Here is a 144,179-nt window from a genome sequence, read left to right on the forward strand (position 1 = left end):
GATCAGCGAGTTATTTCGGTCTACATGGAGCATCTTCTGTTTTAGTTTTCTTAACAAAAATGTAACTTTTTTTCAGATCATAATTTCAAATTGCATACAGCCCAGATGTTTTGATTTTATAGACCGTCTGAAAGAAGAGACTCATCTATGTTTGCCAAACAACTACCAATAAATAGCGTAAGGGTTCGGTTTTCACTTCTTTTTTCATTTTTTTTTTACAGCCGCGGTTCCTCAGTGCGCACTCGCCCCACTCACGAGTAGCCTACTTTGTAAAAACTCCATGTGTTTGAGTCCAAAGTTTGTTCACGTGTTTACATGTTCATGAAATAAAAGGATAATTGATAACAAAAGTCAACATTGCTTATATTTTGTCTAAAAATGTAAAAGTATACTGTTACTTAAAGGCACAATTCCTATCCATTGATTCTCAAATAATATGCCTGGTAAATACCTAGTATATTTCTGAGTGGTAGAGGGATAATTAAATAGGCCTACAGTCTCAGTCAAGCATACCACCATGGACTGTAAGGGGTTTATTAAAAGTACTAACAGCTCTTCCCTTAGTGTGAGGTAGTCAAGGGTCATGTATGCATCTGCAGGAACAGCCAGATTGTTCTCTGCCATGATGTAGGAGCACAAGGTATACACATCCTCACCGCAAGCTATGTCATTACGGTGGACACGATGTTCCTCACAGCTGGTTATGTCCTCTTGTGACACACCACACAAGTGTGTGTCATACAACTCTGGAACTGTGTATGTGACATCAGGCTGAAAATGGGGGGACATTCTCATTCTTTGAGGGGTGGATCAGGTGTTCCAGGTCTCCTTTGTAGTGTCCAATTCATCCTGTAGAGTCCAATTCATCCTGTAGAGGTGGAAATATTGTTGTTAAGGTATCATGAACATAACAAGCCCTACAAGTGCCAAAATAAGGAAAAAATATAGGTATTTTACCATAATTTGTGACTACCAGTAGCCTATCCTATATCTTTTTCAAAGCCCTTGTCGAATTTGGGGCTCCGAAGTTTGTATTAGGCTTAGTAGCCTGCCATGGGAGAAGCCCCATTGAACTCCAAGATGTGCCCATTAAAACAGCAGACACTTATTGATTCAGGACCATGAACAGTGGCACAAATCAGCACCAAATAAACATAGGGGCGATACCTCTGAGATTTCAGCACCACCAGTTGCTGGACAGCAACGCAAAAAAATATAATTTTAATGGTTGTGTACACATAATTGCAAATGTTATCGCAGGTGCAGAAAAAAGCTTGTTTCTAGCTCCAACGGCACAGTAATGCATAGCAATACACACACATAAACAAATTAAAGGGGCACCAGGGGCAACACGGCCACTCAACTCAGAGCTCATGACAAAATTCAAAACCTGTGGCTCGTTGGGATTGGCATTGCTAGTGTGTTGGCATGTGGAAGGCCTCATAGGAGAGAGACTGATAATGTTTCCAATGACATTGTTCCGATTCCACTGAACTTTAGAATTGTAAAATAGTGAATACACGTAAAGATTATTGCAACTACTGCACCAGATCTTTTGGTTTCCACTACAGGCCATAGAGAATACACTGATCGTCTGGCCCAGGAGTGTGAAGGTGAACGGAAAGGCTCTGGAGCAACGAACCGCCCTTGCTGTCTCTGCCTGGCCGGTTCCCCTCTCCACTGGGATTCTCTGCCTCTAACCCTATTACAGGGGCTGAGTCACTGGCTTACTGGTGCTCTTCCATGACGTCCCTAGGAGGGGTGCGTCACTTGAGTGGGTTGAGTCACTGATGTGATCTTCCTGTCTGGGTTGCCCCCCCCCCCTCCCTTGGGTTGTGCCGTGGCGGAGATCTTTGTGGGCTATACTCGGCCTTGTCTCAGGATGGTAAGTTGTTGGTTGAAGATATCCCTCTAGTGGTGTGGGGGCTGTACTTTGGCAAAGTGGGTGGGGTTATATCCTGCCTGTTTGGCCCTGTCTGGGGTATGATCGGATGGGGCCACAGTGTCTCCTGACCCCTCCTGTCTCAGCCTCCAGTATTTATGCTGCAGTAGTTTATGTGTCGGGGGGCTAGGGTCAGTCTGTTATATCTGGAGTACTTCTAATGTCTTATCCGGTGTCCTGTGTGAATTGAAGTATGCTCTCTCTAATTCTCTCTTTCTTTCTCTCTCTCGGAAGACCTGAGCCCTAGGACCATGCCTCAGAACTACCTGGCATGATGACTCCTTGCTGTCCCCAGTCCACCTGGCCGTGCTGCTGCTCCAGTTTCAACTGTTCTGCCTGCGGCTATGGAACCCTGACCTGTTCACCGGACGTGCTACCTGTCCCAGACCTGCTGTTTTCAACTCTCTAGAGACAGCAGGAGCGGTAGAGATACTCTTAATGATCAGCTATGAAAAGCCAACTGACATTTACTCCTGAGGTACTGACTTGCTGCACCCTCGACAACTACTGTGATTATTATTATTTGACCATGCTGGTCATGTATGAACATTTGAACGTCTTGGCCATGTTCTGTTATAATCTCCACCCGGGGTACTGGCCACCCCTCAAAGCCTGGTTCCTCTCTAGGTTTCTTCCTAGGTTTTGGCCTTTCTAGGGAGTTTTTCCTAGCCACCGTGCCTCTACACCTGCATTGCTTGCTGTTTGAGGTTTTAGGCTGGGTTTCTGTACAGCACTTTGAGATATCAGCTGATGTAAGAAGGGCTATATAAATACATTTGATTTGATTGGGGGGTGGGGGGGTCTATTGATTGAAGTTGGACGCTGGTCTGCTCCTAACAGCATGCAATTCAATTGCAATTAGATATTAAATCATAGGGAAATAAAACACATTAAGAGTTACATTCTGTCCTTGTTTTCGGAAACACTAAAAAATATGCTTGTAATTGCATTATTGGTGAGGTACATGGACGTGGAAGAAGAACGTTGATAGGCAAGTGCAGTACAGTGTGGCAGGTAAGCCCAGGAAGCAGAACAGCATAATGTTCTTGTCCAAGAAGTCTGTCGAAATCACCTGAATCTTTCAGTCTATGGGGGCGCTCAAGCCAAAAATCAACACACTTTAGCCAGAAACCCCCACCAGCTTTCGATTCTCTGATTGCTGGTGGATCGACCGTATAAGAAGCTTCTCTCGCCCCCAATGGCATCATCATTCTGTCGTAGGTACCATTGCATGTCCCACACACGACTGTTCTCCGTCCCCATGACTGCTCCTACAATGGGGGCACACCCCCCCACTTCCCCAACCGTATCAAGGAAATGGCAACCAATAACTTTTGGGTCGCTCCTGGTGTTGTATGCATTGAGCCAGAGTATTTTTATTGAACACGTCGATGGCACCATTACTGCAGATCCCAAATGGCTTCAATTAATAATAGGAATCGGCATGACACAGGAAGTTGGGCCCCTTGGCAACAACGTATGCTTGCCTTGTAGGTCTTCTGCTCCTTCAAATCTCTGTATTAGTTGGGAGGAGAGAAAGAGTTAAAGGATAAGAAAAGGGGCATAATCAGGAGATGCTTGATCAGGTGCTGTGGCTAGTTCTTCTTGTCACTTGTCCTCGACAGGCAACCAGTTCAATAACATGGGCCTGGGTTAGTTGGAAGCCCTCTAACCATATCAAGGTACAGGCCGAGAGAAGGATTTTTAACACCCTACTCTATCTTTGTAGTGCTTGACCTGATGGGGCTTGGATAGGTGTAGCAATATGGTGCTGACTCAACCCTGCAGTGTAATGGACTCCAGGACACTTCTGCCATATTACATACACAAATCTAGAACCTCCAGATATGCAAACACTAACTAGAAACCAATGTCCAATTCCATACCATCCCTGGCCTAAAATTTGATTTGGAATTGGACACAAAAGATGAATGACTAGGGAGAAAGGGTAAAGGACCAGTAAGTCTGTAACTGGGCAACTGAACAGTCAATTGAACATTTTACTTGCAATACATTTAATGTGCAAATTAATACATTTACAGCCAATTCGAGCAAGCTTCAAATATTTACCAGAAAACAAATGGAAAACTATACAAATATTTACATGCTTGTAAACGTTACTTAGAATACAAGACAGATACATATGCTATATACTTACAAAACAACTTAACTTCACAGCCAATGTCTGCTTTTCTTTCAACGTTAAGAAAAACAATTCAGGCAGATTATGTTAAAGGTTTTATTTCAATGAATGAATCAAGACAAAATGTTTGCACTTGATATACAACTTTTAGGGCCGGTTTCACAGACAACGCTTAAGCCTACTCCATGAGTAAAATGCCTGTTTTGTGCTATCTTAATTCTAGTCTGTACAAGTCGCTTTATCTTAAAATAGTCTTAGATTTATCCTGTTCTGGATTAAACAAAGCCGATTGCAAGAGGGAGGATTAGAGCTACTCTAGGACTAAATTTAAGCTTAAATTAATCATTCAAAGAGGCAGGTTTAACCTCTGCTTAGTACTGTTTGTGAGGGAGCATGGACTAGTTGGAATATCTAAATGAAGACCAACATGCACTACAGAGGCCAGCCAGATGAGTACTTGTGGATAGGAGTAATCCATTAAACTACTTTGATGAAATGGCTTTGAGACCGCTTTCGTATGTACAAAGAAAATGCATTGAAGATCATCTTTTCTTGAGCCTAGACTTTCCTCTCTGTCTCAAAGAGGAAGGCCTTTAATAACCAAGTTCTGATAACTTTGAGGTTTTTGGCATCTGGAAACTTTCATCGTGAATCAGGGCCATTTTTGAACTGAGATGTATTTTACATCAAATTTCCTGATGCTGCTGGCCAAGCCAACTATAAAGTGCAATTCTATGAATATGGGCACTTCCCAGGAGTGATTGGCTGTATAGATGGATGTCATATTCCCATCAAGTGTACAGGAACCGTAAGAACTGGTTTTCCATCCATGTTCAGGGTGTATGTACTCCTAATTTAGAGTTTTCAGGGTGTATGCACTCCTAATTTAGAGTTTTCAGGGTGTATGTACTCCTAATTTAGAGTTTTCAGGGTGTATGTACTCCTAATTTAGAGTTTTCAGGGTGTATGTACTCCTAATTTAGAGTTTTCAGGGTGTATGTACTCCTAATTTAGAGTTTTCTAACATTGTTGCCCACTGGAAAGGTGCAACTCACGATTCAAGGATTTTTCAACTCTTCATTGTGTGCTCAGATTCAGAGAGGACAACAAAGTGGACTACTAATTGACAGTGGATATGGTCAGAATAACTTTTTATTCACTCCATACATAAATCCCACAACAGCTGAGCAGCAAAGATACTACAACCAAGCTCATACCCGCACGAGAGGGATGGTCGAGTGTATGTTTGGAGTATGGAAAAATCGATTCCAGTGTTTACTTAATACACTTTGTTTCAAGCCAAGAAGATGCTGCAAGGTGATCATTGCTACAGCTGTGTGCTGCACAACTACCTCCTCCAATGGAAGATCAGGATCAAGCTAATATGCCCAAGGCTGAGGCAGGCAATGACCAACGAGGACTTGCATACAGAGTTGCTTTCACATTGCAGCACTTCAACGAGATGAGATGCATTTAAATATGGAATGTATTCATTATGGCTTATTTTTGCTTTGATAATGTTTGTTCTGTACAAAATTCAAATAGTGTGCAGCAAAATGAAGTGACTAAACCAAGGCTTGTTTAAAATGTAGTTTGTGGTGATTTAAAATACTCATGTATATCCAAATGACAACATTTCAATGTTTTACATATATTGTTCACCATGGCTGGTTATCACAAATGTCTATCTTTTTTGGATCATACTTATCTCTTCCAACTTCATATCCAATCCAACCTGTAGAATTATAATTTCATGTTCTTCCTTCAGATATTTCATTTCATGCTCATGAAATTCTCTGGCTAACTTTTCATGCATGGTCATCTTTTTTGTTCTCTGCTGAAAGGTGGTGGCAGCATCTTCTCTCAGGGATGCTATAGCAGATGTAGAGTTTGAGTTTGAGTTTATTTTTTATTTTTTACAGGGACAGTGCACATTAATCAACGTTTCAGTAAAAGTGACGGTTTTAGCCAGCCGGCTAATTTTCAACCGCAGTCCCTGGGCAGGTTATTAAAAACAATTACAATATAGACAATAGCAACATAGAACAAGCAAGACATAGCAACATAGGACAAGCAAGACATAGCATACAGACAGAGCAACATAGGACAAGCAAGACGTAGCATACAGACAGAGCAACATAGAACAAAAAGCAGAAAGACAAAATTCATAAAAGCAACAAAGTGTTTCCACACCTCACAAGCTACAGACAACAGACAACATGGAAAGCGGCAACACACAGCTAGGGACCATGTTCACAAATCTGATTGACCTTTAGCCATGTCTTCAAGCATTTTGTGAAAGTGTGATATGTGGTGCAGTTATGTGTGTCTGATGGCAGTGTATTCCAGACATGGGAAGCTCTCACATAGAATGCAGATTTACTAAAGGTGCTTTTCTTTAGGGGAACTATACAGTCACCTCTCATGGCAGACCTTGTGGATCTGCTGCCATATGTCTGGGTTTTCTGTTTAACAAAAATACTGAGTGGAGGGGGAGCCAGGCCATTAAGGATCTTGAATACAAGACATGCGTCGGTGTATTGCACAAGATTTTCCCAACTCAAGAGCTCATGCTTTCTAAGGATGTGACAATGATGATGGCTATTGGGCTTCCTATCAAGCACTTTGAGAGCCCGTTTGTAGACAGACTGAATAGGTTTTAATGTTGTACAGCAAGCTTGGGCCCAACTAGTCAAGCAGTATGTTAAGTGGGGGAGTATCATAGATTCGAAGTACAGTTTTGCTACCTCTGTAGTCAAACAATTTCGTATAAATCGGAAATTAGCTAGGTTGAATTTGGTTATTTGAATTACCTTTTTCACATGCTTTTTAAAAGAGAGGTTGGAATCAAGTATGATGCCAAGGTACTTAAAATCGGATACCACCTGGAGCTTCTCCCCTGACACATAGACATCTGGCTCAGTAGCATCTGTTGCCCTCTTTGTGAAGAACATGCAAACAGTTTTTTTCACATTGAGATGCAAACACGAGTCACTGAGCCACTTTGTAACCTGGACCATTACAGTAGTGAGTTCTTGTGCAGCTTGTTGTTTGCTCTTTGCATGCACATATATCACTGTATCATCTGCATACATTTGAACTTCAGACCCAGTACAGACAGAGGGTACACACTCACTGTGCACTAGCTCTTCCAACATGTTCACATTCCTTTCCTCTGAAAAAAGAACACTGTTAGAAGCACAAATAAACTCATATGGTCCTTAGAATGAAAGAAGAGTAAATATTGACTCAGAGAGTGGAATATATTTACCAAAGGAAGTAACTAATTTACTTTTTTTGGTATATGTACCATTTGTGCTCAGTTCTTCATCTGAAATGTCCAAATGGTCATCGTCTGGTATACCATCCAGAGGTTGGTCATTCTGGTATACCTTCCAGAGGTTGCTGGTGCTCTATTATTACAGACAGCAAGTCACTCAATTCATCAGTCTTGTCTTTTTTTTGGTGGTCCACCACCAGTAGTAAATCGCTCTCTTCTGATCTCGGCATTCTCTTTTTAAAGCCAGTTTAAGGTTCTTCCACAGAGTCTATAAAGGCAGATATCATTCAATATAAGTGATGTCACAAATATGAAAGAGAAATGTAAAATACTGATAATAATGAAGATATCTCACTTGAAGACCAACCACTCTTTCTTTTGCTCAGTAGCAGTAGTGTTGTTTTTACTTTCAATAACTCGATGGTTTGACTCACAAATTATTTTAGCCTCTGCCATTGTCTTTGTCTCAAGATTCTATTTTCTATTCCATTTCGGGTTTTTATGAGCACCATTAGACCAACAGCATGTGCTCATACTTAACCTAATCAGGCTTAAAACCTCTTGAGTGTAGGGGTCAGTATTTTGATGTTTGGATGAAAAACGTACCCAAATGAAACTGCCTATTTCTCAGGCCCAGAATCTAGAATATGCATGTAATTGTCAGATTAGGATAGAAAACGCTCTAAAGTTTCCAAAACTGTCAAAATATTGTCTGTGAGTATAACAGAACTGATTTTGCAGGTGAAATTTTTTGAAAGCTCCCTGTTCCATTGCATGCCTTCCCTCCATTTAAAGGGATATCAACCAGATTCCTTTCCCTATGGCGTCCACATGGTCTGAACAGTCTTTAGACATAGTTTCAGCCTTTTATTATGAAAAATGAGTGAGAAAGATCAAATCGCGTCAGTGGATGGCTGGGTGCCAGCAGAGTTTTGCATGTGCGAGCAGCTTGGAGCATACATTTACTCTCTCTCTCCTATTGAAAAAGCTTCGGTCCTGTTGAAATATTATCGATTATTTATTGAAAAAACAACCTGAGGATTGATTATAAAAAACGTTTGACATGTTTCTACGAACTTTACGGATACTATTTGGAATTTTCGTCTGCACCGTCGTGACTGCTCGAGCCTGTGGATTTCTGAACATAACGCGCCAACCAAATGGAGGTTTTGGGATTTTAAAATAATCTTTATGGAACAAAAGGAACATTTACTGTGTAACTGGGAGTCTCGTGAGTGCAAACATCCGAAGATCATCAAAGGTAAGCGATTCATTTTATTGCTTTTCTGACTTTCGTGACCAATCTACTTTGCTGCTAGCTGTTTGTAATGTTTTGTCTGCTGAGAGAGATGTCCTTACATAAACGCTTGGTTTGCTTTTTTGAAATCTGACATGCCAGGTGGATTAACAACAAGCTACGCTGTGTTTTGCTATATTGCACTTGTGCAATATTTGTAATTGAATTTGAATTCGGCGCTCTGCAATTCAGCGGATGTTGACGAAAATGATCCCGCTAAAGGGATTGGTGCGCCAAGAAGTGTTAACACAGGTGTTCTCATTTAGCCTTACTTACCTTACTCCAGGACTTGCTGTCCAAAAACTTAGACACACCCTATTCCCTCAGCCCTCAAATTAAGTGGACACTTCTGATGACGTCTGACGAGTATACACTTACAGGGCGAGGGAGGAAGGAAAGATTTTTAAATGGGCCACCCTTGGCCAGAAATTCATCACCCGTTGATCCCGAGATGATTGTTTTTTCAACTACCGGTATGAGCGACAGTCAATTATGATTGCATGTCTACTTAATATTAAATATATAATTATTTATATTAGCCTACGTCTGTGTGACAGCTTGGAGAGACAGCTGACCGGAGGGAATAGACCCCACTGGGGCTGTCATGGGCTAGCTACCCATGTTGGCAGTCTCCGACGCTGTTTCAGTATGTTGGAGACACCCGCTAAGTGCTACTGAAAGTCAACAAAGGAACATACCCCTAGAGCCTGCGAGAGCTGGGGCGCAAGATGGCTCAACGACTGATCACACGGTTACGGACCCAGGAACGGAAACGACTACGAGTAGGAACACAGCACATGAGACAACCATAACAGCAGCAGGACACACACTTCAGGTGTGCAGCTGTGGTTGGGAGAGAGTAACATCGGCAAGGGGGTTAAGGATCCATCAAGGGAGGAAAAGGTGCTTGGGAGAGCAGAGACAGGGACCTCGCATTGACCAGTACTTCTTACGAAGCAGCCAGTCAAATCAGTCGAATGAAGCACAGCGACGGGACGCAAACCAAAGTTCGCAGAGCATCAGCACCCCTGTAACTGAGGAGGATAACACAAGCACAGAAATGCCGGTGGATGAACTCACCTAACCACAGAGACCTCTAAAAGAGGAAAAGATCAAAGGGCACAGACCAAGTGTGAAGTGGCCCAAAGCTGTTGAAAAGAGAGAGTGGGAAACAATCAACAACGACCTGACAAAAATCTTGGAACAACAGGTAGGAACAGCAGAGAAAAAGCTTGAAAGGATGGGAGACATTATCTACCACTACGGAGAAGAGCGCTTTGGAGTAAACGAAAGGAGAAGTGGCAAGACACCACCCCTGCCAGCCAAATCTAGGAGACAGCAGGAGATCGAGATACTTGTCAGAGAGAGAAGGCAGCTGAGGAAGCAGTGGAAGAAGGCCTCTGATGCAGAGAGAGAAGGTCTCATGCTACTCCAAGCAGACATTAAATGTCGGCTGGCAACCTTGCGAAGAGCGGAAAACTTAAGGAAACTTCGTAGGAAGAAGGTACACTCAAGAACACGGTTCTATAAAAACCCCTTTAAGTTTGTCAAAGATCTCTTCGCAAAGGAAAAGTGTGGAATCCTAAAAACTCCAAAGCCTGAACTGGAAGAACATCTGGAAAAGGTCCACCAGGACATGAAAAGGCATGAGCAGATAGTCATCCCACATGACATCCCACCTATTCAACCACCAGAATTCAATCTGGACACTGACCCTCCAAAATGGAGGGAAGTAGAGAACGTTGTCCGAAGAGCAAGAGCGGCCTCTGCTCCTGGTCCTAATGGAGTACCATACAAGCTCTACAAGAACGCCCGGATGTCCTACGCTTTCTTTGGAGGCTCATGAGGATAGTGTGGCAGAAGGAAATAATACCAAAGGCATGGCGAAGGGCTGGTGGTGTGCTAATCCCGAAAGAGAAGGATGCGACAGACATCAGTCAATTCCGACCAATCTCCCTTCTCAACGTCGAAGGGAAGATCTTTTTCAGTATAATAGCACAGAGGCTGTCCACTTATCTGGAAAGGAACAAGTACATTGATACATCTGTACAGAAAGCAGGCATTCCTGGTTTCTCTGGTTGCCTGGAACATACTAGTATGATTTGGCACCAGATCCAAACCGCTAAGAAGGACAAGAGAGACCTCTATGTCATCTTCCTCGACCTGGCCAATGCCTTTGGCTCAGTTCCCCATGAACTCCTCTGGGAATCCTTCAACATTTTCCACGTACCAGAACCCATCACTACACTGGTAAAGGCCTATTTCCAAGACCTGCAATTGTGTTTCACAACACCTGACTTCACAACAACATGGCAGCGCTTGGAAGTAGGCATAATGGCAGGCTGTACAATTTCTCCTCTGGCATTCACTATGGCCATGGAAGTCATCATCAGGGCATCGAGATGGGTGGTCTACGGTGAGAGAACTAAGGAAGGGCTCCGTCTCCCACCTATCCGAGCATACATGGATGACATGACTATACTGACCACCACTGCAGCATGCACCAGGCGGCTACTTGCAAAACTGCAGGATAACATCAAGTGGGCCCGGATGAAAATCAAGCCAAGCAAATCTCGAAGCATCTCCATAGTCAAGGGACAGCTTAAAGATGTGAGGTTCTGCATTGGAGATGACCCGATACCAACGGTGTCTGAGCAACCCATCAAGAGCCTGGGTAGATGGTACAACGAAAGCCTCCGGGATAAAGATCAAGTGCAGCAAGTAAGGCAGGACATCGCCGACGGTCTTGAGAACATCAACAAGACCCTACTGCCTGGGAGGCTCAAGCTTTGGTGCCTACAGTTTGGACTTCTCCCGGGTAATGTGGCCACTCACCGTCTATGAGGTCCCAATAACAACAGTGGAGAAGATGGAGCGAACCATTACCTCATACGTGAAGAAATGGCTGGGTGTCCCACGATGCCTGAGTAACATCGGCCTGTATGGCAAAGGGGTCCTTGAACTACCTCTTACAAGTCTAACGGAGGAGTACAAGTGCTCTAAAGTAAGACTTCAGATGACATTGAAGGACTCCAAAGACCAGACCATTAGCAAGGCTGCACCTCTCCTACAAACTGGACGGAAATGGACATCATCCAAGGCTGTGCAGCAAGCAACATCAGCCCTGAGACACCAAGACATTGTGGGGAATATCCAGCATGGAAGAGGAGGCTTTGGCCTGGCAGCAAGCAAACCAACGTTCCATGAGGCAACAACATCTGAACGCAGGAAGCTGGTGGTCGAGGAGGTGCGCAGACAGGAGGAGACTGCAAGAAGTGCAAAGGCTGTCTCTCTTGCTAAACAAGGGCAATGGACGCGGTGGGAAGGCCTGGAGAGGAGAAAGATCAACTGGAGTGAGCTTTGGCAAATGGAGGCAAGCAACATCAGTTTCATCATAAGAGCTGTTTATGATGTGCTTCCATCACCAAAAAATCTACATCAATGGTATGGCGAGGACTCGACCTGCCCCCTCTGCCCAGCTCCAGCGACTCTCAGGCATATAATGACAGGTTGCAAGACCAGCCTCTCACAAGGCCGCTACACCTGGAGGCACAATCAGGTCCTCAAGAGCCTGGCTGCAGCACTTGAGACCAAGAGGAGTGCAACCAATTCATTACCTCCAAAAACAAGCAATCCCGTCAAAACAACAACATTCATCCGGGAGGGACAGAAAAGGCCCAAGTATCCTCCTACAAAGCCAGAAACTGGACACCTAGCCATGGCCCGGGACTGGAAGATGCTTGTCGATATTGGCCAGCAACTCATTTTTCCACCAGAGATTGCTTCTACCAACCTTAGGCCAGACATGGTACTCTGGTCCCCTTCACGAAAGGCTGTGTACATCATAGAGCTCACAGTCCCGTGGGAAAACTCGGTTGAAGAGGCCTACGAGCGTAAGAAACTTCGTTACACAGAGTTGGCAGCAGACGCAACTCAGCGTGGCTGGAATGCAAAGGTCTGGCCAGTTGAAGTGGGATGCAGAGGATTCGTGGCTTCTTCCATCATCAGGTTGCTGAAAGAACTTGGAATCCATGGACAGGCTCTGCGGCAGACCGTCAGAGCAGTTTCTCAAGCAGCTGAAAGAGGCAGCCAGTGGATCTGGATCAAACGGAAGGACCCTTGCTGGGCTATAACTTCATGACCCCCCACCCCCACCTGAGAACCCAATTCAGATCCCTCCAACTTGAGGAGGGCATATGAGGTATGCGGTCAGCTGTATGGCTGGCTCAGGGAAGAGGACGCCCCTGCCTTGCATAGTCCCGTGGGACATCTTAATTGGGCATGGGACACAAGCTAAGGCTTGATTACCCTTTAGCTGGCCACCTTTGATGAGGGTGTTTAGTGATTAAAGGCCGAAACACCCACTGATTCGAAGGCACACTACTGAGGATGTGTCCCAAAATTGACATCTTACCCCAGTCTAAGAAATAAACCTCCCATGCCACTCTGTCAACATCACGGCAAATCTCATGTGAGTGCATTCCATCTATTGGCACAATGGACAGTTTTTAACATCTCGTCCCGTGTTTTATGATTCTGTAAGATGGCTAGCAAATTAATTAGCTAACGTTAGCATACCTAGCTGGAACTTATGAAGAAGGAAAAGGTTTTATTTCTACAATTCCCAAAAGATAACCAAACAAAAACATATTTACTTTTTACGAAACATTTGTGCATTAGTAGCACACTTTCTAACTTATTTGCATTCGTTTGTACTGACACTTGTATGTTGACTTCTCCACTGATGTTGTTTTTATGTTTTTGTGGACTTTTCTTAGCGGATGTACAATCGTCGCAAATTGAATTATGGAGAGTTTCAGGCCCGGGAGTAAACACAATTGTACACTCGCAAAGCCGACTAAAAACGAGGGCCTAACGTTGCAAACTTCCCTTGCTTAGCTAATCATTTGGACCACCCGCCAAGATGGCGGCGGGTATTCCCCCAAGGGCATAAGGCGAGGAGGGTAAGTGGATGAGGGTGTGTCTTTTTTAAGTGTTTAGACCGAATCCCAGGACTCCATAGTCTCCGACTAACTAAAGCAAATGTAAGCCACGTTCATGAAAGCTAAAGTACAGTCATGGCCAAAAGTTTTGAGAATGACACAAATATTCATTTTCGCAAAGTCTGCTGCCTCAGTTTGTATGATGGCAATTTGCATATACTCTGGAATGTTATGAAGAGTGATCAGATGAATTGCAATTAATTGCAAAGTCCCTCTTTGCCATGCAACTGAACTGAATGAATGGTTCGTCAGGACCTCCAACAGCCGAAGCTAAGTAGTAACATTAACATGATGCCTTCTAATTGCAGTCGCTGTTCTCATAATATACAGGAGAACGACGCCTGTGCTACAAGCCCAGCTTCAGACGCAATCATTAGGCAAGGGTAATTTCAGTGTAGGAAAGGATGAAACAGCGTCTGTGCCACCAGTAAGTACAGATAGTAGTATAAATCCCCTGACACAGTCCCCGCAGCCGGACAACTTTCTCACGGTTTCTGGAAGGAAATGCTGTAGGAACGCTCAACCGGTGTCGCTCATTCAGCCGACAGAAACTTTCAACCGGTTTTCCCCATTAAGCAGCGAGTCGAAGCTTCCCACCATTAGCTCTGACAAATTGAAAACCCTAGTCATTGGTGACTCCATTACCCGCAGTATTAGACTTAAAACGAATCATCCAGCGATCATACACTGTTTACCCGGGGGCAGGGCTACCGACGTTAAGGCTAATCTGAAGATGGTGCTGGCTAAAGCTAAAACTGGCGAGTGTAGAGAGTATAGAGATATTGTTATCCACGTCGGCACCAACGATGTTAGGATGAAACAGTCAGAGATCACCAAGCGCAACATAGCTTCTGCGTGTAAATCAGCTAGAAAGATGTGTCGGCATCGAGTAATTGTCTCTGGCCCCCTCCCAGTTAGGGGGAGTGATGAGCTCTACAGCAGAGTCTCACAACTCAATCGCTGGTTGAAAACTGTTTTCTGCCCCTCCCAAAATAATGCATTTGTAGATAATTGGCCCTCTTTCTGGGACTCACCCACAAACAGGACCAAGCCTGACCTGCTGAGGAGGGACGGACTCCATCCTAGCTGGAGGGGTGCTCTCATCTTATCTACCAACATAGACAGGGCTCTAACTCCTCCAGCTCCACAATGAAATGGGGTGCAGGCCAGGCAGCAGGCTGTTAGCCAGCCTGCCAGCATAGTGGAGTCTGCCACTAGCACAGTCTCTGACTTATCAGCTCAGCTATCACCATTGAGACCGTGTCTGTGTCTCGACCTAGGTTGGGCAAAACTAAACATGGCTGTGTTCGCCTTAGCAATCTCACTAGGATAAAGACCTCCTCCATTCCTGTCATTATTGAAAGAGATCATGATACCTCACATCTCAAAATAGGGCTACTTAATGTTAGATCCCTTACTTCAAAGACAATTATAGTCAATGAACTAATCACTGATCATAATCTTGATGTGATTGGCCTGACTGAAACATGGCTTAAGCCTGATGAATTTACTGTGTTAAATGAGGCCTCACCTCCTGGCTACACTAGTGACCATATCCCCCGTGTATCCCGCAAAGGCGGAGGTGTTGCTAACATTTACGATAGCAAATTTCAATTTACAAAAAAAAAATGACGTTTTCGTCTTTTGAGCTTCTCGTCATGAAATCTATGCAGCCTACTCAATCACTTTTTAAGGCTACTGTTTACAGGCCTCCTGGGCCATATACAGCATTCCTCATTGAGTTCCCTGAATTTCTATCGGACCTTGTAGTCATAGCAGATAATATTCTTTGGTGACTTTAATATTCACATGGAAAAGTCCACAGACTCACTCCAAAAGGCTTTCGGAGACATCATCAGTGGGTTTTGTCCAACATGTCTCTGGACCCACTCACTGTCACAGTCATACTCTGGACCTAGTTTTGTCCCATGGAATAAATGTTGTGGATCTTAATGTTTTTCCTCATAATCCTGGACTATCGGACCACCATTTTATTACGTTTGCAATTGCAACAAATAATCTGCTCAGACCCCAACCAAGGAACATCAAAAGGCGTGCTATAAATTCACAGACAACACAAAGATTCCTTGATGTCCTTCCAGATTCCCTCTGTCTACCCAAGGACACCAGAGGACAAAAATCAGTTAACCACCTAACTGAGGAACTCAATTTAACCTTGCGCAATACCCTAGATGCAGTTGCACCCCTAAAAACTAAAAACATTTCTCATAAAAAACTAGCTCCCTGGTGCACAGAAAATACCCGAGCTCTGAAGCAAGCTTCCAGAAAATTGGAACGGAAATGGCGCCACACCAAACTGGAAGTCTTCCGACTAGCTTGGAAAGACGGTACAGTGCAGTACCGAAGAGCCCTTACTGCTGCTCTATTTTTCTAACTTAATTGAGGAAAATAAGAACAATCCGAAATTCCTTTTTGATACTGTCGCAAAGCTAACTAAAAAGCAGCATTCCCCAAGAGAGGATGGCTTTCACTTTAGCAGTGATAAATTCATGAACTTCTTTGAGGAAAAGATCATGATTATTAGAAAGCAAATTACGGACTCCTCTTTAAATCTGCGTATTCCTTCAAAGCTCAGTTGTCCTGAGTCTGCACAACTCTGCCAGGACCTAGGATCAAGAGAGACGCTCAAGTGTTTTAGTACTATATCTCTTGACACAATGATGAAAATAATCATGGCCTCTAAACCTTCAAGCTGCATACTGGACCCTATTCCAACTAAACTACTGAAAGAGCTGCTTCCTGTGCTTGGCCCTCCTATGTTGAACATAATAAACAGCTCTCTATCCACCGGATGTGTACCAAACTCACTAAAAGTGGTAGTAATAAAGCCTCTCTTGAAAAAGCCAAACCTTGACCCAGAAAATATTTTAAAAAACTATCAGCCTGTATCGAATCTTCCATTCCTCTCAAAAAATTTAGAAAAGGCTGTTGCGCAGCAACTCACTGCCTTTCTGAAGACAAACAGTGTATACAAAATGCTTCAGTCTGGTTTTAGACCCCATCATAGCACTGAGACTGCACTTGTGAAGGTGGTAAATGACCTTTTAATGGCATCAGCCGAGGCTCTGCATCTGTCCTCGTGCTCCTAGACCTTAGTGCTGCTTTTGATACCATCGATCACCACATTCTTTTGGAGAGATTGGAAACCCAAATTGGTCTACACGGACAAGTTCTGGCCTGGTTTAGATCTTATCTGTCGGAAAGATATCAGTTTGTCTCTGTGAATGGTTTGTCCTCTGACAAATCAACTGTAAATTTCAGGGTTCCTCAAGGTTCCGTTTTAGGACCACTATTGTTTTCACTATATATTTTACCTCTTGGGGATGTCATTCGAAAACATAATGTTAACTTTCACTGCTATGCGGATGACACACAGCTGTACATTTCAATGAAACATGGTGAAGCCCCAAAATTGCCCTCGCTAGAAGCATGTGTTTCAGACATAAGGAAGTGGATGGCTGCAAACTTTCTACTTTTAAACTCGGACAAAACAGAGATGCTTGTTCTAGGTCCCAAGAAACAAAGAGATCTTCTGTTGAATCTGACAATTAATCTTAATGGTTGTACTCAAATAAAACTGTGAAGGACCTCGGCGTTACTCTGGACCCTGATCTCTCTTTTGAAGAACATATCAAGACCATTTCAAGGACAGCTTTTTTCCATCTACGTAACATTGCAAAAATCAGAAACTTTATGTCCAAAAATTATGCAGAAAAATTAATCCATACTTTTGTCACCCGGATAAAGCACTAAATAAACTTCAGTTAGTGCTAAATACGGTTGATAGAATCCTGACTAGAACCAAAAAATTTGATCATATTACTCCAGTGCTAGCCTCCCTACACTGGCTTCCTGTCAAAGCAAGGGCTGATTTCAAGGTTTTACTGCTAACCTACAAAGCATTACATGGGCTTGCTCCTACCTATCTCTCTGATTTGGTCCTGCCGTACATACCTACACGTACGCTACGGTCACAAGACGTAGGCCTCCTAATTGTCCCTAGAATTTCTAAGCAAACAGCTGGAGGCAGGGCTTTCTCCTATAAAGCTCCATTTTTATGGAACGGTCTGCCTACCCATGTCAGAGACGCAAACCCGGTCTCAACCTTTAAGTCTTTACTGAAGACTCATCTCTTCAGTGGGTCATATGATTGAGTGTAGTCTGGCCCAGGAGTGGGAAGGTGAACGGAAAGGCTCTGGAGCAACGAACCGCCCTTGCTGTCTCTGCCTGGCCGGTTTCCCTCTTTCCACTGGGATTCTCTGCCTCTAACCCTATTACAGGGGCTGAGTCACTGGCTTACTGGGGCTCTCTCATACCATCCCTGGGAGGGGTGCGTCACCTGAGTGGGTTGTGACGTGGTGGGGTGCGTCACAACCCTTGGGTTGTGACGTGGTGGAGATCTTTGTGGGCTATACTCAGCCTTGTCTCAGGATGGTAAGTTGGTGGTTGAAAATGTCCCTCTAGTGGTGTGGGGGCTGTGCTTTGGCAAAGTGGGTGGGGTTATATCCTTCCTGTTTGGCCCTGTCCGGGGGTGTCCTCGGATGGGGCCACAGTGTCTCCTGACCCCTCCTGTCTCAGCCTCCAGTATTCATGCTGCAGTATTTTATGTGTTGAGGGGCTAGGGTCAGTTTGTTATATCTGGAGTACTTCTCCTGTCCTATTCGGTGTCCTGTATGAATTTAAGTGTGCTCTCTCTAATTCTCTCTTTCTCTCTTTCTTTCTCTCTCTCTGAGGACCTGAGCCCTAGGACGATGCCTCAGGACTACCTGACATGATGACTCCTTGCTGTCCCCAGTCCACCTGGCCGTGCTGCTGCTTCAGTTTCAACTGTTCTGCCTTATTATTATTGGACCATGCTGGTCATTTATGAACATTTGAACATCTTGGCCATGTTCTGTTATAATCTCCACCCGGCACAGCCAGAAGAGGACTGGCCACCCCACATAGCCTGGTTCCTCTCTAGGTTTCTTCCTAGGTTTTGGCCTTTCTAGGGAGTTTTTCCTAGCCACCGTGCTTCTACACCTGCATTGCTTGCTGTTTAGGCTGGGTTTCTGTACAGCACTTTGAGATATCAGCTGATGTACGAAGGGCTATATAAATATTTGATTTGAATCCCCCACAAAAAAAATTCCACTGCATTTCAGCCCTGCCACAAAAGGACCAGCTGACATCATGTCAAGGATTCTCTCATTAACACAGGTATGAGTGTTGACGAGGACAAGGCTGGAGATCACTCTGTCATGCTGATTGAGTATGAATAACAGACTGGAAGCTTCAAAAGGAGGGTGGTGCTTGGAATCATTGTTCTTCCACTGTCAACCATGGTTACCTTTGCACAAAAAGGGCTTTACAGGCAAGGATATTGCTGCCAGTAAGATTGCACCTAAATCAACCATTTATCGGATCATCAAGAACTTCAAGGAGAGCGGTTCAATTGTTGTGAAGAAGGCTTCAGGGTGCCCAAGAAAGTCCAGCAAGTGCCACGACCGTCTCCTAAAGTTGATTCAGCTGCGGGATCGGGGCACCACCAGTACAGAGCTTGCTCAGGAATGGCAGTAGGCAGGTGTGAGTGCATCTGCACGCACAGTGAGGCAAAGAATTTTGTATGATGGCCTGGTGTCAAGAAGTGCAGAAAAGAAGCCACTTCTCTACAGGAAAAACATCAGGGACAGACTGATATTCTGCAAAAGACTTCTTAGGACTGGGGTAACGTCATTTTCTCTGATGAATCCCCTTTCCGATTGTTTGGGGCATCCGGAAAAAAGCTTGTCCAGAGAAGACGAGGTGAGCGCTACCATCAGTCCTGTGCCATGTCAACAGTAAAGCATCCTGAGACCATTCATGTGTGGGGTTGCTTCTCAGCCAAGGAAGTGGGCTCACTCATAATTTTGCCAAAGAACACAGCCATGAATAAAGAATGGTACCAACACATCCTCCGAGAGCAACTTCTCCCAACCATCTAGGAACAATGCCTTTTCCAGCATGATGGAGCACCTTGCCATAAGAAAAAGGTGATAACTAAGTGGCTTGGGGAACAAAACATTGATATTTTGGGTCCATGGCCAGGAAACTCCCCAGACCTTAATCCCTTTGAGAACTTGTGGTCAATCCTCAAGAGGCGGGTGGACACACAAAAACCCACAAATTCTGACAAACTCCAAGCATTGATTAAGCAAGAATGCGCTGCTATCAGTCAGGATGTGGCCCAGACGTTAATTGACAGCATGCCAGGGTGGATTGCAGAGGTCTTGAAAAAGGATCAACACTGCAAATATTGACTTTTTGCATCAACTTCTTGTAATTGTCAATAAAAGCCTTTGACACTTATGAAATGCTTGTAATTATGCTTCATTATTCCATAGTAACATCTGACAAAAATATCTAAAGACACTGAGGCAGCAGACTTTGTGACACAAATATTCATTTTCATTCTCGTTTTTTTGCCACGACTGTACACATTAAGTCCTACTCCTGGATTAATCTAAACCCTGTCTGTGAACAGGCCCTTGAACTGGCTAGGAAACTGAAAACTACATCTCCCATGTTGGAATCACAATTACAGGAAGTCACGTGATCGAATTATCTTGTTTCAAGGGCAACTTGTCGAAGTGGTTGCAAAAGCTACACGTGTAGTTAGGTAGCTACAGTTTAATTTCTTAAAGTTTTAATATTAGCTATCACAATTAGTTATGGACGGATTTGGTTCCGACTTTTCATCAGGTGCCGGGTCCGGTAAAATGGACACCGGGACAATCATGGAGCAAGTGAAGGTCCAGATTGCGGTGGCTAATGCGCAAGAGCTCTTGCAGGTAATTTGCTATACTAGGTAACTAGACACCGGACAGCTAGTTGACTGGTTAACTAATTGTTGCGTAGCAAGTTGAAAAAGCTGATGTGAAAGCAATAAGTTACTACCACCATACAACTAGTTAGTAAGCTACGAATACAATAGGCCTTATAGCTACAAGCTGGCTAACGTTAGTTAGTTAGCTAACTAGCTACCTTAGCCTGTCGAATGAATGAATGCTCGCTGTTTGTTAGCAAGCCATGTAAATATTTTATTACATGTATATAGTTAACTACAAACGGCATATTTGGTCTGTAGGCCAGGCCTACTCTCAATGTAACGTTAGTTAAATTGCCTGTCAGGTCGTGGTGCCTGAGGTGAGTGATGATGGGTTAAATCTTATCTTTCTCCTTTGTTGTAGAGGATGACAGACAAATGCTTCAAGAAATGCATAGGCAAACCAGGAGGCACGTTGGATAACTCTGAACAGGTATGCCAGTGTATTTATTTGCAGATTATTATGACAGGATATGGATGTGAAGTGGTTGATTTGTGACCCCTAACTTGGGAGTCCGTGAATTGTCATTTGAGACATGTTTGAGGTATGTTAGACACCATAAAATGCTAATATTATGCAGTGGTAATGCTGACTGATATTTTTGTTTATTGCAGAAATGCATCGCTATGTGCATGGATCGATATATGGATGCATGGAATACTGTGTCCCGTGCCTACAATTCCAGACTACAGAGGGAAAGGGCTCGTATATGAACATTATCCTACTCTGTCAGCCACACCTTAGCAAAGCCCAAACATATGGCAGGGAAGGTGTTAACGGTAGTGGCTGAGGCTGGCACGATGCCACACAAACTTCTGTGACAACACCTCACGTACAAGTTTGGTTTGCCGACCTTGTGAACAGCAGCCATACTTGTGGACATTCTCCTTTCACTAAAGGATAGTTTATCAAATGGATATCTTCTATAATGTTTATTTTTATTACAAGACTCATGAATTCATTTTCATGAAAAAAGATTTTCTGCAATTGTCACTTTTCAATCACTCTCTAAACTAGTCTACTCTCTGTAACCGTCCCCTTAAATTCAGTGCCAGGTACCCATTCTTCAGTTTGTCACAGGCTATGTGTTTGTGTGGGTGAAACAGTTCCCTGAAGAGGTTAGGTAAGGTTTATTTTACCACCACTTTCATCTGTAAACCTAGTTTCTCTCATGGGGAAGAATTGAGGAACAAGTTGTTGTTTTCATAACTGTGAACCCGGCCAAGCCAAAGAATCCTATATCAGAATACGTGTTGAGAACAAAACAGTATTGTCAAGACTTTCGTTCCAGTTGTCACTCTATCTGCCCACCACAGTAGTGGGTCTGTTTTAACAAGGTCTGCTGTGGTGCAGACTTTGTGTTGAACCCAGCTGGCTTTGTGTGCTTGGTTTGTCAGATTTCTGGGAACAGCTCCACTTCATTCAGCCCTTTGACTTGTGTAGAGAAGTAAAAAGAAATGGCCTGTGAATGCTGAACGGTGGGTGCTGCTCAGAGGACTGAGGTGTTTGTGAGTGACTGGAATGGCCTTTTTCACTTGTCAGAAATGAATAAATCCAGATTAAATTGTCAAATTGCTGTTTTTGTCCTTTGAAAATGAATAAATGTTCTGTTGCTTGAGGAACCAGAGTGGCTATCATTTTTCATGTAGTGCCTGAACAGCTTCTAGAAGCTATGTAGATTTAGCCACGTAAAGATGCTTTCATGCAAGACTTCCTGACAAGAATATGCTATAGCTGTGCACATAATTGTCACACATTTTAGTTTTGGTTGGTCTATTGAACTTGCATCAAAATGGTGATTGGCTAAATAAGACAAATGACAGTTGGGTAAATGCCAATAAAATGAAATATATTTTTGGACCCACAAAGACTAAAATAAATACACTTCCCCATTTAATAATGTATGTTGTAGTAAAATGTCCATGGACCAGTTACCCACATTTATTGTCCAAGATTAAACTTTCAGCTGGACTCTCCAGGCAGTTTACTGGTGGCATATCTTCCTTTACCAGTAACACACACATGCCAGTGGTGGCTGCAATGTAGAAAACCCATTTTGTGTCCTCAAGTATTATATGATGTCTCTGTCAGTCTCAATTCCTTCTCTCTTCCATAGCCTCAGAAGTGCAGATAGTTGGATATCCATTCCCTGATGGCAGTGACCCGCATATAGACTCCTGGGAAAGCAGTCCGTCCGCAGCCATGTCCCCAGCTAGTTACCCCGGCAACAAACCACTGGCCAGAGAATTCACGACATGTCAAGGGGCCACCAGAATCTCCCTGCGTTTCAGAAACAGAGACCTCGGTTGACAACTTTGTTAGAGAATTGAAAATACAAGGCAATAAGTACATCCCAAATGTGCATTGGTCCTGGGAAGATGGCTTTAGAGCATAAGAACAAAAATAAGTCACCTGATTTAAATGTTTGTCACCATAAATGTACTTTTGAGAACTGACTGCGTGTGGCATTATTTTTGTTATTTTGCTGAGTAGAGTGCTATTTGGCTAGCTAGACGCTGGATGCCTGAACCCAGGAATGCAAATCGGCTGACTTCGTTACATAAGCAGCTTAAGAGGAGACTGACTGCAGTTTTAAGGAGAACAAATGTAAAGATAAGCATCACTTAAGTACAGCTGTGTCTTCGGATAAACAACCACTCAAAATAGTACAGAAATATTTTAACTTGAGTTTAAATGTTTTAAAAGACTTCAGTTGCATCTAACATGGAGATAGTGTGCACTGCACTTCATGTCATTTGAGCTCTTACCAGGCATGTGTCTTTGCCCCCCTCCATGTAGCCGGCACACATCATGCTTGGGGTGAGGCTGTTGCCGTATGCCTGCTGGCAGTCTGACTGCTCAATGATGTTCACATCAGCTTTCTGGAGCAGGTTGGTCAGAGAACCTGTGGGTGAGACAAATGTTAACATGAGTCACATTGTCAAAGAATGACATTTCAAGATTTATACACACCACTTATTTGAACATATGAAACATTTTATCACAACAGAATGTCTTGATATCTGATATTACTCTCACCTCCCTCCCTCATGGAGCCCCAGCCAGTAATGTAGCACTCAGTGTTCTTCAGAAAGCTGTGTACAGGAGAGGGGAGGCAAACCAACTGGATTGTGTAGGATCTGGGTGCTGGGACAGCCATCTCCAGCAGGGCCACATCATAATCCATGTTGGTGCTGTTGAAGCCCGGGTGCAGTACGATCCTCTGGATGGGAATAACCAGAGCTCCCACCCCGGACCTCAGCACTGAACCCAGACTCACTGACCAGGCGACAGGGTTGGAGTTACTACGGTGATGGGATGAGGACAATGAGCTGATGACTTAACTGGCCGTTTCGGCAGGGAATAGATTTTGGAGTATGTGTAGAAGTGAATGTTCTATATACAGTTATTTATGAGGGGCACTGGAGACAGACATGCACACCTTTACCCTATTCTAACAAATGTAAGGATATGTTATGGGGAATCTTATGTCCCTCCCTGTGTAAGTAAACAATTTATGAATGATTCCTCATGAAACCCAGACAAAAAAAATCCATGATTTTGAGGATTATCATGAAATGTAATCCATAGAATAGTACTTTAGAGGAATTATTGTTGACTCATATTTGACATTTGTATCTAAAACATAATTGAGAAATCATTTATAAAAGTTGATATATTTATGACATTTTAGCCTTACTCATGTCTTACCCAGACTCATTAGTGTTTCATCTGTAGGTGCTACAAAGCAAACATTGGTGTCATGTGCTTGCTCTGTACTATGAGTTGTATTTTGATTTCAATAACTTTTTTAAACATTAATTTATGAATATTGAAAAATATAAAGCTGAATATTGAAAAGACAATTTATTTGGCAATTTTTTATATTGTTGAAAGTAATATACTCTTTGGCAGAGTCAATCAACTAGATTCAGACGTTTTTTTTCTTGAGCGGATGGGGGCCGGAAACATAATTACAAATAATTTGTAGACTGCAAATTGACTGCAAGAGTCCCAAACAGATATAATATTTGGCTAAAACAATAATTTCAAACCTTGCTTACATTTGTATACGATCACATCTCTCTATTATGCGTGGGAATACTTGGGAACAGATTTCCAAAATTAAAATAAATTGGAGTTGATTTCCTGGTGTTTTTAGTATTTTATGTCCAACAATGAAAAAATCTAAAATGTCTTGTTTTTGCTTAGAAAACTAGGGGGGCCAAATTCGGTCCATGGGCTGCCAGTTGGGGAACCCTGCTCTACGGGCATTTCAAAAGTTGGATCCCTGCTACTTTTAGAGTTATGATTGAATTTGTAAGTGTTACCAAAAGAGTGAATGTGCAAATGGATTCAAAATGGTCACCCTCTGCTGGTGATTTGCTGGATGTGCAATGGATAAAGTAAAAGAAAGTGCTGTGATTGGATACATTGCCGACTATGCCAATTTCTCTATATACTAAAATAGGCCATAACTTTAAAACTAGCAGAGATCCCGCTCTGGAACTTTGATATGCTTGTAGAGTATATTATGTTCAACAATGTATGTTTATATTTGTCAATATTCATAAATGAATGGAAAGAAAAATGTTTTGGAAATCTAAATACGACTCATATTACAGAGCAAGTGGTAAAGCTTCAAACCAATGTTTGCTTTGTAGCATCTATAGACTAAACATTAGGGAGTCTTAAAGGAGGCCTGGGTAAGGCCAAAATGTCATAAATATGCCAACTTTGATCAATAATTTCTATATAATGCTTTTAGATACAAATGTCAAATATATGTCAACAATTGTTCCTCCAAAAAGGACTAATCCTTGGATTACATTTCATGAAAATCCCCCAAATCATAGTCTTTTTTTTCTGTGTTTCATGAGGAATCACTCTTCTACAGTATGTGACATTGTGAATGGTCTACAATATATGTTAGGCCCTGACAGAGAGTGATGTATTCTGTACCCTTTGAAGCAGTGGGCAGCAGTCAGGAGCCACTTAGAGTGTATAAGAGTGGCTCCACAGCGGTGTAAGCGTTGATACTGTAGGCTGCCAATCCATGGCCACTCCCCCCTCCGTGCTGTCAAGCCACCCACAATCCTCTGGGAGCCCACTGCCGGACGCATGCCACAGTCTAAGGAGAGAGAGAGTACAGGATGGTAACTTAGAACTTTAAAAGTCGTCAATGTTTTGAAGAGGGATTGTAAAATTGGGTCCATCTACATCTGCTACATACAGTGCCTTCAGAGAGTATACCCTTGACTTATTCCACATTTTGTCTTTACAGCCTGAATTCAAAATGGAATAAAACTACATTTTCTCACTCATCTACACACAATACCCCATAAAGACAAAGTGAAAACATGTTTTTTGAAATTTTTGCAAATTTATTGAAAATGAAATACAGAAATATCTAATTTACATAAGTATTCACACCCCTGAGTCAATATATGTTAGAATCACCTTTGGCAGCAATTACAGCTGTAAGTCTAAGAGCTTTGCACACCTAAATTGTACAATATTTGCACATTATTCTTCAAACAATTCTTCAAGCTCTGTCAAGTTGGTTGTTGATTATTGCTAGGACAGCCATTTTCAAGTCTTGTCATAGATTTTTCAAGCTGATTTAAGTCATAACTGTAACTAGGCCACTGAGGAGCATTGTCGATTTGGTAAGCAACTCCAGTGTATATTTGTCCTTGTGTTTTAGGTTATTGTCCTGCTGAAAGGTGCATTTGTCTCCCAGTGTCTGTTGGAAAGCAGACTGAGACAGGTTTTCCTCTAGGATTTTGCCTGTGCTTAGCTCTATTCCATTTATTTTTATCCTAAAAAACTCCCTAGTCCTTGCCGATGACAAGCATACCCATAACATGATGAAGCCAACAATATGCTTGAAAATATGAAGAGTGGTACTCAATGATGTGTTGTGTTGGATTTGCCTCGAGCATAACGCTTTGTATTCAGGACATGAAGTTAATTTATTTGCCACATTTTCTGCAGTTTCACTTTAGTGCGTTATTTACATTTTAGTCATTTGGCAGATGCTCTTATCCAGAGTGACTTACAGTTAGTGCATTCTTCTTAAGATAGCTAGGTGAGACAACCACATATCAGACATAGAAAGTACAACATTTTTAGCTCAAAAGTAGCTACAGTATCAGCAAAGTCAGAGCTAAGGAAGGTGTCAGGTGAGGCGGGGATGCTGTGGGATTATTTAAGATACTCTTTGAAGCGGTAGGTTTAAGAGGTTTTTCGGATGATGGGCAGGAACGCTGGTGTCTTAGCTTCAGGGGAAAGCTGTAGGAGTGGGAGGGCCAAGAGACCAGAGGTGGCAGAATAGAGTGCTCAGGTTGGAGTGTAGGGTTTGAGCATAGCCTGAAGGTAAGGAGGGGCAGTTTGTCTTGTTGCTTCGTAGGCAAGTACCATGGTCTTGTAGTGGATGCAAGTTTCGGCTGGAAGACAGTGGAGTGGGAGGAGGAGTGGTGAGACAAGGGAGAACTTGGGAAGGTTGAACACCAGTCGTGCTGCAGCATTCTCGATAAGTTGCAGGGGTTTGATGTCACAAACGAGAACCCAGCCAACAGCGAGTTGCAGTAGTCCAGACGGGTGATTACAAGTGCCTGGATTAGGACCTGCGCCGCTTCCTGTGTGTGGTAGGGTCATACTCCATGGATGTTGTAGAACATGAACCTGTAGGGGCGAGTCACTGCTTTGATGCTTGGAGAGAATGACAGGGTGTTGTCTAGGTTCACGTCAAGGTTCTTTGCACTCTGGGAGGAGGACACTGGGGAGTTGTCAACCGTGCTGGAGATGTCTTTGAGTGGGCAGGCCTCCCCCGAGAGGAAGAGCAGCTCCAATTCATCCCAAAAGTGTTCGATGGAGTTGAGGTCAGGGTTCTGTGCAGGCCAGTCAAGCTCTTCCACACCGATCTCAACAAACCATTTCTGTATAGACCTCACTTTGTGCACAGAGGCATTGTCATACTGAAACAGGAAAGGGTTTTCCCCAAACTGTTTCCACAAAGTTGGAAGCACAGAATCGTCTAGAATATCAGTATATGCTGTAGCGTTAAAATTTCCCTTCAATGAAACGAAGTGGCCTAGGCCGAACCATGAAAAACAGCCCCAGATTATTATTCCTCCTCCACCAAACTTTACAGTTGGCACTATGCATTCGGGCAGGTAGCGTTCTCCTGGCATCCGCCAAACCCAGATTCGTCCATCGGACTGCCAGATAGTGAAGTGTGATTCATCACTCCAGAGTGTTTCCACTGCTCCAGAGTCCAATTGCGGCGTGAATTACACCACTCCAGCCAATGCTTGGCATTGCGCATGGTGAACTTAGGCTTGTGTGCAGCTGCTCAGCCATGATAACCCATTTCAAGAAGCTCCCGACAAACATTTACTGCTTAGTCCACTATTGGCTGAGCCACTTGAGTGAGAGGAGCAAGAGCAGCACTCGCGCATGTCATGACAACTTTTTACTAGTGTTAGGCAGGCTATGCACACTGAACAAAAATATAAACGCAACATGTAAAGTGCTTGTTCCATGTTTCATGAGCTGAAATAAAAGCCGTTTCATCCGCATAAAAAGTGTATTTCTCTCAAATTATGTGCACATATTTGTTTACATCCATGTTAGTGAGCATTTCTCCTTTGCCAAGATAATCCATCTACCTGACAGGTGTGGCATATCAAGAAGCTGATTAAACAGCATGATCATTACACAGGTGCACCTTGTACTAGGGACAATAAAAAAACACTTTAAAATGTGCAGCTTTGTCACACAACACAATGCCACAGATGTCTCAAGTTTTGAGGGAGCGTGCAATTGGCATGCTGACTGCAGGAATTTCCACCAGAACTGTTGCGAGAAAATGTAATGTTAATTTCTCTACCATAAGCCGACTCCAACATAGTTTTAGAGAATTTGGTAGTACATCCAGCCGGGTTCACAACCGCAGACCACGTGTATGGCATTGTTTGGGCAAGCGGTTTGCTGATGTAAATGTTGTGAACTTAGTGCCCCATGGTGGCGGTGGTGTTATGGACAAGAATAAGCTACAAACAATTTTAGAGATCCTGTGGCCCATTGTGAGGCACATTTCTTTAAAGGTATCTGTGAGCAACAGATGCACATCTGTATTCTCAGTCATGTTTTATTCATAGATTAGGGCCTAATGAATTTATTTCAATTGACTGATTTCCTCATCTGAACTGTAACTCAGTAAAATCTTTGAAATTGTTGCATGTTGCGTTAACATTTTTATATTTTTTTGTTCACTATATTTTTGTTCAGTATAGATTGTCATTATGCAGACGCCTATTTTTTCCAACCCTTTCCCATAAAACATGTTAACACGCTAGAACTGATGCACATCAAATAAATAAATTAGCCAAAGCACTGGAAAACGACTTTGTGGGCACTAGAGCGCATTACATAACTTGACGCTGAGGTGGTTTAAACTCCCTTCTAATGTCGACTTCTCTTAAAGAAAACGGTATCAAGCGAAGTGTTTTACGCATGCTCATCAGTTCTTGGGTATCGGGGGCTGCGCGATTGGAAATCTGAAATGGAAGTTATGGAAATCCCTCGCCTGGTTCTTTTAATGGGGAAAAGTCCTCAATGCAACTGACATTTACCTCTGTTCGCCATCAATTAGCCTATTAATGTATATACCAGGCTAACATTTGATAAAATAAATATGTGGAAATAACGATATCACTGGAGTCATTGCAAATCAATTTGTGCCAATTTGTAGCCTTGTGTTATTATGCAATTATTAATGGCCATGTTTAATTAATTCAATCGGAAGTTATCAAAGCTCCATCGCAATTGCCGATCAGTTGTTAGAACGCATTACATTGACCGTAACGGTACACAGATTAAGCTACAAGTAAAACATATATAAAATAAAAACACTAGCTGTTGTTGACAAGCATATTCAGTTCATATACATTTACATTACATTTAAGTCATTTAGCAGACGCTCTTATCCAGAGCGACTTACAAATTGGTGCGTTCACCTTATGACATCCAGTGGAACAGCCACTTTACAATAGTGCATCTAAATCTTTTAAGGGGGTGAGAAGGATTACTTTATCCTATCCTAGGTATTCCTTAAAGAGGTGGGGTTTCAGGTGTCTCCGGAAGGTGGTGATTGACTCCATATACATATTATTCATATTTAATTCAGTGATTGAAATTATGACCCCATCCTCAGTAGCCTATTCCAGCAGGCTATTGGGAAACGCAAGCACTTCTTACCTCGAAATCGCTTCCCTATTCATGTTGATTGAATTAGTCTCAAAATTATTATAATAATAATGAATCTTTAGTCTTTCTGTTTTTCATAAATGTCATTCAATTCACAAGAGGCTGAGAAAGCACACGAGGGAACGGAACAGTGCCCCTCTGTCTCAGTATGTGTAGCATATCTATCTGTTGCTGTTTGGTCAGAAAGAGTGTGACATTGCTTCCACCATTAGCATTGAATACAAGGGAAGTAATTTGGCCTACTTTGATTTAAAAAAAAGTATATATATACATAAAATAATAGCCAATCAGCGTTGAGCTAAACTGAGCGAGCTGAACTGTGAATGGTCCTGGTGCACCCCCAAAAAAGTGTAAAGGGAAGCCAGTTTGGATTTGGCTTCAGACCAATCACATTACAGGTCAAATGTCATTATTGACAGAAAAAAAACTGGTTGGATCTCGTTGTGTTGTCATCCTCCGGTGGCTAGCTAGCTAAAATGGTCCCTTTCCTAAATTAGCCATGGATGGAGATAGTGATTTGGACTTGTGGTTTTACTTAATTCTCCGTGCTGGCCCCTAACCTGAGAGGGTGGGAGTTCAACATCTAGCTAGATGTAGTATGCTAATGTTAACTAGATGGCCTGGCGTATAGTTGCCCATAAAAGGATGTTAGGCTAGCGAGCAAGTATTTAAGCCAGGTAGCCTAGGACAACAAAAACTAAAAGTATGTACTGTATGACAGAGTCATAGACTGTTTAGGCAACATGAAAGGGGAGGATGGCATTGGCGTTTCACTACTAGTACTGTGGGGTGAGTCACACACACACACACACACACACACACACAGAGAGAGAGACATCAGTACCATGGACAGCCACATCATATTTAGCTTACGTTGATTGGACTAAATCATTTTTGGTATCTAAGTATCACGAAGCATAGGTGACTAATCACCTATGCTTAGTGATACTTAGATACCAAAAATGATTTTTGGTGTTGAAATGGTTCTGGAACAGTGGAGACAGCTCTGGTTTTCTTTGCGACTTGAGGTAACTCTCCATGGTTCTATATCAATAGTTGTTTTGTAGTACAAAAAATGTTGGAAACATTACCTTGCTTGACATTGATATAGGTCCTGTAACTGTTTGTTACATCCAATATGTTTTGTGGACTTCACCGGACAGATGTTGCTCTCCGGTTTTGTAATGAAATAAATGTATGGTTGAATTTATTCTGCCACTGGGTCTTCATATTGTCTCGGCCTTTAGGCCTATATGTCACGTTGTCAAGGCATATAAACTAACAGGTTATAGAGAAAACAATGTAGTTATCATAACACATAGGTTGTAATATGAAATGTTTCTCTCGATTGGCTTCCCTGGTGATTTTACCCATGCACCGCTACTGTGGACTATGCCTATTGGAATTACAATTCAATCCCTCAAATGGGCCATTTATAACGGTTTGTAGTCTTAACGTCTGGCACATAATAATGGCACAATTGCTATAAAATAGCCCAACATTCAGTTTTTAAGTGTTTCTTGCTCAGAGAATTTGAGATCCTGTGTCCAACTTTTATCACTCGAACTCTCCTGTCAGATTTATCTATAGATATGCACATGCGCAAAGGGGATTTATTTAACATTTTAAACCGGGTTAGAGCCCTGATTGCTGAAAGCCGTGGTATATCGGACCATATACCATGGGTATGACAAAAAAATATTTGTTTTATTATGTTGGTAGCCAGTATATAATAACAATAAGACACCCCGGGGGTTTGTGGTATATGGCCAATATACCACGGCTAATGGCTGTATCCAGGCATTCCGCATTACGTCATGCTTAAGAACAGCCCTCAGCCATGGTATATTGGCCATAAACAGTACCATACCCTCCTCATGCCTTATTGCTTAATCATAGCAGTCAAATTAGTTAAATCGACATCCATTGATGGAAAATGATCAGGCGAGTTTAATAGGGGCAAATTATCTTTTCTCTTGCGGCATATTTAATTATTTTATTACGTCATAGCTCGCAATAATTATTATTTTGATCAACCGAATTTTGCGTCTAACGTTGTTACAAGTTACATAGATATTCCTTTTTCTTGGCTCGATAACGTTATGGAAAAAGGGTTTATTGTATAAATGTGGAAAGGTTTCAGGCCTTTTGGGCAGGTTTTGAGTGATCATTGGGCCGGGAATTGTATCTAGACCTGGAAACCCTGCCTGGTTGGAGCAGCCTGCCAGGTAGGATGCAATCCAAGAGTGTGCAGAGCCTGAGACACCTAGCCCTGAGAGGGTGGAGAGGAGGATCTGATGGTCCATGGTGTCAAAGGCAGCGGTTAGATCTAGGAGGATGAGAACAGAGGATAGACATTTAGCTTTGGCAGTGACACAGAGAAGAGCAGAAGCCTGACTGGTTAGGGTCAAGAAGATTGTTATGAGAGAGATAGCGAGAGAGTTGGTCAGAGACAGCACACTCAAGTGTTTTGGAAAGCAAATAAAGGGATACCGGTCTGTAGTTTTTGATGTCAGAGGAGTCAAGTGTTGGTATCTTGAAGAGGGTAGCGAGTCAGGCTATTTTAAGTCAGAGGGGAGGCAGCCAGTGGTCAGGGATGAGTTTATGAGGGAGGTCTCCAGAGATGGTCTAGAGAAGGGAGGAGAGGATGGGGTTGAGAGGGCAGGTTGTCGTGTGGCTGGACCTCACCAGTCGCAGGATTTCATCTAGAGAGAGAGGGGAGAAAGAGGTCAAGGCGTAGGGTAGTTCGGTGTGAGTGGGACCAGTGGCTGAGTGAATGAAAGTGGTTGACAAAGTCATCCACAGAGAAGGAGGAGGGAGGGGAGGGCGTGGAAGATTAAGGAGTTTCCTAGGGTTAGAGGCAGTAGCTTGACATATAGAGTGATAGAATGTGGCTTTAGCAGCAGATACAGAGGAAGAGAAGGTTGAGTGAGGGAGTGGAAGGATGATAGGTCCTCCAGAAGTTTAGTTTTCCTCCATTTTCACTGTTCTGTAAGCTCGCAATTAGTCACTCTGCCATGGAGCAGGAAGGGATGGCTGAGCCGGTCTGGAGGAAAGAGGGATAGTGCGAGTCATAGGATGCGGAAAGAGAGGAGAGTAGGGTTGAAGAGGCAGAATCAGGAGACAGGAGGGAAAAGGATTCAGCAGAACGGAGAGATGATAGGATAGAAGGGGGGAGAGTAGTGGAAGAGAGAGCGAAGATTGCGACTGCACATTACCATCTGGGTAGGGGCTGAGTGACTAGGATTGGAGGACAGGAAGACAGAAAAGGAAATAAAGTAGTGATCAGAGACCTGGGGGCGAACGGCATGAAGATGAGGTTTAGCATATTGCCTGCCTTGTGATTGGGAGGGGACTAGGAAAGGGTGAAGCCAAAAGAGGCAAGGAGGGTAAAGAGAGAGCTGGAAAGAAATTAATCGAAGACAGACATCAGAAGGTTGAAGTACTAAAGAGCTCACCGCTCGCCAGGAAATTATCTTATCAAGGTGTCAAGCTCATTGAGGGAACCTCAAAGAGAACTTTCTAAGGGGACCTGGTGGGCGATAGATGACAACAATGTTAAGCTTTAGTGGACAAGTGACAGTGACAGCATTGAATTCAAATGAGGAGATGGACAGATGAGAGGCAGAAAAGAGAATATCTCCACTTAGGAGAAATTAGTAGCCCTGTGCCACCACCGCGACGACCAAATGCTCTCGGACTTTGAGAGAAAACGTTGTCAGATGAAGCCAGAGCAGCTGGAGTAACAGTGTTCTCTGGGTTGATCCATGTCTCATCGGGGCCAAAAAGTCAAGGGACTGAAGGGCAGCATAGGCTGAGATGAACTCAACGTTCTTGACCGCAGATTGGCAGTTCCAAACGCTGCCAGAGACCAGGAATTCCACATGGGTTGTACGCGCCGAGTACACTAAATTAGAAAGGTTGCAGCCAAGGGGTGGGGAGCATCTGTAAAGCCTACAGGAAGAGAAGCGAACTGGGATAGAAAACACACACATAGTTGCCAAAGCTACAAAAGAGCAAAATTAGATAGTTTGAAAATAACTAGGTAAGATACTCAAGTGAGAGAGTGGTGTGGAGCCTTCCTTTCTTTCCTTCCTCAAATAACACTGCAGAACTCGGCTGAACTGTCTTTGACTCGGCAATGGTCTTGGTTTTGTGACGAGGCTGCCGCTGAAAAGACCACCGCTGAAAAAACAGGGGAGACTGAAGTACTAATATGAATTGCTAATTGCCTTGCAAAGGTGAAGAGCACACCTCCTGGTACTAATTGCTCATTGCCTAGGAGAGGAGAACCCAATGCTTCGGATGTCGAAGAGGTGGCTTTCCTGTCCCAATGTTCTGCCCTGGAGCTTAAGCTGCATCCTTGTGTCTTCTTCTCCTACCGCCTCAATGCCACGGAGAGGAACTACAATGTGCTGAATCGGGAGCATCTCGCTGTGAAGATGTCATTGGAGCAATGGAAGCACTGGCTGGAAGGGGCGGAACATCCGTTCATTGTGTGGACCGACCACAAAAACCTGGAGTATCTCTGCACCGCCAAGCACCTCAACTCCAGGCAAGCGAGATGGGCCCTGCTGTTTACCCGGTTCAACATTTCCCTCTCTTACTGGCCCATGGTCCAAGAACGTCAAGCCGGATGCCCTGTCTCGCCTCTATGGCCCCACAGTTACCGCCCCGGAGCCCGAGACCATCCTTCCCACCTCATGCCTGGTGACGGCACTCAGCTGGGGTATAGGGAAACAGATCCGGGAGGCGCAGTGGTCCTAGCCGAACCCTGGAGGGGGGCCCAGATAACCGTATGTTTGTGCCTGACGCTGTCCACCCTGCGGTCCTGGAGTGGGCCCATTCCTCCAAGCTTGCCTGCCACCCGGGCTCCCGTCTGACCCTGGCCTTCCTGTGACAATGCTTTTGGTGGCCTACTATGGTTCCTGATGAATACTCCTCGGCAAGCTCCAGCTTGTCTTCTGCAACCACTGCCCGTCCCTCACCGTCCCTGGTCCCACATATCCCTGGATTTTGTCATGGGCCCCGCCCTGTCTAAGGGCAACACTGCCATCCTGACTGTGGTCGCCCGGGTTTCCCAAAGCCGCCCACTTCATTCATCCCCTCAAACTACCCTTGGCCTTGGCCATGTTGCAGCATGTCTTCCTGATCCATGCACTGCCCGTGGACATGGTTTCCGACCGGGGGCCTCAGTTCTCATCCCGGTTCTGGAAGGCGTTCTGCACCCTCATTGGGTCGTCGGCCAGCCTATCCTCTGGGTTCCACCCCAGTCCAATGGTCAGTCGGAGTGAGCCAACCAGGACCTCAAGACTGCGCTGCCTGGTATCCGCCAACCCCACCACCTGGAGCTAGCAGCTTGTGTGGGTGGAATATGACCGCAACACCCTTCCTTGCTCTTCCACGAGGCTATCGCCATTTGAGTGTTCCCTGGAGTATCAGTCCCCGCTCTTCCCCAAGCAGGAAAGAGGTCGGCATACCTTCTGCTCAGATGTTTGTCCGCCGCTGTCGTCGTACCTGGAGGAGAGCCCGGTCGGCCCTCCTCAAGACCACCTCCAGGTATCGACGACAAGCGGATCGCCATTGGACCCTGGCTCCCCGGTATCGTCTCGGCAGAAGATATGGCTAAATCCAGGCTATCCACTTGGGATCTGCCCCACCGCGTGGCATTCTGCAAATTCTCCCCCCGGTTTATCGGCACGTTTCCCATCTCTAAAATTATTAACCCCTCTGCTGTTCTTCTTCTGTTGCCCCGTACCCTTCGTATACACCCCACGTTTCATGTGTCCCGAGTTAAACCCATGTCACACAGCCCTTTGTCTCCTGTTTCCAGGCCCACCCCTCTCCCTCGTCTCATCAACGGCCAACCGGCATACACGGTGAGGTGTCTCCTGAAGGTTCGACCTCGTAGCAGGGGTTTCCAGTACCTGGTTGACAGGGAGGGTTATAGCCCGGAGGAGAAGTCCTGGCTCCCCGCCAGGGCCTCATCGCGGATTTCCAATGCCGACACCCCGGTCAACCAGGTATACACCCAGGAAGGAAGCCAGGTGGAGCCCCTGGAGGGGGGGCTCCTGTCTTTGTGATTGTCTCCACCCCCATCCAGGTGTTTCCCATCTCCCCCATTATCCCCGGTGTATTTATACCGGTGTTCTCTGTTTATCTGTTGACAGTTTGTTTTGTTTCGTCGCGCCTACCAGCGGTTTTCCCTCTGTTCCTGTCTCTTGATTGTTCCTGTTTTCTAGTTTTGACCTTTTCTGTCTGCCCTGAGCCTGCCTGCTGTCCTGTACCTTTGCCCCACCTATCTGGATTATTGACCCCTGCCTGCCCTTGAACTGTCTTTGCCTGCCCCTGTTGGATTATTAAACTGTTGTTAATTCAATGTTGTCTGCATCTGGGTCTTACGTTGAAACGTGATACTAAATAAGGAATGAAGCACACTGAGATAGCGCCTGAGAAGCTGGTTATATACTCAGAAAAGAGGTGATGCATGTTTGGAATATTTTTTTTCTATACAGCCTTACTACTTTTCACTCTGTCATTTAGGTTAGTGTTGTTGAGTAACTACAATGTTGTTGATACATCCTCAGTTTTCTCTTATCACAGCCATTGAACTTTGTAACTGTTTTAAAGTCACCATTGGCCTCACTGTGAAATCCAATAGGTGCCCCTTGCGAGGCTTTAGAAAACCTTTCAAATCTGTGTTTGAAATTCACTGCTCGACAGATAATTGTATGTGTGGGGTCATTCAAAATCATGTTAAACACTATTATTGCACATTTTTACTCCTAAACTAATATTTCATTCATTTGTAAACATTTCTTAAAACATAATTCCACTTTGACATTATCGGGTATTGTGTGTAGGTCAGTGCCCCAAAGTTTAAATTTAATCCATTTTAAATTGAGGCTGTAACACAACAAAACGTGGAAAAAGTCAAAGGGTGTGAATAGTTTCTGAAGGTATTGTATGTTGACAACTGAGACAGTTGTACAGTTTGTGAGACAGGCCAGCGATAAACTCACCACAGTTCTTCTCATCAGCCTCGTTAGAGCAGTCAATGACACCATCACACTCAGGGTTCATTTTGCTGACACACTCCCCAGCCCTGCACTTGAAGTTCTCACAACAGTTCACACCTGCCAAAAAAACACAATGATTAGTTACAGTGCATTCGGAAAGTACTCAGACCCCTTCGCTTTTTCCACATTTTGTTACGTTACAGCCTTATTTTAAAAATCTCATCAATCTACACACAATACCCCAAAGCAAAAACTGGGTTTTAGATATTTTTGCACATTTATTAAAAAAAAAAAAAAAACATACCTTATTTACATAAGTATTCAGAAACCTTTGCTATGAGACTCAAAATTGAGCTCAGGTGCATCCTGTTTCCATTGATCATCCTTGAGATGTTTCTACAACTTAATTGGAGTCCACCTGTGGTAAATTCAAATGATTGGACATGATTTGGAAAGGCACACATCTGTCTATATAAGGTCCCACAGTTGACAGTGCACGTCAGAGCAAAAACCAAGCCATGAGGTCGAAGGAATTGTTTGTAGAGTTCCAAGACAGTATTGTGTCTAGGCGCAGATCTGGGGAAGGGTACCAAAACATTTCTGCAGCATTGATGGTCCCCAATAACACAGTGGCCTCCATCATTCTTAAATGGAAGAAGTTTGGAACCACCAAGAGCAATCGGGAGAGAAGGCTCTTGGTCAGGAAGGTGACCAAGAACCCGATGGTCATCTGACAGCGCTCCAGGGTTCCTCTGTAGACATGGGAAAATCTTCCAGAAGGACAAACATCTCTGCAGCACTCCACCAATCAGGCCTTCATGGTAGAATGGCCAGACGGAAACCACTTCTCAGTAAAAGGCGCATGACAGCCCGCTTGGTTTGCCAAAAGGCACCCAAAGGACTCTCAGATCATGAGAAACAAGATTTTCTGGTCTGATGAAACCGAGATTGAACTCTTGTCCTGAATGCCAAGCGTCACATCTGGAGGAAATCTGGCACCATCCCTACGGTAAAGCATGGTGATGGCAGCATCATGCTGTGGGGATGTTTTCAGCAGAAGGAACTGGGAGACTAGTCAGGATCAAGGGAATGATGAACGGAGCAAAGTACTGAGAGATGCTTGATGAAAACTTGCTCCAGAGCGCTCAGGACCTCTGACTGGGACGAAGGTTCACCTACCAACAGGATAACCTCCCTAAGCACACAGCAAGGACAACGCAGGATTGGCTTCGGGACAAGTCTCTGAATGTCCTTGAGTGGCCCAGCCAGAGCTCAGACTTGAACCCGTTCGAACATCTCTGGAGAGACCTGATAATAGCTGTGCAGCGACGCTCCCCATCCAACCTGACAAAGCTTGAGAGGATCTGCAGAGAAGAATGGGAGAAACTCCCCAAATACAAGTGTGCCAAGCTTATAGCGTCATACCCAAGTAGACTCAAGGATGTAATCGCTGCCAAAGGTGCCTGAACAAAATACTGTTTAAAGGGTCTGAATACTTATGTAAATTTGATATTTCAATTGTTGTTGTTTTTTAGCAAAAATGTCTAAAAAACTTTTTTTGCTTTGTCATTATGGGGTAGTGTGTAAAAATTGATGAGGGGGAACAGAACAATTTAAATCATTTTAGAATAAGTTCGTAACTTTATAAAATGTTTTAAAAGTCAAGGGGTCTGAAAATGTTCCGAATAATCAAACATCAACTACCTAAAATGTCTCTATAACCTTGCTTCCAAAATTACCATGCAGGAGTGGGGCTGCTACCATTGTCTTGGAAATAGGACTGACTGTTGGTGTCGTAACTGGCACCATTGGCGGGGTGTGGGCAGGGTAGTGGACCATGCCAGGGTTGGTATGGCTGAGGATCCAGTTGCGTAGCCTGGTGACGCGGGAATAGACCCCTGGCCTGTTGATCTGAGCACAGCCCACGCCCCAGCTCACCACCCCAGCGAGGAAGAACCGCCCTGGGGCCTCCTCACACACCAATGGCCCTCCAGAGTCACCCTGATAGTGATTTAATATAAAATCAGGGAATTTAATAAGCATGTCAACATGCCATAATCCCAGCCCACTATTTGTAGGACAGCCCTAAGGGTCAATGTGTTATTTGAACTCTAAGTACACATTCCACACAACAAGAATAGAAAAAAAGGACATGTATTTTGTATGTATTATAGTATTATAAACTGGGTGGGTCGAGCCCTGAATGCTAATTGGCTGAAAGCCGTGAGTATACCACGGGTATGTAAAAAAAATGTTTTTACTGTTCTAATTACGTTGGTAACTAGTTTATAATAGTATTAAGGCACCTTGGGGGTTTGTGGTATATGGCCAATGTACCACGGCTAAGGGCTGTGTCCAGGCACTCCACGTTGCGTTGTGCATAACAACAGCCCTTAGCCATGGTGTATATATATTGGCCTTTTTACTTAAATAGAGCCACCCTGTAGGGGAACCAAAAATGTCAAAGTCTCCAAGCGGATAGCTTTTCAGACTCATCGCTCTCTCTTTCTCACCTGACAGGAGTCGACCTTCCCTTGTAGGAAGCCAGCACACATCATGTTGTCGGTCACAGAGCCTCTGTAAACAGACGACTTGTTGCAGACCTTTGAATCAATGATATTAACCACTGCCTTCTGTAGAGATGGTGGCGTATCAACTACACAGCACAACAGAGAGCAGGGTCAGTGAGCACCACAATACAAAGGGTAACTTGCAAAGGTGTGACTTTAGTTATGCTGTGGTTGTAAAAACAAATTCAAAGTTAACTCACAGGAATGCTGGTTGAGAGCCCCCCAGCCTGACACCACACAGTTCCGGCCTGGGCTGAAGACATGGGAGGAGGAGGGCAGACAGACAGGCTGAATGTAGGGGCTGAAGGTGAGGGGGGTCTCTAGCTCCAGCATGGTCACATCGTTGTCAGTGGTCATAGGGTTGTAGTCTGGGGACACAAACACGGACTTGATGTTCACAGAGATGGCTTCTGACTCTTCTCCACTCACCAGGCTGGCTCCTACCAGGGCTGTCCATTCTTTTGGGTCATTGTCCCTGTAGGGAGTTGGAAAAGAGAGGTCAATTCACTCAATTTCAAACTGACCCAATCACTCCTCACTTCTCAACGTTGATAGCCTATGTGTGGCAAGTCTATTGACAGGTGCAAGGGGTTGTCACTAGTTACCGCAGCCACAAAGAAACCCCACGTATTTCTACAATGTCTCTTCTTAAAATAAGATTTTGAACATAGCCTTAACCCTAACCTTAACCACACTGCTAACTTTATGCCTTACCCTAACCTTAAATTAAGACCACATTTTTACGCTAAATCCAATTTACTTTGTGGCTGTGCTATCTAGTGGAAACCGGTGCATGGTGTAGTAACCTACTTCTCGAAGCAGTGAGCAGCAGTGACAAGCCAATGGCTGTTGATGATGGAGGCTCCACAGTTGTGTCTGCCATGCAGCCTCAGACTGACCTGCCAGGGCAGCTCCCCAGGACGGGCATCCACTCCACCCACTATTCTACTGCCCATGGCCGGGCGTGTCCCACAGGCTGGGGACAACAGCAGTCAGTTACTATATTGTGAAAATTGTATGTTTTAGTGTTTCTGTCTGTCCTGACTATCTGTCTGTCAGTCATAGGTTAAAGAGCACTTACAGCAGTACGCTTCATCAGAGCCGTCGACACAGTCCGGGATGAAATCACACTCTGCATTGACCTTGGTGACACACTCCCCATTGTCACAGGTAAAAGTGTTGTCAGGACAGCTGGCTGAGGAGAGACAGTATCATATGGTCAGACGGAAAACCCTGACCTGCGGTGCCCTGACTTTTCTAGAGCAATCAATATCAGAGTAGAATAGAAACACTCACCCATATCGTCTCCAATGTTATAGAATGACTTCCCACTGGCCCCTGGGGAGTGAACACGAAAATAAAAGACTGGATGAGGAAGAAAGCATGACATAATATGTAACTATACACTTAAATGATAGTTGTGAACTATGCATTATCTATACCCCCTCTTTTTCAACATCTCTTGATCTGTTTTGGTCGAAACATTGTAACTATAATCAGGATATATGTTAGTCAGGGTGTTTGAGTGTGAGTGGGATTTTCTGTCATACATCATAACTAACGGACAAAAAAAGATGACATAGTACCCAGTAAAACAATAGTGTTGATCTCTCCAAACTCAGGCACTTTTATGGACTTCCCATGAAACAGGGCGTTCAGTCCTACCCTCAAAAGGTCCTGAATAAAGTTATCAGAGTACTGCTGGACCTTGGACACGCTGAAGACCAGTCGATATGTGGCCATCACATTGCCATTGATGTTACTGGAATAAATGGAAACATCAAAGTAAACAAAAAGGTTCCAAAACACTTGTTTACTATTATTTCATAGAAGTATGTGCGGTCCTCTGTAGCTCAGTTGGTAGAGCATAGCGCTTACAACGCCAGGATAGTAGGCTTGATTCCCGGGACTGCCCATACGTAAAATGTATGCATACACGTAAGTTTCTTTCGATAAATGTTATTATTCAGTGAAACATTCATTATCTTTGGACTTACCCATAGGTAACAATATTACAGTCGATATAGTGATGTGCTATTGATGAGGCAATGAAAATATTCTTGATCTGCAAGTGGATTGAAAGATTTGAACTATTTATTAATAAAATCATTGAAATGTGAACGTGTGACATGAAATCAGGCCCCAGGATCTCAGTGCAGTCAGCTCTTACCTTAGTCTTTAGAGTAGAAGTGAGCACTATAGAGAATGCAGAGCTTTCATCTTGCAGGTCAGGACCATACTTGAGACCCTTCAACTCTACAGTCTCCATGAAGTAATGCTCCTCTTCCACCAAGTATGCTGTTGATGTCAGAGAGGATCAAACATCTGTATGCAATTGATTATTACTACTCAAATAGCCGATACATTATCTGTAATAGGCATTATGTAAGTTACATGACTCACCAACCAACAAGCCCACAAAGACGCTGATGAATAAGACTAGGATAAAAGCCAGGGTGATGTTCCTACAGCAGACAGAGTTGGGGGGAGTAGGAGCGGGCTCCCCTGGGGGCCACTCATGATCTTTCTTTAACTCCATGTTGGCTTCAAAGCAACCTTACCTCATACAGAGCATTCCAGTATCTGCACATAGAATGGAATACTCAGTCAGTCAAAGATTGGGAAATGCATTGTAAGCTTTCCTTTTTTGGCACACCTTGTAATAGTAGCTTGTACACCTTAAATTTAACCCTGTAATAGTAGCCTACCCTACGTAAAGCATATCAAACCCCATTTAACAGAAAGTTATAAAGAATAATGGCAAGATGGGTATGAAATTTAAGGGCAATTTTCTTTTCACCTTTATTTAACCAGGTAGGCCAGTTGAGAACAAGTTCTCAATTACAACTGCAACCTGGCCAAGATAAAGCAAAGCAGTGCGACAAAAAACAACACAGAGTTACACATAGGATAAACAAAAGTACAGTCAATAACACAATAGAAAAATCTATATACAGTGTGTGCAAATGGAGTAAGGAGGTAAGGCAATAAATAGGCCATAGTAGCGAAGTAATTACAATTTAGCAAATTAACTCTGAAGTTATAGATGATGATGTGCAAGTAGAAATAATGGTGTGCAAAAGAGCAAAAAAGTAATAAAAACAATATGGGGATGAGGTAGGTAGTTGGGTGTGCTATTTACAGATGGGCTGTGTACAGCTGCAACGATCGATCGGTAAGCTGCTCAGATAGCTGATGCTTAAAGTTAGTGAGGGAGATATGTCTCCAACTTCAGCGATTTTTGCAATTCGTTCCAGTCATTGGCAGCAGAGAACTTAAAGGAAAGGCGGCCAAAGGAGGGGTTGGTTTTGGGGGTGTTGCTATGGTGACCAGTGAGCTGAGATAAGGTGGAGCTTTAGCTAGCAAAGATTTAGGGTAATGGAATATACTGTAGGGCTACTGGTCGAACTTCTTTATCCCGCAATGATACTACAACTTGTGGTGATATTTAGTTACATGAGATATCTATTTTTGACCAGATGATATTTACATTGCATAACTCTGTTAATTAAGGTCATCATAATGATGGGTGCGGCTCTCATGGGGAGAAAGGGCTGGTCTCCCATCCAATGTTATTCCATTAGTTGAAATACACCACCCTGGAGCAATGGAAGTAAATATTCTATTTAACTAGGCCATTGAAAGTTTTAAACCAGGTTTCCATCCATCCGTTGTATGCGAGTAAAGTACACAGTAAAATAAAACAAATGTAATGACAGGCCTGATGACAACAGAACATGTTTCGGTAAACGTTACAAATGTCCACAAAACCAAAAACGCTAGACAAGGTGGGATCTTTTTGTGTCGGTAAAATGAATTATGCTAGAAATTTCGGCGGAACCATTTATGCACAAATATTGATATAATAACCATAATATTGAAGAGAACATGTAGTTAAACGCTGGCTGGCTGGTTGACTGCCATTTGACAACTACAAATATTCTCGCTGTTATCCATAATCTCATCATGTCTAGCCTACTACATGCATTGTATCTGCAGGCCTGCACACTCCAATACCAGAGTAAGCACATTTGCTATTAAACTCAACGGTTTTTGTGACAAAACTATCGGTAAAGTTGAAAATGCGATAGAAACACATTGAACATTATTGGGTACATGAAAATGTTAACAAAAAAGTAAATGTTGTGTGCACTAAATCACCACGCACTGATTTTTATCCTCAACAAGTCCATTTGGTGGAAACACCAATTGGTGGGAAAATTCACATAGGATATTTTCTTTATGCGGATTTTAGAATAATCGCATGAAAATCTGTCAGCAATTGGATGAAAACCTAGCTACTAATGCAAAGAAAGCTAGCAATTTACTTTTTACCTTTATTTAACTAGGCAAGTCAGTTAAGAACAAATTCTTATTTTCAATGACGGCCTAGGAACAGTGGGTTAACTGCCTGTTCGGGGGCAGAACGAACGACCTTCCGGTTACTAGTCCAACGCTCTAACCCCAATCAATATCACTAGACATTGGTATTATTAATACCATCTAAGTTTCTTATTTGATGGCTTCAATTTGGCCGATTTCGAAACGTACGCTCATCCGTCAAAAGGAATGGATAGGCCAAATAAAAAGCATGATAAATAGGAGAAGTAGTCTGTTGTTTGAAGTCCATGTAAGAAAAACAAATGCTATGAGTCTACACGCCACCAATGACATTGTGAGATGAGCAGACTAAACTAGTTGAATGTAATTTTAGAAACCCTAAGCGCCACTTTTACGCATAAAGTTATGTCGAGCAATTCGACACGACAGGTGCTAGCACTCATTAGTAACTGCTTACAGTAAAAAGTAAAACGATTTAAAGTATGCCAACTCACCTGTCCCGTCTCCAATGTCCGACACTGACGATCACAGTATCCTTTTCAGAGGATGAATCGGGACAGACAAAAGATCCATGGAGACTAAATACATCGGAAACAGGTCCAGTATTTGTTCAACCTGCCAGTGGGCGTGAAGGCGCTAGAATCACCTTGTGTTCATGTACTTCCCTTCACAAATCCTCTGAGTCCCCCCTCCCACCAACCCTGATCCCACCTAGAGCCTTAAAAAAGGTTTTGGCTACATCCCGGTTTACATAGGCTTCATTGTACAAATGATGTGACCTAACAGTATTATAAGGTGTGTAAAAATCTACAGGTAAATGAAAACAAAGGGTGCTCCCTAGTATTCATCATGGAATTACTTGAAATGTTGTGACATTTATTTTGAGCTAAAAAAAAGGTGAATTTCATAGGAGTTGAATGTCAAATCAAAAAAGGTTTTGATTGGATATACACTATATATACAAAAGTATGTGGACACCCCTTTGAATGATTTGATTCGGCTATTAAAGCCACACTCATTGATGAAAGGTGTATAAAATCGAGCACACAGCCATGCAATCTCCATAGACAAACATTGGCAGTAGAATGGCCTTACTGAAGAGCTCAGTGACTTTCAACGTGGCAACGTCATAGGATGCCACCTTTCCAACAAGTCAATTCATACAATGTCTGCCCTGCTAGAGCTTCCCCGTTCAACTGTAAGTGCTGTTATTTTAAAGTGGAAACGTCTAGGAGCAACAACGGCTCAGCCGCAAAGTGGTAGGCCACACAAGCTCACAGACCGCCAAGTGCAGAAGCACATAATGTGTAAAAATCATCTGTTTTCGGTTGCAACACTCACTACCGAGTTTCAAACTGCCTCTGGAAGCAACATCAGCACAATAACTGTTTTTCGTGAGCTTCATGAAATTGGTTTCCATGGCCGAGCATCCGCACACATGCGCAATGCCAAGCGTCGGCTGGAGTGGTGTAAAGCTCGCCGCCATTGGACTCTGAATCACGCTTTACCATCTGGCAGTCGATGGACGAATTTGGGTTTGGCGGATGCCAAGAGAACACTACCTCCCTGAATGCATAGTGCCAACTGTAAAGTTTGGTGGAGGAGGAATAATGGTCTGGGGCTCTTTTTTATGGTTTGGGCTAGGCTCGTTAGTTAAGGTGAAGGGAAATAAGCTACAGCATACAATGACATTCTAGACGGTTCTCTGCTTCCAACTTTGTGGCAACAGTTTGGGGAAGACCTTTTCCTGTTTCAGCATGACAATGCCTTGTGCACAAAGCGAGGTCCATACAGAAATGTTTTGTCAAGATCGGTGTGGAAGAACTTCACTGGCCTGCACAGAGCCCTGACCTCAACCCCCCCGAACACCTTTGGGATGAATTGGAACGCCAACTGTGAGCTAGGCCTAATCAGCCAACATCAGTGACCAACCTCACTAATGCTCTTGTCGCTGAATGGAAGCAAGTCTCCACAGCAATGTTCCAACATCTAGTGGAAAACCTTCCCAGAAGAGTGGAGACTGTTATAGCAGCCACGGGGGGGGGCTCAATATTAATGCCCACGGGGGGGCTCAATATTAATGCCCATGATTTTGGAATGAGATGTTTTTGACGAGCAGGTGTTCACTTACTTTTTGTCATGTAGTGTCTAAATATTTGTGGTCATGTAGGCTATTATACTGAACAAAAATATAAACGCAACATGCAACAATTTCAAAGAATTTACTGAGTTACAGTTCATATAAGAAATCCATCAATTGAAATATATTCATTAGGCCCTAATCTATGGATTTCACATGATTGGGCAGGGGTTGCAGCCATGGGTGGACGTGGGAGGGCATAGCCCACACACTTGGGAGCCATGTCCAGCCAATCAGAATGAGTTTTCCCCCACAAAAGGGCTTTATTACAGGCAGAAATACCAAGACTTTACGTGTTGCGTTTATATTTTTTGTTCAGTATACATCATTACCTTATCTCCTGACATAGTAAAACACTTCAAGATGGAGGGGAGAGTCCTGGAATTCTTTTAACTTTTGGCTCGATGCCTTGGGCTCACTGCTCTTGGCAGATCTTTACTTATCTTACCAGGACTGCAGTCTCTCGAGCCAACTTCGCTTATCAGTTCTAGTTACATGGTGCATTTAGACCACATCCACTGTGCCACTCACGCAGTACACTATTTAGGATGAAAATAAAGTGGCATTACATTTTGATCTATCTACAGATAAATAATTGCCAGTAGCTGGTTTAAATGTAAATGCTTTCAAGAGTCAACAGTGTTTCCCCTATATTCATTTCGCAGCCATGCACCGCTTAAGACCCCAGGAAGACCCGAGCCGCCCACAAGCGTCTCTTTGTTTGTGCCCACAAGCTTGAGTAGCCCCCTACAGCAGCTAAGAATTACAGCCTGCTGATCACAATCAACAAGCCTCCCTTCCTGGAGGATGAAAAGAGCTGTTCAGCCCCTCTAACTTAGCTATAAATGTGACACTATAGCCAGCAAGCTACCAACCCTCCACAATGTTCTTTTTACAGTGGCTGCGGTTCCGGATTTTCTGGAACCCACATTTTTTTTACTAAACATTTCTACATATGTGCAGGATCATCTGCACACTTCCCCCTCCAAGTTTCAGCTGCTGCTCAGTGTTCACTCACTCTGTGACACCGCTGCTGCTTGTACATGAAGAACTACACTACCGGTCAAAAGTTTTAGAACACCTACTCATTCAAGGGTTTTTCTTTATTTTTACTATTTTCTACATTGTAGAATAATAGTGAATACATCAAAACTATGAAATAACATATATGGAATCATGTAGTAACCAAAAATGTGTTAAACAAATCAAAATATATGTTATATTTGAGATTCTTCAAATAGCCACCCTTTGCCATGATGACAGCTTTGCTCACTCGTTGAAGATTTTTTCTTTAACGAGTCAGATGCAAAGGATTTACTTCAGACACCCAACAAGGCCCTCATCCCCATTATTCGCAGGAGAAAGAGACAGAGATATTGGGGACGTAGGTCTGGGTGCCTTGTAAGGATCCGATGGCGAGTAGGTAATCTGCCTTTGCCATTGGTCCTATTAGCCAACATGCAATTATTGGATAATAAAATAGACGAACTACGAGCACATATATCCTACAAACGGGACATTAAAAACGGTAATATTTTATGTTTTACCGAGTCATGGTTGAACGCCGACATGAATAACATACAGCGTGCAGGTTTTACGCTTTTTCGGCAGGATAGAACAGCAGTCTCTGGTAAGACAAGTGGTGGGGGTCTGTGTATATTTGTAAACAACAGCTGGTGCACGAAATCTAAGGAAGTCTCGAGGTTTTGCTCACCTGAGGGAGAGTATCTCATGATAAGCGGTGGACCACACTATTTATATTCTTCGTAACTGTCTATTTACCACCACAAACCGATGCTGACACTAGGACCGCACTCAATGAACTGTATACGGCCATAAGCAAACAGGAAAACGCTCATCCAGAGGTGCCACTCCTAGTGGCTGGGGACTTTAATGCAGGGAAACTTAAATCAGTTTAACCTCATTTCTACCAGAATGTTAAATGTGCACCAGAGGGAAAAAACTCTAGACCACCTTTACTCCACACACAGAGACACGTACAAAGCTTTCCCTCGCCCTCCATTTGGTGGCAAATCTGACCATATCCTCCTGATTCCTGCTTACAAGAAAAAAACTAAAGCAGGAAGCACAAGTGACTCGGTCAATAAAAAAGTGGTCAGATGAAGCAGATGCTAAGTTACAGGACTGTTTTTCTAGCACAGACTAGAATATGTTCCAGGATTCTTCCGATGGCATTGAGGAGTACAGCACATCAGTCACTGGCTTAATCAATAAGTGGATCGATAACGTCGTCCCCACAGTGAATGTACGTACATACACCAACCAGAAGCCATGGATTACAGGCAACATCCGCACTGAGCTAAAGGGTAGAGTTGCCGCTTCAAAGGAGCGGGACTCTAACACGGAAGCTTATAAGAAATCCCGCTATGCCCTCTGACGAACCAGGCAAAGCGTCAATACAGGACTAAGAATGAATCATACTACACCAGCGCCAATGCTCGTCGGATGTGGCAGGGCTTAAAAACTATTACAGACTACAAAGGGAAGCTCAGCCGCGAGCTGCCCAGTGACACGAGCCTACCAGACAAGCTAAATTACTTCAATGCTCGCTTCAAGGACTATAACGCTGAAACATGCATGAGAGCATCAGCTGTTCCGGACAACTGTGTGATCACGCTCTCCGTAGCCGATGTGAGTAAGGCCGCTGGGCCAGATGGATTACCAGGACGTGTACTCCGAGCATGCGCTGACCAACTGGCAATTGTCTTCACTGACATTTTTCACCAGGCCCTGACTGAGTCTCTAATACCAACATGTTTCAAGCAGACCACGATAGTCCCTGTGCCCATGAACACTAAGGTAACCTGCCTAAATGACTACCGACCCGAAGCACTCACGTCTGTAGCCATGAAGTATTTTGAAAGGCTGGACAGAAGCTCACATCAACACCATTATCCCAGAAACCCTAGACCCACTCCAATTTGCATACCGCCCCAACAGATTCACAGATGATGCAATCTCTATTGCACTCCACACTGCCCTTTCACACCTGGACAAAATGAACACCAAAGTAAGAATTCTATTAATTGACTACAACTCGGTGTTCAAGACCATAGTGCCCTCAAAGCTCATCACTAAGCTCAGGACCCTAGGACTAAACACCTCCTTCTGCAACTGACCCTGGACTTCCTGACGGGCCGCCCCCAGGTGGTAAGGGTAAGTAACAACATATCCGCCACGCTGATCCTCAACCCGGGGGCCCCTCAGGGGTGCTTGCTCAGTCCCCTTCTGTACTCCCTGTTCACTCATGACTGCATGGTCAGGCATGACTCCAACACTATCATTAAGTTTTCAGATGATACAACAGTGGTAGGCCTGATCACCGACAATGATGAGACAGCCTATAGGGAGGAAGTCAGAGACCTTGTGGTGTGGTGCCAGGACAACAACATCTCTCTCAGCGTGATCAAGACAAAGGAGATGATTATGGACTACAGGAAAAAGGGGACCGAGCACACCCCCATTCTCATCGACGGGGCTGAAGTGGAGCAGGTTGAGAGCTCCTTGGTGTCCACAGCAACAACAAAGTATCATGATCCAAACACACCAAGACAGTCGTGAAGAGGGCACGACAAAGCCTATTCCCTCTCAGGAGACGATTTGGCATTGGTCCTCAGATCCTCAAAAGATTCTACAGCTGCACCATCGAGAGCACTGGTTGCATCACTACCTGGTATGGCAACTGCTTGGCCTCCAACCGCAAGGCACTACAGAGGGTAGGTAGTGTGTACGGCCCAGTACATCACTGGGGCCAAGTTTCCTGCCATCCAGGACCTCTATACCAGGCGGTGTCAGAGGAAGGCCCTAAAAATGGTCAAAGACTACAGCCACCCTAGTCATATACTGTTTTCTCTACTAGATCCAAAATACTTCTTAACAGCTTCTACCCCCAAGCCATAAGACTCCTGAACAGCTAATAAATTGGCTACCCAGACTATTTGCATTGACCCCCTCCCTCCCGCACGCTGCTTCTACTCTCTGTTTATTATCTATGCATAGTCACTTTAACTCTACATGTACATATTACCTCAATTACCTCGACTAACCGGTGCTCCTGCACATCGACTTTGTACCGGTAGCCCCTGTATATAGCCTCACTATTGTTATTTTACTGCTGCTCTTTAATTATTTGTTACTTTTATTTTTTACTTATCTATTGTTTACGTAACACTTATTTTTCTTAAAGCTGCATTGTTGGTTAAGGGCTTGTAAGTAAGCATTTCACTGTTGTATCCTAGCGCATGTAACAACACATTTTTTTTATTTGATTTGATATAGTTACAATAGAAGTGCCCATCCAAAAAGGCTCAAGGTCATTGGCCACAGATAAAATTACGGCAAATCACGTTGTATGTACAGTAGCTTTGATTGGACTGATCATGTCAACATCATATTTTCAAAATCTTAGCTAAGAGTCATCATCATGAATCAAGTCGACAATCATTTTTAATGCTTGTCCTATGAAGAGAAATAATGAAGAGAAATTACAGATAAAACGTAGTTGTGTTCATCGGCCATTGGACATAAACATTCCACAACAAGTTGGAAATCACAAATTCAACAATGAGTGGTTTGGTGGAAGGAATTAGTGACAGAGGCTAACTGCAAGCATTGCAATGCAATCACTAGCCTGCTATTCAGTAGAGTGGCTGTATGGTCCCAAATCTGCGATTAAGGGGCTCTTTTCCAGGTTTTAAATGATAAGCATTCAACATTGGTCATGGTGTCAATGAAGCATGAGTGGTGCCGCACTCAAAGCAACTGTTAACTCGGAACTGTGAAAACTTGACTTCAGTGAGTTCAAGACAACTGGGAAGTCGGGACTAAACGAGCTCCGACTGGGAAAATACGTTTTGAACGGTCATCCAACTCCGAATTGTAAATCTGGCATCTTTCAAGAGCTACGACCTGAAGACCAATGATGTCAACATGATTCAACCTTGTTTTTTTCCCAAGTTCCCAGTTGTTTTGCCCACGAAGAACCGTCGCGCCACCTTCCTGTTCAAATGAGCACAGCATAATAAGGTGAGTCCAAAAATGCATTGTATGCTGCTACATAAATTCTGTAATATGCCAGGGAGATATGTATGCTGTAGCTAGGAAATTAATACTAAGTGTATGTTGTGTAATAAGATGTTAGTAGCCCATGTGCCTCACCCTAATAATTTTGTCTATTTACCCCACTTACTTTCACCTACTGTTCTGACTTAGTGGTGCACAGGTAGCCTATAACCTGTTTTAGAGAAATGTAATCATTGAATATTGTAAAAGCTTTCATTGTCTGCTTACTATGTAAAATTATGTAAAATCGTTCATTGTCTGCTTTATTTATCCTACGGTTCTGACTTGGTGTACAGGGAGAACACTGTAAGAATGGCCCATGTTCTGAATTTTGCCGCTGTACATTTCAAAAGTGTTAAACAAATAGTTATATTGACTACGTCCATCCTAGCTCGCTCATTAATGTCTTAATCTAAATGACGGATTGCCTCTTATCTGCTTGTCGTCCCCTTATGCCGTAGTTTGTACATCTCAATTGTCATTAGAAACCACATTTGTTTAAGCAAGTCAGCCATATCAGCTATGTTTGCTTAAAAGGCAGTAAATGAGGCTAAATTAACTATTTCGCTGCCAGACAAGGCTCCGCTGATAGCCAGGTGTAGCAGTGGTAAGGTGTTGGGACTGCTGTTGGGACTCTGCTGTTGGGACAGCTTTATGTAGGCCCTAACAGTTGGTGGACACCGTTTGTCACCGTTATAGTGCAATTAATGTATTGCTTAGTGTTGTGCTGTGGCTTTGCTGGCATGCATCCCACTTGTTTTGTTTTTTGCCCAAACTCAAATATGGACACTCTTACTGACAGTTGTGGCTGCTTTGTGTGATGTATTGTTGTCTCGACCTTCTTGCCTTTTGTGCTGTTGTCTGTGCCTATTAATGTTTGTACCATGTTTTGTGCTGCTACCATGTTGTGTTGCTACCATGCTGTGTTGTCATGTGTTGCTGCCTTGCTATGTTGTTGTCTTAGGTCTCTCTTCATGTAGTGTTGTGTTGTCTCTCTTGTCGTGATGGACACTCTTTCTAAAATTATCTGCCCAAATTGTTGCAACCCTTATTACTAGCCTGTTCAACCCCTCTTTCGTATCGTCTGAGCTCCCCAAAGATCGGAAACCAGCCGCGGTCATTCCCCTCTTCAAAGGGGAGACACTCTAGACCCAAACTGTTATAGACCTATATCCATCCTGCCCTGCCTTTCTAAAATCTTCGAAAGCCAAGTTAAAAAACAGATTGCTGACCATTTTGAATCCCACCGTACCTACTCCACTATGCAAACTGGTTTCCGATCTGGTCATGGGTGCACCTCAGCCACGCTCAAGGTCCTAAACGATATCATAACCGCCATCGATAAAAGACAGTACTATGCAGCCGTCTTCATCGACCTGGCCAAGGCTTTCGACTCTGTCAATCACCGCATTCTTATCGGCAGACTCAATAGCCTTGGTTTCTCAAATGACTGCCTCACCTGGTTCACCAACTACTTCTCAGAGTTCAGTGTGTCAAATCGGAGGGCCTGTTGTCCGGACCTCTGGCAGTCTCTATGGAGGTGCCACAGGGTTAAATTCTCGGGCCGACTCTTTTCTCTGTATATATCAATGATGTCACTCTTGCTGCTGGAGATTCTCTGATCCACCTCTACGCAGACGACACCATTCAGTATACATCTGGCCCTTCTTTGGACACTGTGTTAACAAACCTCCAAATGAGCTTGAATGCCATACAACACTCCTTCCGTGGCCTCCAACTGCTTTTAAATGCTAGTAAAACTAAATGCATGCTCTTCAACAGATTGCTGCCCGCACCCAACTACAAATACCTAGGTGCCTGGTTAGACTGTAAACTCTCCTTCCAGATTCACATTAAGCATCTCCAATCCAAAATGAAATATAGAATCGGCTTCCTATTTCGCAACAGGAGACAAAACGCGTCTCCTTCCTGAGCGGTATGACGGCTACGTGGTCCCATGGTGTTTATATTTGCGTACTGTTGTTGGTACAGATGAACGTGGTACCTTCAGGCGTTTGGAAATTGCTCCCAAGGATGAGCCAGAATTGTGGAGGTCTACAATTTTTTTTCTGAGGGCTTGGCTGATTTCTTTTGATTTTCCCATGATGTCAAGCAAAGAGGCACAGGTACACCTCTAATTGACTCAAATTATGTCAATTAGCCTATCAGAAGCTTATAAAGCCATGACATCATTTTCTGGAATTTTCCAAGCTGTTTAAAGGCATGGTCAATTTAGTGTATGTAAACTTCTGACCCACTGGAATTGTGATACAGTGAATTATAAGTGAAATAATCTGTCTGTAAACAATTGTTGGAAAAATTACTTGTGTCATGCACACAATAGGTTTCTTAACCGACTGGCCAAAACTATAGTTTGTTAACAAGACATTTGTGGAGTGGTTGAAAAACAAGTTTTAATGATCCAACCTAAGTGTATGTAAACTTCCGACTCCCTCTCTAACTTTAAGCATCAGCTGTCAGAGCAGTTTACCGATCACTGTACACAGCCAATCTGTAAATAGCACACCCAACTACCTCATCCCCATATTGATTTGTATCTTCTTGCTCTTTTGTACCCCAGTATCTCCACTTGCACATCATCATCTGCACATCTATCACTCCAGTGTTCATGCTAAATTGTAATTATTTCGCCTTTATGGCCTATTTATTGCCTTACCTCCCTACTCTTCTACATTTGCACACACTGTACAATGATTTTTCTATTGTGTTATTGACGGTACGTTTGTTTATGTGTAACTCTGTGTTGTTGTATGTGTCGAACTGCTTTGCTTTATCTTGGCCAGATCGCATTTTTAAAAGAGAACTTGTTCTCAACTGCCCTACCTGGTTAAATAAAGGTGAATTAAAAATATATTAAAAAGTGATGTGTTTCTTTTTTTTTATCCCAGCAGCCGTCCCTGCTGGGGGCCTTTTGGTAGGCTGTCATTGTAAATAAGAATTGGTTTTTAACTGACTTTCCTTGTTAAATAAAGGTTCAATTAAAATAAAAAGAATAGCTGGACAAATGCTAGAAACATTTCTAGTAGTCCTACTGCTTTCACCGATCTTGTCTTTTCGGGAACAGATAAAGGGGAGAATACAAGGAGAGGAAGCCAATGTAGACTATTGAGATGCATCCCCTGAGAGTAATAGGAGAAAGGTGGTGGAGGTGCTGCTACTGGCTAGCCCTCCTGCTGCTGTAAAAAGGTGTTAGGAATGGATGAGAAAGACAGGTTACTCCTCTCTGACCTTCTCCTCCAATGGGTTTTGAGAAAGGAGGCAAGGAGAGAGGACATGAGTATGCAATGAAGGAGTTTGTATCCCTTTCCGCACATGTATTGAACTGTTTCATCCAACAGTAGGTTCAACAGAGGATCAAAACCCTTCAGGACACCACTGGCTGTGAACGATTGTCAGTGAATACAATTACTGTTTGGAATTGAGGTGCATTGACTTTCAAAACATGAATGACCAGTCCTAGGTCAAAATAGCTGCGACAATTACCTTCTCATCCTCCCTGAAATTTCACTGGTATGTCAATATATTTTGAAAGGTCAAATATAGTTCTTACCTTTATGCTGCAGAGGAAATAACTTATGAATTGACAATGTGTCATGTGTGGATTGGAAACATGCTAGCTCTGGTCCAGGGTGTTATGTGTGGCTTGGAAACATGCTAGCTCTGGTCCAGGGTGTTATGTGTGGCTTGGAAACATGCTAGCTCTGGTCCAGGGTGTTATGTGTGGCTTGGAAACATGCTAGCTCTGGTCCAGGGTGTTATGTGTGGATTGGAAACATGCTAGCTCTGGTCCAGGGTGTTATGTGTGGATTGGAAACATGCTAGCTCTGGTCCAGGGTGTTATGTGTGGATTGGAAACATGCTAGCTCTGGTCCAGGGTGTTATGTGTGGATTGGAAACATGCTAGCTCTGGTCCAGGGTGTTATGTGTGGATTGAAACATGCTAGCTCTGGTCCAGGGTGTTATGTGTGGCTTGGAAACATGCTAGCTCTGGTCCAGGGTGTTATGTGTGGCTTGAAACATGCTAGCTCTGGTCCAGGGTGTTATGTGTGGATTGGAAACATGCTAGCTCTGGTCCAGGGTGTTATGTGTGGATTGGAAACATGCTAGCTCTGGTCCAGGGTGTTATGTGTGGATTGGAAACATGCTAGCTCTGGTCCAGGGTGTTATGTGTGGATTGGAAACATGCTAGCTCTGGTCCAGGGTGTTATGTGTGGATTGGAAACATGCTAGCTCTGGTCCAGGGTGTTATGTGTGGCTTGGAAACATGCTAGCTCTGGTCCAGGGTGTTATGTGTGGATTGGAAACATGCTAGCTCTGGTCCAGGGTGTTATGTGTGGCTTGGAAACATGCTAGCTCTGGTCCAGGGTGTTATGTGTGGCTTGAGCCTCGACTTCAACGGCCTGCATATTTCGATTAATATAACTGATATCAAATCAAACGACTATCATCAATTTAACGTATGCGTATTAATTTAATTTGCTTGTGATAGCCGTCGCTACTATGCTCCTATTTAGCCGTAATCATCACATTTCTGACCACCTTTTGCTTGGCGATACTCCTCATTGTTGATTAGGAATGCACGGGTGTCTTATAAACCTCTGTGGCCAGTTGCAGGTGGTACTCCAAAAAACGGAATATTCTGAAAAATATTTAATCTACTTTTTTCACCACAGGAGGAGGTTCCTCGCCACTTTAGCTGCTGAAGATCTGACGTTTGGCATCTTTGCAGGAACTAGTCATTTGTAACACCTCGATCACACCGACAGTGTTATTGCGCAAAATGGTAGAGTCTCATCGGGATATGTATGCAACATAAATTCAACATTCACCTTCCGCTACCATTTCTGTCAAGCCGTCAACGCATACATTCAATTTATCCAACGTATGCACCACAAAGAACGTGATTTTCATATCTTTCTGAATATGTCCTCCTTATTGGAGTTCCACCTGCAACTGGACACAGAGGTTTATAAGACACTGGCCCCTTCCAAATCGAGAACAAAGAAAATATCACCAAGTAAAGCTTAGTCGAAAATATCTTTACTGCTAATAAACAGCATATTAGATATGCAGCTGTGATTCGAGATTACATGGCTACCCTCCATAGAGGATTTTTTTCTAATTATGTTTACTGACTGGCTTTAATATACTTTCGTTACTCGCAAACATAAGTGTTGCAGGAGTGCTGACAAACTTATTTAAGTATGCGCAAGTTGTCATTTGTCCAAAATACAAAATAAACTACTTTCGAGCACTCTGGTTGTCGTCAGACTAGCTCTTGTCCATGCGCACACAGCTCGTAATGCAGATCCGACGCATGCCCACGCACACAGCTCGTAATGCAGATCCGACGCATGCCCATGGGCCTGCTCGCACATTGCGTCGAATTGTCAGAACTTGAACATATTTTACTTTGGTGAGTAAAGATAGAGGGCATTGAAGCAGACTCAAGCCACATGTAGCCATGGAGCAGAGCTAGGTGTCTCTATCTAGTCGGAATGATAAGTAAAGACTACAAAAATATTTAAAAGTTGAACCCTTTACAAAATGTATGGAAATTAGCTAAATTATTTTTGTTTATTCATTCAAACAAGACGAACAAAACACAAACTCCCGGCCATTTTCACTGTTCCGTAAATTCAGTGACAGTTTGACCTGATTAGTCCTCCAACCTGACGTTTTTTGTGTGTAGTTGAGACCATAACAATAGAATATTCTATTAATAATAAAGAGGTGTTTTTTCCGTAGTCTAAATATGTTTCATAGAAAAAAACAGACCCGATATTTATTCATTTCCCTCTGTGCAGAAATCTCTCATGTTCGGGAAAGAGCAGGGGTCACACGCAGGGGCTACAAAAATACATGTCAATTGATCATTCTCTATTTAACACATAAAGCTGCGATTTATAAAGGAGCCAATGTTATAATTCAATGTTATTACATGGGTCTTTACAAACCCCTTTCACCCACAACAAATAGTTTGGTATGCCTGCTGTCTGGTTGGCACATAGGCCACAGTTATATTTAGCTTGTGTTTTGCAAACTGACCTGACCTATTTTCCCCATTGGTAGCCAACAGAGAACCAGAGAAAGGTCGCACCAGAGAAAGTAAGACGAGGGGAGGACCGTGGCTGTTGTGACATGGCCTGCAGAAATCCAGAGCTGGTGCCGTATACTGTAAGAGCAACACCTTCTCCTGTGTTATGCCCCGATAACGATAGTTCCAACGAGGAGGCTGAGATAAATGTGATGATACCTGACACAGTTCTTCACATAGAGACAGAATCTTTCTTTGTGAACCGTCAACAGCTGGCTCTTCAGAGCACCTATTTCCGTGCACTTTTCTATGGCGGTGGCAGAGAGAGTGGCAAGCGCCACGTTGAGATCAAAGGTGTGGGTGCGGACCAGTTTCGTGTCCTGATGGAATACACCCAGACATCCAAGCTATCTCTCAGCAGAGAAAATGTCCTGAGGATCCTAGAGACAGCAGACTTCCTCCAGCTGGAGAGACCCAGGCTCCTATGCTGCAAGTTCCTGGAGAGAGAGCTGCATCTAAGCAACTGCTTGGGCATGATGTCCTACGCTTGGCAGCTGGGATGCCGGGAGCTCTACACAGCAGCACGTGAGGTGGCTCTAACCCACCTACCTGCTATCGCCACAGAGGAGGACTTCATGTATCTGTCTAAGGAGAGTGTGGCGGACCTTCTTGCCAGTGATAAACTATTTGTACCCAGGGAGGATCAAGCCTTGGAGATGACCTTACGCTGGGCAACCTTTGACCCCAGTCGGGAGGAGGACTTCATGGAGTTGGTGGAGCTGGTGCGACTAGAGAGCCTGTCTCTGCCCTACATCACTGATTTGCTTACCAGGCTCAAAGGGTCTGACCCACAAGCCAAACTCATCTGTAAACTGAATGAAAATTTTCCTACTAGCTGGTCTATGGGCAGGTCCATACCTCGGGCCAGCGAGACACTGTACATACTCGGAGGGCCCCATGACCAGGACAAACAGTCTCTCTACCAGTTTTACCCCCACAGTGGGAGATGGCAGTCCCATGCACCACTTCAGAGGAAGAATCTCACACAGTACTCTGTGGCAGCAGTAGGTAATGATTTGACAATTTGACACCCTTTCTTATTCTGAATAAATTAAGTCAGCTAAAGTGATCCATGAACTTACTATCAGTATGCTATCGGGAGTTTGTATACTTGAATAAGCCATAGGAGTCATAATTCAAGTAATTCATGCCAGGCTCTTGTTTCTTCCTCTCCCAGGAGAAAACATTGTAGTCACAGGAGGAAACTTCCGTGATGAGATCTTTTGGTACAGCGTGGACTGGGTGCGGATATTCCAGTGTGGGAACAAGCGCTGGGTGGATGGCCCTCCGCTGCAGAAGTCCAGGCACAGCCACTGCTCTGTGGGCCTGGGGCAGGAGCTGTACGTCCTGGGGGGCACCATGGACGAGGGGCCTGTGGCCCACGTGGAGAAGCTGCCGCTGGGAGCACAGGTCTGGGAGGATGTCAGCCCCATGGTGCGGGCTGTGGATAGGGCTGCCACCGTTGCTCGCGATTTGTGTATCTATGTCGCCTGTGGACTGGATGAGAATGGGGAGGTGTACAGTGGCATTCAGAGATACCTGGTGAAGGAGGACCAATGGGACGTGGTCACCTACTCCCCTCTGCCCAGGTAAGTGAAATCAGAGCTTGCACTAGTTCTGCTAGGTTGAAAGTGATGGAACTAGCTAGGTTGCATCAACAGACTTTTGTCTGGGGCAGGTTCCTTATAAAAATAGATTTATGTCCCATAGGTATGACCTTCTTGCAACAGTGCTCAACGGGGCCCTCTATCTCCTGGGAGGTCAGGCATTGCGGCTAGATGTGGAGACAGACGAATGGACAGTTCTAGAAGAAGAATGTCTGGACAGAAAGTTCTTTGGTGGCTGCACCACAGTCAATGGGCAGATCTACCTGCTGAGCGAGCGAAAGATGAACAAAGCATTCCCCAACATGGTACTGATGGATCCTTACATCGACACCTGCATGGAAATAGACAATGCCATACCCTGTCCTGTGCCTCTCCGTGGCTGTGTTACCATGCGCTTGGTCACATGACACTGGTGAGTTGCCAGTAATCATTTAGCAGTTCACATCCTTCTCACCAACTCCCTCTCCCCAATATAAGAGATATTCTATTGAAATGGTCAGACACTTATCAGCTATTGATTTAGCTTTTGAATGGAAAGGTATAAACACATTCATCAATAGTTTGATAAAGGTTATTTATTGATTTTGTTGAACTGGCCAGAGTGAACAAACGTATGTGTGCATTCAGAACAAGATGTGTGTTATTGCCATTTGTATCGTTGCACTAATAGAACTTGTAATAAAATAAACATCCAATAATCATGATGGAAGGCCCATTGCAGTCAAAAATGTGATTTCCCCGTGTTTTATATATGCAGTACATTTCCACACTATGAGGTTGTGAACATTTGAACATGCTGATAATGCCCTTCATCCCACCAAAATAGTCAAACATTTCAGGCGGTCTTTTCAAACAGCTCTTAAAAGGGAATTATCATAATTTTCACAATTTCACAGTTAATAGAACAAGAGTTCCAAACCTCTCTGCCAATAACAGCTAGTTTTCAGTTTTCCCCTTCCCACTCAGACCACTCCCAGACAGTTCTAGCTAAATTCTTGATTGAGAAATTGCTCTTTGCTAAGAAGATATTTTTGTATGTGTTTGAGCATAACAACTGTGAACTTTAATACCTTCAAAACAAAGCAACTGTTTTGGTTATGCAGAGGTTGTTGATTCTGCTCTTCACAAGGCCTCACTGTCAGCCCTAGCTATGGAAACAACATGTCCCTAGTATAACATAAGGGTGTAACACTGGTGTTACAGTACAATAGCAGCATTAAGAGTGTGAGGCACACCTAGACCCTGGTAACAACATAGTCAGTCTCAAAGAAGTGTGTTCCTACCCTGGTCCCAGATCGGTATGTGCTTTAGTCATCCCATATGATTATCACTGTCATTGCATGACAAGCTCATACAGATCTCTTATTCCAGTGTGAGATAGCGATGTCTCTGGGCAAAAGAGTAATTCCAAACCCCCATCTTTTCACAGCACAGTAGTATCATGTCTTTAGTGCTTGAACATTTTATCAATCTAATGACATCACATTTTTGCAAAAGCTCCTGTAAACAATATGAGTAGTAAAATTGTATTGATTGAGACATTCCAGTTATAGATTCAGACAAAATCTAAAACATTGTCATATTTTCTAACAAGTGCTTGTGACAGAAAGTATTAAAGTTTAGTAGCACAGAGTAAAACAACCTGTTGGTGAAACATGCTGCAAACTCCTCTCTGTTGTCACAGGGATATTCATATAAAACAATTCTAGAAAAACATGATTTTTTCCCACAAGGTTCTTCTTATAAAATGTTAAATGCCTGGTCATGACGCTGCTCCATAAGGCAGAGTTTCCTGCCCCCGCCCCAACGAATAGGCATGTTCTCATTTTCTTCACTAGAGGGCGATATCACAATTCTAACAAGGAATATGGCCAGTATGACAAATTGATGACAAAAATGAGAATGCTTGGGAAGTTTGTATAAATTGTCAGCTAAAACCACAAAGCTACAGTAACTGCACATTTCATTCTAGAGGCTGTCAATGTTGCCTGAGATATCCTTAATTTTAATAAAAAGCTAATTGTTTAAATGTATACATTTTTCTAAATTCTACCATCATACTTGTGTTATTAATGTCAGTTGTTAGTATAATGAACAAAAAGGCCATAGATTACTAGGTTGTTTCTTTTGATCTAAAAGTAAAACCAGTGTTCTTGTTGTTTGGCCAGACCATTATTTTGACAGTGCAGTAAACAGTAATGTACTTCAATTGCAGTGAAGTATTATCTGAAACTGTAAATTAAATAACAAATGGACTGCATTGACAATATATAAGCCATTTATAGTGCATTCGGGAAGTAGTCAGACCCCTTGATCACATTTTGTTACATTACAGCCTTATCCTAAAATAGATTTTTTAAAATTCCCTCAATCTACACGCAATACCCCATAATGAAAAAAAAGGGTTTTTAGACATTTTAGCAAATGTATTAAAAATAAATAAAACTGATCACATTTACTTAACTATTCAGCCCCTTTACCCAGTACTTTGTGGAAGCACATTTGGCAGCGATTACAGACTCAAGTCTTCTTGGGTATGACGTACAAGCTTGGCACACCTGTATTTGGGAAGTTTCTTCCATTCTTCTCTGCAGATCCTCTCAAGCCCTTAGGTTGGATGGGGAGTGTCACTGCACACATCCAGAGATGTTTGATCGAGTTCAAGTCCGGGCTCTGAATGGGCCACTCAAGGACATTCAGAGACTTGTCCCGAAGCCAATCCTGCGCTGTCTTGGCTGTGTGACTGAGTTTCATAGTAAAGGGTCTGAATACTTAAGGTATTTCTGTTTTTGCAAACATTTCTAAAAAACGGTTTTCACTTTGTCATTACGGGGTTGTGTGTAGATTGATGAGGATTTTTATGTATTTATTCCATTTTAGAATAAGGCTGTAACAAAATGTGGAAAAAGGGAAGGGGTCTGAATACTTTCCGAATTCATTGTATATTAATTATATATTACCAGCATATACTGTGGATGGAGAGGAAAACGCTTTGGGCAGTCTGCTGTTCATATTTCCATGATTGGTTAGGTTGTTCAGGACACAGTTGTTGGTAAGAAAAGCCAGTTTGGAATTAAGAGTGCCCTTTCTCAGTTCCCAGCTAGTCTCTCTGCCTACTCCTCAGGCTCGCTTTCCTCATCGGTAATCATATATACACATACATATATATACATACACACACACAGTGGGGCAAAAAAGTATTTAGTCAGCCACCAATTGTGCAAGTTCTCCCACTTAAAAAGATGAGAGAGGCCTGTAATTTTTTATCATAGGTACACTTCAACTATGACAGAATGAGGATTTAAAGTATTTTTAATAAATTTATTTGCAAATTATGGTGGAAAATAAGTATTTGGTCACCTACAAACAAGCAAGATTTCTGGCTCTCACAGACCTGTAACTTCTTCTTTAAGAGGCTCCTCTGTCCTCCACTCGTTACCTGTATTAATGGCACCTTTTGAACTTGTTATCAGTATAAAAGACACCTGTCCACAACCTCAAACAGTCACACTCCAAACTCCACTATGGCCCAGACCAAAGAGCTGTCAAAGGACACCAGAAACAAAATTGTAGACCTGCACCAGGCTGTGAAGACTGAATCTATAATAGGTAAGCAGCTTGGTTTGAAGAAATCAACTGTGGGAGCAATTATTAGGAAATGGAAGACATACAAGACCACTGATAATCTCCCTCGATCTGGGGCTCCACGAAAGATCTCACTCAGCAAAAATCCCAGAACCACACGGGGGGACCTAGTGAATGACCTGCAGAGAGCTGGGACCAAAGTAACAAAGCCTACCATCAGTAACACACTACGCCGCCAGGGACTCAAATCCTGCAGTGCCAGACGTGTCCCTCTGCTTAAGCCAGTACATGTCCAGGCCCGTGTGAAGTTTGCTAGAAAGCATTTGGATGATCCAGAAGAAGATTGGGAGAATGTCATATGGTCAGATGAAACCAAAATATAACTTTTTGGTAAAAACTCAACTTGTCGTGTTTGGAGGACAAAGAATGCTGAGTTGCATCCAAAGAACACTATACCTACTGTGAAGCATGGGGGTGGAAACATCATGCTTTGGGGCTGTTTTTCTGCAAAGGGACCAGGACGACTGATCCGTGTAAAGTAAATAATGAATGGGGCCATGTATCGTGAGATTTTGAGTGAAAACCTCCTTCCATCAGCAAGGGCATTGAAGATGAAATGTGGCTGGGTCTTTCAGCATGACAATGATCCCAAACACACCGCCCGGGCAACGAAGGAGTGGCTTCGTAAGAAGCATTTCAAGGTCCTGGAGTGGCCTAGCCAGTCTCCAGATCTCAACCCCATAGAAAATCTTTGGAGGGAGTTGAAAGTCCGTGTTGCCCAGCAACAGCCCCAAAACATCACTGCTCTAGAGGAGATCTGCATGGAGGAATGGGCCAAAATACCAGCAACAGTGTGTGAAAACCTTGTGAAGACAGAAAACGTTTGACCTCTGTCATTGCCAACAAAGGGTATATAACAAAGTATTGAGATAAACTTTCGTTATTGACCAAATACTTATTTTCCACCATAATTTGCAAATAAATTCATTAAAAATCCTACAATATGATTTTCTGGATTAGTTTTTCTCATTTTGTCTGTCATAGTTGAAGTGTACCTATGATGAAAATTACAGGCCTCTCATCTTTTTAAGTGGGAGAACTTGCACATTTGGTGTCTGACTAAATACTTTTTTCCCCCACTGTATATATTTAAGTGACAGGCCAAGGTTGTAAATCTCTCCCGAGAGGCGCAGTGGTATAAGGCAGGCTTTGTCGCAGCCGGCCGCGACCGGGAGACACATTGGGAGGCGGACAATTATCCCAGCGTTGTCCGGGTTAGGGTGGGTTTGGCCGGCAGGGATGTCCTTGTCCCATCTCGCACTAGCTACTCCTGTAGCGAGCCGGGCGCAGTGCATGCTGACACAGTCGCCAGGTTGTACACCTCCGACATATTGGTGCGGCTTGCTTCCAGGTTAAGTGGGCGTTGTGTCAAGAAGCAGTGCGGCTTGGTTGGGTTGTGTTTCAGAGGACGGACGGCTGATCTACCTTCGCCTCTCCCGAGTCCGTACGGGAGTTGCAGCGATGAGACAAGACTGTAACTACCAATTGGATACCACGAAATTTGGGAGAAAAAGGGTTTAAAAAAATAACGGACAATTACCAGATGGTACAGAAGAGAAATGAGTGATAATGCCAATAAATCTTACAAACACTATGCTCTAAAGGTAGTACTCTGGGACACTTATATGTACTGTATATTGAAAGAAAAGGACTGTACACCATAATAATCTTCAATGATTCATGTATTCTCTGTAGGGACACGTTTTGTCTGCTGTGTGTTGAACGTTTAGGATGAAACACGTCCATACAGAGAATAAATAAATCAATGAAGATAATGTATAAGTGTAACTGTCAATTTCTATCATTATGGGCTTTACTACAAGGATTCAGCACCAAGCTACTTCTGACAAATAATCTATTATTGTACTGTATCATGGTACCAATGAAATCCCTACTAGGCAGTAAGGTAAATGATGATGACTTTAGTCTACTTACCTTGCCCATGAAGACAAACTTGTAGACCATGCGTAGGATCAGACAGGCCCAGAAGATGTGCAGAGCTTGCAGCACAAGTAGCAGGGCATTGTAGAAGTATTAGGAAAGGAAAGGCTGGAAGAAATCTAAAGTAACAAACAGGGTATTGTGGACTATTCTGAAAATCAGGGAGTAGTGTCATAGAAAACAGTAAATGAACCCTTCCTCAAGCCTTGCATTTTGAACATTTCCTACATGATAGATGTTTAATTGTCACAGACCAGATAGGTGTAGTGAAATGTGTTGTTTTATAGGTTCAGCCATAGTAGTATGGCACCACTGGAGCAAATTAGGGTTAAGAGCCTTGCTCAAGAATACATCAACATATGTTTTACCCCCAGATGGCTCAGGTATTCAAACCAGTGATCTTTCGGTTATTAGCCCAATGTTCTACCTGCTAGGCTACCTGCCACCCTACTTCTGAACACATCCATCTGATTTACAGTAGACACTATGTACTCTATTCTGACTTCAGTTTAGTTCATTAATTAGACCATAAAAAAAATTAAAAAGCATTCATGCACATGAATAAAATCATGGAGGATAACACAATAAAGTCTGGGACCTATTTCCATTGTGGTCCTCTTGAGACAGATGGCTAGACAGGATCCAACACTGTTGAACACAGTTGAGATGTGCGTACATCAGAAGCAATGGAATATTTGCATTGAGGCCTACATTTGATTTACACATGTACAGTCGCAGTCTAAAGTTGACATACACCTTAGCCAATGTCACGATCGGCGTAATGAGTGGATCAATGCGCATTCGTGATTGAAGTTCCACATCTTTATTACGGTGAAACTTTAAACCAATAACTAAACTTGAACAGTAGTGGTGCACAAACACAAAACAATATCCCACAAAACACAGGTGGGGAAATGGCTACCTAAATATGATTCCCAATCAGAGGCAACGATAAACAGCTGCCTCTAATTGGGAACCATATTAGCACCAACATAGAAATATACATACTAGAACACCCCCTAGTCACGCCCTGACCAACTACACCATAGAGAAAGAACCAAGGGCTCTCTATGTTCAGGGCGTGACAGCCAAATACATTTAAACTCAGTTTCACAATTCCTGATATTTAATCCTAGTAAAAATTCCCTGTCTTAGGTCAGTTAGGATCACCACTTTATTTTGAGAATGTGAAATGTCAGAATAATAGTAGAGAGAATGATTTATTTCAGCTTTTATTCCTTTCATCACATTCCCAGTGAGTCATAAGTTCACATACACTCAATTAGTATTTGGTAGCATTGCCTTTAAATTGTTTAACTGCTAACCTACTGCTAACCTACAAAGCATTACATGGGCTTGCTCCTACCCATCTCTCTGATTTGGTCCTGCCGTACATACCTACACGTACGCTATGGTCACAAGACGCAGGCCTCCTAATTGTCCCTAGAATTTCTAAGCAAACAGCTGGAGGCAGGGCTTTCTCCTATAGAGCTCCATTTTTATGGAATGGTCTGCCTACCCATGTGAGAGACGCAGACTCGGTCTCAACCTTTAAGTCTTTATTGAAGACTCATATCTTCAGTAGGTCCTAATATTGAGTGTAGTCTGAACGAACCGCCCTTGCTGTCTCTGCCTGGCCGGTTTCCCTCTTTCCACTGGTATTCTCTGCCTCTAACCGTCCCTAGGAGGGGAGCGTCACTTGAGTGGGTTGAGTCACTGATGTGATCTTCCTGTCTGGGTTGGCGCCCCCCCTTGGGTTGTGCCGTGGCGGAGATCTTTGTGGGCTATACTCGGCCTTGTCTCAGGATGGTAAGTTGGTGGTTGAAGATATCCTTCCTGTTTGGGGGTATCATCGGATGAGGCCACAGTGTCTCCTGACCCCTCCTGTCTCAGCCTCCAGTATTTATGCTGCAGTAGTTTATGTGTCGGGGGGCTAGGGTCAGTTTGTTATATCTGGAGTACTTCTCCTGTCTTATCCGGTGTCCTGTGTGAATTTAAGTATGCTCTCTCTAATGCTCTTTTTCTCTATCGGAGGACCTGAGCCCTAGGACCATGCCTCAGGACTACCTGGCATGATGACTCCTTGCTATCCCCACTCCACCTCGCCGTGCTGCTGCTCCAGTTTCAACTGTTCTGCTTGTGGCTATGGAATCCTGACCTGTTCACTGGAAGTGCTACCTGTCCCAGACCTGCTGTTTTCAACTCTCTAGAGACAGCAGGAGTGGTAGAGATACTCTTAATGATCGGCTATGAAAAGCCAACTGACATTTAGTCCTGAGGTGCTGACTTGCTGCACCCTCGACAACTACTGTGATTATTATTATTTGACCATGCTGGTCATTTATGAACATTTGAGCATCTTGGCCATGTTCTGTTATAATCTCCACCCGGCACAGCCAGAAGAGGACTGGCCACCCCTCATAGCCTGGTTCCTCTCTAGGTTTCTTCCTAGGTTTTGGCCTTTCTAGAGAGTTTTTCCTAGCCACCGTGCTTCTACACCTGCATTGCTTGCTGTTTGGGGTTTTAGGCTGGGTTTCTGTACAGCACTTTGAGATATCAGCTGATATATAAATTGATTTGATTTGATTTAACTTGGGTCAAACATTTTGGGTAGCCGTTCCACAAGCTTCCACAATAAGTTGGGTGAATTGTGGCCCATTCCTCCTGACAGAGCTGGTGTAACTGAGTCAGGTTAGTAGCCATCCTTGCTCGCACACGCTTTCTCAGTTCTGCCCACAAATTTTCTATAGGATTGAGGTCAGGGCTCTGTGATGGCCACTCCAATACCTTGACTTTGTTGTCCTTAAGCCATTTTGTCACAACTTTGGAAGTATGCTTGGGGTCCTGACTGATGTCTTGAGATGTTGCTTCAACATATCCACATAATTTTCCTCCCTCATAATACCATCTATTTTGTGAAGTGCACCAGTCCCTCATGCAGCAAAGCACCGCCACAATATGATGCTGCCACCCCGATGCTTCACGGTTGGGATGGTGTTCTTCGGGCTTGCAAGCCTCCCCCTTTTTCCTCCAAACATGACGATGGTTATTATGTCCAAACAGTTCTATTTTTGTTTCATCAGACCAGAGGACATTTCTCAAAAAGTACGATCTTTGTCCCCATGTGCAGTTGCAAACCGTAGTCTGGCTTTTTTATGGCGGTTTTGGAGCAGTGGCTTCTTCCTTGCTGAGCGGCTTTTCAGGTTATGTCGATATAGGACTCGTTTTACTGTGGATATAGATACTTTGTACCTGTTTGCTCCAGCATCTTCACAAGGTACTTTGCTGTGGGATTGATTTGCCCTTTTCGCACCAAAGTACGTTCATCTCTAGGAGACAGAACGCGTCTCCTTCCTGAGCGGTATGACGGCTGCGTGGTCCCATGGTGTTTATACTTGTGTACTATTGTTTGTCCAGATGAACGTAATACCTTCAGGCATTTGGAAATTGCTCCCAAGGATGAACCAGACTTGTGGAGCCTTATAAAAGACTCTGAGGTCTTGGCTGATTTCTTTTGATTTTCCCATGATGTCAAGCAAAGAGGCTCTGAGTTTGAAGGTTTTCTTTGAAATAAATCCACAGGTACACCTCCAATTGACTCAGATGATGTCAATTAGCCTATCAGAAGCTTATAAAGCCATGGCATAATTTTCTGGAATTTTCAAGCTGTTTAAAGGCACAGTCAACTTAGTGTATGTAAACTTCTGACCCACAGGAATTGTGATACAGTGAGTTATGAGTAAAATAAACTGTCTGTAAACAATTATTGGAAAAATTACTTGTGTTTTGCACAAAGTAGATGTCCTAACCGACTTGCCAAAACTATAGTTTGTTAACAAGAAATGTGTGGAGTGGTTGAAAAACACGTTTTAATGACTCCAACCTAAGTGTATGTAAACTTTCAACTTCAACTGTAAACGATCTATAAAATGACTATAAAATGGACCCTAAGTAATCTTATTACTACTTTTATTAGACTTGACCTTCATAATACACTCCTAATAAATTGTTGCGCCAATTTGTGAAAAAGCCTCCAGTCTCACCGGCCAGGGAAGACCACTAGTCAATGTCAATGGTGTATATAGCCAATATACCACGGCTTAGGGCTGCAACTCGGATTGCCTGGACACAGCCCTTAGCCATGGTATATTGGCCATATACAACAAATCCTCAAGGTGCCTTATTGCTTAATTATCATCTGGGTTTACTAATATAGCACAGTGGTTGAGCAAATAGTAATGTACAGTACAGGGATGATATTGTATGAGCTCCCAGTTCCTACTCTCTGATGGACAAGTGTAGTGGTTTTCTCTAACATACATTACACATTTACATTTGAGCTATTTACGCTTTTATCCAGAGCGACTTACAGGAGTAATTAGGGTTAAGTACCTTGCTCAAGGGCACATTGGAATATTTGTTACCTAGTCGGCTTGGGGATTTGAACCAGCAACCTTACTGGCCCAACACTCTTAACCGCTAGGCTACCTGACACCTTATCCCCTTCTGTTCCAATGTCTCCCATTGACTGCTTCTAAAGGAGGTATTCTTCATGCCTGGATCCTCCACAAGCCACACATATTTCATCAGGCTCAGATGATAGAGACAATGTTTATTATGAGATAACATCAAGGCAATACTAGACTTTACGGAGTTTGTTTAAAAACACTTTTAGGAATAAATGTGACAATAGGAGTCGTATTTCAGAGCTGAAAGTCTCTTGAGAGAGGTAAGAGAAGTTTACCCCCAAGATGAGTTTTGCTTTCCACAAAAGAAATTGCTACTTAAAACCAAATGTGTTTGATTGCTATGAAAATAGAGACATTCATGGTCAAAATAAGATGAGGATGTTATGTGAATAAACAATCCCTGTATTCAAATCAAGTTTACAGTGACCTCCATGTCAGCCAAGAACCTTGCTTAAATAACCACACAACCCATCAAAACAGTCTGTGGGAAAATGGTAATGCCAAATTAGCTTGAGCATGTATGATAAGAATAATTATTGTATTCCTATTTTACTTGACTTTAGTTTACTGTGTGTATGATTTGTGTGAGACTTGTAAGCTGAGACTGATCTCCTACCTCTAGGAGGAAGTCTGAGGAATAGTGAACTAGCATCACCTGAGTGCCAACGTGCACATAGTTGGCACAGTACGAGAACCCGATGAGGAAAACGGTAGCAATGTGGTGGATAATCTGTTCTTTGAAATCCTGGAAACAAACAAACCACACAACTGTAGAGGATACTATAACCTGGGCTTCAGCAGTCCTTCACCCCTGGTGCTGTAAATCAGTCAGCTGTGTACAGTACTGGTTGATTTATCAATGGTACAGAATGCCGAAAAAGCAGTTTTAAAAAAACAGTACAAATAAGATCTACATTGTATTCCGATAGTATTCAGACCCATTCCCCTTTTCCACATTTACTGTAGTTATGTTACAACCTTATTCTAAAATGGATTAAATAAAACATTTTCCTCATTAATCTACACACAATACCCCATAATGACAAAGCAAAAACAGGTTGACATTTTTCAAATGTACTAAAAATAAAAAGATGCCTTATTTACATAAGTATTCAGACCCATTATTTTGATCCTCGAAATTGAGCTCTGTTGCATCTTGTTTCCATCAATCATCCTTAATTAGAGCCCACCTTGGAGTCTACCTGTGGTAAATCAAATTGATTGGAGAATGATTTGGAAAGGCACACACCTGTCTATATAAGTTCTCCCAGTTCACAGTGCATTTCAGAGCAAAAAGGAATTGTGCGTAGAGCTCCGAGACAGGATTGTGTTGAGGCACAGATCTGAGGAAGGCTACCAAAACATCTGCAGCATTGAAGGTCCCAAGAACACAGTGACCTCATCATTCTTAAATGTAAGAAGATTGGAACCACCAAAACTCTTTCTAGAGCTGGCCGCCCGGCCAAACTGAGCAATCTGGGGAGAAGGGCCTTGGTCAGGGAGGTGACCAACAACACAATGGTCACTCTGACAGGGCTCCTGAGTTCCTCTGTGGAGATGGGAGAAGCTTCCAGAAGGACAACCATCTCTGCAGCACTCCACCAATCAGGCCTTTATGGTAGAGTGGCCAGACGGAAGCCACTCCTCTGTAAAAGGCACATGACAGCCCGCTTGGAATTTGCCAAAAGTCACCTAAAGGACTGTCAGACCATTTTTTTATTTTTTTTATTTCACCTTTATTTAACTAGGTAGGCTAGTTGAGAACAAGTTCTCATTTACAACTGAGACCTGGCCAAGATAAAGCATAGCAGTGTGAACAGACAACAGAGTTACACATGGAGTAAACAATTAACAAGTCAATAACACAGTAGAAAAAAATAGTCTATATACATTGTGTGCAAAAGGCATGAGGAGGTAGGCGAATAATTAATTTAGCAGATTAACACTGGAGTGATAAATGATCAGATGGTCATGTACAGGTAGAGATACTGGTGTGCAACAGATCAGAAAAGTAAACAAATATAAAAAGTATGGGGATGAGGTAGGTAAAATTGGGTGGGCTATTTACCAATAGACTATGTACAGCTGCAGTTAGCTGCTCAGATAGCAGATGTTTGGTTGGTGAGGGAGATGAGGTGTTGGCTTTAGGGATGATCAGTGAGATACACCTGCTGGGGCGTGTGCTACGGGTGGGTGTTGCCATCGTGACCAGTGAACTGAGATAAGGCGGAGCTTTACCTAGCATGGACTTGTAGATGACCTGGAGCCAGTGGGTCTGGCGACGAATATGTAGCGAGGGCCAGCCGACTAGAGCATACAGGTCGCAGTGGTGGGTGGTATAAGGTGCTTTAGTAACAAAACGGATGGCACTGTGATAAACTGCATCCAGTCTGCTGAGTAGAGTCTTGGAAGCTATTTTGTAGATGACATCGCCGAAGTCGAGGATCGGTAGGATAGTCAGTTTTACTAGGGTAAGTTTGGCGGCGTGAGTGAAGGAGGCTTTGTTGCGGAATAGAAAGCCGACTCTAGATTTGATTTTAGATTGGAGATGTTTGATATGAGTCTGGAAGGAGAGTTTACAGTCTTAGTGATGTTCACATATTCTAGGTCGGAACCATCCAGGGTGGTGATGCTAGTCGGGCGTGCGGGTGCAGGCAGCGAACGGTTGAAAAGCATGCATTTGGTTTTACTAGCGTTTAAGAGCAATTGGAGGCCACGGAAGGAGAGTTGTATGGCATTGAAGCTCGTTTGGAGGTTAGATAGCACAGTGTCCAAGGATGGGCCGGAAGTATACAGAATGGTGTCGTCTGCGTAGAGGTGGATCAGGGAATCGCCCGCAGCAAGAGCAACATCATTGATATATACAGAGAAAAGAGTTAAACCCTTTGGCACCCCCATAGAGACTGCCAGAGGACCGGACAGCATGCCCTCCGATTTGACACACTGAACTCTGTCTGCAAAGTAGTTGGTGAACCAGGCAAGGCAGTCATTAGAAAAACTGAGGCTACTGAGTCTGCCGATAAGAATATGGTGATTGACAGAGTCAAGATACACTTTGGCCTGAATGCCAAGCGTCACGTCAAGAGGAAACCTGGCACCCTCCCTACGGTGAAGCAGACATGGCAGCTCTGCTTCTAGCTCCTAAGCAACTTTGCAATATTATTTTTTGTTTGTTATTTCTTACATTATTAGCCCATAACGTTTTTTTTTTTTTTACATACAGCCGGAAAGAACTTTTGGATATAAGAGCGGTGGTAACTCACCAGCATTACGACCAGGAATACAACTTTCCCGAATTGGATCCTTTGTTCGTACCCCCCAGGGCAATTGAACTTATCCCAGAGGTTGCTCCAAGTCGCTGTCGGCAGAGAAGAGGTATTCGGAGTGGACTATATTACTCGCTAATGTTCAGTCTCTGGACAATAAAGTAGACAAGCTCAGGGCGAGGATCTCCTTCCAGAGAGCCATTAGGGACTGTAACATACTCTGTTTCACGGAATCATGGCTCTCTCGGGATATACTGTCCCTGTCCATACAGCCAGCTGGGTTCAGTTCATCACGCAGACAGGAATAAATAACTCTCTGGGAAGAAGAAAGGCAGGGGTGTATACTTCATAATTAACTATTCATGGTGCGATTGTGATAATGTACATGAACTCAAGTCCTTTTGTTCACCCGACCTAGAATACCTCAATCAAATGCCGACCGTATTACCTCCCAGGAGAATTCTCTTTGGTTATAGTCACAGCCGTGTATATTCCCCCTCAAGCCGATACATCGACGGCCCTCAAGGAACTACACTGGACTTTATGCAAACTGGAAACCACATATCCTGAGGCCACATTTATTATAGCAGGGGATTTTAACAAAGCAAATTTGAGGAAAACACTACCTAAGTTCTATCAACATATTGACTGTAGTACTCATTTAGGGACAACACTAGATCATTGCTACTCGCCTTTTCGAGATGCCTACAAGGCCATCCCCCACCCTCCCTTCGGCAAATCAGATCACGACTGCTCCTTCCTTCCTTCCTATAGGCAGAAACTCAAACAGGAAGTACCTGTGCTAAGTTCTACTCAACGCTGGTCTGACTAATCGGAATCCATACTTCAAGATTGTTTTGATCACGTGAACTTTGATATGTTCCGGGTTGCCTCTGAGAATAACATTGACGCTTACACGGACACAGTGACTGAGTTCATCAGGAAGTGTATAGGGGATGTTGTTCCAACGGTGACTATTAAAACCTACCCAAACCAGAAACCGTGGATAGATGGCAGCATTCACGCAAAATTGAAAGTGTGAACCATTGCATTTAACCATGTCAAGGTGACTGGGAATATGGTCGCATACAAACAGTGTAGTTATTCTCTCCGTAAGGCAATCAAACAAGCCAAACGTCAGTACAGAGACAAAGTGGAGTTGCAATTCAACGGCTCAGACAAAATACATATTTGTCAGGGTCTACAGACAATCACAGATTACAAAGAGAAAACCAACCACCTCGCGGACACCGACGTGTTGCTCCCAGACAAGCTAAACACATTCTTTGCCCGCTTTGAAGATAACACAGTGCCATCGATGCAGCCCGCTCCCAAGGACTATCCCAGTCTGCTGTCTCCACATGCTTCAACATGTCCACCATTGTTCCTGTACCCAAGAAAGCAAAGGTAACTGAACTAAATGACTATTGCCCCATAGCACTCACTTTTGTCATCATGAAGTGCTTTGAGAGACGAGTTTAGGATCATATCACCTCTACCTTACCTGACACCCTAGACCCACTTCAATTTGCTTAACGCCACAATAGATCAGACGATGCAATCGCCATTGCACTGCACACTGCCCTATCCCACCTGAACAAGAGGAATACCTATGTCAGAATGATGTTCATTGACTATAGCTCAGCCTTTAACACCATAGCATCCTTCAAGCTTATCATTAAGCTTGGGGCCTTGGGTCTGAACCCCGCCCTGTGCAACTGGGTCCTGGACTTCCTGACGGGCCGCACCCTAGTGGTGAAGGTGGGAAACACCTCTACATCGCTGATCCTCAACACAGGGGCTCCACAAGGGTGGGTCCCCAACTCAATCATCAAGTTTGCAGACGACACAACAGTAGTAGGCCTGATTACCAACAATGACAAAACAGCCTATGAGGAGGTGAGGGCCCTGGCAGAGTGGGGTCAGGAAAATAACATCTCTCTCAATGTCAACAAAACGAAGGGGCTCATCGTTGGGACCATCATTCCAAAGCTTGGACAGAGTGACTGAAAACCAGTGTTTATCTCAAGGTCCTCAGACTGTTAAATAGCTATCACTAGCCGCGTACCACCCGGCTACTCAACCTTGCCCCTCAGAGGCTGCTGCCCTATATTGACATGGAATCACTGGCCACTTTTTAAATAATGGAACACTAGTCACTTTAATGTTTACATACTGATTTACTCATCTCATATGTATATACTGCATTCTATTCAACTGTATTAGTCAATGCCACTGACATTGCACGTCCTAATATTTATATATTTCTTAATTCCATTCTTTTACTTTTAGATTTGTGTATTGTTGTGAATTGTGTGAATTGTTAGATACTGCTGGAGCTAGAAACACAAGCATTTCACTACACCCACAATAACACCTGCTAAATATGTGTATGTGACCAATAACATTTTATTTTATTTGGTGGCAGCATCATGCTGTGGAGATGTTTTTCAGAGGCAGGGACTGGGAGACTAGTCAGGATCGAGGGAAAGATGAACGGAGGAAAGTACAGAGAGATCTTTGATGAAAACCTGCTCCAGAGCGCTCAAGACCTCAGACTGGGACGAAGGTTCACCTTCCAACAGGACAACGACCCTAAGCACACAGCCAAGACAACGCAGGAGTGGCATCGGGACAAGTCTCTGAATGTCCTTGTGTGGACCAGCCAGAGCCTGGACTTGAACCCGATCTAACATCTCTGGAGAGACCTGAAAATAGCTGTACAGCGACTCTCCGCATCCAACCTGACAGAGCTTGAGAGGATCTGCTGAGAAGAATGGGAGAAACTCCCCAAATACAGGTGTCCCAAGCTTGTAGTGTCATATCAAAGAAGACTCGAGGCTGTAATCACTGAGTAAAGGGTCTGAATACTTACGTAAATGTGATATTTCTGTTTTTTATTTCTAATACATTTGCTAAAATGTCTAAACCTGTTTTTGCTTTGTCATTATGGGTTATTGTGTGTAGATTGAAAAAATGTTTTCCCTCAATTTTAGAATAAGGCTGTAATGTAACAAAATGTGGAAAAACAATCAAGGGGTCTGAATAGTTTCCGAATGCACCATACGTGACACAATCTGTGGAAAGATTACAGGTAGATGTTTTATCAGTACAGCAGAGGGAATAGCAGGGGAGAATAATCATAATAATTAGGTGGGTGCTTATAATTGTCCTATTTCGCACATGTACAAGTGTGTATTAATACTAATGTGTGATTTGAAAATGTGTTTTTTGCAGATCCCAAACTCTCCCTTTTCACCTTGTCGGCTTGGGGATACAAATAAGTGACCTTTCAGTTGCCCATTTGAATGAGGAGAGGATGGGAAGTGGCAGGGAGCAGGTAACCTGGGTCCTGAGGGGCAGGACTAGTGTATAATTACTAAACCTCAGTGGACAACGTCCAGATACATACTGTAGTTATCATTGAAAACATCAACCACCTCTACAGGCAGTTCCTTTGAGGAAACACGACTCTACAAAAATGAAAAGAAAGTTTCAGCAAAACAAGCTGGAAATCTGCTGTGAACACTAACTATAATCTGGAATGGAAAGTAATGGTTTTCCTATGAAAGCTGAGGCCGTCCTGCGGTTTAGAGTCACTATGTGTGTGTGTGTATAAAGTTTCTTTGTTGCCATGCCATTAGCTATAATCATATTCCACATTTTTTGTTGTAGAGCTTTTTGAACATTTTGAACCATAATCCAGGATTCTCTAAATAGACTGAACACTGACGAATGGTAGAATGTCCGGCCTAATTTATACTGAAACAAACATCCTCTTAGATAACAATTAATCATTAGGTCATAAAAATATGTGTTTACATCTTTGATGTTGTCTCACCTAGCTATTTTAAGATTAATGCACTGATTGTAAATCGAGCGTCTGCTAAATGACAGTAGTTTGTGTGAGGAGACAGGAGAGTTTGTGTGAGGGGACAGGAGAGTTTGTGTGAGGGGACAGGAGAGTTTGTGTGAGGGGACAGGAGAGTTTGTGTGAGGGGACAGCAGAGGTTGTGTGAGGGGACAGGAGAGACACATACCTTCCGCTTTACATCCACAGACACAGAACAGCAGTGACCAATAGAAACCAAGCTCTGTGATGTAATACCAATAGTGAGCCTCAGCGACAGGCTGCAGGGAAAGAGAGAAACAAAACAAACACCAGGGGGGTTAAAGGTTACTGACCATGACCCTGGGTGCATCCCAATCGTTTAAAGTGGCTTCCTTTTAATTTCCTCTTCACTTTATCTGCACTGATCTGACAGAAAAGGAAAGTTAAAGCCTAAATGGACGTATTTGCTTTCCCCCGTCCGGTTCTCACACTTAAGCGTGGATGATGAAAAAATGGAAACCAGGGAGAGTAAGGAGACATTTTGAGACCCAGCCCAAGTAGGGAGGACTATCAATCAATCACATGGATTTATAAAGCCCTTTTTACATCAGCAGATGTCACCAAGTACTCATACAGAAACCCAGCCTAAAACCCCAAAGAGACAGTAATGCACATGTAGAAGCTCGGTGGCTAGGAAAAATTCCCTAGAAAGGCATGAACCTACGAAGAAACCTAGAGAGGAACCAGTCTCCGAGGGGTGGCCAATCCTCTTCTGGCTGTGCCGGTGGAGACTATAATAGTACATGGCCTTTAAGGCTAGATCGTTCTTCAAGATTTAAAAACTTTCATAGTTGACCAACTGGGTCAAATAATAATCACAGTGGTTGTAGAGGGTGCAACAGGTCAGCGCCTCAGGAGTAAATGTCAGTTGGATTTTCATAGCCAAGCATTCAGAAATCGAGGCAGCAGGTGAGAGAGAGAGACTCCCTCCCCCAGTGGTGCACTGGGAGAGATCAGTCAGTCAGAAGGTTACCAAGGAGGCCCAGCAGCAGCAGATAGACACTCAGCCCATGCCAGGCCGGAGTCCACACAGCTGAGTATTTACAACATGGAGCTCTGTGTTTGGAGGTCCTCCCTTGACTGAAATAGAAAAAAAGTGCAACTTTGCTCAATACACCCCCTCCAATTCACAAGCCAAGCTTTGAAGCTGAAGCTTTGAAAACCCTGTCCTTTAGCAAGCGTTCCAATGCCTCCGCAGTCTAGGGCTTGACATAAAAAACCAGAGGGGATATGTACACGCATAGAAAGTGGTGATAAATCAAAATGGCTGTGACACTTTAACTGGAACAGAATATGGAAAAGTATGACCTTGGCATCCCCTAATCTGAACCATCAATTTATACACTAAGTTTGTTCACAGACTATATTTAACACCAAGTAAATGTTTTGATGAAATTGGCCCCAACTCCCAACTGTTTACTGTGTCCCCTAAATCAGGTAGGCACATTCCTTCATATGATGTGACAGTGCCCTGCAGTCAAAGTTGCTCAATTAATTTTGAAATGCATGAATATAAATATTCAATGCTTTCCATCTATTATCTAACTTAACAATGATAGCCCCTTGAATCTCTCAATCAATCAGAGAAGATCACTGCTGGCAGGCACTACTGATGCAAAACAAATGTTGACTCTAAGATGGCAAACACCTCACTCTCTCCCATTTAACCAATGGATACAGTTACTATTAGAAGTTATACCATTGCAATTATCGACAGAAACAGCTAGTCTTTGATTGGGTAACATGCAAAGACACATTTCAGTTGAATGCATTCACTTATGCAACTGACTAGTTATCCCCCTTTCTCTTTGAGGCCTGGACAAATATATTTTACTCTGTAAAGAACAATCTCAGCTAAAGCCCCACACATACAAACCAGTTATATGAATTGATTTAGACTTTTGGTGCTTTCTTCCCACCTGGAAGGAGTGGTACAAGGGGGAGGGGGGTGCATCTGATCAAATCTAATTTTATTGGGTCACATACACATGGTTAGCAGATGTTAATGCGAGTGTAGCGAAATGCTTCTAGTTCCGACAATGCAGTAATAACCAACGAGTAATCTAGCTAACAATTCCAAAACTACTACCTTATACACACAAGTGTAAAGGGATAAAGAATATGTACATAAAGATATATGAATGAGTGATGGTACAGAGCAGCATAGGCAAGATGCAGTAGATGGTATCGAGTACAATATATACATATGAGATGAGTATGTAAACAAAGTGGCATAGTTAAAGTGGCTAGTGATACCTGTATTACATAAAGATGCAGTAGATGATAAAGAGTATAGTATATACGTATACATATGAGATAAATAATGAAGGGTATGTAAACATTATATTAAGTAGCATTGTTTAAAGTGGCTAGTGATATATTTTACATCAATTCCCATCAATTCCCATTATTAAAGTGGCTGGAGTTGAGTCAGTGTGTTGGCAGCAGCCACTCAATGTTAGTGGTGGCTTTTTAACAGTCTGATGGCCTTGAGATAGAAGCTGTTTTTCAGTCTCTCGGTCCCAGCTTTGATGCACCTGTACTGACCTCGCCTTCTGGATGATAGCGGGGTGAACAGGCAGTGGCTCGGGTGGTTGTTGTCCTTGATGATCTTTATGGCCTTCCTGTGACATCGGGTGGTGTAGGTGTCCTGGAGGGCAGGTAGTTTGCCCCCGGTGATGCGTTGTGCAGACCTCACTACCCTCTGGAGAGCCTTACGGTTATGGGCGGGGCAGTTGCCGTACCAGGCGGTGATACAGCCCGACAGGATGCTCTCGATTGTGCATCTGTAGAAGTTTGAGTGTTTTTGGTGACAAGCCAAATTTCTTCAGCCTCCTGAGGTTGAAGAGGCGCTGCTGCACCTTCTTCACGATGCTGTCTGTGTGGGTGGACCAATTCAGTTTGTCTGTGATGTGTACACTGAGGAACTTAAAACTTACTACCCTCTCCACTACTGTTCCATCGATGTGGATAGGGGTGTGTTCCCTCTGCTGTTTCCTGAAGTCCACAATCATCTCCTTAGTTTTGTTGACGTTGAGTGTGAGGTTATTTTCCTGCCACCACACTCCGAGGGCCCTCACCTCCTCCCTGTAGGCCGTCTCGTCGTTGTTGGTAATCAAGCCTACCACTGTTGTGTCGTCCGCAAACTTGATGATTGAGTTGGAGGCGTGCGTGGCCACGCAGTCGTGGGTGAACAGGGAGTACAGGAGAGGGCTCAGAACGCACCCTTGTGGGGCCCCAGTGTTGAGGATCAGCGGGGTGGAGATGTTGTTGCCTACCCTCACCACCTGGGGGCGGCCCGTCAGGAAGTCCAGTACCCAGTTGCACAGGGCGGGGTCGAGACCCAGGGTATCGAGCTTGATGACGAGTTTGGAGGGTACTATGGTGTTAAATGCTGAGCTGTAGTCGATGAACAGCATTCTCACATAGGTATTCCTCTTGTCCAGATGGGTTAGGGCAGTGTGCAGTGAGATTGCATCGTCTGTGGACCTATTTGGGCGGTAACATAATTGGAGTGGGTCTAGGGTGTCAGGTAGGGTGGAGGTGATATGGTCCTTGACTAGTCTCTCAAAGCACTTCATGATGACGGAAGTGAGTGCTACGGGGCGGTAGTCGTTTAGTTCAGTTACCTTAGCTTTCTTGGGAACAGGGACAATGGTGGCCCTCTTGAAGCATGTGGGAACAGCAGACTGGGATAGGGATTGATTGAATATGTCCGTAAACACACTGGTCTGCGCATGCTGGTCTGCGCATGCTCTGAGGGCGCGGCTGGGGATTCCGTCTGGGCCTGCAGCCTTGCGAGGGTTAACACGTTTAAATGTTTTACTCACCTCGGCTGCAGTGAAGGAGAGTCTGCATGTTTTGGTTGTGGGCTGTGTCAGTGGCACTGTATTGTCCTCAAAGCGGGCAAAAAAGTTATTTAGTCTGCCTGGGAGCAAGACATCCTGGTCCGTGACTGGGCTGGTATTCTTTTTGTAATCCGTGATTGACTGTAGACCCTGCCACATACCTCTTGTGTCTGAGCCATTGAATTGCGATTCTACTTTGTCTCTATATTGACGCTTAGCTTGTTTGAGTGCCTTGCGGAGGGAATAGCTACACTGTTTGTATTCGGTCATGTTTCCGGTCACCTTGCCCTGATTAAAAGGAGTGGTTCACGCTTTCAGTTTCACCCGAATGCTGCCATCAATCCACGGTTTCTGGTTTGGGAATGTTTTAATCGTTGCTTAATTGAGGAAAATAAGAACAATCCGAAATTCCTTTTTGATACTGTCGCAAAGCTAACTAAAAAGCAGCATTCCCCAAGAGAGGATGACTTTCACTTTAGCAGTGATAAATTCATGAACTTTTTTGAGGAAAAGATTATGATCATTAGAAAGCAAATTACGGACTCCTCTTTAAACCTGCGTATTCCTCCAAACCTCAGTTGTCCTGAGTCTGCACAACTCTGCCAGGACCTAGGATCAAGAGAGACGCTCAAGTGTTTTAGTACTATATCTCTTGACACAATGATGAAAATAATCATGGCCTCTAAACCTTCAAGCTGCATACTGGACCCTATTCCAACTAAACTACTGAAAGAGCTGCTTCCTGTGCTTGGCCCTCCTATGTTGAACATAATAAATGGCTCTCTATCCACCGGATGTGTACCAAACTCACTAAAAGTGGCAGTAATAAAGCCTCTCTTGAAAAAGCCAAACCTTGACCCAGAAAATATAAAAAACTATCGGCCTATATCGAATCTTCCATTCCTCTCAAAGATTTTAGGGAAGGCTGTTGCGCAGCAACTCACTGCCTTCCTGAAGACAAACAATGTATACGAAATGCTTCAGTCTGGTTTTAGACCCCATCATAGCACTGAGACTGCACTTGTGAAGGTGGTAAATGACATTTTAATGGCATCGGACCGAGGCTCTGCATCTGTCCTCGTGCTCCTAGACCTTAGTGCTGCTTTTGATACCATCGATCACCACATTCTTTTGGAGAGATTGGAAACCCAAATTGGTCTACACGGACATGTTCTGGCCTGGTTTAGATCTTATCTGTCGGAAAGATATCAGTTTGTCTCTGTGAATGGTTTGTCCTCTGACAAATCAACTGTAAATTTCGGTGTTCCTCAAGGTTCCGTTTTAGGACCACTATTGTTTTCACTATATATTTTACCTCTTGGGAATGTTATTCGAAAACATAATGTTAACTTTCACTGCTATGCGGATGACACACAGCTGTACATTTCAATGAAACAAAATTGCCCTTGCTAGAAGCCTGTGTTTCAGACATAAGGAAGTGGATGGCTGCAAACTTTCTACTATTAAACTCGGACAAAACAGAGATGCTTGTTCTAGGTCCCAAGAAACAAAGAGATATTCTGTTGAATCTGACAATTAATCTTAATGGTTGTACAGTCGTCTCAAATAAAACTGTGAAGGACCTCGGCGTTACTCTGGACCCTGATCTCTCTTTTGAAGAACATATCAAGACCATTTCAAGGACAGCTTTTTTCCATCTACGTAACATTGCAAAAATCAGAAACTTTCTGTCCAGAAATGATGCAGAAAAATTAATCCATGCTTTTGTCACTTCTAGGTTAGACTACTGCAATGCTCTACTTTCCGGCTACCCGGATAAAGCACTAAATAAACTTCAGTTAGTGCTAAATACGGCTGCTAGAATCCTGACTAGAACCAAAAAATTTTATCATATTACTCTAGTGCTAGCCTCTCTACACTGGCTTCCTGTCAAAGCAAGGGCTGATTTCAAGGTTTTACTGCTAACCTACAAAGCATTACATGGGCTTGCTCCTACCTATCTCTCTGATTTGGTCCTGCCGTACATACCTACACGTACGCTACGGTCACAAGACGCAGGCCTCCTAATTGTCCCTAGAATTTCTAAGCAAACAGCTGGAGGCATGGCTTTCTCCTATAGAGCTCAATTTTTATGGAACGGTCTGCCTACCCATGTCAGAGACGCAAACTCGGTCTCAACCTTTAAGTCTTTACTGAAGACTCATCTCTTCAGTGGGTCATATGATTGAGTGTAGTCTGGCCCAGGAGTGGGAAGGTGAACGGAAAGGCTCTGGAGCAACGAACCGCCCTTGCTGTCTCTGCCTGGCCGGTTCCCCTCTTTCCACTGGGATTCTCTGCCTCTAACCCTATTACAGGGGCTGAGTCACTGGCTTACTGGGGCTCTCTCATGCCGTCCCTGGAGGGGGTGCGTCACCTGAGTGGGTTGATTCACTGTTGTGGCCATCCTGTCTGGGTTGCCCCCCCTTGGGTTGTGCCGTGGCGGAGATCTTTGTGGGCTATACTCAGCCTTGTCTCAGGATGGTAAGTTGGTGGTTGAAGATATCCCTCTAGTGGTGTGGGGGCTGTGCTTTGGCAAAGTGGGTGGGGTTATATCCTTCCTGTTTGGCCCTGTCCGGGGGTGTCCTCGGATGGGGCCACAGTGTCTCCTGACCCCTCCTGTCTCAGCCTCCAGTATTTATGCTGCAGTAGTTCGTGTCGGGGGGCTAGGGTCAGTTTGTTATATTTGGAGTACTTCTCCTGTCCTATTCGGTGTCCTGTGTGAATCTAAGTGTGCGTTCTCTAATTCTCTCCTTCTCTCTTGCTTTCTCTCTCTCGGAGGACCTGAGCCCTAGGACCATGCCCCAGGACTACCTGACATGATGACTCCTTGCTGTCCCCAGTCCACCTGGCCATGCTGCTGCTCCAGTTTCAACTGGCCTGAGCCCTAGGACCATGTCCCAGGACTACCTGACATGATGACTCCTTGCTGTTCCCAGTCCACCTGGCCATGCTGCTGCTCCAGTTTCAACTGTTCTGCCTTACTATTATTCGACCATGCTGGTCATTTATGAACATTTGAACATCTTGGCCATGTTCTGTTATAATCTCCACCCGGCACAGCCAGAAGAGGACTGGCCACCCCACATATGCTCTCTCTAATTCTCTCTTTATTTCTCTCTCTCGGAGGACCTGAGCCCTAGGACCGTGCCCCAGGACTACCTGACATGATGACTCCTTGCTGTCCCCAGTCCACCTGACTGTGCTGCTGCTCCAGTTTCAACTGTTCTGCCTTATTATTATTCGACCATGCTGGTCATTTATGAACATTTGAACATCTTGGCCATGTTCTGTTATAATCTCTACCCGGCACAGCCAGAAGAGGACTAGCCACCCCACATAGCCTGGTTCCTCTCTAGGTTTCTTCCTAGGTTTTGGCCTTTCTAGGGAGTTTTTCCTAGCCGCCGTGCTTTTACACCTGCATTGCTTGCTGTTTGGGGTTTTAGGCTGGGTTTCTGTACAGCACTTTGAGATATCAGCTGATGTACGAAGGGCTATATAAATACATTTGATTTGCTTTGATTTGCTATGGGAACAACATTTTCAACGCACGTTCTAATGAACTCGCTCACCAAATCAGCGTATTCGTCAATGTTGTTGTTTGACGCAATACGAAACATATCCCAGTCCACGTGATGGAAGCAGTCTTGGAGTGTGGAATCAGATTGGTCGGACCAGCGTTGAAGAGACCTCAGTGCGGGAGCTTCTTGTTTTAGCTTCTGTCTGTATGCAGGGAGCAACAAAATGGAGTCGTGTTCAGCTTTTCCGAAAGGAGAGCGGGGGAGGGCCTTATATGCGTCGCGGAAGTTAGAATAGCAATGATCCAAGGTTGCCAGCCCTGGTTGCGCAATCGATATGCTGATACAATTTAGGGAGTCTTGTTTTCAGATTAGCCTTGTTAAAATCCCCAGCTACAATGAATGCAGCCTCAGGATATGTGGATTCCAGTTTGCAAAGAGTCAAATAAAGTTTGTTCAGAGCCATCGATGTGTCTGCTTGGGGGGGAATATATACGGCTGTGATTATAATCGAAGAGAATTCCCTTGGTAGATAATGCGGTCGACATTTGATTGTGAGCAATTCTAAATCAGGTGAACAGAAGGACTTGAGTTCCTGTATGTTGTGACCACACCACGTCTCGTTAACCATAAAGCATACGCCCCCGCCCCTCTTCTTACCAGAAAGATGTTTGTTTCTGTCGGCGCGATGCGTGGAGAAACCAGCTGGCTGCACCGACAGCGTCTCTCGAGTGAGCCATGTTTCCGTGAAGCAAAGAACGTTACAGTCCCTGATGTCCCTCTGGAATGCTACCCTTGCTCGGATTTCATCAACCTTGTTGTCAAGAGACTGGACATTGGCGAGAAATATGCTAGGGAGTGGTGCTCGATGTGCCCGTCTCCGGAGTCTGACCAGAAGACCGCTTCGTTTCCCTCTTTCACAAAGTCATTTTTTGGGGTCGCTGGCTGGGATCCATTCCGTTGTCCTGGGTGAAAGGCAGAACACAGTCATATTCTTGGTCGTACTGATGGTGAGTTGACGCTGCTCTTATATTCAGTAGTTTTTCTCGACTTCTCGACTGTATGTAATGAAACCTAAGATGACCTGGGGTACCAATGTAAGAAATAACACGTAAAAAAAACAAAAAACTGCATAGTTTCCTAGGAACGCGAAGCGAGGGGGACAGAGATGGGGGGAATCTAAGGGGAGACTCGGGATGGATGGGTGGGAGTGGGACAGATAAACAGCTTTGGTTGCAGGGTGGGATGGGAATACCTGTAACCCCTCTCTGAAAAAGAAAAATAACAAAACTAAATAAAAAGTTGGTCACAAAAAAAAATTCTGTGACGTGAACCAAACACCCACCACCAAACAGTACTCTCCAAGGCTCCAGAGAGACAGAGGGAAGCTTACTGGGCCATTTAACACCTAGAAATCACATCCTCCCTCCCTGCAAGGCACAGAAAACAGCCAGGCTTCAACAAAGAAAAGGTCAACAGCATTAGGGGGTTACAGTTTAAGTTTAGATAGAGATGCCATGATATTTGTCCTTGTAGCGTTCTCTCTGTTTCAGGTCATGACCTCCAAAGGTAAAGAGGGAGGAGGGGTTAAGTCCCCTAGAGGAATGTCATTACTGTTATCAATTCCTCCAGACAGACATAATTGCCAATGGTGAAAGAGTGAGTTTCCTGAGATTATCCAATGCAGTGTTCTCAAATCTTGTTTTGGGACTCGACTCTCAATGGTGTGGGATGCGGCTTATTCCACTGGAAACATTGGATGTATTTACTTAGTGGGTGACAGGAAAATTCCATAGGATTTTGATGAGTGACAGGACAAATATGTTTGGGAACCACTGGTTAGAGTGAACTGTTCTACTCACTTGTTTTGGGTAGCCTCGCCAGCACTCGCTGTGGTCCCAGAACTAGGGGGTCTGAGGGGTAGAACAAATGGTCACAGAGAGGGCCTGTTAGAAGTAGTAGGCCTGCATGGAGCAGTAGCACTGTACAGGATAAAGGTTGAAACAGTGAATGTGCTTAATATATTACATCAAATCAGATACGTAAGTGCTGCCACAAATGCAATTATATAGAAAACAAACCTCCAATTGCAAAAACCAACTAAACAAAATATTTGTCATGAGACAATAACTTAGTATTCTTTCTATAATAAACTATAACTTGATCTGTTAATAAATGACATGAATAGGCCTACATAGAAGTCTGAATGAGAGTTGACTCACAAGGCTTCTTGGTGTTGCTCGGTCTGTGTTGGTTTCAGCGATGGTGAAACCACGGTTCCACATGTCGCTGACTGAGACCACACTGCTTCCCCAGGCCCAGGACCTCACTCTGAACACAGATGGGACAAATGCTCAGGGAGAGCAGCTCCACTGTCCCTTTTCCCAAGAAGACAATCAATATAAATACATTATCTTTCATATACAGATTTTTCAGAGAGATAATCCATTACCTACTTCAGTGCCTTAAAATTATCTCAACAGGTGTTTTATCACAAGTTCATTAGAACAGAATTCCAATATTTACTGTATGTAAAAGAAACCAGCTAAACCAACTAAAATAAGGAAGTTTCTTAAAACGACAAATGTCTTTAATCCCACCATGTGTCTTCCCCTTATCCCTGCTCTGTGTAAACTATACCCCTTCCCCTCCGCTCCTCCCTGACACTTTACACTACCCAGGCTTGTGTTTCTACTGCACTGTATAATGGCTGCTGTGTGGGGAGGTACTTAATTTCCCTAGGAGGCTCCTAGTAGTAATAGTAAGACAGTAGCCTGTCACTTTGAATAAATGCCGAGCACAGAGAAAGACAAACCACTCACCTAAACCTCCAAAGTTTTTTGGGGAAATCATCTGTAACATACTGTACCAATGAGCAGGGCTCTACAGTGCGACCATTTTACTTGCATATGCGCCTAAATATTTTCCTGCAATCTGGATTTTTTTATTTTTAGGAGCACCGGTGTGCTTATAAAAATGAAGGATTCTAGCTATATATTTTTCATTGTACTCCGAAAAATGTTTACTTAGGCTCCTTGTTAAAAAGGTCAGCATAGAGCCCTGCCAATAAGGTGGTTACACAATATGGGTGTGGCTAGTGTTGTCCTGGTGAATCTATACGTTGAGAGCATTAACCTTCAGGGAACATCCAGGGAACGTCAATATGGAGCCCATTTGCTTCATGAAAATGTGAGGTTTGAAAATGAGACAATAAGCAGACTGAAGCCTGTCAAGTCAAACAGCCAGACAAATAATAGCGTACCAACAACATAGCCTGGTTCAACAAAGTGCAGAAGCAATGTGCGAATTACGCCGTAGCCAGGGGTGGCTCAGCTCCCCTGAATGAGACTCCAGCCACTTTAATAATGGAAATTGATGTAAAATATATCACTAGCCACTTTAAACAATGCTACTTAATATAATGTTTAAATACCCTACATTATTCATCTCATATGTATATATTGTACTCGATACCATTTACTGCATCTTTATGTACATATTCTTTATCCCTTCACACTTGTGTGTATAAGGTAGTAGTTTTGGAATTGTTAGGTTAGATTACTCGTTGGTTATTACTGCATTGTCGGAACTAGAAGCACAAGCATTTCGCTACACTCGCATTAACATCTGCTAACCATGTGTATGTGACAAATTGATTTGGATGGGTCAGGTGGTCAGGAAAAACTCTTGGTTCTACACTCTCAGAAAAAAAGATGCCATCTAAAACCTAAAAGGGTTATTCGGCTGTCCCCATAGGAGAACCCTTTTGGGTTCTATGTAGAACTCTTTCCACAGAGGTTCTACATGGAACCTGTTCTACATAGAACCCAAAATGGTGCTACCTGGAACTAAAAAGGGTTCTACGTGGAATCAAAAAGGTTTATCCTATGGGGACAGCCGAAGAACCACCATGGAACTCTTTTTTTCTAACACGGAATCCAAACCGGCTGCGCGAGTGCGCCATCGTGCATAAATGGATTTTGTCCCTCCACACCAAACACGATCACGACACGCAGGTTAAAATATCAAAACAAACTCTGAACCAATTACATTAATTGGGGACAGGTCGAAAAGCATTAAACATGTATGGCAATTTAGCTAGCACTTGCTAGCTAATTTGTCCTATTTAGCTAGCTTGCTGTTGCTAGCTAATTTGTCCTGGGATATAAACATTGAGTTGTTATTTTACCTGAAATGCACAAGGTCCTCTACTCCGACAATTAATCCACACATAAAACGGTCAACCGAATCGTTTCTAGTCATCTCCTCTCCTTCCAGGCCTTTTCTTCTCTGGACTTTATATTGCGATGGGCAACTTTCATAAATTAGGTGCTTTACCGCCACCGACCTCGTTCATCTTTCAGTCACCCATGTGTGTATAACCAATGAGGAGATGGCACGTGGGTACCTGCTTCTATAAACCAATGAGGAGATGGGAGAGGCAGGACTTGCAGCGTGATCTGCGTCACAAATAGAACTGACTTCTATTTTAGCCCTTGGCAATGCAGACGCTCGTTGGCGCGCGAGCAGTGTGGATGCAATCATTTCTAAATGTATTTTTCAGCGCACGCGACGCGAGCTGTGTAGTCAGGGTATAAGACTACACTATTCCCCATAAAAGTGTACTATTTTTGACAACAGCCCTCATAGTGCCTTGTGGGGAAAAACTCCTGGCCCTAAGTATAATTTGAGATGCAATCGTTATCTCCTAAACAACAAAGAGTAGAGAAGGAACATGAGAGCTCATCATATCAATATTCATCAAGGAGCATGACAAATGCACAGACAACCACTGGAGCCTCTTCCATTCCCATGCGCTTAGAGTCAGGCCAGACAACCTTTGTGCTTAACTGGTACTACTCCTTCAGGGACACTTGATCTGTGTTTGTGATTCTGACTGAGAGGGTGTGTGCATGCGCTTGGGTGTATGTGCGTATATCAAATCAAAGTTTATTTGTCACGTGCACTGAATATAACAGGTGTAGGTAGGTGTAGGTATTATGCATATATGATGAACAGAGAGTAGCAGTAGTGTAAAAGAGGGGTTGGCGAGTGGTGTGTGTAGGGACACAATGCATATAGCCCGGTTAGCCAATGTGCCGGAGCACTGGTTGGTCGGCCCAATTGAGGTAGTATGTACATGAATGTATAGTTAAAGTGACTATGCATATATTATACACAGAGAGTAGCAGCAGCGTAAAAAGAGGATTTGGGGGGGGAACACAATGCAAATAGTCTGTGTAACCATTTGATTACCTGTTCAGGAGTCTTATGGCTTGGGGGTAAAAACTGTTGAGAAGCCTTTTTGTCCTAGACTTGGCACTCCGGTACCGCTCGCCATGCGGTAGTAGAGAGAACAGTCTATGACTGGGGTGGCTGGGGTCTTTGACAATTTTTAGGGCCTTCCTCTGACACTGCCTGGTGTAGAGGTCCTGGATGGCTGGCAGCTTAGCCCCAGTAATGTACTGGGCCGTACGCACTACCCTCTGTAGTGCCTTGCGGTCAGAGGCCGAGCAATTGCCGTACCAGGCAGTGATGCAACCAGTCATGCAACCATGCTCTCGATGTTGCAGCTGTAGAACCTTTTGAGGATCTCAGGACCCATGCCAAATCTTTTTAGTTTCCTGAGGGGGAATAGGCTTTGTCGTGCCCTCTTCACAACTGTCTTGGTGTGTTTGGACCATTCTAGTTTGTTTTTGATGTGGACACCGAGGAACTTGAAGCTCTCAACCTGCTCCACTACAGCCCCGTCGATGAGAATGGGGGCGTGCTCGGTCCTCCTTTTCCTGTAGTCCACAATCATCTCCTTAATCTTGGCTACGTTGAGGGATAGGTTGTTATTCTGGCACCACACGGCCAGGTCTCTGACCTCCTCCCTATAGGCTGTCTCGTCGGTCTGTGATCAGGCCTACCACTGTTGTATCATCGGAAAACTTAATGATGGTGTTGGAGTCGTGCCTGGCCATGCAGTCGTGGGTGAACAGGGAGTACAGGAGGGGACTGAGCATGCACCCCTGTGGAGCTCCAGTGTTGAGGATCAGCGTGGCAGATGTGTTGCTAACTACCCTCGCCACCTGGGGGCGGCCCGTCAGGAAGTCCAGGATCCAGTTGTAGAGGGGGGTGTTAAGTCCCAGGTTCCTTAGCTTAGTGATGAGATTTGAGGGTACTATGGTGTTGAACGCTGAGCTGTAGTCAATGAATAGCATTCTCACATAAGTGTTCATTTTGTCCAGGTGGGAAAGGACAGTGTGGAGTGCAATAGAGATTGCATCATCTGTGGATCTGTTGGGACGGTATGCAAAGTGGAGTGGGTCTAGGGTTTCTGGGATAATAGTGTTGATGTGAGTCAATACCAACCTTTCAAAGCACTTCATGGCTACGGACGTGAGTGCTACGGGTCTGTAGTCATTTAGGCAGGTTGCCTTTGTGTTCTTGGGCACAGGGACTATGGTGGTCTGCTTGAAACATGTTGGTATTACAGACTCAATCAGGTTCGAGATGGTCAGTGATCTGTTTGTTGACTTGGCTTTCGAAGACCTTAGATAGGCAGGGCAGGATGGATATATGTCTGTAACAGTTTGGGTCCAGGGTGTCTCCCCCTTTGAAGAGGGGGATGACCGCGGCAGCTTTCCAGTCCTTGGGGATCTCAGACGATATGAAAGAGAGGTTGAACAGGCTGGTAATAGGGGTTGCGACAATGGCGGCGGATAGTTTCAGAAATAGAGGGTGATGTGCTCTACATGCCTCAGTGTTGCTTGTCTCCAAGCGAGCATAGAAGTGATTTAGCTCGTCTGGTAGGCTGTTGTCACTGGGCAGCTCGCAGCTGTGCTTCCCTTTGTAGTCTGTAATAGTTTGCAAGCCCTGCCACATAAGACGAGCGTCTGAGTCGGTGTAGTATGATTCAATCTTAGCCCTGTATTGATGCTTTTCCTGTTTGATGGTTTGTTGCAGGGCATAGGAGGATTTCTTGTAAGCTTCCGTGTTAGAGTCCCGCACCTTGAAAGCGGCAGATCAACCCTTTAGCTCAGTGTGAATGTTGCCTGTAATCCATGGCTTCTGGTTGGGGTATGTACGTACAGTCACTGTGGGGACGAGGTCCTCGATGCACTTATTGATAAAGCCAGTGACTGATGTGGTGTACTCCTCAATGCCATCAGAGGAATCCTGGAACATGTTCCAGTCTGTGATAGCAAAACAGTCCTGTAGTTTAGCATCTGCTTCATCTGACCACTTTTTTATAGACTGAGTCACTGGTGCTTCCTGCTTTAATTTTTGCTTGTAAGCAGGAATCAGGAGGATAGGGTTGTGGTCGGATTTACCAAATGGAGAACAAGGGAGTGCTTTGTACGCATCTCTGTGTGTGGAGTACAGGTGATCTAGAAATGTTTCCCCTCCGATTGCACATTTATTAACATGTTGATAGAAATTTGGTTGAACCGATTTTAGTTTTCCTGCATTACAGTCTCCGGCCACTAGGAGCGCCACCTCTGGGTGAGTGGTTTCCTGTTTGTTTATTTCCTTATACAGCTGACTGAGTGCGGTCTTAGTGCCAGCATATGTCTGTGTTGGAAAATAAACAGCCAGGAAAAGTATTGATAGTGAGTCGTGTTGCCTGCAAGTCACAATATACTCTACTTCAGGCGAGCAAAATCTAGAGACTTCCTTAGATTTTGTACACCAGCTGTTGTTTACAAATATGCACAGACCACCCCCCACGTGCTGTTCTATCTAGCCGGTGCAGAGGATATCCCGCTAGTTGAGTATCCATGTCGTCATTCAGCCACGATTCCGTGAAACATAGGATATTACAGTTTTTGATGTCCCGTTGGTAGGATATTCGTGATCGTACCTCGTCTAATTTATTGTTCAATGATTGCACGTTGAGGAGTAGTATTGACGGTAACGGCAGCTTTCTCAGTCGCCTTCACCGGGTCCTGACCGGGCATCCCGCTCTTTTTCCTCTGTACCTGCGTCGCTTCCTCTTGCAAATAACAGGGATGTCGGTCCCGTGGGGTGTTTGGAGAATGTCTTGTGCGTCGTCTTTGTTGTAGAAAAAAATCTTTGTCTAATCTGAGGTGAGTGATCACTGTCCTGACATCCAGAAGCTCTTTGTCTAATCCGAGGTGAGTGATCGCTGTCCTGACATCCAGAAGCTCTTTGTCTAATCCGAGATGAGTGATCACTGTCCTGATATCCAGAAGCTCTTTGTCTAATCTGAGATGAGTGATCACTGTCCTGACATCCAGAAGCTCTTTGTCTAATCCGAGATGAGTGATCACTGTCCTGATATCCAGAAGCTCTTTGTCTAATCCGAGATGAGTGATCACTGTCCTGATATCCAGAAGCTCTTTGTCTAATCCGAGATGAGTGATCACTGTCCTGACATCCAGAAGCTCTTTGTCTAATCCGAGATGAGTGATCACTGTCCTGATATCCAGAAGCTCTTTGTCTAATCCGAGATGAGTGATCACTGTCCTGACATCCAGAAGCTCTTTGTCTAATCCGAGGTGAGTGATCGCTGTCCTGACATCCAGAAGCTCTTTGTCTAATCCGAGATGAGTGATCACTGTCCTGATATCCAGAAGCTCTTTGTCTAATCCGATATGAGTGATCACTGTCATGACATCCAGAAACTCTTTGTCTAATCCGAGGTGAGTGATCGCTGTCCTAACATCCAGAAGCTCTTTGTCTAATCCGAGATGAGTGATCACTGTCCTGATATCCAGAAGCTCTTTGTCTAATCCGAGATGAGTGATCGCTGTCCTGACATCCAGAAGCTCTTTGTCTAATCCGAGATGAGTGATCACTGTCCTGACATCCAGAAGCTCTTTGTCTAATTCGAGATGAGTGATCACTGTCCTGACATCCAGAAGCTCTTTGTCTAATTCGAGATGAGTGATCGCTGTCCTGATATCCAGAAGCTCTTTGTCTAATCCAAGATGAGTGATCGCTGTCCTGATATCCAGAAGCTCTTTGTCTAATTCGAGATGAGTGATCACTGTCCTGATATCCAGAAGCTCTTTGTCTAATCCGAGATGAGTGATCACTGTCCTGATATCCAGAAGCTCTTTGTCTAATCCGAGATGAGTGATCGCTGTCCTGATATCCAGAAGCTCTTTGTCTAATCCGAGATGAGTGATCGCTGTCCTGATATCCAGAAGATCTTTTTTGCCGTAAGATACGGTTGCAGAAACATATCCAGTGCCTGCTGAGAAACCATTGTGTGTGCATATATTCTACCCTCTCAGACACTACAAACACACCTAGTCGTCAGCATCTGCTGTATCCCAACCCATGTCTATCTACTGCACATCAGCCTGATAGAGAAACACACCATCACCATCCTGCCACAGCCTGAAGCAATGTGAACCCAATCCCCTGAGAAGAACACCTAACAGCAAGGCATTTCACAACCCCAGCAAAACAGACAACTCATCAGGCATGTAGCTACTGTCTACTAGGAATACTTCCAAAGGGCACAAGCATAACCCCCACAGACAGAGTCATATTCACTAAACACGAAATGGAAGTTAATGGGACGAAACAGGAATATACTATCCAATAAGAAATGCTTGTTTTCATTTCCATTGCAAAACGTTTTACTACAGCGTGCCCAAATGAATGTGACGCAGCTCACCTCTCAAAGACATAGTGCAGGGCAATGAAGCCCAGGGCCAGAGGCAGGGTGTAGAGCAGGTCCTGGGGTAGAGGGTACCGTTCCCCCTCCTCCATCTCTATGTCCTTCCAGGTAAACCCTGGAGGCAGCCAGTACTCCTCTTTCCATAGCCACTGGTCAAGCAATCCCTCCATCCTGCCAAGAGGAGAGGTGAGGGAGGGAAAGAGAGGTATTGTTTGAGAGCTCCAGTCTCACAAGTGGCGGTCCCTAGTGAATCGGCTGGGAGCCTGCACATTAAAATATGGCAAGCTAAATGGAGTGAACAAGACGCTGTGTCCATGATTCAAACTTCCTAGACAAAAGAAATGTTCTAAGTGAGAGCCAACATGAAATATGTGTGAGCCTTAAAATACCATACATTCCTCATTAGTGTAGCAACTCCTCCAATTACAATACAGTAGCCTACATAAAAAGCTAATAACCCAGAGCATGTTATTAGGATTGTCTGTATGTCTGTAAATCCCCAATGTTGTGTTATTATCTCTTGTCAAGTTGATAGAATTGTTGTTGAGTGGCTGGATGGACCTCGCCTCCCTGAACAGCAATGTAAACAGTCCCTCCCATTCATGATCGGGCACCTCACTCCATCAACCTTGCGCGATTTAATTGCATGCCTTCTTCAGCGTATAGAATTTCTCTGCATTTATCAGCCTGGTGAAATGTCCCAATGAATTCTCGCACCATAACGAAGAGATGGGAACATTACGGGTTTGGCATAGCACTTTGATTAATAGCTCATAATGTAGCCAATGTCAGAGATAGAGACCCCAAACAGCCCAAAACAAACGGTTTCAGTCAAATTAAGAGTTGCGCTGGCTATGCCTCGAATGACTACATAAAATTACGAGTTCATTATAGCTCCGCAATCTTCAACAAACATGCCTTAATACGACACCAAAACAACTGAGATAAATAGATCAACAATAGCCAACTATTATGTAGCCTAAAAAAAATACAACATCAATTCGCCAAAAAGCATTATGGAAGACGATAAGTGTAACTTGCTATTTATTTAAATTGAAAACAACATTGGGATTGCCTGTCCTCGCTGGAATAATGGGACGGAAAGCACAGTGTCACAGCGGTAAACGGGCAGGGGGAGCCAGCGGTAAACGTACAGGGGGAGCCAGCGGTAAACGGGCAGGGGGAGCCAGCGGTAAACGGGCAGGGGGTGGCAGGGGGAGCCAGCGGTAAACGGGCAGGGGGTGGCAGGGGGAGCCAGCGGTAAACGGGCAGGGGTGGCAGGGGGAGCCAGCGGTAAACGGGCAGGGGGGCAGGGGGAGCCAGCGGTAAACGGGCAGGGGGTGGCAGGGGGAGCCAGCGGTAAACGGGCAGGGGGGCAGGGGGAGCCAGCGGTAAACGGGCAGGGGGTGGCAGGGGGAGCCAGCGGTAAACGGGCAGGGGGTGGCAGGGGGAGCCAGCGGTAAACGGGCAGGGGGAGCCAGCGGTAAACGGGCAGGGGAGCCAGCGGTAAACGTGCAGGGGGAACCACTGGTAAACGTGCAGGGGAGCCAGTGGTAAATGTGCAGGGGGAGCCAGCGGTAAACGTGCAGGGGGAGCCAGCGGTAAATGGTTAGGGGGGCAGGGGGAGCCAGTGGTAAAAGGGCAGGGGGGCAGGGGGAGCCAGCGGTAAACGGGCAGGGGTGGGCAGCGGTAAAAGGGCAGGGGGCAGCGGTAAAAGGGCAGGGGGAGCCAGCGGTAAACGGGCAGGGGGGCAGCGGTAAACGGGCAGGTGGGGGGCAGCGGTAAAAGGGCAGGGGGAGCCAGCGGTAAACGGGCAGGGGGCAGCGGTAAACGGGCAGGGGGCAGCGGTAAAAGGGCAGGGGGGCAGCGGTAAAAAGGAAGGGGGGCAGGGGGAGCCAGCGGTAAACGGGCAGGGGGGCAGGGGGAGCCAGCGGTAAACGGGCAGATCGACTGAAACGAAACAGTTCTGTAAAGTGACATACACTAAACAGAAAACAACTACCCACAAATCAAGTGGGAAAAACAGGGTACCTAAATATGGTTCTCAATCAGAGACAACGATTGACAGCTGCCTCTGATTGAGAACCATACCAGGCCAAACACATAGAAAACCAAAACTAGAACGACACATAGAATGCCCACCCCAACTCACGCCCTGACCAACCGAAACAAGAAACATAACAAAGGAACTAAGGTCAGGACGTGACACTCCTGGCCCTTGCATGACTTCCCTTCACCAATCATTCTAAACCACATGCATCCCTTCTTCCCTAACTCATTAAGAATTTAGGAACATTTGGATAGCCATATCCAGACTTAATCATTGAACCCCAAAATAATCCCACCACCCTAGAGATGCAGCGTCTCCTTGAGGGCGCTGTACTGTTCATAACCTGGCCAATCTGGCAACCATCTCCTTTTTCCATGCTGCTAGGCTATACGTGGCTTTCGGCCAAAACCAACAGTCTTCTGAAGGGAAGGGGCTCTCCAGAGTTTCCCTAGAGGACCACCATGGCTCTACAATGCATGGCTCTGTCTGTTTCTAACCTGCTGTTGAAGGTATCCCCCCCTGTAAAAATGTTACACTGTCTTTCCTCAGGAATTCAGGGTGTGTATAGAGTCGAGGCACCTGAGATGGGGATACAGCACATGTCTAATGTCTGCTCTCTGATCATCTGACTGTCAAGGCATATTTATACTCCTATCAGATTCCAAATAATAGCCTGGAAACTGGAATACATTATATTAGGGTGTGGACTTGAGGCGCTAGTGAAATATTCTTAAATTCATTCTGATTAACTAAATTAGCTTAACATTTCTGGAAAAGCTCTCTGTTAAAAAGTAAACACTGTAATTTCAACGACTGACTAACCAAACACAAGTGTACCACAGGAGGCTGGTGGCACCTTAATAAGGATCGGCCCCTTTTTTTCAATTTTAACCTAAAATGACACATCTAACTGCCTGTAGCTCAGGCCCTGAAGCAAGGATATGCATTTTCTTGGTACCATTTGAAAGAAAACACTTTGAAGTTTGTAGAAATGTGAACGGAATGTAGGAGAATATAACACATTAGATCTGGTAAAAGATAATACAAAGAAAAAAACTATGTTTTTGTATCATCATCTTTGAAATGCAAGAGAAAGGCCATAATGTATTATTCCAACCCAGGCGCAATTTAGATATTGGACACTAGATGGCAGCAGTGTATGTGCAATGTTTTAGTCTGATCCAATGAATCATTGCATTTCTGTTCAAAATGTTGTCTCAAGACTGCCCAAATGTGCCGAATTTGTTTATTAATACCTATTCATGTTCAAAACTGTGCACTCTCCTCAACCAATAGCATGCTATTCTTTCACTGTAATAGCTACTGTAAATTGAACAATGCAGTTAGATTACAATAATTTAAGCTTTATGACAATATCAGAATGTCCTGGGAAATGTTATGTTCTTGTAACTTATCCATTAGCCTACGTTAGCTCAATCGTCCCGCAGGGGACCCACCAATGAGGATGGGCTCATGGTAATGACTGGAGCGTATTGAGTAGAATGGTATCAAAAACATCAAACACATGGCATACAGGTATTTAATGACATTCCATTTGCTCCAATCCAGTCATTATTATGAGCCGTTCTCCCCTCAGCAGCCTCCAGTGATAGTGTACTCAGTGAGCAATTCAACAAAATGTACATCAGATTCTACTGTAAATTTAACTTGACACTCTAATCTAATTTAACCTACGAATGTCAGTCTTTGTTATCACAACCACTCTAAATGTGATTTACAGTGATGTGTCTGCAGCGGTAGGACTTATGTTTCCTTTACTATTGTCCCCAAAGGCACCAGCTACACAGGTCACCATGGAGATACTGTGACCATAGCAACCATGATGTTGCTGCTTGTTCTTGTGACAGGTTTACATTGGTATGTAGGGCTGAGACCTCGATAGCATCTCCACCGGGAGAGAAATGACCTGGTCCTATAGGTTGTCGTCATCTGTTAGCATTTAATGTTTGTCACCAGAACTACAAGCAGCACTGCTTTCAACATGCACATAAGGCTTTTTCATTCCCCCATGCTGGGTAGCCTACTCAAACACACATGCACACACACACACGCACACACACACACACACACACACACACACACACACACATAAAGTTGACACACACATGCACACACCCATGCACGTCAGGCATAAAGTTGACCCCCCCTGTGTTTTCACTTTTCACACTGCTATCACTCTGGGCCGTCAGTCCGATGGTTAAGCTGTCACAGGGCATGTTTGCCATAGAGCCCTGGCTGCAGCGATGTGATTTATACCCTCAAAGCAATCACTGAATCTGTGAGAAGCAATGTGGTTATTAGACCCACGCTGGAATGTAGTCTGACAGACTGGGGTGTTCAGGCAGCCTCCCTCGGCAGCCAGCCAACCTGCAGACAGTATCAAAGTGCCCTCTGAAGGCCTGAGTCATTACACACAGAGGGGGAAAATAAACAACCTGAAAAGAACAGATGGACATTTGTCCCCCACCAAGCCTGGAGGTTGTAACTTCTTGAAACATTGTAGGGAGAAGAGAAACTCTGCTTGGTTTTGGTCTTGACCTGAAGCCAGAGAGCATTTTATAGTGCGGATTTCTCATGATCAACAGGGCCAATGACCTTTGTGAAAACAGTGTGTCATTTGGAGGGTTGTGTGTGTGTGTGTGTGTGTGTGTGTGTGTGTGTGTGTGTGTGTGTGTGTGTGTGTGTGTGTGTGTGTGTGTGTGTGTGTGTGTGTGTGTGTGTGTGTGTGTGTGTGTGTGTGTGTGTGTGTGTGCATGTACCTGTTAGATGTGTGTTACCACCGAAAGGGACCAGTGACGGTTGTCCAAACACATGAGTCCTGAGCTTATGAACTCATATCCTGTTCAAATTAACCAAGGTGATCAAAATGACAGCGATGACTAATGTAAGTGGACAAAGTGAACCTGTTTCAGACAGACTGAGAGTCACCCAATCTGCACAGCAACGAAGTGCGCTGAGAGTCACCCAATCTGCACAGCAACGAAGTGCGCTGAGAGTCACCCAATCTGCACAGCAACGAAGTGCGCTGAGAGTCACCCAATCTGCACAGCAACGAAGTGCGCTGAGAGTCAGAAAGCAAGTCAAGGGAGTGAGTGTTTTAATACATTTGAACAACACACAGACACGACACCGGAACAATAACGCCTGGGGAAGGAACCAAAGGGAGGGACACATATAGGGAAGGTAAACAGGGTCCAGTTGAGTCTGATGATGCGCAGGTGTGTGTAACGATGGTGACAGGTGTGTGCCATAACGAGCAGCCTGGTGACCTATAGGTCGGAGAGGGAGCACACGTGAGAGCAACACATTGACATGAATAATTCATTCTTCATGCTTCAAGGTTCAAAGTCAAAGCCATCAATACCAGCCATTACGAAGCTGAGCTGAAATACAATACAGAAACAAACCAGAGCATTTCAACACAGTTAGCTGTTTTCCCTAACTTCAGTGTGTTGTCTTGTAGACAGTGAAATCCCTTCCTATTGATATCTACTGTAGTTCATTCAGGGACAAGAGTTTTCACAGGAATGTTGTTTATAAATTATGTGGTAATGAAGGGTTGGTGGATGGTATAAACGACCCTCCTGAACCCCTAAATTACTGTAAAAAAAAATAATACTGTACTTTATTTTGTAATAAGAGGTTTCTGAATAATGTTTTCCGACTGTTAGAAATGATGGTGTGATGCTGGCTGAAAAATGGAAGGTTAAACTGACCATAGCTCTTGTCCTCTCTTAACCTTGGTTAATGGAGTAGACATCTCTAGTCTGCCAGTGATCAAAGCTGTTCTTCTCTGGCTGGACTTCACATAGATCCAGCTTAGACACAGCCCCAGCCTCATCCACAGAGAGGAAACAACATTTAAACAGACAGAGAGGGTGTGAAACACGGCGAAAGGGGGAAGATAAAATAAAGTGGACCTAACTGGCTGCCAAGATTCTGTGGGTTAAGCAATACCACAGACATGCAGTCCCAAGGGGCAGAGGGGTGGTTGGGGAGGCCCTGCTCGGCTGCAGACTCCCAGCCTCCAGCCTGATACCTCTCTCAGGGCCAACAACAACACAGCCAGGGAGGTAGGGAATGTGGACAGGAAACCAATATTTTACATCTCTGCTAAGCTGCTGAAGACCTGGCCAGAGTGGAGTCACATTTTGCCCAGAGAGAGAGGTCCTCCAGCAGGAAACACACTCTGCTTTCCCACGGGATCCTCCTGAAGTTCATACGCATGCAAATGTAAAGGACTTCACACTGCTTGCTTAGCGAGTACCACTTCCTCCTGATTTGGCACATACCTAGCTCAAACCCGGGACCTCTGCTTCACAAACACACGTGACCGTCCTCCCTCATGTGCCTCTACCGGTCGGGCCACTCAAAGGCTAGCTATTGACCGGCGCAAACATGGACACCTAATGCTGAGGAGTACATTTCACACATCTCCATGTGCTGCATTCACCCTCAGACTTACTCAACAGAGACCCCAGCATTGGGCTGAGCGCAACTGTAGATCCAAGTCACTAGGCACCACTGTAAAGGACGTCACACTGCTTGCTTAGCAAGTACCACTTCCCCCCGATTTGGCACAAACATGGCTCGAACTCCGGGCCTCTGCTTCACTAAAACAAGTGACCATCTTCCATCAAGCGTCTCTACCAGTCACCCCACTCAAAAGCTAGCTATTGACTGGCGCAAACGTGGACACCTAAGGCTGAGGAGTACGTTTCCAACATCTCCATGTGCTACACAAGAACACACACGCAAGTATGCACACATGCAAGCACACACCCACACGCAAGAGCACACATTCACACAAGCGCACACACAGACACAGACACACACACAGGAAAGCTGGGCAATGTCTCCATGTGTGCCAGGTGTCTGGACTGCTCCCTGCGGTTGCCTACACAACAGGACCACTGTTTCAGCCTGCATATAAAACACTGATGGGTACATTTCTCACTCAGAGAGAAAAATCTCATAAATTCTACCCACCACTGTCCCTGACCTGCCTCCTCCCCTCCTCAATCCTTCCACCCTGTGTTGTTTTTCATCCTGTTGTTTTTGGCGTGGACCCTTTCAGACCCCCAGAGCAATGCTGAGCTCTAAAGATAACAGAACAGACCCTCTCTTAAGACACACCCACTCCCAAGGCATTGGACAACACAACAACTTGGAGACATGAATGTTGCTCTGGGGCCAGCTAATTGACAATCTTGCCCACTGACAGTTCTTGGAGCCGGACCTCATTCCATTGTGAATTCCATGAGTCTTGCTATACCTAAAATGGTTGAGTTTTGTCCCAATGCATTGTGGCTCCCGACAGCTCTGTGGGATAAAGTACATACAAAACCAAATCATTCTTTAAAACCCCTTGGCTGCTGATATGTATCATTGTTGTATTGTGTTACATAGGAAATGAACCCATTTGGCTTGTCTATGTATAACTTTGTGAATGGACTTTGTTGAAATAGCTGTTTCGGATTGCTTTTACAATGTAGTAAGTGGGATCAAAATAATTGAATGTGTCCAAATATATCCTGTACTGCCATATAGTATGTCAGAAACATTTTATGAACTTGACTCTGTGCAGTTGTTATATATCTTAAGGAATTTCTGGTACAGGTAAAAAGGTCCAAATAAAACATTATAGCATGACTTAACCTGAGCTTGAGTTGATACTGGTGTAATACTATAATGAACACTACTTAGATGAATGCCAAAACAGTTCCCATCATGCAATGATGACTTCCACCCTGGTTTCATGTTTTTTCCATCTGAGACTGTAATGTGTACTCTAATCATTTGGAAGCAGGTACAGGGAGTGAATTTAATAAACAAACCAACATGGAACAAAACAAGAAACACGGGTAGCATGCAGACCAGAAACACAGGAACAGAAACCACAACGTCGGGGGAAAGAACCAACGGGAGTGACAGACATAGGGGAGGTAATCATGAAGGTGTTGGAGTCCAGGTAAGTGTCATGAGGCGCAGGTGCGCATAACAATGGTGACAGGTGTGCGTAACAACGAATAAACTGGCGACATCGAGCACCAGAGAGGGAGCGGGAGTAGACGTGACAGACACAATGCAGAACCTTTCCCCTGGTTGTCCTTATTGGTTTTATTGGAGGGGTGGGGTCGAGGCAGAGGGGAGGCTGAAGAGATGACTGTGATCCCTGCCTCCCAGCAGGTCTTAATCAACCACCGTCTGTCTGTATGTCCATATGTCTGCTACCTCTCTGAGCATAAGTGGTCAGATCATCTTATCAGTTTGTAAGCGCATGGGCCTGGTTGAAACTTTATCTGGGCCCATTCAAGCTACCAGTAATCAGCTCTGCAAGCTTTATAATGTCAAAATATGTTTGTTACTTACCAAATATGCCTGCCCTTCCTGCAACTATCGTCATTTACTGCCGTTACGCCCGGTATGTACTTCCAAAAAAGGTCTAAATAAACATTTACAAGCAACCAGGTGCCTCTTCCAGTCAAATGCATTGAAATGTTTTTAGTTACTAGTACATTTTTATTTAGACCTTTGTGCTTGCTATTTTTGCAACCAAACCCATTTAGCAATTTGATTTTGACAAGAGACAAAAATGTGTTTACTCGTTACTGTGTAAACAGTGCATTGTGGGTTTGATTGAATTAAGCCCAAGAGGTTTGTCTGTCCTATTATCTCTCTCTGTGTCTCCATAGAGGAATTCAGGGGAGATAATAGAAACACTCACTGACAAGCACAATGGAGACACTGTATGTCATCTGTTTGGAATGTAAATGTCAATTCTGCATTCTTATACAGTTTCTATAACATTGTGTCAACAGTTAAATGGTGATATGCATTGCAAACTAAAAAGACACCACAACCAAAAGTTAGGTATTATTATATGTATTTTTACTATTTTCACAAATGTACTCTATACGGTCAAAGCATAAGATCTGCTATGTTTTGTCACATCATGTACAAAATCAAATTCTTTGCACATATTGTTTCAATGTTCTGCAAAGCCAAAGCCAAGTTATGCAAAGTAGTGCAGTTGGCTGACTGGCCAGTAGGTGGCTCTGCTTCTCCAAAACCTTATCTAAATGCCCGAGGCCTCACATCAGACATGTGTAGGCACAAATCTGTGCGTAAATCGTGCGTGGCATAATGTCCACGCAAAGTGTGACCATGGGTATGTACTGCCGTGTGGTGGAATAAGGATACTGCTTGTCAAGTGTGGAATGGGGAAAATATACACTACCGGTCAAAGGTTTTAGGGGTTTTCTTTATTTTTACTATTTTCTACATTGTAGAATAACAGTGAATACATCAAAATAATGTCTATGAAATAACACATATGGAATCATGGAATCACAAAAGTGTTAAACAAATCAATATATATATTTTATATTTGAGATTCTTCAAATAGCCACCAAAGAATCTCAAATATAAAATATATATTGATTTGTTTAACACTTTTTTGATTACATGATTCTCTCAACCAGCTTCACCTGGAATGCTTTTCCAACAGTCTTGAAGGAGTTCCCACAAATGCTGAGCATTTGTTGGCTGCTTTTCCTTCACTCTGCGGTCTGATTCATCCCAAACCATCTCAATTTGGTCCATTCACCCACACCGCGTCTCACAAAGACACAACGGTTAGAACCAAAAATCTCAAATTTGGACACGAACATTGGTTCTAATGTCCGTTGGTCGTGTTTTTTGGTCCAAGCAATTTCTGAGGCAGGTAACTCTAATGAACTTATCCCCTGCAGCAGAGGTAACTCTTGGTCTTCCATTCCTGTGGCGGTCCTCATGAGAGCTAGTTTCATCATAGGGCATGATGGTTTTTGTGACTGCACTTGAAGAAACTTTCGAAGTTCTTGACATTTTCTGTATTGACTGACCTTCATGTCTTAAAGTAATGAGGGACTGTTGTTTCTCTTTGCTTATGTGAGCTGTTCTTGCCATAATATGGACTTGGTCTTTTACCAAATAGTTCTATCTTCTGTATATCTTCTTCTACCTTGTCACAACACAACTGATTGGCTGAAATGCATCAAGAAGGAAAGTAATTCCACAAATTAACTTTTAACAAGGCACAGCTGTTCATTGAAATGCATACAAGGGGACTGACTACCTCATGAAGCTGTTTGAGAGGATGCCAAGAGTGTGCAAAGCTGTCATCTAGGCATTATTCTAGGTGTTCTAAAACTTTTTACCGGTAGTGTATGTTGAAATTGTGGGAGTAATACATAAATACTTTTTCGATGTAATTGATTTTCCATTGTGAATTCATGCAACATTTTGATAGGCTATATATAATTTGACCACATCAGTGCGTTAGTTGTGATAATAATCCATATAAAATCAAAAGGTGGAAAAAGTACCCATTTGTCATACTTGAGTAAAAGTAAAGATACCGTAAAATAAAATGATGCAAGTAAAAGTGACTATAGCTCAGCCTTTAACACCATAGTACCCTCCAAGCTTATCACTAAGCTCGGAGCCCTGGGTCTGAGCCCCGCACTGTGCAACTGGGTCCTGGACTTCCTGACAGGCCGCACCCAGGTGGTGAAGGTAGGAAAACACCTCTACTTCGCTGATCCTCAACACTCCTGTACTCCCTGTTCACCCATGACTGCGTGGCCACGCACGCTTCCAACTCAATCATCAAGTTTGCAGATGAGGGCCTCCCGGGGGGCGCAGTGGTTAAGGGCGCTGTACTGCTGCACCAGCTGCGCCACCAGAGACTCTGGGTTCGCGCCCAGGCTCTGTCGTAACCGGCCAGGACCGGGAGGTCCGTGGGGCGATGCACAATTGGCCTAGCGTCGTCCGGGTTAGGGAGGGTTTGGCCGATAGGGAAATCCTTGTCTCATCGCGCACCAGCGATTCCTGTGGCGGGCCGGGCGCAGTGCGCGCTAACCAAGGTTGCCAGGTGCACGGTGTTTCCCCCGCACGGCTTGGTTGTGTATCGGAGGATGCATGACCTTCGTCTCTCCCAAGCCCGTACGGGAGTTGTAGCGATGAGACAAGATAGTAGCTACTAAACAATTGGATACCATGAAATTGGGGAGAAAAAGGTCCAATTCAAAAAAATTAAATTTAAAAAAGTTTGCAGATGACACAACAGTAGTAGGCCTGATTACCAACAATGACGAGACAGCCTACAGGGAGGAAGTGAGGGCCCTGGCGGATTGGTGCCGGGAAAATAACCTCAACGTCAACAATATGAAGGAGCTGATCGCTCCCATCCACCGCAGTGGAGAAGGTGAACATTTTCAAGTTCCTCAGTGTACACATCACTGACAATCTGAAATGGTCCACCCACACAGACAATGTGGTGAAGAAGGTGCAACAGTGCCTCTTCAACCTCAGGAGGCCCCTAAGACCCTCACACACTTTTACAGATGCACCATGGAGAGCATCTTGTTGGGCTGTATCATCTCCAAAGGGTGGTACCGTCTGCCCAACGCATCACCGGGGGCACACTGCCTGCCCTCCAGGACACCTACAGCACCCAATGTCACAGGAAGGCCAAAAAGATCATCAAGGACATCAACTGCCCGATCCACGGCCTGTTCACCCCGCTATCATCTAGAAGGCAAGGTTTAACAAAGCAGGGACCGAGAGACTCAAAAACATTTTCTATCTCAAGGCCATCGGAATGTTAAATAGCCTTTTATAAATTCACTAGCCAGCCTCCACCCAGTATCCTACCCTGAACCTAGTCACTGTCACTAGCCGGCTAACACCCGGTTACTCAACCCTGCACCTTAGAGACTACTGCCCTGTGTTTATAGACATGAAATCACTGGTCACTTGAATAATGGAACACTGGTCATTTGAATAATGTTTAGATACTGTTTTACTCATTTCATATGTGTATACTGTATTCTAATGTATTCTAGTCGATGCCTCTCCGACATTGCTCATCCTAATATTTACAGTATATATTTCTTAATTACATTCTTTTACTTTGAGATATGTGTGTATTGTTGTGAATTGTTAGATCCTACTGCACTGTTGGAGCTAGGAACACAAGCATTTAGTTAGGTATTACTGAACTGTTGGAGCTAGGAACACAAGCATTTAGTTAGGTATTACTGCACTGTTGGAGCTAGGAACACAAGCATTTAGTTAGATATTACTGCACTGTTGGAGCTAGGAACACAAGCATTTAGTTAGGTATTACTGAACTGTTGGAGCTAGGAACACAAGCATTTAGTTAGGTATTACTGCACTGTTGGAGCTAGGAACACAAGCATTTAGTTAGGTATTACTGAACTGTTGGAGCTAGGAACACAAGCATTTAGTTAGGTATTACTGAACTGTTGGAGCTAGGAACACAAGCATTTCGCAACACCCTCAATAACATCTAAATATGTGTATGTAACCAATAAAATTTGATTTGATATCATACCAAGTGGAATGTCTTGGATTTACTTACAGAACAATGCGAAATACTCCGAGACCAGGTTGCATTTCATGGTACAGTGTTGTACACTGAGTATACAAAACATTAAGAACACCTGCTCTTTCCATTACATTGACTGAACAGGTGAATCCAGGTGAAAGCTATGATTCTTTATTGATGTCACTTGTTAAATCCACTTCAATCAGTGTAGATGAAGGGAGGAGACAGGTTAAAGAAGGTTTTTAACCCTTGAGACAATTGAGACATGGATCGTGTGTGTGTGCCATTCAGAGTGTGACTGGGCAAGACAAAAGATTTAAACCGCACCGGTTTGTGTCAAGAACTGCAACGCTGCTGGGTTTTTCACGCTCAACTGTTTCCCGTGTTTATCAAGAATTGTCCACCACCCAAAGGACATCCAGCGATCTTGATACAACTGTGGGAAGTACTGGAATCAACATGGGCCAGCATCCCTGTGGAATGCTTTTGACACCTTGTAGAGTCCATGCCCTGATGAATTGAGGCTGTTCTGAAGCCAAAAGTGGGTGCAACTCAATATTAGGAAGGTGTTCCTAATGTTTGGTATACTCATGTTGATTATTTAAAGGGAAGATTTTGACCATATGTGGCTAATTAGGGCCGTTTGGAAAAAGAAATAGCCAAGGTTGTTCACAAGCACTGAGGCTGAGAACAATTGGTATTCATCAATGCTATCTGTGTGATAAATCACACTTTTTCTATGCATATCCTTCTAAATTCCGTTCGTAAGTAGTATTTTAGAATAGTTTCTAAACAATACTGATAAATGAGCTGAACTTTTTTCCAAGGCTTTCACCACAAAACCTTTCATTCAAATGAGCCTTTAATAAACCTCTATGGGATCGGTATCCCCCCGCGGGACGGTTGAGCTAACGTAGGCTAATGTGATTAGCATGAGGTTGTAAGTAACAAAACATTTTCCCAGGACATAGACATATCTGATATGGGCAGAAAGCTTAAATCCTTGTGAATCTAACTGCACTGTCCAATTTACAGATCTATTACAGTGAAAGTATACCATGCTATTGTTTGAGGAGAGTGCACAATTATGAACTTGAAAATGTATGAATAAACCAATCAGGTACATTTTGGGCAGTCTTGATACATTTGAACAGAAATGCAATGGGTTATTGGATCAGACAAAAAATTGCACATACACTGCTGCCATCCAGAGGCCAAAATCTAAATTGCACCTGGGCTGGAATAATACAATATGACCTTTCTCTTGCATTTCAAAGCTGATGATACAAAAACAAAATGTCTTTGTATAATATTTTACCAGATCTAATGTGTTATATTATCCTACATTAATTTCACAAACTTCAAAGTGTTTCCTTTCAAATGGTATCAATAATTTGCATATCCTTGCTTCAGGTCCTGAGCTCAAGGCTATTAGATTTGGTCATGTTATTTTAGGAAACATTTGAAGAAAAGAGTCAGATCCTAAAGAGGTAATGAAGGTCTAATGGTAATCACATTTTTTTTTTTATTAAGTGGTTTGGGAAGGAATCACAAATCAACAACGTCCTTTTCACAAAGGAATACTAAATGGTGAATTGGTCCAATTGATGGACATCTTTAGGTAATGTAATCATATCCCATTCTCTGACTGTTTTTGATTTCTTTATCTCTCCTTTCACTCCTCAGATGGTTTTCCCAGAGAGATAGTTATCTTTTCCTCTCCTCTGTCTGGCTCCTTGAATCCCCTCTCTCTCTCCCGCCTTCCCTCTCTCTGCTCTCTCTCTCTTACTCTCTTTGCACTCTCTTGCACTCTCTCACCCATCTCTCCCTCTCACCCATCTCTCTTCCCCCTCTCTCAGCTTTCTACTTTCTACAGATATGGATGGGTTTACAGGAATTAAAGCACAGTAGTTGTAATCTAAATTGTAATGTCAGTAAACATTCCAACTGATTGTCTGTATGAACTTTTAAGAGGGAGTAAAGTGCAGAAACAGTTAGATGAACTCCTAGTTGTCATCTTCAACACAAGTGGGCATTTTGTCACAGAGATTTAACCCTTTGCCAGGATGATATGAGGAAAATAGGTCTGACTCTCCTCCCTCTGTCACTGAAACTTCAGTATGTCTTCTATCCAGCTGTTTACCCCTCTGATTTGGTTGTGTGTGTGTGTGTGTGTGTGTGTGTGCTGATGTGTGACTTTATGTAAGTACTTGAGCACTTTCCCATCTCGAGAGGAGGTGGAAAGGTAAACTCAGAGCTTGTCTTGACTATCAAGTATAAAGTCATGGTCTGGCTATGTTTATCAAGTAAGGCAAAGCTACAAAGCCTGTCTCACCCACCTGTTTATAGCATTAATTAGCAGCCATACGCTAGGTCAAATGAAGGGTTCTTCAAAGACCAGGGGTCAGTGTTTACTGTCCATCTCACTCAGTAAGGGCCTGATTCCGACCGGAGTTAAGCGCCTGTAAATGGAACATAATTATATTTTTATGAACTTTTCTCTGTATGCGTATTCTGACCTTGAACTTAAGCATGTGAATAGCATGCTATTCACACACATTACCCCATAATGACAAAACAAAAACGGTTTACATTTTTTTTTAAATATCACATTTACATAAGTATTCAGACCCTTTACTCAGTACTTTGTTGTGGCACCTTTGGCAGCAACTGAAGCCTCAAGTCTTCTTGGGTATGACATTACACCTGTATTTGGGGAGTTTCTTCCATTCTTCTCTCCAGATCCTCTCAAGCTCTATCAAGTTGGATGGGGAGCATCGCTGCACAGCTATTTTCAGGTCTCTCCAGTGATGTTCGATCAGGTCAGTGGTGGAAAAAGTACCCAATTGTCATACTTGAGTAAAAGTAAAGATACCTTAATAGAAAAATGTTAATGTAAAAGTGAAAGACAACCAATAAAATACTACTTGAGTAAAAGTCTAAAACTATTTGGTTTTAAATATGCTTGAGTATCAAAAGTAAATGTAATTGCTAAAATATACATAAGTATCGAAAGTAAAAGTATAAATAATTTCAAATTCCTTATATTAAGCAAACAAGACGGCACCATTTTATTTTTAATTTTTAAATTACGGATAGCCAGGGGCACGCTCCAACACTCAGACATCATTTACAAGCAAAGCATGTGTTTAGTGAGTCCGCCAGATCCGAGGCAGTAGGGATGACCGGTGATGTTCGCTTGATAAGTGTCACTCCCTGACCTTAGAGGTTTTTATGTCTCTATTTTGGTTTGTTCAGGGTGTGATTTTGGTGGGCTTCTATGTTCTTTTTTCTATGTAATTGTATTTCTTTGTTTTGGCCGGGTATGGTTCTCAATCAGGGACAGCTGTCTATCGTTGTCTCTGATTGGGAAACGTACTTAGGTAGCTTTTCCCCACATGGTTTTTGTGGGTAGTTATTTTCTTTTTAGTGTTTTCTGCACCTGACAGGACTGTTTCGGTTTCGTTTATTCTCTTTGTTATTTTGTTCCAGTGTTCAGTTCAATAAAAGTCATGAACACTTACCACGCTGCGCTTTGGTCCGATTCTTCCTCTTCAGACGACGACACCCATTACAATAAGTCTGAATCAGACCATTTTACTGTCCTGCTAAGCATTCAAAATATAACCTGTACTTTTGATGTCAGGGAAAATGTATGGAGTAAAATGTATATAAATCCATTTCGGAATGTAGTGAAGTAAAAGTAAAAGTTGTCAAAAATATAAATAGTAAACTACAGATACCCAAAAAACTACTTAAGTAGTACTTTAAAGTAATTTTACTTATTTACTGTACACCACTGGATCAGGTTCAAGTCTGGGCTCTGGCTGGGCCACTCAAAGGACATTCAGAGACTTGTTCCGAAGCAACTCATGCGTTGTCTTGGCTGTGTGCTTAGGGTTGTTGTCCTGTTGGAAGGATGAACCTTCGCCCCAGTCAGGTCCTTAGCACTCTGGAGCAGGTTTTCATCAAGGATCTCTCTGTACTTTCCTCCGTTCATCTTTCCCTCGATCCTGACTAGTCTCACAGTCCCTGCCACTGAAAAACATCCCACAGCATGATGCTGCCACCACCATGCTTCACCGTAGGGATGGTGCCAGGTTTCCTTCAGATGTGACGCTTCGCATTCAGGCCAAAGAGTTCAATCTTGGTTTCATCAGACCAGAGAATCTTGTTTCTCATGGTCCGAGAGCCCTTTAGGTGCCTTTTGGCAAACTCAAAGTGGGCTGTCATGTGCCTTTTACTGAGGAGGGTCTTCCGTCTGGCCACTCTAACATAAATGCCTGATTGGTGGAGTGCTGCAGAGATGCTTGTCCTTCTGGAAGCTTCTACCATCTCCACAGAGGAACTCTGGAGCTCTGTCAGAGTGACCTTTTGGGTTCTTGGTCACCTCCCTGATGAATGCCCTTCTCCCCCAATTGCTCAGTTTGGCCAGGTGGCCAGCTCTAGGAAGAGTCTTGGTGTTTCCAAACTTCTTCCATTTAAGAATGATGGAGGCCACTGGGACCTTTAATGCTGCACACATTTTTTGGTACCCTTCCCCAGATCTGTGCCTCAACACAATCCTGTCTCAGAGCTCTACGGACAGTTCCTTCACCCACATGGCTTGGTTTTTGATCTGACATGCACTGTCAACTGTGGGACCTTATATAGACAGGTGTGTGCCTTTCCAAACCATGTCTAATCAATTGAATTTACCACAGGTGGACTCCAATAATGTTGTAGACAAATATCTCATGGATGATCAATTGAAACAGGAGGCACCTGAGTTCAATTTCGATTCTCATAGCAAAGTTTCTGAATTCTTAGGTAAATAAGGTATTTCAGTTTTACATTTTTAATACATTTCTAAACATTTCTAAAAATCTGTTTTCTATTTGTCGTTATGGGCTATTGTGTGTAGATTGATGAGAAAAAATATATATGTAGTCAATTTTAATATAAGACTGTAGTGTAACAAAATGTGGGGGAAATGAAGGGGTATGAATACTTTCCGAAGGCACTGTGTTCTATTGAGTCTGTCGACAAAATTCTAACTAAAAGGTACATCGTATTCAAAACTCCACAAGTAAATCTGTTGGCTAGCAAGTGGGAGGGTTTTCAGCGGTTGAATTGCATTTATTCAGCACGCGCAAGGGAACCACGCCTGCAAAGCCTGTAACGCACCTTAAATCTGAATACAAACTACTGAGAAGTGCGTAGGAAAGGCATAAGTAAGAAATGCGTCATTTGCTACATCGGAATCGGGCCCTAAGTATTTGAGCCTACTCGCCCATAGCCATAACCGTAACCCATAACCCCTAAACCATGGTCCAGACTGTGTCGGCATGCCCACTTGTTCTAGTTCTTCTATTGTATCTGCTGTGATATCAAAGAACAGGGAGTGCTTGGCCAATTACAAAAAAAGATTCAGAGAATGAAGTCTTCTGAGTAATCAAACAACGGTACAGAGGCATAATGACAACAATGGCAAACTCCAGTCCATGTTAATTTAAGATATTTTTATATTGGTTATGGCATCTTTGATCTTTTTGCTATGAAACGTCATTGCACTCATTATTGAACTACAATAGCACGTTCGCGAATGGAAAGGATGTGGTGCAGATTATATCTATCATCCAAAACAAGTCAGTAAAACAGAACATCATCATTAGTCACACATTACATCATTACATCATTACATCAAAAATGCATGAAGAACTGCCCAGACATAAAAGCAGCAGATCCTTTGCCAACCAAACCATCCAATTCAAAGCATTTCGATTTATGATCATAAGATGGACCCTATGTATCATACAATGTCTGCATCCTGCAAGAAGTTCTCTCCTGCAAAGTTATTCTATCTGGCTCCTGAGAGGCGTAGCAGTCTATGGCACTGCATCTCAGTGCTAGAGGCGTCACTACCGACCCTGGTTCAATTCCAGGCTGTATCACAACCGGCTGTGATTGCGAGTCCCATAGGGTGGCGCATAATTGGCCCAGCGTCGTCTGGGTTAGGGTTTGGCCGGGGTAGGCCGTCATTGTAAATAAGAATTTGTTCTCAACTGACTTGCCTAGTTAAATAAAGGTTAAATAAAAATAGCTCTATTCACCAATTGTGAACCTATAATTCTAAAGCTTCTTAAGTGTATGACCATACAAGCCTCTATGATGGACCACTGAGAGCAAATGGCTAATGGACAGATTTCTCAGAAAGAGCCTGAGGCAGAAGAGCCATCGTAAATACCTACCTGGCCTCTAAGCCACCACCTGGCCCCTGTATGGCCCCTACTCTGCTTTAAAGCAAAAACAGGTGAGGCCAGCAATAAAATGCCCTTTTCATCCAGTTTCCTCTTACCACCTAACGGTATACATGCACTTATTGCTTACAACTATGTCACAGCTGTTGCAGGTACATAGATTAGGTTTAGAGGTTAAACTTAGACTTAGAAGTAGCTCTGAGGGATTCTTAAACTGAAGGCATAGAAGCTTACTGTATGTGTCAGAGATATTAGCCGATGGAAAGATGGAGCTACAATGGAAAGTAAGTTGACAGATTCAGGACGTCTAAAGCAATGGGGTCTTCAGTTTGCTGATTTACTGATGAGCGTGTTCACACACGCACACACACTTAGCCCAGCTCTGTTCTTCTGATCTGGGCTGCTGGTTGGAACACGCTGAGCTGCCTTTCCTGCCTGGACCTCTCATTGTCTCTGCATGACATCATAGAATTTCTTGGTGAGGGCATCTTTCTTGATCATTTCTGTAATGACTATCATTATCAGCCACTATTAAAAGTCTGCACTGGCTTTTTTGACGAGTTTCCTTTGGCCGTGAAAACAGGTTGCGAGACGGAGGTGGAAAGAACAACAGGGAGGTAAGTGGAACCACATTATTTGGGTGATTAGCATCTAGCTGTGTGTTGGATCATGCGCTGGCCAAGAAGTATCTGACGCTAAATTCTAGCTGACGCAAAATCTGTTTTCTTATCGTCAACACCATCATCATCAGCACTGATTTCATCCCCGTCATATTCATCATCTTCATGATGTAGGTCATCTCAAAACCCCTTTTCATACATTTCTATGAACATTTACTACAGTATTTAACATTTACTCCAATATTTTGTCTACATGTAATTGTATGTTATTTTCCGCAAAGCTGTTTGTTTGAGTAGATAATGGCCCCACCCACTTACAATAGGCCAGATAACAGGTAGTAAACCCCAAACACAAAGGTTAGAATAGCTTCTAGTAAATCCACTCTTATCTAGCGTCACTAATGACAGCTAAGAATGTGAGGTATCTGGAGGGTTGTCACCCAGACCAGGCAGGGCTTATTGTTTCCTCACCGGCCTGTGATCTCCTGTGAGGATTAACTGTGATCTCCTGTGAGGATTAAACGGTAAAGGGCCCAACACACGTCACGCAAACTATGCAAACACAGCGATAGAGCACTATTTTCCCACGTACTTTGTGTGGCTCAAACTTATAAACTAACCGTATATGATGCTCCCTTGCTCTGTTTGCTTGAAGTGTGTATCGGCCTTAACATCTCACACCTGAGAGAGTGAGAGAGAAGGCCCCTGGTCATTATTATTTAAATAAGGATCCATCCCACCTGTTCCCAGAGGTGTAAAATCAGATCTTCATTAGGCATGTAGAGCGACACCAGGCCACACCAGACCCTCCAGGACTGAACTGAGCTACCCCTGCATCAGGATAACAAATGGATGTTTTAAACCTCCATGATCCCTTGTACCACAGGCACAGGGTGCGTCTCATCTCAATAGTCTAAAGAGACTTCCTCTCCTCAGCTCCTCTTCAATTCAATTACATGAAACATGCTTGTCTGGGTCTACAATAAAAATGTGGGCTGTTGGGGGTACTGGAGGATTGGAGTTGGGAAACACTGCTCTACTGCTTGGCCCATTAGTGGGGCCTTGCTCCCGCTGTGTGTGGAACTTGACTGATCAAGGTGAGGAATTTGCCCTACATCTCTGTCGAGAGCAGGAGCTGTAAATCAGATGACCAGTATGTGCTAACAGCTGTTAATGAAGATGGATGGGCCGAGGAGGAGAAGGGTGGCAGTGGAGGTTGCATTCCTCTAGTCTAACGTGTTTACAACTCACTTACACACACACACACACACAAACACGTCAGTGTATAAAACAATGTTTGCGTGTGTGTGCATGTATAGCATTGTATGTATATATAAACTGTGTGTGTGTGTGTGTGTGTGTGTGTGTAGATGAGTACGTGTGTCCGGCATAGTGGTTGAATGTCACCTGGTGTATAAAAGATACTCAGGGCCTCAGTCTTGAAAGGATGGCACTGGCGGCTAGAATGTGTTGGTGGAATGGAAGGAGGGAGCCATGGCAACAGGAATATAAGTGAAGGGTTTTTGTTTTCTTGTAGGGCTCCAAAAGGGCAAGAATCTTGCAGGGACTATTTTAAAAATGAAGTCAAGTTGCTAGGTAGCCATTTTGGAATGGCACGTAGAACGTTGCGTGGAATAACAAAGGATAGTCAGCCAATCAGGCTCCTTTACTGTTCAACACAATGTTCTACATGCCATTCCAAAATGGCTGCTCCCAGCTGTGGCTTCCGATACTTAGCATGAGGACGAAAAAGACAGTTGTATTCAAAACTATCAGTTTTCAATCTTCTCAATTTGTCAGTGGGGATAATGGGATAATTACAAGTCCAGCAACATCTTTCATCCCTGTATTGAGGTACGTTTTCAAGCCAAAACTTGGTGACGGCTCCCCGTTCAGACTTGTAGGGAGACACGACCCACAGGTCGAAACTATTCTGACTAACAAGATTGTAGGGGCGGACATAGGGAAGCAATGCTGTTTACAACTGTATAGAGATGGCCACAACTTTTTGTACAGATGTCCTATCTTAAGTCACTGTTGTAACTGAGAAATGTCCTGTGCAAAAGAAATGCAAAGTACTACAATTACCTCAATATTTGAGGATTACAAAGAATTCTAAAAGTTTGTCATTTCCACTTTAAAATGCCAGACTTGATTTATTCTAACTAAAATTGTATAAACCCCTAAATCAAATCAAATCAAATCCAATTTATTTATATAGCCCTTCGTACATCAGCTGATATCTCAAAGTGCTGTACAGAAACCCAGCCTAAAACCCCAAACAGCAAACAATGCAGGTGTAAAAGCACGGTGGCTAGGAAAAACTCCCTAGAAAGGCCAAAACCTACAAAGATGTCCATTAATTATGATACACGTAATAATTAAATTGTCCTGTATCTGCAGGATTATTTTCCTGCTGTGAGAAACTGGTCAAATTAAGATGTGACATCTGTAGCTGTTCAGAGGTAACATACCACATGTGGAGAGCTTGGCTATATCCAGCTTTCTTTGCTAATCAAGTCACATGCAGCATTGACATTGCTGTGGCTCACAGACTACAGAGCAAAATCAAACAGCCAAGCCTCAACAAGTAACAGATGCTATAAACCATGTTCAAGAGAGGCTTATAGTCTTCATTTCCTTACCGAGACCACACACATTTAAAATCACTTTTTTTGCTCTTTTACTCTCCTTAACTATTTGACAAACAGTTACCATAAATGTGCCAACAGGGGTCAATTTTGACTCCATGGGGTAAAGAATGTCAATTTCAGAATCCTTTTAAAAAACATCTTTCTGAAATGTTAGGACTTTGTCAAGCAGCTAGTTACAGACCCAAAAACACAATTTACCATGATTTCTGTGTTAGTATGGAGGAATTTAAAATATGCCCTCTTTTCTATACTAAGATGAAAATGTAGACTCAATAGAAAACATTGTGATTAAAGCACCAGATTTGCCACAGAGGTAGATAGATGTATGTACCCTGAAAATATATAGATATGGAGCCACCTCATATTTGCCCCCTGGGGGGCGTGGCAGCCAAAATAAAAATAAAATCAGTCGATGTCTCCATACCGAATCAAGAGTCTCATCTTTCAGATGCAGTTGGATCTGAGTTGATAGCCCATAGGTTCCAAAGTTAGAGCTAAATGTCTGATACCACCGGCACCCATATCACCTATATTGCCATATCGGTGGCCATCTTAGGTTTGTCAGATTAGCTCAATCGCCAATTTCTCAGCCTCTGAATATCACAGAAACACAACAAATTGACTGAATAACAGACATATGTTCGTAACAAGTTGCTATGGATGAAATATATTAAAATATCTGTTCAAAACATGAAAAAGACATTTTGAAACATCAAATTTGACTGCAATATATGCTAATTTTGAAGAATTTAAACAATTTACTTGTTCTACAAAAGGTTAATCAAATAAAAATAATTACTGCTTCACATACATTGTTTCGCAATCATTACCAATTTGGGGTCAAAAATGACCCACATTGGCGCTTTTAAGTAAATAAATATGTTCGCGTTTTTAGGGTTAACCGCCACCTCAAACAGTACCTCAAAGTTGATATTGACTCCGACTCTTTCTTAACACTTGTGTATTGACAAATGTTTCCACCTCGCCACTTCGCTTGCTGGGCTAACAGCTGGGCCGCTCCTGTCCCACCTTCCATGGAGGCCCACCCCACTCCGACCCCCTACTCCACCCCACACAGCCCCCTCCAGTCTGGGGGGCAGCGGGACACTTCAAAGCCTCCGCCTGTGAGTTCCAGTGGGGTGACCAGCCACAGCACAGATTAACAGGATAACACTAGTTAATGCCGAGTGAACAGACGTTTGAGTTGGGGTGTGAGGAATAGCTTCTTACTGGACCCACTGAAAAACAGTGGTGTCCCACACCAACTGTTACGGGGGTCTTTCCAACCCCACTCCACAGACTCCATGGGGGCACAAAATAACTGAATGTGTACAAAACAGTAGCAACAATAATGCTGTGCTTGTCATCTTTGTTTTAGGATGTGTACTGATTTAACATTGTTGTGACCTAGTAAAGAGGATGAATGGGATGTGTGTGTGTTAATTGGCTCCTCAGTCCCACTATCAGCAGACAGCAAATACAGCTGGCCACCTGATGCCCTCAACCTAAACTGGTACCGTGGGGGTGTCTGTATGTTAGCAGTTCTAAGTGTGAAAATTGACTGATTGTCTTTTCAGATCTTCCCCGGTGTCACTACGTGCAGTCCTGTGTTGCTAGACTAACCACCCTTTTGGGTTGTGTAAAACTCCTGGGTGGTCCATTGATACAGTTTAACAGGCACAGAGCATGTGTTACAGGAATAAAACTCCTGGATGGTCCATTGATACAGTTTAACAGGCACAGAGCATGTGTTACAGGAATAAAACTCCTGGGTGGTCCATTGATACAGTTTAACAGGCACAGAGCATGTGTTACAGGAATAAAACTCCTGGGTGGTCCATTGATACAGTTTAACAGGCACAGATCATGTGTTACAGGAATAAAACTCCTGGGTGGTCCATTGATACAGTTTAACAGGCACAGATCATGTGTTACAGGAATAAAACTCCTGGGTGGTCCATTGATACAGTTTAACAGGCACAGAGCATGTGTTACAGGAATAAAACTCCTGGGTGGTCCATTGATACAGTTTAACAGGCACAGAGCATGTGTTACAGGAATACAACTCCTGGGTGGTCCATTGATACAGTTTAACAGGCACAGAGCATGTGTTACAGGAATAAAACTCCTGGATGGTCCATTGATACAGTTTAACAGGCACAGAGCATGTGTTACAGGAATAAAACTCCTGGATGGTCCATTGATACAGTTTAACAGGCACAGAGCATGTGGTACAGGAATAAAACTCGACAATAGAAAAAGTGTCACAGTCTCAGGGAATGTGGCAGGATTCGCAACATTCAAGTATTCTATTCATCTTAAGTAATCTTTCCATAAAGTTGTTTTTTTGGACAAACAAATTGTCATCACCCACTTAAATGAAATGCTGAAAACACGAAGACATACTGACAAAAGCAAAACACACACACTCCCACAAAGTGCTGACAGAGCCTCTCCTTCATATCCATCTGTCTTGGGAGGCACTGTGAAAACAGCTGCATGAAGTGTGTGAGACGTGGGATGCAGGTAGGTAGGGCACTCTGCAATGAAGAATCTTAGCATCTGTTGTTTAAACCCCTAATGGTCATGCAGGCTGTCCATCCATTTATTGAGGGTACACTTTCTTTACTGGAGTTTCACACTCATAAAAGGCTTTTTGTGGCTTTTCCACTGCTCATACAGGCAGGCCAGACTGATGAGGTGTTGTTGTGGTCAAGCAGATTTTGAGTTTGCAGGGCACAGGGTCATTTCAACCTCTCCATCACGGTTAACAACACCACAGTGTCACCCTCCCAGAGTACAAAGAACCTTGGCGTGACCCTGGACAACACCCTATAGTTCTCTGCAAACATCAAAGCAGTGACTCGTTCCTGTATGTTCATGCTCTACAACATGTGTAGAGTACAACCTTATCTCACACAGGAAGTGGCCTAATCCAGGCACTTGTCATCACCTGTCTAGACTACTGTAACTCTCTGTTGGCTGGGCTCCCCGCTTGTGCCATCTAACCTCTGCAACTTATTCAGAATGCCACAGCCTGCCTGGTTTTCAACCTCCCCAAGTTCTCCCATGTCACCCCGCTCCTCCGCACACTCCACTGGCTTCAAGTTGAAGCTCGCCTCTGCTTCAAGACCTTGGTGCTTGAACTGCCCCTTGTAAGGAGAACTGCCACCTGTAAGGGGAACTGCCCCGCGCTACCTTCAGGCGATGCTCAAACCCTACACCTAACCCAAGCACTCCTTTCTGCCACCTCTGGTCTCTTGGCCCTTCAACCCCTACCGGGGGTCAGCTCCCGCTCAGCCCAGTCAAGGCACTTCTCTGTCCTGGTATCCTAATGGTGGAATAAGCTTCCCCCTAACGTTAGGAGAGCGGAGTCCCTGCCCATCTTCCGAAAACATCTGTAACCCTACCTCTTAAAAGAGTATCTTAAATAAATCCCAAAGCTACAGTATATGTGAGAGAGAGGCTTATTCATCAAAACAAATGTTCTTCTTTGTCCAGGTCTGTATGATGATACTTTGCCATGCTGCATCCAGCCAGGGAGCGAGGGAGGTGGATCTGGTTTCAGTGGACTGAGTGACCCAGCTCAGCCGGTCGAGTTTCAGTGTAAATAATTGGAGGAAGAATGAGTGAGATGAGGCCCTGCTGTTCAAACAAGCACAGATCATACTGAGGGCTAGACAAGGCACCAAGATGTATTATCATGGTGGGAGATGATGTTTCTCTCAGATACATTCAGTAAGAAGCAGCTTCCTGTTCACCACTTCACTAATCTAACTCTGACAGCATCTTGATCAGAGAGGCGCAGATAGAGGTACATATTTATAAAGTAGGCTACATACACAGACAGACAGACAGACAGACAGACAGACAGACAGACAGACAGACAGACAGACAGACAGACAGACAGACAGGTTTTGAGGGGATAGATTTGATGTTTACAGAAATGCTCCACTTAGTTCTGAGGCCTGGGTTTCTGGCATAGTCCCTGAGGAGCTGTGTGAATCTGATCTTTAGGTCCATTGTGTGGAAAGGGGAAATGGATGGGGATGAAAAGGCATTGACTGTGTTTGCATGGTCAATGGCACTGTGTGGAAAGGGGAAATGGATGGGGATGAAAAGACATTGACTGTGTTTGCCATGCTGCATCCAGCCAGGGAGCTAGGGAGGTGGATCTGGTTTCAGTGGACTGAGTGACCCAGTGTGGAAATGGGAAATGGATGGGGATGAAAAGGCATTGACTGTGTTTGCCATGCTGCATCTAGCCAGGGAGCTAGGGAGGTGGATCTGGATTCAGTGGACTGAGTGACCCAGTGTGGAAACGGGAAATGGATGCGGATGAAAAGGCATTGACTGTGTTTGCCATGCTGCATCCAGCCAGGGAGCTAGGGAGGTGGATCTGGTTTCAGTGGACTGAGTGACCCAGTGTGGAAAGGGGAAATGGATGGGGATGAAAAGGCATTGACTGTGTTTGCATGGTCAATGTCACTGTGTGGAAAGGGGAAATGGATGGGGATGAAAAGGCATTGACTGTGTTTGCATGGTCAATGTCACTGTGTGGGCTAGATCCCTGGCGTTCACCGAGACAAAACAAAAGCAGACTCTTGCTTTCTCTCCTTCCCTCAAAAAAGAGAAAACGATCTCTCAGACCACGAAGCGCTGGTGAAACTTGAGCTTTGCTTTTGCAATTTACCTCTGCCCAGGCTGCCTTTGCTTAAGCCCTTACCCTGCGCTGAGCGTCAAATACCCCACAAGGAGGAAGAGGGATAGCTATAAACACTAAGGCACTATAAGACAATCGAATATAAGATACTATTCCATGAATAAGGCCAGGGCTCTAAAATCATTAGCAACGGCAGCCAGGTAAAACCTGAGGGTGGAATTGAATATGTACTGTATGTATTCCAGCCAGGCCGTGAGTTAGTGCCTCGCCAAACGGACACGACATGTTTATGATATGCTTAAGTGCAAACATCCCGGCGGGGGGAGCCGTGTGTGAGAGAGAGAGTTATCGAAGTCCTTACAGTTGGAGCTCTGCCTGTTTCCTCGATGAGGCATCAGTCACCTCGATCAGACTTGGAGAACTACAGTCATAATGTCCAGGATAAATGTTCAGTTGGAGCTCTGCATGTTTCCTCGATGAGGCATCAATCACCTCAATCAGACTTGGAGAACTACAGTCATAATGTCCAGGATAAATGTTCAGTTGGAGAACTACAGTCATAATGTCCAGGATAAATGTTTAGTTGGAGAACTACAGTCATAATGTCCAGGATAAATGTTCAGTTGGTGAACTACAGTCATAATGTCCAGGATAAATGTTCAGTTGGCGAACTACAGTCATAATGTCCAGGATAAATGTTTAGTTGGAGAACTACAGTCATAATGTCCAGGATAAATGTTCAGTTGGAGTACTACAGTCATAATGTCCAGGATAAATGTTTAGTTGGAGAACTACAGTCATAATGTCCAGGATAAATGTTCAGTTGGAGAACTACAGTCATAATGTCCAGGATAAATGTTCAGTTGGAGAACTACAGTCACAATGTCCAGGATAAATGTTTAGTTGGAGAACTACAGTCATAATGTCCAGGATAAATGTTCAGTTGGAGAACTACAGTCATAATGTCCAGGATAAATGTTCAGTTGGAGAACTACAGTCATAATGTCCAGGATAAATGTTCAGTTGGAGAACTACAGTCATAATGTCCAGGATAAATGTTTAGTTGGAGAACTACAGTCATAATGTCCAGGATAAATGTTCAGTTGGAGCTCTGCATGTTTCCTCAATGAGGCATCAATCACCTCAATCAGACTTGGAGAACTACAGTCATAATGTCCAGGATAAATGTTCAGTTGGAGAACTACAGTCATTTACATTTAACATTTAAGTCATTTAGCAGACGCTCTTATCCAGAGCGACTTACAAATTGGTGCGTTCACCTTATGACATCCAGTGGAACAGCCACTTTACAATAGTGCATCTAAATCTTTTAAGGGGGTGAGAAGGATTACTTTATCCTATCCTAGGTATTCCTTAAAGAGGTGGGGTTTCAGGTGTCTCCGGAAGGTGGTGATTGACTCCGCTGTCCTGGCGTCGTGAGGGAGTTTGTTCCACCATTGGGGGGCCAGAGCAGCGAACAGTTTTGACTGGGCTGAGCGGGAACTGTACTTCCTCAGTGGTAGGGAGGCGAGCAGGCCAGAGGTGGATGAACGCAGTGCCCTTGTTTGGGTGTAGGGCCTGATCAGAGCCTGGAGGTACTGAGGTGCCGTTCCCCTCACAGCTCCGTAGGCAAGCACCATGGTCTTGTAGCGGATGCGAGCTTCAACTGGAAGCCAGTGGAGAGAGCGGAGGAGCGGGGTGACGTGAGAGAACTTGGGAAGGTTGAACACCAGACGGGCTGCGGCGTTCTGGATGAGTTGTAGGGGTTTAATGGCACAGGCAGGGAGCCCAACCAACAGCGAGTTGCAGTAATCCAGACGGGAGATGACAAGTGCCTGGATTAGGACCTGCGCCGCTTCCTGTGTGAGGCAGGGTCGTACTCTGCGGATGTTGTAGAGCATGAACCTTCAGGAACGGGCCACCGCCTTGATGTTAGTTGAGAACGACAGGGTGTTGTCCAGGATCACGCCAAGGTTCTTAGCGCTCTGGGAGGAGGACACAATGGAGTTGTCAACCGTGATGGCGAGATCATGGAACGGGCAGTCCTTCCCCGGGAGGAAGAGCAGCTCCGTCTTGCCGAGGTTCAGCTTGAGGTGGTGATCCGTCATCCACACTGATATGTCTGCCAGACATGCAGAGATGCGATTCGCCACCTGGTCATCAGAAGGGGGAAAGGAGAAGATTAATTGTGTGTCGTCTGCATAGCAATGATAGGAGAGACCAGTCATAATGTCCAGGATAAATGTTTAGTTGGAGAACTACAGTCATAATGTCCAGGATAAATGTTCAGTTGGAGAACTACAGTCATAATGTCCAGGATAAATGTTCAGTTGGAGAACTACAGTCATAATGTCCAGGATAAATGTTTAGTTGGAGAACTACGGTCATAATGTCCAGGATAAATGTTTAGTTGGAGAACTACAGTCATAATGTCCAGGATAAATGTTCAGTTGGAGAACTACAGTCATAATGTCCAGGATAAATGTTCAGTTGGAGAACTACAGTCATAATGTCCAGGATAAATGTTTAGTTGGAGAACTACAGTCATAATGTCCAGGATAAATGTTCAGTTGGAGAACTACAGTCATAATGTCCAGGATAAATGTTCAGTTGGAGAACTACAGTCATAATGTCCAGGATAAATGTTTAGTTGTAGAACTACAGTCATAATGTCCAGGATAAATGTTTAGTTGGAGAACTACAGTCATAATGTCCAGGATAAATGTTCAGTTGGAGAACTACAGTCATAATGTCCAGGATAAATGTTTAGTTGGAGAACTACAGTCATAATGTCCAGGATAAATGTTCAGTTGGAGAACTACAGTCATAATGTCCAGGATAAATGTTCAGTTGGAGAACTACAGTCATAATGTCCAGGATAAATGTTCAGTTGGAGAACTACAGTCATAATGTCCAGGATAAATGTTCAGTTGGAGAACTACAGTCATAATGTCCAGGATAAATGTTCAGTTGGAGAACTACAGTCATAATGTTCAGGATAAATGTTCAGTTGGAGTCCAGTTGTGACTTTCATGCACTAAATTCCTGCCATTATTTTGGATCCCCATGAGATGAAATGTGCTTTTGAAAATTAAAGATGTTCTCCTCACATCTGAGAACCATTAGTCCAGGGAACTGTTAGCAAGCAAAGGATTATTACTGCAATCTTGGAATCTTGTTACATTTATTTCTCTCCCTTTCTTTTAATTTATTTTCTTTTTTCACTTCTGTCTTTTCACAGTCACAAGGATCATGGAATTTCTGAGTCCTTTTCCAGGAAGTCTTATTGCATGGCCCACTGATTCCAAAGCTCTCCAAACATCACCCATATAACAGACCCTGTCTCCATCCCCCTCTCCCTCGCTCTGTCTCCCCTCCACAGTATGTTTTAAAGAGGCAATAAAGCATGGCTAAGGTGCTATGTTCACTGCGTCCTATCAGTGAGGGAGCCTCACTCACATGTACGCTTCCTCTGGTTCTCACGGACCTCACTGAAAACATGTGAGGTCAGTCCACCCCAGCATAAGTGGATCAGTGTGTTTGTGTGCTTTTTATGAGATGACACAGTCTCATCCCTAAACACTGTTCCCCTTTGTCTCTAGTCATCTTCTTTGAAGTGCTGCATTCTTCAGACACTGCATCACTGGGGCTGTGCAGCTGGCTGCTGGGGGCAGAGGAAAGGAGATCTCGAGGTGAGGTGAGCCTAGCAAGGTTAGTCCCTTTCTGAATGAGGATGGGTGGAGAAGTGGGGAGTTGGAGCAGCATCACACATGAAGAGCCGGTGAAGAGTTTGAATTCGCTCTAAGCTCAAAGAACTTCGAAACAGACAGAGCTAGGTAAAGGCTGTAGTTAGGATTATGTAAAGTGGCGGGGGTACCAAATATAGCCCCAGCCCGAAGCTCACTCACTCATATCGCCGTCACTCAGATGTTTTAAAGAACACGCCGAAACAAATCACAATAAAAAGACGGAGTGTTGTTGGTCAAAGGGATTTATGGGAAAGTTTGGTGTAGCCAACTTCCGCCTCTCGCCACAAAATGGCCCCCTTTTCCTCACCACATGGTACCCAGCAACCCTCTTTAATGATCTCCATGAATCTCCTGTGCTGACCCCAATGGCGACTACCCTCCTTCTCTCCGACCAGTCTCACTGACGGCCTCAGAGGGCCTCAATTAAAGATGGCCGCTGTTTTTCCAGGGTGGTTTTCCTTCCATTTTTTTCCTGTGAGGAGGGAAGACCTTATTTTAATCCTCCCGGGCCCTTAACCACCAGACCACAGGATTCCTAGCTGGGAGCATCTCCACGCTCAGCCACGCTCCACCCAGACCCCTCGGGCGTGACCACAAACCCCAGGATGATGACATTTCCAAACCTCCGTTCAGCCCCACCTCACCACCTCCCTGACCTTAACACCACCCCTTAACATGAGTGTTATATTATAAACGGGGTGTAATGATGGAGTGCAAAGTGGAAACTTGAATCTGTGTCATTCAATGGAGGATGGAGAAATTGTGCTCTTTAGTTTACTTTTTGAAGCTTTTGGGGTCATCAATGAAGCATATCTTGACTTTGACTTATTTGTCCAGTTAGGGAGAAAATAATGAATTGTCCTCAAAGACTTCCTTCCATATGTCGTTCTCTCTCACACACAGGCGCAAACACACAGAAGGGGAGAAATATCCAGAGCTTTGCATGTGTCTGCCATCTACAGACTGGAGGATAATAAATGACAGAGTAGTAACCTTAGAGTCTGTTATACTCCACCATGGCCTATTTATTGCCTTAACTCCCTTATCTTACCTCATTTGCACTCACTGTATATATACTTTTTGTTTTCTTTTGTTCTACTGTATTATTGACTATGTTTTGTTTATTCAATGTGTAACTCTGTGTTGTTGTATGTGTCGAATTGCTATGCTTTATCTTGGCCAGGTCGCAGTTGCAAATGAGAACCTGTTCTCAACTTGCCCACCTGGTTAAATAAAGGTGAAATAAATAAAATAAAATACTGAAAGACCCATTCCCAGAAAGATTTTATCCAACATACATCCAACACTTGCTCTGCTGAAACATCAGAGCATATACAGCTATCACATGTCAAAGGAAATCTTCACCAATCCTTTCTGACATTTATGCAGTGCCTATCAGAACTTTGATAGCCTTTGATAGTGTTGAAAAGTTGTTTGCATATTCAACTTACACACAGTACTGACACACACACACACACACACATACCCCACCAGACATGCCACCAGGGGTCTTTTCACAGTCCCCAGGTCCAGAACAAACTCAAGGAAACGTACAGTATTACACAGAGCAATGATTGCATGGAACTCCTTCCATCTCATATAGCTCGAATGAACAGCAAACGTGGTTTCAAAAAACAAATAAAGCAACACCTCACAGCACAACACCTCTCCCCCATGTGACCTACTTGTGTGTATGTACTGATATGTATGTGTAACTGATATATGCACACACACACACACACACACACACATACCCCACCAGACATGCCACCAGGGGTCTTTTCACAGTCCCCAGGTCCAGAACAAACTCAAGGAAACGTACAGTATTACACAGAGCAATGATTGCATGGAACTCCTTCCATCTCATATAGCTCGAATGAACAGCAAACGTGGTTTCAAAAAACAAATAAAGCAACACCTCACAGCACAACACCTCTCCCCCATGTGACCTACTTGTGTGTATGTACTGATATGTATGTGTAACTGATATATGCACACACACACACACACACACACACACACACACACACACACACACACACACTCTGACACACACTCTACACACACCCATATGTTATTATTATTTAGTTGTATTGTTTCTTTTGTTAAATGTGTGTAAATGTGTGTGTATTTAGTTGTAGTTTTTTAATGTATGTAAATTGTAAAGCCTTTTTTCTCAAATTTATTTTTCATTGTGTTGGACCCCAGTAAGGTTAGCTGTCGCCATTGGCATCGGCTAAAGGGGATCCTAATAAAATCAGAAATCAGGGCTTCTACTGTTCCGCTTTCCCCCCCCCGAACCAAACTATGGATTTTTCCAGACATTTCTTTCCAAAGTTATCTGGCCCATATAGGATGTGGCATTTTGATTCATTACTATGGGCAGGATGAGTAATGTACGCTATTTATCCCTGCTGTGGGCCTGTCAGTGAGCTGGTTTGTCTGAGTGATGTATCTCCCTGTTCCAGGGCCGTCCTCTAAGATCCAGGCCCCTGGTGTTTTCACAAGGTTCAGACAGCACCAGGAAGGAACAACCTGGGCATGGGACCAAGAATCTGTCCACTATATTTATTCCTCCAACCCATCTACCACCGTCCCTCTCCTCTCCGACAAACAAGGACAGACTGGGACCAAAAAGCTGCCTTGGCATTTCTAACACAACGGCCCATTTACCTTCCTTGCGGCCCTCACAATGGACCATTTTGTTTTCCTTCAGGCCCCAATTATTAGCCAGATAATTATCATTTTGCACAAAAAAACCCAAGTTAGACAGGCCCACTGTGCTAAAAATGGGCCGGCCCATCTGACATTTGCCCGAAATGCCAGATGGCCAGTCCGCCCCTGCTGACACACAACACAGAAAATGAAAAGTGACATCCCTAGAAGTCTTCTCGTGAGGAACTGGATGGGAGTGCCGAAAGGGGACTGGCTTGGCCCATATGGGCACCAAAGGGGTCCTCGTCTGGGTTCTGTAACACTTGTCATTCCTCATATACAGAGATCTCTGGGAAGGACACCAGCCCCAATGCTCACTGTACTACACAGCCGGCTGTATTCCTGCTCATTACAAGTCTGGAAGATGTTAGACAAATAGATTTTTCTTTTTTTATGGGGCATGGCATCTCACAAGAGTCCTTTTAAAACTGACGTGCAGCGCTTCTAATAGCATACTTAAACATGCAATAACAATATTTAATGCTGACCATGCACAATCTATAAAAATGTGCCCCGTGGCAAGATAATAATGCATCTATCACACCTCAGTCCAGATGAACATACTGTATCTAAAGCACTACTATGTATGTAGAATACACCAGATGACCATACTGTATCTAAAGCACTACTATGTATGTAGAATACACCAGATGACCATACTGTATCTAAAGCACTACTATGTATGTAGAATACACCTGATGACCATACTGTATCTAAAGCACTACTATGTATGTAGAATACATCAGATGACCATACTGTATCTAAAGCACTACTATGTATGTAGAATACACCAGATGACCATACTGTATCTAAAGCACTACTATGTATGTAGAATACACCAGATGACCATACTGTATCTAAAGCACTACTGTGTAAAGAGAACACCAGATGAACATACTGTATCTAAAGCACTACTGTGTAAAGAGAACACCAGATGAACATACTGTATCTAAAGCATAAAGCACTACTGTGTAAAGAGAACACCCGATGAACATACTGTATCTAAAGCACTACTGTGTAAAGAGAACACCAGATGAGCATACTGTATCTAAAGCATAAAGCACTACTGTGTAAAGAGAACACCAGATGAAGATACTGTATCTAAAGCATAAAGCACTACTGTGTAAAGAGAACACCAGATGAACATACTGTATCTAAAGCATAAAGCACTACTGTGTAAAGAGAACACCAGATGAACATACTGTATCTAAAGCACTACTGTGTAAAGAGAACACCAGATGAACATACTGTATCTAAAGCACTACTGTGTAAAGAGAACACCAGATGAACATACTGTATCTAAAGCACTACTGTGTAAAGATAACACCAGATGAACATACTGTATCTAAAGCACTACTGTGTAAAGAGAACACCAGATGAACATACTGTATCTAAAGCATAAAGCACTACTGTGTAAAGAGAACATCAGATGAACATACTGTATCGAAAGCATAAAGCACTACTGTGTAAAGAGAACACCAGATGAACATACTGTATCTAAAGCATAAAGCACTACTGTGTAAAGAGAACACCAGATGAACATACTGTATCTAAAGCATAAAGCACTACTGTGTAAAGAGAACACCAGATGAACATACTGTATCTAAAGCACTACTGTGTAAAGAGAACACCAGATGAACATACTGTATCTAAAGCACTACTGTGTAAAGAGAACACCCGATGAACATACTGTATCTAAAGCACTACTGTGTAAAGAGAACACCAGATGACCATACTGTATCTAAAGCACTACTGTGTAAAGAGAACACCAGATGAACATACTGTATCTAAAGCATAAAGCACTACTGTGTAAAGAGAACACCAGATGAACATACTGTATCTAAAGCACTACTGTGTAAAGAGAACACCAGATGACCATACTGTATCTAAAGCATAAAGCACTACTGTGTAAAGAGAACACCAGATGAACATACTGTATCTAAAGCACTACTGTGTAAAGAGAACACCCGATGAACATACTGTATCTAAAGCACTACTGTGTAAAGAGAACACCAGATGACCATACTGTATCTAAAGCACTACTGTGTAAAGAGAACACCAGATCACCATACTGTATCTAAAGCATAAAGCACTACTGTGTAAAGAGAACACCAGATGAACAAAACATCCACTGCTCCACTAGTTTAATAACCTGGTCTATCTGGATCATAGCAGTGATGTCATCACCATACTGTACCTGGGTGGTTTTGGTGCAGGCCGGTAGCGTGTTCTGTGAGCGTTCTATATTCTCCATATGTAGACATACGCCCAGCAATGAGTGTGTTGAGAGTAGTGAGCGAAGGGGAGAAAGAGAAAGCGGTAGGGGGGCTAGTTAATGTATTTCCCTGGGTTCCTGCTGTACAATCCATACAGACAATGTTGCTTTCACTCGGCCCCAGAATACATGGGGACATGTGGTTCTGTTTAGCGGATTGGGGGGGTACCTTTACAGAAAAAACACATGATTTCACTTTTCATGTGAAGTTTCACGTATTTTGACCATTTCACGTGATCACATGTGGTTTCATGTTATCACATGTTGCTTTAGATGTTGTTACATGTTATCACATTAACTTGACATAATATCACATGTGATCATGTGAAATTCATGTGGTTTTTCCATAAGGGTGGAGAGGGCTGGAAGACAGTCATTGGGGGTGTTCAGTCTTTCTTCCCATCACACACTGTGTAAGATAGCCACTCAAAGACCCAAGAGGACTCCAAACTAAGCACATCACAAATCCTCCCAGTCACTCAAATGCTGCATGTTCAAGGCTAAGCCTGTTCGGCTGTGTTATTCCATGTGAGAATGGAGTGCCATGATAATTGGCTTAAACATGCAGATGTGTGTGTGTGTCAGAGTTTGTGCATCTGCGAAAGTGTTTGTGTTCACGTGCGTGTGTCTGCAAAAGTGTGTGAGTGTGAGAGAGTGCTAAAACATGATTTCATACAAATGTTCCTAATGAGTTGTATTACCTTTAGAGCGTGGCCATGCCAGCTGGCCTGAACACTGATTTGTCTATGAAGGCTTGGGAGTGTTCATTCATTTAGTTTGTAGGGAAACACCCACCATCTAAATGTCAACGATCCCAACAGAACAAAAGGAAATGGAAATGATTTGTATGTCAGGAGTACTGACATTTGACCTTTTCACTCATTATATCACTGTCTTTTGTTCTCAAAACTCATAACTCCATTGACGTGTTACTCCCTAATTACAGTATTATGTGAGTTTTCAGCATTTTTGTGCATTGTTGTAAAAAGACCAGTATTTACAACTTCCTTACAGAATTGTGAGTGGCGAGGAGACTATTTTAGGGCAGTCCTCACAAACACTGCTTGCTGTGTTTTCCAAACTGGTTTCCTTAGACAAACGGGGTATACCAACACTTGGGATGTGCTCAGCTGCTCAATAGGCCACCAGTTCATTTGATCTATTTTCTATCAACATTAACAACATTGCATAAAGATTTGTCAATCAATGCGATGTGCTAGGGGCCAACTTTGATTGTAGAGGTGGGGGGGACATAATGCCTACCCGACCGCTCTGAGGCGTCCGCATGGTCCTAAAACACATCATTGCCCGGTTTTGTATCACATTCCAATTATAAAACTGGAGGGGGACAAAAATGCAATTTCAGAATGTCCCCAGTGAAAGTTGCGCCCCTGCCCTGTGGGCTACTGCAATAAATAGAAGAGCTATCTAAATAGCATGCGCAAAACTTTCATAAAATATACAGACAATATTGCAATAACGTGTCCTTTAAGTTTGGTTTTAACGTAAACATACTAAATTGCCTGTGATAAATGTCCACTGACCAAAATTTAAAGACAAAAGATCTTATTCAATATGATTGCAAAGGTCCACAGATCACTTCCATGTGATAATTCGTCAAAAACCATAGAACTATAACAACCTTTTGTGGGGTAATGATGGAATTCTATCCTATTGGCAAGGTTAGTTTGTGTTACACATTTCCATCGATTGAGGATTATTAGTTGACTAATTGCTTTAGTCTAACTGATCATTTGCTTAATTAGACTCGTCTTCATTACACAGCTATAAAGGAAAGAAGCTGGAAAATAGGTCATGTTAGAGGTCTGGCTAAATACTTGCCCACTTTATAACAGAGTCTTATGGAATGTGGGTTTGTCCTGTGGTCCGTTAGTAACCCCCCTCTCTGTGTGTCTTAAAAAAGCACCTCCCCTCTTCCAATCAGTGCAATTCCCTAACTTTTCTCTTTTTCTCAAAGGCTATAGTTCAATATCCCATTCCGAGGCACATATCGCATTTCAAATTCGGACTCGCGGCTCCTCGACTTCAAGGCACTGCAACAATTATAAGGTATTGTGCTATTATTGATTTATGACACTGGTTATCAATTATTCACTATTGTCATAGGACTTCTTTTTTTTTTACCCGAGTTGAGAATGTTATGCTTGTGTTATATAAGAAAAGTAATGCGCATTGACCTGCCTTTTCAGTTGTGAATGGTTGAAAGAAATTGTCAAAACTGTTTCGGTGAGGATTATTTTAGGCAAAGCTGCAACATCTGTTTTGCCGGCATTTTTTCCGTGGTTGATAAGTATTCAGTAGCCTGCCTACGAGCCGAGGTTCTCTGTATGCTTTGGGAATATAATTGGTATGCTGTGTGGTTGGTTATATTACCAAGGTGGTTAGTTTGTTACTTTGCAACTTTGCTTCAAGAGACGATACCTTTGTGGTCCACTTCGATGTCATGTTTTAATTTTTGTCCCATAAAAAAGGTTGCTGACAAAATGTCTGCATGATAGTGCCCAAATGTTGTGCCCCTCAGATATTTAGAAGTTAATTCATTTCACTGTTCAATGTAGTTGTAACTTGTCCTTTAATTAAACGTTTTTCAGAGGTAAGACAAAGGCAAGAACAGTTGATTAGCTGGTTTAAGTTTTGAATCTGTCTTTTTTGCAGTGTAAATATCTTACTGGTCATTTGACATTTGAGTCAACAAAAAGGCTATATATACTGCAGATGTACTGTAATTGATCAGGCATTTCTTTGTTCGGTCTCGCGGATTGATCCGGTGAACATGAACTCCTCCGCATTGCCTACTGTAAATGAAGCCACCAAACGTTTTACCACTGAGGGTGTCGTAACCTATCACATTTGTGAAAGAGAGGAAAACACTTTATATGTATGATTTCAAATATTAGAACAAATTATGAATAATATTGCATATTCACATGGCTACGGTCATTTTTGTAATGACTTCCTGCTTTGACATTTCAACATATTCTATGTAAAGCAATTTAAAGTGTTTGTGTCGAGAGAGTGAAAGACAGATCGAAAGAAAGAGAGCGAGGGTGGAGTGAGGGAATGCGGAGGAGTATCGTTACCGGTCATTTATCACTCATCTTTCATTACATTTGATTGAAGTCAGTGATGGAGGCTATTTTTCTTCCCCATGTTTTGCATAATAACCAACTATTGAGGAGAAAATGGCCCATCTTTCCTTCCTTCTCTGTAACCCCCTGATGTGGGTTAAACGGTGGTTATATATCACTGGGGGCCAATCATTTAGTCTTAAAGCTGACTTTTAATGAGAAATAATAAAAACCAATGGCTGTCCAATTAGACTTGATCGTTTTTCAACGTAATATGCTTTAATGCAGCCAGGACCAACCTGTAAAAGTGGACTTGCAGGTAAGTAATTAGAAATGAATTAGATTTTGAAATCCAGATACCGGTGAAAGTATATGTTAAACACTGAGTTTAGTTCTCCCCCTGAAAGAATAACTGAAGATTTTCCCAATTAAGGGAGAGAGAAAGAGGGTTGGGGTAGTTTGGAGGGGGGTTTCTAAATAAAATGGTTGATTTTTTAGCAATGACATCAGCATTTAAAAATACATTTCACTGTCATTTGGCACAGCAACCCATTACCTTTTCTGCATACTTGAAACAGCACACATTCCACCCTAAGTACCAATAACTTTTGACCAATACTCTTGTGTTGAGATGGTTAACTTGCACATGTCTGCTGGAGGCCAAAAGCCCTGATGTATGTTCCTGTCTGCCCCCCACCAGCCCCCAACCCTGAAGTGCACACAGGGACTGGGACAGGTCCACACAGACGTGTGTGTGTGTGTGTGTGTGTGTAGCTCACCTCAGGTGACATCAACAAAGAGTAAGAGGAAGTGACATCATCCAGTAGTCTTCAGCAGCAGAGCTACGCAGAGCCACACAAAGCAGCCAATGGGAGCAGGGAAGCTGGCCCGGGTGCTGTTGGGATGGGCGGCCGTGTGCTTGGCCTCGGTCCACACTGCGTACGGCCAGGCGGGAGACGGAGGGTACCAAGCCAGCCGCTTCACAGGAAAGGTGGACGAGAGGGAGGTGCAGAGGGTTCGCAGGAGAGGACAGGAGACACTCAGAGGGTAAGGACTTTGGCTGTTTGCTGAATATTAAAGCCAGGACAGCAACCATAGGGCGGCGCACAATTGGCCCAGCGTCGTCCGGGTTAGGGCAGGGTTTGGCTGGGGTAGGCCGTCATTGTAAATAATAATTTGTTCTTAACTGACTTGCCTCGTTAAATAAAGGTAAAATAAAAATATATATAAAAAAATGTCTTGATTTTGATTGATTTTGAAGAAAGGATGTGCGCTTGTGGGGGTTGTCTGTCTTTGAGTTTATCCTTAATGATCCACTGAAACATGGTTATATGATTAGGAAATATATTAGGCTTAGAATGTGGACAGTTGGACAATTTGGATGGCTTTCCCACTTGAGCTGTCTTGGCAACTTCCTCTTCCACTGCTGTGCTTCCTGGGATAAAGCCAACATAGTCTTAGTACAACCAAATAATGCTGAATGCATCATTGTTCTCCCAAAGACAGCACATGTTCGAAGCTAAAAGGTTGCTTGCAAAACTGAGAGATCCTTGAGTATTTACAGAAAATTGGCATTTTCATGGGAGAGTCTAGGTCAAGGGGTAGGACCAATAATGAAAGTTTGTTGAGTGAATGCAATGACCCAAATCTAAGCAAGCAGGCATTCTGTTAAGTGTATTAGCTAGAGAACACATAGCTGAAGACTGCAGGGGAAAGTTTATTGGCAACAATGTTTTGAGCGGAGGTAATCACTCAGAGTAGGGGTAAAAGGGCAGTAAATTGGGAATTTGCGAAGGCGGGGCTGTTCAAGTTTTCCATTGGGGTGGATCATAGAAACCACAGAACCCCCCTCCTCTCCTCCCTCCTTCATCATCACCCCCACCGTCTCCCCGTAACCCCCGTCCTCTCCTCCCTCCTTCATCATCACCCCCACCGTCTCCCCGTAACCCCAGGGACTGGGTGGGATGTGTGTCAATGGAGCAAGGCAAAGCTTTTACTGTATATTTCCCCCTTTCGGAAAAACAAAGGATGTTTTGTTGGGACTAGTCTTGAATGTCAGCATCAGTTATTCCAATCAGTCTCTCATCTGTCCCAGTTTATGGCTCCCCTGCGCCCCAACGCAGGAAATGAGGTATTCTGATCGCTCTAGGGGCATGACAAGGGACATTTGTTTCACTGCCGCAGGTGGCAAAGCAACAGAACGCATGGCAGCAGAGAAAAAAGAGAGAGAAGGAGTGAGAGAGAGAAAGCTAGGCCTTCTTGGAATGAAATATTATTCAGTTACAGTGCAGACATGGGGTGACAGGTAGCCGAGTGGTTAGCGTTGCGCCAGTAACTGAAAGGTTGCTAGTTTGAATACCCGAGTCATCAAGGTAAAAAAAATCTGTAGATGGGTCCTTGAGCAAGGCTCTTAACCCTAATTTGCTCCAGGGTTGAGGTACTATTATGGCTGACCCTGTAAAAAACAATCTGTAGATGGGTCCTTGAGCAAGGCTCTTAACCCTAATTTGCTCCAGGGTTGAGGTACTATTATGGCTGACCCTGTAAAAACAATCTGTAGATGGGTCCTTGAGCAAGGCTCTTAACCCTAATTTGCTCCAGGGTTGAGGTACTATTATGGCTGACCCTGTAAAAAACAATCTGTAGATGGGTCCTTGAGCAAGGCTCTTAACCCTAATTTGCTCCAGGGTTGAGGTACTATTATGGCTGACCCTGTAAAAAACAATCTGTAGATGGGTCCTTGAGCAAGGCTCTTAACCCTAATTTGCTCCAGGGTTGAGGTACTATTATGGCTGACCCTGTAAAAAACAATCTGTAGATGGGTCCTTGAGCAAGGCTCTTAACCCTAATTTGCTCCAGGGTTGAGGTACTATTATGGCTGACCCTGTAAAAAACAATCTGTAGATGGGTCCTTGAGCAAGGCTCTTAACCCTAATTTGCTCCAGGGTTGAGGTACTATTATGGCTGACCCTGTAAAAACAATCTGTAGATGGGTCCTTGAGCAAGGCTCTTAACCCTAATTTGCTCCAGGGTTGAGGTACTATTATGGCTGACCCTGTAAAAAACAATCTGTAGATGGGTCCTTGAGCAAGGCTCTTAACCCTAATTTGCTCCAGGGTTGAGGTACTATTATGGCTGACCCTGTAAAAAACAATCTGTAGATGGGTCCTTGAGCAAGGCTCTTAACCCTAATTTGCTCCAGGGTTGAGGTACTATTATGGCTGACCCTGTAAAAAACAATCTGTAGATGGGTCCTTGAGCAAGGCTCTTAACCCTAATTTGCTCCAGGGTTGAGGTACTATTATGGCTGACCCTGTAAAAACAATCTGTAGATGGGTCCTTGAGCAAGGCTCTTAACCCTAATTTGCTCCAGGGTTGAGGTACTATTATGGCTGACCCTGTAAAAAACAATCTGTAGATGGGTCCTTGAGCAAGGCTCTTAACCCTAATTTGCTCCAGGGTTGAGGTACTATTATGGCTGACCCTGTAAAAAACAATACATTTCACTGCACCTATCCGGTGTATGTCAAATATCTTCCTTTTTCACATTTGAGTGGCGGTAAAGCACACATAGGACTGAGTTGCTGTTTTCTTGTCAATCAGTGTGATTAATTCAGCAGCCATTGGACAACTCTGCCTGACATAAATTGAGTCTCATTGGAGCCATTTAGTCTGAGAGCCAGCTAGACACAAGGCCACTTCAGGCTTGACATGTGTCACATTCTCTCAATGGTTGACTCAGAACACACGTAGTGGGCTGTTCTGGTCTAGCAATCTTATCCTTTGATCTGCTCAGTGAAGCAGAACCGTGTTGCATAAAATAATAATGTAGCGAATGCAACAATTCAGAAACTGAATGGCCGGGGGATGCCAGCAGCCTTTTCATGGCAAGTAACAAAGCCTGTGGATTCTTTCCATATATTTTAAGTTCTACAACACTATTCTTTATAGGATGACAATATTAGCACCCAACATATACAGATTATCCAAGTTGAAAGCCCCCCTCACAACACAATGACATTGACATGACATGAAATTGGAAAGTCTTTCACTAAACATTGTGTACTGCATCAGAGTCACAGATTCCCTCTGTGAGGGAGAGATTATTTTAATAGTAGTATAGCATCAGAGTCACAGATTCCCTCTGTGAGGGAGATATTATTTTAATAGTAGTATAGCATCAGAGTCACAGATTCCCTCTGTGAGGGAGATATTATTTTAATAGTGGTACAGCATCACAGTCACAGATTCCCTCTGTGAGGGAGATATAATTTTAATAGTGGTACATCATCAGAGTCACAGATTCCCTCTGTGAGGGAGAGATTATTTTAATAGTGGTACAGCATCAGAGTCACAGATTCCCTCTGTGAGGGAGATATTATTTTAATAGTGGTACAGCATCAGAGTCACAGATTCCCTCTGTGAGGGAGATATTATTTTAATAGTAGTACAGCATCAGAGTCACAGATTCCCTCTGCGAGGGAGAGATTATTTTAATAGTGGTACAGCATCAGAGTCACAGATTCCCCTATGTGAGGGAGATTTATTTTAATTGTGGTCATTACACTGGTCTTTGTTTTGAGAACAGTGTTTATCTGCTGGCTGAATACTCCACAGCCCAGGGTTTCAGACTTTACTGTTGTCTTTACAGCCCCCCAACCACCCACTTTATTTCCCAGCAGTACCTCCTGCTCTGCCTCTGAACTGTCTGGCTCTGAACCTCTGGCCCTCTGGAATCCTCCATGTAAAGAGCCTCCGACACTCTGTCTCATAACTGTTGAGTTTGCACCTTCAAGCCAGGAGCATGTGGCCCCCAGAAGGCCTCTAGCCTATATATTGGTCTGTAAGATCAAAGGACTGAGAAAAAGCCAGAAGATATGCTAGCTGACTACATATGTTGTTGACAGTGACCTGAGCCCTGTTTCACAAAAGCATCTTAAGACTAAGTTCTTCGTTAGAACTAGAAGTCGACCGATTAATCGGAATGGCCCATTTCAAGTTTTCATAACAATTGGTAATCGTCATTTTGGACACCAATCATTGCCGATTACATTGCACTCCACAAGGAGACTGCGTGGCAGGCTGACTACCTGTTATGCGAGTGCAGCAAGGAGCCAAGGTAAGGTGCTAGCTAGCATTAAAAGTATCTTATAAAAAACAATCAATCTTAACATAATCATTAGTTAACTACACATGGTTGATGATATTATTGGTTGATCTAGCTTGTCCTGCATTGCAAATAATCGATGCGGTGCCTGTTAATTTATCATTGAATCACAGCCTACTTCGCCAAACGGGTGATTTAACAAGTGCATTCGAGAAAAAAGTACTGTCGTTGCACCAATGTGTACCTAACCATAAACATCAATGCCTTTCTTAAAATCAATACACGGAAGTATATTTTTTGAAACCTGCATATTTAGTTAAAAGAAATTCATGTTAGCAGGCAATATTAAACTAGGGAAATTGTGTCACTTCTCTTGCGTTCGTTGCACGCAGAGTCAGGGTATATGCAACAGTTTGGGCCGCTTGGCTCGTTGCGAACTAATTTGCCAGAATTTTACGTAGTTATGACATAACATTGAAGGTTGTGCAATGTAACAGCAATATTTAGACTTATGGATGCCACCCGTTAGATAAAATACGTAACTGTTCCGTATTCCACTGAAAGAATAAACGTTTTGTTTTCGAAATTATAGTTTCCGGATTTTACCATATTAATGACCTACGGCTGGTATTTCTGTGTGTTATTATATTATAATTAAGCCTATGATTTGATAGAGCAGTCTGACTGAGCGGTGGTAGGCCACAGCAGGCTCATAAGCATTCATTCAAACAGTGAAAACAATAGTGGTCCTAAAACGGAACCTTGATGAACACTGAAATTTACAGTTGATTTGTTAGAGGACAAACCATTCACAGAGACAAACATATCTTTCCGACAGATAAGATCTAAACCAGGCCAGAACTTGTCCGTGTAGACCAATTTGGGTTTCCAATCTCTCCAAAAGAATGTGAAAGATCCATTGTTGAAACACTCATAAGCCTAAATGCCAATTTATGCTCGAGAATGTTCCCTTAAGAGTCACATTAGGTCATTAACTAACTGTTTCATAGGAATGTTCCCAGCATGTGCAAAGAATGCTTCCAAGATACCATTCCCTTATTGTCAAATAGAACTTAAGCAGTATGTTGTTACCATGTTTTAGAAGTTAAGATATTACTGTTCTAGACACATTTCATGGGAACATTGCAAGAACATTCATGTCCAGTTTTCTGTGGTTTAGGAGAAGTGCTTTCAACTTACATATGTGACACAAATGATTACATTATGCATGTTCATTTATACAGTAATTATTATTCAACATGTCCTCAGTTGGGGGTTGAACTTACAACCTCTTGATTCACAGCATTCAGATTGTCCTTCTACGCCACCATGTCTGTGTCAGTTATCAGTTCATTTGACTGTTCTCTCAACATTGATGACTAATTTCAACAATTGAAGGGCTTTCTGTAAAGTTGTCTGATGTTGGTGGGGCATATTAACCTGTTTTAATGATACGCCTGAGTCACTATGCTCAATTAAAGTTGTTCTTGAGTGCACTTTTAACAGAGCTGATATTTACTTCAAAGTGCATTCACCCTATTGCTTACAACTATGTAATTGTTTTAGTTCTACACCGGTGCCTAGGGAGAAGGGGTTAGGGTTTCTTTTGGACAGGGCTTAACTGTACTGGCCAAATAAGCACATGCCCTAGAGATATCCCGTATTGGGACAGTGGTTAGAGTGTTTGTCATTGGTGTTGGTGGCCTAGGTTTTAGACCCGCTAAGGGAATCACACTACTGTCACATTCTTAGCAATATATGCTAATGTAATTATTTGGCAATAGTTACAACACACTTCTCTGATCTAATTGAAATGAGTTTCAAATAACAACAACAAACTAATGCACCGATGACAGTGTTTCACCTTATGCAGATTCCAGCTTTAAATGTAGCGCTGAAAACAGCATTCATTTTCCATATTCGGGCAAATCCTCTTTGCCTGAATATTGAAAGGCCAGGCTTAGCCTGAAGGAGAGAGCAGTAACAACAAACCCAAGCCAAATGGCTAACTGCTCTGTAGAGAGATGGATGTCTGTAGCAAGCAAGCAGTTTATGAACCATTCATTGTTAGAATGTTGTACTCTTGCTCTGTTTTTGTGTATGTCAAAACAGCATTTTTCAAGATTTTTATACTGTATGACCCAAGAAAATCTTGCTTCCCTTTTTTCTGTTTCCTTATCTGCTGCTCTGTTTTCTATTCCCTCCTCTGAGTCCTTCCTCCTCTCCTTAACATCAACTTGTTTTCCTTTACCTCCTACTGATCCCTTTCCCATCGTTCTGTCTTTTCACCGACTAACCTTTCATTTCTGTCTCTCTCCTTTCCCTCTTCTATCTCTCTATATATCTCTTTATATCTCTCTCTGTCTCTGTCTCATACTCTTCCCTTTCTCTGTCTCCCTCTCTCTTTCTCCCTCCTTCCATCATTGTCTGTCTCTGTCTCTGTCTCCCTCTCTCTTTCTCCCTCCTTCCATCATTGTCTGTCTCTGTCTCTGTCTCCCTCTCTCTTTCTCCCTCCTTCCATCATTGTCTGTCTCTGTCTCCCTCTCTCTTTCTCCCTCCTTCCATCATTGTCTGTCTCTGTCTCCCTCTCTCTTTCTCCCTCCTTCCATCATTGTCTGTCTCTGTCTCTGTCTCCCTCTCTCTTTCTCCCTCCTTCCATCATTGTCTGTCTCTGTCTCCCTCTCTCTTTCTCCCTCCTTCCATCAGTGTCTGTCTCTGTCTCTGTCTCCCTCTCTCTTTCTCCCTCCTTCCATCATTGTCTGTCTCTGTCTCTGTCTCCCTCTCTCTTTCTCCCTCCTTCCATCATTGTCTGTCTCTGTCTCTGTCTCCCTCTCTCTTTCTCCCTCCTTCCATCATTGTCTGTCTCTGTCTCCCTCTCTCTTTCTCCCTCCTTCCATCAGTGTCTGTCTCTGTCTCTGTCTCCCTCTCTCTTTCTCCCTCCTTCCATCATTGTCTGTCTCTGTCTCTGTCTCCCTCTCTCTTTCTCCCTCCTTCCATCATTGTCTGTCTCTGTCTCCCTCTCTCTTTCTCCCTCCTTCCATCATTGTCTGTCTCTGTCTCCCTCCTTCCATCATTGTCTGTCTCTGTCTCCCTCCTTCCATCATTGTCTGTCTCTGTCTCTGTCTCCCTCCTTCCATCATTGTCTGTCTCTGTCTCCCTCCTTCCATCATTGTCTGTCTCTGTCTCCCTCTCTCTTTCTCCCTCCTTCCATCATTGTCGGTCTCTGTCTCTGTCTCCCTCCTTCCATCATTGTCTGTCTCTGTCTCTGTCTCCCTCTCTCTTTCTCCCTCCTTCCATCATTGTCTGTCTCTGTCTCTGTCTCCCTCCTTCCATCATTGTCTGTCTCTGTCTCCCTCCTTCCATCATTGTCTGTCTCTGTCTCCCTCCTTCCATCATTGTCTGTCTCTGTCTCTGTCTCCCTCTCTCTTTCTCCCTCCTTCCATCAGTGTCTGTCTCTGTCTCTGTCTCCCTCTCTCTTTCTCCCTCCTTCCATCATTGTCTGTCTCTGTCTCTGTCTCCCTCTCTCTTTCTCCCTCCTTCCATCATTGTCTGTCTCTGTCTCCCTCTCTCTTTCTCCCTCCTTCCATCATTGTCTGTCTCTGTCTCTGTCTCCCTCTCTCTTTCTCCCTCCTTCCATCATTGTCTGTCTCTGTCTCCCTCTCTCTTTCTCCCTCCTTCCATCATTGTCTGTCTCTGTCTCCCTCTCTCTTTCTCCCTCCTTCCATCATTGTCTGTCTCTGTCTCCCTCTCTCTTTCTCCCTCCTTCCATCATTGTCTGTCTCTGTCTCTGTCTCCCTCTCTCTTTCTCCCTCCTTCCATCATTGTCTGTCTCTGTCTCTGTCTCCCTCTCTCTTTCTCCCTCCTTCCATCATTGTCTGTCTCTGTCTCCCTCTCTCTTTCTCCCTCCTTCCATCATTGTCTGTCTCTGTCTCCCTCTCTCTTTCTCACTCCTTCCATCAGTCTCTGTCTCTGTCTCCCTCTCTCTTTCTCCCTCCTTCCATCATTGTCTGTCTCTGTCTCCCTCTCTCTTTCTCCCTCCTTCCATCATTGTCTGTCTCTGTCTCTGTCTCCTCTCTCTTTCTCCCTCCTTCCATCATTGTCTGTCTCTGTCTCTGTCTCTCTCTTTCTCCCTCCTTCCATCATTGTCTGTCTCTGTCTCTGTCTCCCTCTCTCTTTCTCCCTCCTTCCATCATTGTCTGTCTCTGTCTCTGTCTCCCTCTCTCTTTCTCCCTCCTTCCATCAGTGTCTGTCTCTGTCTCTGTCTCCCTCTCTCTTTCTCCCTCCTTCCATCATTGTATGTCTCTGTCTCTGTCTCCCTCTCTCTTTCTCCCTCCTTCCATCATTGTCTGTCTCTGTCTCTGTCTCCCTCTCTCTTTCTCCCTCCTTCCATCATTGTCTGTCTCTGTCTCCCTCCTTCCATCATTGTCTGTCTCTGTCTCTGTCTCCCTCCTTCCATCATTGTCTGTCTCTGTCTCCCTCCTTCCATCATTGTCTGTCTCTGTCTCTGTCTCCCTTCTTCCATCATTGTCTGTCTCTGTCACTGTCTCCCTCCTTCCATCATTGTCTGTCTCTGTCTCCCTCCTTCCATCATTGTCTGTCTCTGTCTCCCTCCTTCCATCATTGACTGTCTCTGTCTCTGTCTCCCTCCTTCCATCATTGTCTGTCTCTGTCTCTGTCTCCCTCCTTCCATCATTGTCTGTCTCTGTCTCTGTCTCCCTCCTTCCATCATTGTCTGTCTCTGTCTCTGTCTCCCTCCTTCCATCATTGTCTGTCTCTGTCTCTGTCTCCCTCCTTCCATCATTGTCTGTCTCTGTCTCTGTCTCCCTCCTTCCATCATTGTCTGTCTCTGTCTCTGTCTCCCTCCTTCCATCATTGTCTGTCTCTGTCTCTGTCTCCCTCCTTCCATCATTGTCTGTCTCTGTCTCTGTCTCCCTCCTTCCATCATTCTCTGTCTCTGTCTCTGTCTCCCTCCTTCCATCATTGTCTGTCTCTGTCTCCCTCCTTCCATCATTGTCTGTCTCTGTTTCTGTCTCCCTCCTTCCATCATTGTCTGTCTCTGTCTCTGTCTCCCTCCTTCCATCATTGTCTGTCTCTGTCTCTTTCTCCCTCCTTCCATCATTGTCTGTCTCTGTCTCTGTCTCCCTCCTTCCATCATTGTCTGTCTCTGTCTCTTTCTCCCTCCTTCCATCATTGTCTGTCTCTGTCTCTGTCTCCCTCCTTCCATCATTGTCTGTCTCTGTCTCCCTCCTTCCATCATTGTCTGTCTCTGTCTCTGTCTCCCTCTCTCTTTCTCCCTCCTTCCATCATTGTCTGTCTCTGTGCCATCTGATAATGCTGTTGGAGGTGTTCCTTTCTCTGTCTCCCTCTCTCTTTCTCCCTCCTTCCATCATTGTCTGTCTCTGTCTCTGTCTCCCTCTCTCTTTCTCCCTCCTTCCATCATTGTCTGTCTCTGTGCCATCTGATAATGCTGTTGGAGGTGTTCCTTTCTCTGTCTCCCTCTCTCTTTCTCCCTCCTTCCATCATTGTCTGTCTCTGTCTCTGTCTCCCTCTCTCTTTCTCCCTCCTTCCATCATTGTCTGTCTCTGTGCCATCTGATAATGCTGTTGGAGGTGTTCTCTTCTCTGCTCTGCTTTCGGTCGATCTAAAGATCCAAACTACAGATAGTCCTCTATCTATGTTTTTTTCAGTGATTATTAGCAAGCGAGCTGGACACAGTCAAGAAACTGTATGAATGTAGGTCCAAACTCTCTTTCCTGCTCTCTCTCGAAGCAACACTTACCTCTACTAATGCCCCGTCTAATCCAATTGCGTGATTATATGCAAATACAAGAGGTCGCTTCTTACCCAATCACATGAATCCGAATATCCTCAGTGGAACCTTGGGACAAGGAGGCAGAAAGAAACAGAAAGATTTGACCACGGTTCAACTGTAAATATCAGAGATAGAAGGAGCTTAGTTAGCAGTATCTTTGACCATGGTTCAACTGTAAATATCAGAGATAGAAGGAGCTTAGTTAGCAGTATCTTTGTTAATATGGCTTGTTCAAAAAAAAGAAAAGTTGACTCTGAAAACCGTATATTCAAAGACAAGTGGATGGAACAGTATTTATTAATTCTCCCCGCGACTAGCACAAACTGATGTGTCTGATATGCAGTGAGTCCATAGCTCTCGTGGAAAGTGCCAATGTTAAGTGCCATTATGACACCAGGCATGGTAAATTTGATCAGAAGTATCCCCTGAACACGGAGGTGAGAACAAACAAGATTAACCAACTCAAATCCCCGCTTGAGAGGTCCACCAAAGTCCTTGTCAATTCCCTGACAGCCCAACAACATGCAATGGAGGATAGCTTGGGTTTAGGGAAAACATTTTTTTTAAACTTTTCAGTCGCTGAGATGGTAAAAGAATGCATGTCTGACGTTGGCTGACACCTTGCTTGAAGGTAAACAAAAATATCATACAGATCCCACTGTCAGATTCCACAGCAATGAGGAGAACTGAAATATTAGCCAAAGATTTAACTTCACAACTTGATGAGGCCATTCAGAATGCACCATGCATTTCATTAGCTGTGGATGAATCAACAGATAACACTGATAATGCCCAGCTTCTGGTGTTTGTCAGATTTGATAACCAAATAAAGAATTCATTATGTGAGGAGATGTTGGGCTTTACAAATCCAGGAGCACACACATGGGGAGAGGATATCCATGAGGCCGTCAAATGGATGCTGACAAAGAGGGGGATAGATCTGAAGTCAGAGGTCTCCATCACCACAGAGCTCCAGCCATGATAGGAAGAGGGAGGGGACTGGTTGCACGTTTGAAAGAGGACCTGACATCATATCACTGCTTCATCCATCAACCTGTCCTGTGTGCCAGTCTTGGAAAATAGTATTCTGAGGTCATGACAACGATGATGAAACTTTTTTCAACTTTTTGAGAGTAACATCATCCCTACAACATTGTCTACTATGAGGCATTCTGACAGAGGCCAATGCCAGTTTTGATGACTTACTACTGCACAACAATGTCAGATGGCTCTGCAAAGGCAGGGTTTTGGAACACTTTTGGAGTTAATCAAAGTTTTTTATTAGAGCAAAAGAGTGACAAGGCAACTCAGTTTTCTGAGTTTTTGGAAGATGAGGAGAAGATGGAAACAGTTGCATTATTGACAGACATTACATCACACCTTAATCAACTTAATGTGCAGCTGCAGGGATGGGTCAACACAGTGTGTGATACGATAACAGAAGTCTGTGCTTTCCAGAATACATTTTGAGTTTTTCAAGAGTGATCTCCAGGGAGACCATGTCTGCTTTCCCAATCTTCTGGTGCAAACGCAGGGAGACACAGATGTTCCCAGCCATGTTGATTTCATCCAGAAGCTGATGGAGAACTTCAAGGCTCTTTAATGACTTCACTGTTGGAAGAGAATTGCTACTGCTCATCCAGAACCCCTTCTTGGTCACAAATGTGACAAAGTTGTCAGAAGAAGCAAAACAGTTCTTCAGATGGGTAGATGTTGCATAACTACAAATGTAGTTGATAGAGTTGCAAGAAAATGTGGCTTTGAAGGAGCAGGCTGGTGATTGTGACCCTGCCACTTTCTTGGGAAAGATGGTGCCTGCAGCTGATGTCCCTGTTCTCAAAAAACTGTCACTATACATCCTGACCATGTTTGGCTCCACATACAACTGTGAA

General features: G+C 43.7%; 4 protein-coding genes and 1 pseudogene across 6 annotated transcripts in view; 3 read left to right on the plus strand and 2 right to left on the minus strand.

Annotated features, from left to right (window-relative positions):
• The first annotated feature begins 20,249 nt into the window (after positions 1-20,249).
• Positions 20,250-22,153, plus strand: LOC115109231 (mitochondrial import inner membrane translocase subunit Tim13). Its single transcript, XM_029633920.2, has 3 exons — positions 20,250-20,495; positions 20,895-20,963; positions 21,146-22,153. The coding sequence occupies exons 1-3, from the start codon at positions 20,376-20,378 to the stop codon at positions 21,242-21,244; spliced, it is 288 nt and encodes a 95-aa protein (XP_029489780.1). The 5' UTR covers positions 20,250-20,375; the 3' UTR covers positions 21,245-22,153.
• A 206-nt stretch (positions 22,154-22,359) lies between these two features.
• On the minus strand, positions 22,360-44,387 carry tmprss9 (transmembrane serine protease 9). 2 transcript variants are annotated; one of them, XM_029633918.2, is made up of 17 exons: positions 44,229-44,387; positions 42,194-42,247; positions 41,797-41,976; positions 41,564-41,691; positions 41,391-41,458; positions 40,980-41,155; positions 40,690-40,731; positions 40,475-40,588; positions 40,204-40,369; positions 39,594-39,868; positions 39,337-39,479; positions 38,563-38,824; positions 36,827-36,940; positions 25,494-25,662; positions 23,571-23,836; positions 23,300-23,436; positions 22,360-22,811 (listed from the first exon to the last, which is right to left on the minus strand). In XM_029633918.2, exons 3-17 carry the CDS (start codon positions 41,930-41,932, stop codon positions 22,650-22,652), a joined length of 2,358 nt encoding a protein of 785 aa, XP_029489778.2. In that variant the 5' UTR covers positions 41,933-41,976; positions 42,194-42,247; positions 44,229-44,387; the 3' UTR covers positions 22,360-22,649. The 2 variants fall into 2 exon arrangements, with proteins under 2 accessions (XP_029489778.2, XP_029489779.2); XM_029633919.2 differs by lacking the exon at positions 42,194-42,247.
• Positions 44,388-57,026: 12,639 nt separating this feature from the next.
• Positions 57,027-60,205, plus strand: LOC115108881 (kelch-like protein 23). Its single transcript, XM_029633442.2, has 3 exons — positions 57,027-58,082; positions 58,252-58,663; positions 58,785-60,205. Exons 1-3 carry the CDS (start codon positions 57,119-57,121, stop codon positions 59,086-59,088), a joined length of 1,680 nt encoding a protein of 559 aa, XP_029489302.1. The 5' UTR covers positions 57,027-57,118; the 3' UTR covers positions 59,089-60,205.
• A 2,288-nt stretch (positions 60,206-62,493) lies between these two features.
• On the minus strand, positions 62,494-87,221 carry LOC115109774 (ceramide synthase 2-like; annotated as a pseudogene).
• A 43,024-nt stretch (positions 87,222-130,245) lies between these two features.
• fbn2b (fibrillin 2b) overlaps positions 130,246-144,179 on the plus strand; it is a 127,914-nt gene continuing 113,980 nt past the window's right edge. For both annotated transcript variants that reach the window (XM_065009676.1, XM_065009677.1), the window contains exons 1-2: positions 130,246-130,349; positions 132,069-132,415. In XM_065009676.1, the coding sequence (XP_064865748.1) occupies positions 132,237-132,415 (179 nt within the window). In that variant the 5' untranslated portion in view covers positions 130,246-130,349; positions 132,069-132,236. The remainder of the gene's footprint in view (positions 130,350-132,068; positions 132,416-144,179) is intronic.

This window comes from Oncorhynchus nerka, linkage group LG25 (genome assembly GCF_034236695.1).
Source record: "Oncorhynchus nerka isolate Pitt River linkage group LG25, Oner_Uvic_2.0, whole genome shotgun sequence".
In the NCBI taxonomy this organism is placed as follows: Eukaryota; Metazoa; Chordata; class Actinopteri; order Salmoniformes; family Salmonidae; genus Oncorhynchus; species Oncorhynchus nerka.

Excerpts from the sequence above, each read along its gene's own strand:
- LOC115109231 (XM_029633920.2), top strand. The coding sequence starts at position 20,376 with ATGGACGGATTTGGTTCCGACTTTTCATCAGGTGCCGGGTCCGGTAAA. Across the intron at positions 20,496-20,894 it reads ATGCGCAAGAGCTCTTGCAG|AGGATGACAGACAAATGCTT; the intron begins GTAATTTGCTAT and ends CCTTTGTTGTAG. Across the intron at positions 20,964-21,145 it reads CGTTGGATAACTCTGAACAG|AAATGCATCGCTATGTGCAT; the intron begins GTATGCCAGTGT and ends TGTTTATTGCAG.
- tmprss9 (XM_029633919.2), bottom strand. The coding sequence starts at position 41,932 with ATGGAGTTAAAGAAAGATCATGAGTGGCCCCCAGGGGAGCCCGCTCCT. Across the intron at positions 40,370-40,474 it reads CTCTGATGAAGCGTACTGCT|CCTGTGGGACACGCCCGGCC; the intron begins GTAAGTGCTCTT and ends TGTTGTCCCCAG. Across the intron at positions 23,437-23,570 it reads GGGCTCCATGAGGGAGGGAG|GTTCTCTGACCAACCTGCTC; the intron begins GTGAGAGTAATA and ends TCTCACCCACAG.
- LOC115108881 (XM_029633442.2), top strand. The coding sequence starts at position 57,119 with ATGGCCTGCAGAAATCCAGAGCTGGTGCCGTATACTGTAAGAGCAACA. Across the intron at positions 58,083-58,251 it reads GTACTCTGTGGCAGCAGTAG|GAGAAAACATTGTAGTCACA; the intron begins GTAATGATTTGA and ends TTCCTCTCCCAG. Across the intron at positions 58,664-58,784 it reads ACCTACTCCCCTCTGCCCAG|GTATGACCTTCTTGCAACAG; the intron begins GTAAGTGAAATC and ends TATGTCCCATAG.